Here is a 121,896-nt window from a genome sequence, read left to right as displayed (position 1 = left end):
CTGGTAGTTCTCATAAATGTTCTGAATTCCCCCCAAAAACTGCTGGAATAAAATTTTTATAAGGCTACAGCATGGTGACTCATACAAAACATATGTGACGAACAAAGCGCTGGATGAGCCTGCCAGCAACACTTAAAAGCAAGAATTCGGAAGAATCAACAAATGTTATAAAATGTCCAAAAATACATCTGCGAGCTACAGCTTTTGTTAAATAGTCCATTTAAGTTGCACGCTTTGAATTCATGCAACAGTGAAAACTGGATAAACTGTTGCGTAAAGCAGCATACATTAATAAAAGTAATCATTAAATAATTAATATTTAGTAGACACAGGAACTTGGATATAACTACCAAACAGCGGTATGAATTATTGCAGTGTGGTACTTGTTTTTCTCTTGTTCATTTGATGCTGTGCTGTATATATAAAACCTTCAGATTTACATTGGACTGTGGCGGAAACTCATTAAATAAGTTATAGTGGAAAAAAATATTTTAGTTATTTAAAATTCAATATAAACTATTTTATATACTTCATGTTAAAATATGTAATATCCCCCAACACACATACACACACACATCCAAAAATTCAAATTCATTCCAAAAAGCTAGAGTCAATGTACCCCAGAAATTAAAGTTAGAACTCCAAAGTATAACACAAATGATAAAAGAGAAAAGCAAAAAAAAAAGTTTATCTAAGAATTATTTGGTCACTGATCAACCAGCATGAGTACTATACCACAGTACTTGTGAATTCTTTTAAAATTTTACTATCTCAAAACAGAGATTGGTCATACCAAAAAATTACACCCTGGATCAGAATGAGAATATTGAAAACCTTACATTATGTTGCATATATGCTCTTAATTTTTCTAATAATACACATGTGCTTCTTTCATATAATGTCAATCAAAAGTTGTTCTTTGTGCAAAACTGTTTCCTCCGCTGGCCGACCACCCTAGGATCACGAGGCAACCCATAAGATGGAGATGTTGGTAGAACCCTCCGCAGCGATCTGGTTGACGCGGCCGCGCACGCAGTCCACGGTGACGAAGATCATGGTGCTGTTGTGGACCTCGAAGGAAGCCCTCAGGCCCACGCTGACCCACTCGGTGCCCTCGGGCATCTGTCCGCCCACCTGCTGGGCCACGGCGGCTGGCTGCGGCCTGTCGGCGCCTTGCTTGTGCAACGTGAGCTTAAGCGCGTTGCAGGAATGGATCAGCTTCAGGCTGAGGCTCACGCTGGCCACGCCGCTCTCGCGGAAGATGAAGTTCCTGCGAGCTAGCTGTCCAGAGCCCACCAGCTCCACTTGCTCCACACCGGGAGTCGCCCGGTGGAAATGCAAGGCCTTGTTCCGCACGGCCCCGGAGGGGAGGCCCGCTCTGGACACGGTCGCTGACAGGCAGGAGGAGACGGCCGAGGGCATCCAGAGGAGGCTCAGCACGCTGATCCCAGAGCTGTCGCCGAAGTACCTTACGTTGCACTGTGCTGGAGAAAAAATCTCGAAGCTAAGCGTGTCCCCAGCACCAACCACGGTGGCAGCCGTCAGCGAGACGGATGTGTCCCGGTAGTTGACCCCCGCTTTGTACGTCTGCGTGAGCTCCGAGTTGGTTCCGTTCCTGTTCAGGTACGCCACCAAGGAGAAGCCCTCACGAACACAGGTGTGTCCCATGGCATATACAGCCTGCTGGAACATGAACTTCACCACGCCGCTCTCAGTGAACCTCACCCCACGGCCGTCGTGGGTCAGGCTCACCACATAGGGGTCCGACACCGACATCACCTTGAAGGCCGGGCGGTAGTTGGTTTGGTACTGCACCGACGTCGACGTGTGTGCCGTCATGGCCACGGCGCCCGTGTCGTGGGAGAGCCAGAAGAGGCTGAAGGGTGTGCTGAGCTCATAGACGTGGAGGTCCTTGCTCTGGTTGCAGTAGTGGTTGGGGCTCTTCAAGAACAGGGACAGCATGTAGCTGGGCTCCACCTCCGCCACGGCGCTCATGCTAACGCTCTGGAAGTACTTCCCGTCAGGCTGCTCGATGCGCACGCCGCTGAGATCCACGCCCTCCTCGCTGGTATTCAGCTTCATGTAGATCTGGAGAAAGTTCCGGCAGCTGTGCTTCAGGGCGAAGTTGTGGTCGGCCCAGATAAGGCCGTGCTGCAGGAACACTAGTCGGCCGTCCTCGGTAGACAGCAGGTCGCTGTCCTCCTTACCCTGCACGTGCAGCTGCACGCCCGGGTGCATGTGGCTGCTGGATGCCCCGGCAGGGGGCAGTGTGACCGCCGCGCCCCACGCATGCGACAGCATGTTCTCGGAGAGGGAGCCACACACAACGTCACTTGCCGCAGAGCAGGGCTGAGCGATGGGTTGGCCTTCGCAGTCGGAGCACGCCTGACACTCCTCGAGCTCCCTGTTGTAGAAGTACTCATGTCCGCACAGCCCGGCAGAGGCGTCCCTCTCGGAGAGCCCCAAGCACCGGAACCCACCTGTCCAGAGCAGAGTAGTCAACTTTATTTTGACATTTCACATTAATGTGGTGCTGTTATGGAGCGCTGTCTTATTTTTATGACATCAGAAGCTTATCTGATAACCTATTATTAATAGCCAAATGTGTTAATGATTTATTATTATTATTATTATTATTATTATTGTTGTTTGAGTTTTTTTTGTTTGCCTCTCCTCAGCTGCCAACTGACTGCACAGTAAAGTATAATTTTAACTATAACGTTAAAACATGATTATTCCCAGTAACTTTGTTCAGTGCCTTGTGCCATTATGGTAAGAAGAGCGCTCTAAAAAAAATCAATTTGATTGTAATTTATCACCGCGACCCCGTATGGGACAATGGTTCAGAAAATGTGTGTGTGTGTGTGTGTGTGTGTGTGTGTGTGTAATTTATCATTATTTTGTATTGTTCTAGGAAATGCACGGCACTTTGGGGAAATACTGGAGAATATAGTTTGCTAAATTAAAAATAATAATAATAATAATAATAATAAGAAGAAGAAGATTATTATTATTATTGTTGTTGTTGTTGTTATTATTATTATGTTGTTGTTGTTGTTGGCATCCAATCCAGGGTGTATCCCCTTCAGTTTTGCACCTAGTTATTCCAGCATAGACTTCAGATCTCATGACCCTGACCAGGACAAGTGGTTAGCGAAAATAGGTGGATGGAAGGATAGGTGGATGGATTATATATATAATATAATATAATATAATATATGGTCCCCTGAACTGCAGAAACTGTTTTCAAGAAGGGTCTGAAAACCCGCCTTTTCCAGATCCACTTTGCCCAAGATCTCTTCAGATCATCTATGACGTAACCGCTCACGCATCATAACTCCAGAAGCATCCCAGATACAACCTTTATTCAGCCATTATTCTGGCATTGTACTTGCTCATTTGTGTATCTTATAATATTTTTAAAAAAAAAATTGCTAGGAAGGTATCGGGATTTGTCTACCCTGTGTCTTATGCACCTACTCGAACGAAGAACCTCGGTGCAGCAAGTGGTAGGGAACAAACTAGGGTTGCTTGAGACTTTCATGTCTCCAGCTATGTCTCCTTCTCTTAATGTAATGCATAAATTGTACTTTTGCCGAGATGTACGTCGCTTTGGACAAAAGTGTCTGCTAAATGAATAAATGTAAATGTAATGTATGGTCATGCATTAAGCAAGGCAAAGAAATATACAGATTAATTTTCTTTATTTCCATACCTGGTGTATTAAGGCATTTCACACGCTCCCCACAAAGGTTTGGTATTTCAAGACACTCATCTCTGTCCTGCAAACAAATGAAATTAATCATTTTAAGGGTGTTTATGCAGGATATTAACAAACAGGTACGTTAGTAATTTTTACAAGGTAACCATAACCTCAAAACTGGACTGCTGAAATACTAGGGTCCTTCGAGCCCATTTATTGGAGGCTGATTACCTGACATATGCGGTCTGCATTCTGGGAGCACTGGGACACGAGGAAAAATCCCGGCGGACACATGGTGCACCTTTCGCACCGAGGGGGGTCCCTTTGGAAGTCACAGTACTCCTCCTGTCTGCAAACACCACAGTTCCGCAGTATGGGCGATCCCACGTCCATCACCTTGGCGTCCACGTCCACCTTGTGCACAGCATACGACTTGTGCAGGTGGGTGCGCACCTGGTCCTGGAGGCCCTGCAGGTGGCTCTCAAAGAAGTCCTGAACATCTCCCTGGAGGCTCTGGAGGGAGGCACGCTTTACAGCCTCAAAGAGCACACCATACTGCACCTTCACCAACTCCATCTGCTCAGACATGCGCCTCTGCTGCTCCACGATCTCTTGCTGCTGGCTGATGAGGGTGCCCTGCTGTTCCACCAGCGTCCGCTGGAGCTCCCGGATCACGGTCTGCTGGTTCTGCAGCGCCTCCACCAGCTTCTCCTGCCCCTTGGCCAGCTGCAGGTGTAGGACTAGCGCGTCCTCGGAGGGAACCTCATTCTCCCCTGTCACACCAGAGCACAGCGGTGAGTCACCATCTGAGTATCGAAGGCCCATGATCACGTTTAGCAGAGCTCAGAGTATGCAGGAAAATTTCAAAAAGACCCAACAAACTCAAAAAAGTTCTATTTAGTAAAGGTGGAACCTGACATCTTAAAGAAAAGCTCACTGGGCTGTGATGAAATCAAGATTTGCAATGGGAACTAGTGGTTGGTGGATGGATGGATGGATGGATGGATGGATGGATGGATGGATGGATGGATCAGTTCTCTTAGAATACTTAAATACAGCTACTTTTTTATTTTAATTTGTTTGAACCTTTAGCAGCCTGACACACACGCCATCAAACTATGCATTCCTAACCTTTCCTTTCAAGCTTACTATATCAAACTAAATACTGCGATTCTTCGTTTGAGAGGTACTTCAAAGCAGGATTATTTCAGAATCTTCAGAATTTCATAACGCCATCATCCTTTCTTTGCCGGTAGTGAAAGAGAAATGAGGATGGAATGGAATCAAAGTTCTGGTATTGCATCAAAGATGTCCACATATTCTAGACTCAGCTCTTAAATGTGTTTCTAGTTCAGAAATTCTGTTGCAGGCTGCAGATGTTTTTTTTTTTTTTTTTTTGCTTTTTTCTGTCATAACTTTCCTATGGTAAGCACATGTTAATAATCTATTTTTAATACTAAATGTTCAGGAGAACCTCAATTTCCACCAGAAAGCTGCTTCCATGTCATTTTCAAGCAGAAGTTTATCTGCTGTTAAAATGGTGAAATCCATTCGCAGATTTGGCATTTATTAATGTAAATTGTTTTAAAATATCCCTTGAGAAAATTAGAAATATCTGCTGTACACCTTTGGCTGCAGATTCGATTTCTCAGTATGAACTAAAATGTTTCAGCATTCCAGTAACTCAACTATTAAGATTCTTGTGACTGATGACTTCATCCAGGGAAACTCACAGTGTCAGATAATCAAATGAACAGTGATTTACCTGTTTATACTGTAGGGTATTACTGCATCAGGCCTGGGTAAGTACCTTGAGCAAAGTTACTATAGGAGGAGGGGGGATTTGAACCAGGGCCCTGCAGGACACCACCTGAGCACCACCTGTTGCCTCAATGCATCTAAAAATATCCCAGCATTAAAATGTGATTTTTGACCTTTCTCCAAAAGTTGCATCTGGATCGTTACCTTCGACTCGGAAAACTTTCTTCAGCTTTTAGACTAACCGTCATTTTACTGTACTTCTACTTGGTGGGTGGTATGTCATCTTTGCAAAACAACCTTTGCAAACATCAGAATTGTTTTAATCCGCTGACAGAGAACCAACCACAAGTGTGGACCTAAGAACCAATAACCTTCAGCTTCCAGCATTTACATTTATTCATTTAGCTGATGCTCTTTTCCCAAATCAGCTTACAATGTTAGTCTTCCTACAGTTATTTACCCATTTATACAACCAGGTAATTTTACTGGAGAAATTTAGGGTAAGTACCTTGCTCAAGGGTACTACAGCCAGAGGTGGGAATCGAACCTGCGACCTTTGGGTCCACAGGCATTAGCTCAAACCAATGTCCAGGATATCGGCAGCTATTATTATGACTGCAAAGACCACTGACTGACAGTATAATGTGAAGTAAACGTATCCAATCAACCTGGTTTCACATCGCAGGTGAGCTGGACCCCCAGCGGAGCTCCGCCGAGGTCCGACCCGGGATACCCAAAGTCCGGCAGCTCGCCCAGGTACTGGGCCGCCCGATCCGGGATGTGGACGAGCGCGGGCGGGACGCCGGCCTGCTCGGAGCCACGGGGGCAGCCGTCCCCCACGCACGCTTTCGCTCGGGGCTTGGGACGTATCCTCAGGGGCAGTTTGCACTCGATGCCCCTGCAGTCCCCGGTGTCGTTGGCGGTCCGTCTGTGGAGGGGGGCACAGTCCGCCCCCGCCGCGCACTCGGGGCTCGACGCGTGGCCGCTCCTGGCCCTGGATCCGCGCTGGGGGGTGACCACCGTGTACGGCTCCGCGTGGTGGCCCCTCTGTGCCAGTGTTGCGTGGTGCCGGCCCGGTCTGGATGGCCACGCCGGGCAGTGGGTGCCGAAGCAGGGCCTGGAGGGGAGCGCCTCGGACCCGGGGCACTGCGCTCCTCTGCACGGAGCGTCGAGAGCGCGCACGTCGCCGAGCACCGCCGCGCTCCAGAGCTCCAGGACCAGCAACGCGCCGCTGAGCGCTGCCATGGTGGCGCCGCGCGACCCCCTGCAATTGACAAAAGCGCGAGGAACAGGTCTGCGGGAGGGCGCGCGCGCGCCACACACCGAACACTTCGGTTCGCTCGCAAACATGCGGTCGGTGCGACGACAGTAACGTAAGAATCGGCGCGGATTGAAAAAGTGCTCTTATGAAGTACATCCTTAGGAAACGACACACTGCTGCACGATTTTTTTTTTTTTTTCTTTAACGGAAAGAACTGTGCAAATTCTGTAAGAATTCGAGTTTATTTAAAGAGTCACAGATTTGCACATGTGAAAACTGGCACTGAGTTCTGTTCAGGCTAGAGCTGCTAAACAAAACATTATGCAAGAATACACACACACACACATCCTCAGAACCGCTTGTCCCTCACGGGGTCACGGGGAACCGGAGCCTACCCGGCAACACAGGGCGTAAGGCCGGAGAGGGAAGGGGACACACCCAGGACGGGACGCCAGTCCGTCGCAAGGCACCCCAAGCGGGACTCGAACCCCAGACCCACCGGAGAGCAGGACTGCGGTCCAACCCACTGCGCCACCGCACCCCCTCTATGCAAGAATAAATACTAATAAATTACCGGTTTGTCATTTCGCATAAAATTGGCGTCGTTGTGATATAGGATAAATAATATGTATTAGTAATTAGAGCCGAATGAGGCAAATAAGCCAAAGACCGAGAGAAGACGAATAAAAACAGCAGTAAATAACAGCGGACGGAGGGAAATCAGGGATTTACCTTCGGTACAGGTGTCAGCGAGGAGTAAATCAGTCAGTGTACAGGGCTCTTTGTGACCCGGTCCGAGCGCTTCTCCAGGAGATCGTCCGTATGTGGCATTCCAGAGACTTCATTAGCATCAGGTTTCTGCCCCCCACCCCCAGTCTTTCATTAACCCTTTGTGCGCACCCGCGCCTCAGCTCCACATTCGGACATGAGTTCGAAGCTGGCCGTATCTGTATGCAGTTGCAGGTTCTCGTAGTGGGTTTCATCTGGATGCTCCGGTTTCCTCCCACAGTCCAAAGATGCCCGTTTCAAGTTGACTGGGGAGTCTTAACTGCTTAACGTATCTGTGGGTAAGTGTTCTAAATTTCTCTTCTGTTCATGCACTGGTGAATGAGTGTAAGGAATGAATCGGACACATGATTATTATTATTATTATTATTATTATTAAAACCAGGAGTCCACGCATTTTTATAAGGTTTAACCTTTTATTTGTAAATGTCAGCCTTGTGTGTTTTTTAACATAACAGTAATACACAGTAAAGCAAAAAAGCTCAAAGACAGGAGCATAAGGACTCTTGATGGAGGCACTGAACCTGAATTGTTACAGTAAAGGTAACCCTGCAGTATAAATAGGTAAATCACTGTACAGTGACCTTGATGTGCAATGATTGACATGTCCACCTGGATTTACCTATTTACACTGCATACTGTATTGCAAAGGAGTCAAATACATAAATAAGATCTTTAGAAATAAATAAAACAGGGTTGTCTGGAGGCCCAGCTGCTCATGGACTACTAATATTTGAAATGGTTGCCTGAATGTAGACAAATTATTCCATTTTAACATTGATTTTGGGGATTATGAACTGGTCATACTTTCCATCATTGGTCCATACATGGGCGCTGACCATGCAATGCCACACATAAGTATTGTTGGGGGATTCCAGATTTTGTTTTTTTTTAAGATGCAGTTTGTTGAGACAGCCGTCGAATTTCACCGTGTAAGAGTAGTCCTGTCATCGTGAAGCCAGATCTGGCTCATGTTGGAGATCAAGCTGGGCCAGGCCATGAAGGAACTTGTGACATCAGATTGTTCTAGAATTTACTCTACTAGCATGTGTTATGAGGACAGTCCATTGTGGGACAAAACTGATGTCAATAACAATGTCACCTTATGAGGACATTTGTACTTTTATACGCAAGGGACACAACAGTGCACTGGACTCAACTGTGCCTGGGTTTCTTCATGACCCCATGACTGGAACTTTGAAGTGATTCTCCAGGCCAAACTTTGCACAAGATAAATGGCTGCACAATGGTCCTTTCTCTCCATGAGACCCGTTCCCTTGCGTTCAAATGCCAGGAGGTCAAAGGTCAGACCAGTCTCGTTTGCAGAAGAAACAGTAGGTAACCATGGTGTAGAACATGTGTAGAGCCTCTGCTGCTCAGAACACATTTGGGATTTTCCGTCAGTGGATTAAAAAACATCTGCTGTTATTTTTCAAAGATAACGTGCCACCCACCAAGTACAACTGAGGGATGAAGGAAACACGACAAGTCAGCTCTTGGCTGATGATCCAGAAGCAATCTTTGGAGAAAGGTCAAAAATCATATTTTAATGCGGGGCTGTTTCAGAAAAAGATGCACTGGTGCAAGATGTAGTGTCAAGATTTGGGCATTTGCTGTGTTATCTGATACTGCAAAATACGTAGGAAAAAGTTGTCAGCTATATAAAGGTTCATTCACTGGGTCCTCAACTTACAATCATTTCAGAGCAGAAGTCTTTTCACAGCTTGTTTTGTTTGTAAACTGGATCACTACATCATAATCATAAAGTTTAATAAGACAGACGTCCCTACACGTATTCACAGACTAGATTCTGTAAAATCCTCAGATAATGCTATATTGAATTTATTTAGAAAATTGTTACAAGACTTTTATTTATTATTTTTTTTAACCCAGCAGCTTGTGTATGCAAGGCTGCTCTGTTTCAGAAAGCAAAGGCAGGGCACACAGTGGACAGGACTACCATGACCCTTCAAAAGGACAACAGGTTAGAAATAATAAGTACACTAACAATAAAACTCATTTAAAATGACAGAAAATTTAAATATTTGTCTGTCTGTAACCTTTGCACACACCACCACCAGCACCTGGTTACCATGCCTCCCCAACCTACATGCCCCTAGTTACGGTAAATAAACACACAGTTGCTATGGCCCCCAGTTTTCCTATTTAAACTCCTACTTCCCAGTGAGAGAAAGAATGTGGCCGCAGACCCCAGTAATAGAGTCATAAGCCTCTGTCAATCATGTACGCTTCATTTTGCCTTGTTCCTGGACCATGTTCCAATCTCATACGCTTGTGATCAGTCACAGTGTCACAGTGCCCTTCAATAATTGAGTGCCGATTGCTCACTGATTTGTCCCATAAAAGCGCAATGCTGTCAAGCTTTTGTCAACATTATTATTATCGCCCAAAACTTGAGACATGGCTGTAAACACTGGAAGCAACTTGAATTCTTGTCCCATATATTTACTCTGTCTAAAAGTGCTTTTTTAATCTCAGCTAAGAGCTGGATGCAGAAACACAGGTTGCGTTCAGACAAACACTTGAAAATAAACAAGTGAAGAAAAAGTTTGTATCCTAGAATGTTCTTAGGTCACATTTCTGCAGCAGGACAACCCAGAGTGATCATACTGTTTGAATACGATGTAACAAGCAGTGGAGCTGTTCAGTAGATGGCACTGCTGCATTCACAAACTCTCAGTCCGTATCGCTGCCTCTGTTTATTCTATTATGGTGCCTTTTGTACAAGCTGGAGTCAAACTTTCATTCCAATGTCAAAATGCTTTATAAATGTTCATAAATGTATATGCAAACAATTTCTAAAAAAAAAAAAACACCCCAAATTTCTACAAGCATCAATCAAATTTTTATGATCATAAACTCGGCTCCCTTGGAGTAATGCTGTCAATGTCAGTTAATTTCTTTTGCTGTCTAAAGTATTATTCACATAAATTAAAACTATGTTTTTCTTTCGCTTATTCTTAATTCAGCTTTCCTGTGCTCGTGAGCATCTGTCATCTTTTAATTTCCCTTTTTGTCTGTAGAATAAGGCGAAACACTTTTAAACTTATGCGAACTGAAAAACGTTCGTATCTTTGAAAATCGGTAACGCAAACATTTGTAACACGAAGCCCTTAGTGTACATCCTTCTTTACAGCCCGAACAGCTGCAATAGCCTGAACATGAAACAGATGCTCAGATGATGATGAGACAATATAAACAATCTGTTTTCTCCACACTTCTCTTTCTCTAAAGTCTATTTGTTAACATCTTCCTCATGCAAACTTAAGAAACTGAAGCAGTCAGAGAAGTGACAGAGTCAGCAATTGTGGGATAATGGACACGCTATTTTATATGGTCTATATATGGATTTATCAGCCTGAGTGGTATGTTGCACCAGAGCATATGAAGTTGATTTTGCACATTTATTTTGAAACGTGTCTTCGAGAGGTGTGTGAAATAGAATATGTGAAAATACACTAATTGAAAAGCTATTTAATACTGATCTGCTCCTATGGTACCTCTATATATCAACCACAAGGGGATGGAAATGTCTTATATTTCTCTTCAAGACAAAGTAAACTGAAAGTCTTTATTGTTCAAGTTAGTCTTTTAGCTCACACTGTTTTGACAGTCAGTTTCTACAGAGAAGGTTGCATAGTTTAGGAGTTATGGCAAATTATCTGTGAAATAATGCAACACAAATCTGCCTATTTATATTTCGTGTATTTGCTTGTCTAACAAAGTCATACGGATAGTTTGCAGAATTATACAAAATAGGTTAAATATGTTCTTTTCCTCAACCGAGAACCTTTTCCCTGAGATTTGTTCTAATGAAGAACCCCAAGCATGGTAAAGAACACGCTGCGAAGTTTTTGCATCATATCCAGTGGACCAAGCCTCAGATCCTGAGCGTCCAAGCTGTAACCCCCAGCCTCCGTGCTGCTGCAATATGCAGTTTAGAGACGAAAAGCTGCGATAATCTGCTCTAAGATCAATGAACAGGGGCCGAAACGGAACCCCGTCACATTCCTTGCCCGTGTTCCTTCCTGTTTTGCATGGTCCGCCGTCACGTTACAGTTACCGAGCTTCAGGTTCCAAGTGTTTAGAGCAAAACCACAAACCACAAACGCAGACCTGCACTTGGATGGCAATAGAGAGTCAACTGAGATAATATTTCTGGACTGCGACTTCTTCACACTTTCTCGCTGTCTTATTTGGCACCTCCTTGGCTACAAGCCACGTGTAGGCAAATGGTCTTGTCGGCATGTGTGGATCCCCGAAGGAACATGTGGGCACTGCCTCCTTACGTGGCCAGCGGTGCTGCTGTCAACACACTTCAGCAGGAATGCAGTGGACAGGTCTAGACCTGAGCTTCCGCAAAAGGCAGGAAGCTCGGCATCAGCAGCAGCTAACGGCCAAACCCGTCACAGCGGCGCGGGCTGTAATGTGTACCTGCTGTCGATGATTCTTTTGAAAAACACAGACATTATACATGTTTCCTATGCGTAGTTAAGCCAGAGGAACCACGTCAAAGGTAAGTTGGCATTTAGCACTTGTCTTTTAACGGAATATGCTGGGTAATAACTGAAATGATATCTGTTACAGTGTCTTATGCATCGCATCAGTTGCTTCCAGCTCTCTTATCTGGGGTCCCTTCTATGTCATTTCAAGAAAAGCATGCTGAGAAAATGACATATATAAAGAATCAGTACTGGAGTTTTTTTTTTTTTTTTTTTCCCCCCAAATGGGTGCAAGATGTGTATGTTGTTTAGTGCTTTTTTGCGACACTTTTTGATTATAAGTCCAGTTCATCGCGGAGGGTTTGAAAGTCTTGCACCAGGGAAAAAAATCATACGGAGCATTTTTTGTGCAAGGCGTGGAGAGCGAGAAACTGGTGCATTTTACTGCACAATGGACATTGTTTCTTGGATGTGCGTTCAGCATGCAGCAACGCAGCAATCTTTGTTTTTTAGATTGCAGTTTTGAAAACAATTCTATAATTCTACCACTGTGAGCTTCTTTAAAGGGCAGAAATGTGGTCAAAGACCTGGTGTGGGTAAACTGTGGCTGTGTCTCCCAAATTCTCTTTACGTTGTGCGCCTCGCTCCGGGACTGGCTTTCTCTTGAGCCGGAACCCTGCATGCCTTGTGTTAATGACACCCTGGGGGAGAGCAGGCGGGTGGAGCGCTGATAAGTAGCCGTTAGTAACATGATGGGTTAGAAAACTGTTTGCTGCTGCAAACAACATGTAACGGGTGGGGCTTCACTGTCAGAGAGCAATTGTGCCAAGAAAGAGAAAACATTTCCCCATATATACGATGTTTCCCTCCAAATCCACTTGCATCATTACTTTACGTGGAATTACTCACTAATTTACACAGCTGGACAAGTTTTAGTAAATACCTTCATCAACGGCACTACAGCAAGAGGTACAACTTGACACTATGATCTTTGGATCTAAAGCCAGCAACTCTAACCCCTACAACAGTAGTAACTTCTCACGGCAAGGCCAAGAGGTAGTGCAGTGGTTTGTCGTAAGACGCATTACTATACCTGGGCTGTTACCTCATAAAGAACCCAAAATGTGGTCCAAATGGCAGTTCTGAGCCTACAATGTAACCCTTAGAGCAAGAACAGTGAATTATACATTAAATACAATACATTGGAAAGGTAAAGCACGAAGGTTCTCGGTTCTGGCTCTGTTGTGGTCGAACAACGCCCCCCCGCCCCCCCCCCCCCCCCCACTCAGAACTGCTGAATCTCTGTCCACATTTAAAAAGGGTCTCAAAACTCCTCAGCTCTTCCAGAGTCACTTTGCCCATGATCTCTAAAGTTCATGTAAGATACAGATGTAACTGTAAAGTAATGTAACCTGTAATGTGTCCTGTAATGTAACCTAAATGTTTGTGTATCTCAAAAAAAAAATAGTAGGGAGGTGATCAAGAATCATCAATATTCTGAGTTTTATGCAGCTACTCGCGTGATGAACATTGGTTCATATGGTGGAAAGAAACAAACTAACTGTGCTTAAGAATCACGAGTCTGCATCTGAGTGTCTCTTCCTGCTAATGTCATGCGCACATTGTATTTTCTATGAGATGTACGTCGCTTTGGAGAAAAGCGTCCGCTAAATGAATAAATGTTAATGTAAGGAAATGTGCATTATCCATGGAAGAGTGCTCCGCATTCAGGTCACTGCAGGATATGAGTTGCTTGTTATGGAAAAGTGAAATAGCCAAAACCATGAACAGAACTGAATGCTCCATAGTAATGTTTAGCACTATATCTCCCAGTTGCTCCACATGCCACAAAGCTGAGGAACTGCAACTGCCCTTATAAACTCTGCTGATGTTAAGAGATGGCCAACAAAAGTTAACGCTCCATTATAACCCCCAAAGTTACACAGTGTTATTGATTCAAAGATAGAAATTGTGTTTGTGATTGACTTCCCTCAATGTCACAACGATGATTAACATTGTACCTGAAATACACTGGAATACGTGTGGTAAAGTTTCAAAAAACAGTTTGAGTATTACCTTTACCACATGAGGGTGTGTACAAATATTTTTGTGCAACAAACGTGCTCTTTTTTGAACTTTAATAAAGAACATTAAAGGCCATTCCATTTCCACTTGTAGCAGTTTGTAATGTAGTGGCTAGGGCTGCTCCTTTTGGACCCAAAGGTTGCAGGTTCAAATCCTAGCTCTTGTACTCTTCAGAAAGGTACTTGCCCTAAAATTACCCAGCTGTATAAATAAATAACTGCTAATAGGTAATGTAACACTTTGAGCTGCTTTGGAGAAAAGGACCAGCTGAGTGAGTAAATGCAACTATGTTGAGCAGTCTGCTGTAGACCTTCTGAAGGGCCAGCTCGTAGAGTCCTTCTAGAACTTTCTCACCCTAGGAGCTAAAGAGTATTCATGGGAAGCGTCAGCAACTCGCCTCTAAAAAACTGCTCCAGTGTTCAGCCCTTTCCATTAAGCTATTTAGTTCCGAAGGAGGAGAGCAAATTTTTCATTTTTCGCACTTGATCGTTTGGATGTTTCCCTCCGATGTGATTTAACAGCCGCAGCGCTTTCTCCCCGGTTTCTCGGCTGATGTTTAACCTTCCACCTTGAGCCTGGAGTGAAGCGGCTGCCATTGGAGCTCAGTGTGACACATCGTTGTTTCCATTGTGTCAGAGAATATGATTCACAGGATTGTTTTATTTAACCAGTTTTACCTCAGGTTTGAGCGTTTTGTGAAGACCTCCATTTGTTGTTTCTGCTCTGATTCTGTTTCATTTTTACCTCTTTCTTCACTCGTATTACACCCTCTTACACTCACACACCCTTTCTTTTTTATGTATATCGCCGTTCACAACCTCCAGCTGCCTGTGCAAAAAGTCCAGGCAGAGAGTGGAAACAGATCAGGGTTGGTGCTACAGTTTATGTGCCCCAGGAAAGAATAAACCCAGCTTCCAGACTTCTATACTACTCGGGGGGAAAAAAAAAATATATATATATATATATATATATATATATATAGTGTGTGGAAAAAATTATATATATTTCTATAATATTATAAATAAGTATCTGAACATTACATATGCATAGAAATGAAGTTTGCACTGAAAGCTAAACTTATTTTAAAGACTAATTTTTGTTCAGAATAGGTATGTGCTATTTACTGCATGAACCAACTGTATCTGAGGCAATGTTACCTACAAAGTTGCAACGATCGGGAGACAAGGGGCGGCAATGCGTAATATGTTTACATAATATGTACGACAATAATGAAGTTATTCAATTTTCTAACAAAACTATTTATTCTTAAATAAGTTTTTTTTAAATTTTTTTTTCTGAAATTCCAATTTATTTTTTGATCTTAGTAGCATAATGCGGCGCCCCCAGGCAATTGTTTTGGTTCCCCTTATTATAAAACCAGCCCCGTCTCTAATGCACATTTCCATCAGTGAGTGGCTGGTTGCCATGCGGTGAGCTAACATGTAGGGTGGGGAAGCACATCACTCAGAGGACCTGACATGCGTACAGGGTACAGCTATGCAAACAAGCAACCATGGTGAACTGTCACCCTAGTTAACCACTTCCCCACAGAAAAACACTAGACATCTCTCAGTACAAGATCAATTTTGTCAGTGCACTGTAGGCATCGCTCGCACCCTGCAGTGGCGTCTACTGGATGAGACTTGGAACATGACATTTCCTTCAAAGGACTTGGCCGGAATATAACCATGGAAGGCATCAATTCACAGGAGAAAACAGACTGAATGTGAAAGTTTCCACCACACATTTTGAGGACCATAGTGGTTTTGTGCAGCCTCAACAATAAACTGATTGATTATTACCATATGGGTAAGAATTTGGCTTGGCTCCTGTGGATATACCACTCGTACACATTTCGTTAGCAGTCATTTTATTCTTGCAAAAGCCAGGTGAATAAGTGCTCATGAAACCCTACAGCCCTTGTTGCCCGTCTGTGATCTGATGACTTTGAGTACTTCTACTACTGCAACATAAGCACTTAAAATCAGTTCCTTAAAAAGAAGGTCCTTTATTATGGGACACAATTAAGCAGTGTTTCCAACAGGATTATAGCTCATGTCAAAGATTTTGCTGATTCATCATTTTAATTGCATGAAGTCAAGAGTGACTCAGTGTAAGATTTATATTAAACTATGAATCACTCTTTGTAAGAATTGTGTGAAACTAGGAGCCATGAATAACCAGATGTTTGTCGCATGGCATAACTAATATTTTTTGCAATGATTATCCTGTCATTGGAGCATCATAACAAGCTCAAGGGATCTGTATTTTCAAAGGCATAGATCCTTTCCATCCCCTCTTCAATTGTCCCATTCTGCATGAGAGGAATGTGGGTCATGTTTAAAACACATTCGCTCTCTTCTCGGTACTTTTCTCGAAGTCTGTTGAGGGCCCCACTGATGGTCTTCTCTATCTGTTGAAAAGCAGTTCTGGTGGCCACTTCTGCCTTCCCACAGTGCTTGTTTTGCTCTGTGGTGGATTCCATCTTTTGCTGGCCTAAAGGTGACTTGAAGTTATGATCATTTAAAACACATGGTCAAAAATCGTAAAGTATGGAGAATGGCGATCCATAAAGTGACCGAAAGTCGGCCTCGACTGAACGGTTAAATCATCATCAGAAATTATGATCATTACTTTACTTTTACTTTATCAATACTTTCATTTACTGTATATTCCAGATCAGATGCCCCACAGTAACCAAAATTATTAATTGATTATTGTCTCTCTCAGATGACTAGATTAATATAAAAAGGAGCTGCTTTTACATGAAGCAGGTCGCCAAACTGAAAAACCCTTTTTTTAATGTATTTCGTGCAATAAGGATCTTTTTGTATGTGTGCCTTTAATTATGGTCTGTACTACACATGGGGAAACTGATAGTAGCCCTTCGCCATTTAGTTCTCTTTACTTATGTGATTAAACAGAAATAAATCAGTTTTTTTCATACTTTATTTGGGTGCTGTTTGTTTCTGAGCATATTAGCCAGACAGCAGGATGTTGTGTGCAAAACCACAGGAACAGCCAAAAGTTACCATAGCAAAGAGATAGGGGCCTGGTTTTCTGCATTCACTTGTACCATTTGAAGGATCGTTTAAATGTCCGTTGCTTGGGTTCCTGTTTGTTCTAAGGACCTATTGAAAAGACATAGTCCACTATATTGTGAATGAACAAATTTCCGTTTGGCATCACCTACCAGCACAGTACATAAACGTATACAATGGAGACCTACTGTGTATTTAAAGTTGGGTACAAATTTGACAGCTTCTCGCTTTAGTTTAGGTTAGGGTTCATTTTAACTTAATCAGTCATGTGAAATGTGTGAAAAAATGTAACTCAACAAAATGTTAATAAGCCTTGCAGAAGTTACACATTGTGTCGCAACTTCCTGTTGCACGGTACCCCAGAGCTTTCAAAAGCAAGCAAGGGATTGCCAAAACCACTTCCTCGGGGGCATGATCTACTTTTTTTTCTTTTTTTGCATTTCTGTGTTTCGGGCGAGCGAGAACGGCATAGCAGTTTCGCCGGAACGATAACATTTCGCAGGTGTCAGAGGATAAAATCAAGAAGTACATCTGTGTGTTCAGCTCAAAATGAGACTCTAGGCAGCAGTTTCCACCAGAATATGTCGCATTAATATCTACTTTATAGTCATCTTCTCGGTGTGGCTTCTGCCTGGGCTAAAATCTCTTTGGTTTTATCAGAAATTATGTCTGTGGTCCAGTTTGGTAAATTTCAAACGTGCATAAATTCTCTTGACTTCTCAACACGTTATTGACAATAGATGACTGGAAGAACCAAGTTTTTTTATTTTTTGTAATTTTAAAATTTTTTACATTTTTAGTTTTTTTTTTTTTTTAAGGGATCAGAAATCATGTGCCAAGAAAACAGTTGCATCTTGGATGGTAAAGCTGTCCTTAACAACTTATAACCTCTCAATTCATCACTTCCAATTTTCTTATGAACTCTTTATTTAAAAAATTAATAGTTAACACTACTGTGCGTGACTAAAATTCAAACAATACAATCCATTCAGTAAAACAACAAATGTATCGTCTACATGACCGGTATTTTGAAACAAACCGAAAGCCACACCCCAAGGCTCTAAGATCTATAAAACCATTTTCAAAGAAAACTTACCACGGCAGCTTCACCGATGGTGCTGCCGTTCACCTTACCTACGTAGCTAGCCTGGGGGTTTTCTTTACATCGTGTCACACCCCTGTTTGTTACTTCTTACATAAAACAAAAATACAATTTGAAACAGAAGAAACAAACTACACTAAAGAAGAGAATAAATAAAGAAATAACCTTATTAAAATCACCATTCCAGTAAGCATTATAGTAAAGAGGCTACTTAAAAGTGTCATGCATTGTGAATGATTGCTGAGTTATATTGGATAAATTTTTAAATACGCACACCTAACATAAAACAGATTAACACACTACACTTAGGGGACCAAGGTTTGCATTTTTTGTTCTTTTATTGTTGTGCTCTAAAGCACATCACACACACATACCCACAGAGGACACAAAATGCCATAATACGTAGTGACGGTGGGCAACTAAATATTGCAAATACATATATACAGTAACTCACCCCAGTGACTCAAAAAAACTCAGTAACCCAAGAGGAATTAACACAATATATAAGATGCTTATTTAATGCAATTAAAACAACACATATTCAATATGAGTAGAGGAAGGATAGGAAGGCTCCTGCTACCCGCCCACAATGTTATTGTTTACACATGCAGTGTTGTGAAAGAAAGTTAGTTTGAAGTAAGTCCAGGGCAGAGATTTCAGTTGAGTTATTGGGTAGACTAGTAATCCCGAGAGCATACAGTGAAGGTTTCTTAAACTAAAGACAGAACCAAAGCCCAGGAAGAAGAAGCAGAGGCAGCTTAGAAGCCAGGCCAAGTCATTTAGTTCCAGAAAAATATCCCTATTGAGTTTCAGTCGGCAGGACTGCAGGTCTTCCAGGGGACCTGATCCTTGGGTCACTCAGCCCACTGGGAAGTCTGGGAAGGTGTTGTGGCCAGTCCCGTGAAGAAAGGCAATGGGGACTCGGAGCAGGACGTAACCTGAGCAGGATGGTTTAGGGAGAGCACTGCCAGGGCCAAGCAACTTATTTCGTTAGGACATTCAACATCAAGGCAGTGTTACCTCAGCAGACAAAAAGCCCTGTTCCCTCAGTTGGTGGGGGGGAAAAAAGAAGACAGTGGGTTGGGTTTAGACTGAGTCTCTCAGCCATCATCACATTTCTTCTTCTAAATGGAGACCAGCGGTTTCTGAAGGGCAACACAGGGCACCGTGCGGCAGGTCAGCAGGTGTCCAGTGCAGCAAGATGGATAGGAAAAGGGAGGGTGTAGATCAAAACCAATGAGATCTGAAGAGTTGCCTTTCCTCCCAGACATCAGTCGCAAAGTTTGAAAGCAATACGAGAAGCGCAGAGTCGTTTAAGAAGATGTTTCACTTTCATATGTCAGAAAATTAAATGCGTATGGAGATATTAAGCGGTGCCAGCGGGCCCATCGGCTTGCCTGGTTCCTGTTTCTCACTGTTCATCGCCGGAGGAGACAGAAGAGTCAGGGGATTAAGAAAGAGTGATGAAAAATGAAAGGAACTGCATGTGGATTGCTAACACAAGGTGGTCTCACAGACTTGGTCTCTGCAAAGTCAGAAGTGAGAAGTTAGGTTCTGGTCAGCCTGCACATTCGGTTCTTCTAGTGACCTTAGGAACACAGTCGGCTGGGTACGGAATGGGGTGCCCTCCTCTCTTGCCCAAGAGCCACAGTCATTGTTGTGAACTGATTTGAATGCTGCATATGTAAAAATCATAGCAACATACTGAATTTGAAATGTCTGAATTGAAAAAACGATTTTGTTCTATTTTATATAGTGTAGTAGTGTGTTTTGAAGTGTGTGACTGATTTGACAGCATTTATGGAAGGTATAGTATACATGTTCTTGGGGGCTGCGTTCATGAAAGTGGCCGTATGCACTATTATAGTGTGTGAGTGACAGAGAGAGTGTGTGTGTGTTCCACTGATGTATGGATGAGTGACCCATTGTAAGTAGTGTATCTAATAGTGTAAGTCACCTTGGTGAATAAGGTGTGTGGGCTGATAACTCTACATAGAGTCCACTGGAAGTCGCTTTGGAGAAAAGCGTCTGCTAAATAAATAAATGTAAACGCAAATGCAGCCCTATGTTGGACGTCAGTGTTGTAGAACATCAGCGCTTCCCAGGAATCCTCCTGGGACAGTGACCTCACATTAGTCATCTGAGAATTTCCATACACACCTGTGAATGTCATGATGAAACACTAACACTGAGCAATTACAGAAAGGATATGTATGGAAGAAAGACCATGGGCAAGGAACCCGTTGGGACCCGCGTTCAAATTGCTGTGAAAAAAAAAACAATTTAATCATTAATCAATGCTGCTTTACACTCTATTTTATCACAAAATCGGCATAAAACTGCGGACACGTGGCTGCGCATCAAATCTTGCCCAACAACATAAGCAGCAGGGATTTTGCAGGAACTACATGTCATGACAAAGAACAGATGCATAGTAAAACTATGCAAACCGCACCAGAGCCGCCTGCTTGTTGTGCAAGGCAGAGCTGCACAAGTGCTACATACTACCAGGCCATATTGCGTTTGTTGAACTATTTTTTGGTCGTGTGTCTCAAGCAAGGCACCCTGTGTGCTCAACTGCTGCTCTAAGGGTGCTCTACTCAGTCAGTTTGTGGTTTTAACTGATTCCTTGCTCAGCACCGAGTGTTTATTTTTGTTTAGCAAAGAGTGAGCAGGTCCTGATTTCAGGTTTGGCCTGTGAAAACATGCCGAATGGTGTTTTTGAAGAATGTACCCCATATTCTCTCATGTTTCTCGAGTCACAAGCACAGAGACTGGTTCCCCTATGAAACCCAGGGATCTGCTATGCACTCACTGGCCACTTTATTAGGCACACAGACTGGTGGTTATAGTGTGAAGGTGCGGGGGGATGTTTTGAACACACACATTAGCCTTTTTGGCACACTGTGAGCATTGTTTGAATTCCGCTGTACTAAAACCAAAATTACTGCTGACCAGGTGCATCCCATCATGGTCAGTATAGTTTTCAATAAACTGCTACTTCCAGAAGGGTAGAGTCCCTTGTTACAAAGTACACATTCTCTCAGGATGTTTTCACGAACATGACACTACCATGACTATTACCATTATTAGTGCCCTAGACAGCCCATATCTCTCAAGCCAATACAGCATCCTTGGGCTGAAGGAGAACAAGTTGTTCTCCCCCAAGTACTTGCCAGGTGTGCCTAATAAAGTGGCCAATGACTGTACTGGATCGTTAAGACTGAATATGAACTGTTTGTGGGATGTGTGATTACAATGCAGTCATGACCCCTCTTTGTGCTGCTCTCCTGGTGTATGTACATGCTTCGTCTGACAGATGGATGACATCGATGCAATGTTCACTGACCTTCTGGGGGAGATGGATGCCCTGACGCAGGTGAGATCACTGCTCTAAATGCTACACAGCTCATGACTAGTGGAGTATAAGTCCAGAGAAAAAGACACAAACCCACAAAAACACCATTTTCAACACCGAACATTTGAAAATTGCCCAGTTTGTTCAAGCCTGCATCTTCAGTATGTTTATTGCCCAGGACTAAATCATTTGTCATGATGACACACTAAGATCAGGATGCCCAGAGGGATGCATATAAAACCAATCAGTTACCATGGATTACTGTGTCTTTTACTCTATGGTCAAGAGTATTTATTTAAAGATTTAATGAGTATAACCCTGTGATGCATTTTTTTTCCCTTTTTGTCTAGATGTGAGAAACATATGCAAGTTTGCACAGTTTACCTGTTTAAAGGAATATAATAACATATTGCCATAATCATATATATATATATATATATAATATCATAATAACTGATTAACTTACTCAAGGAACAACATTGTTTAGAGGGCTGGTTGATGACTTTGATTGTTTGTTCCTTCTTTACAGAGTCTGGGTGTCGAAGCAGTTGAACCTGTACCCCCAAAGGCCACAGCTCCCCCCAGCAAGATCAACTTCTCCATCGGTTTTGGGAATTTAAATGGTACATGCTACTGGGACAATTTTAGAAATTCACTACATTATTTTCCCCCAAGCATAGCAGATCACACTTTATTGTGTTATAAGTAATAAATATAATTTAGCTTGATTATAAAGCTTGTTGCTGTCGAAGCAGAAGTTTGAGATGCTGGTCCTTGTGTTTGCTGCGTTTTGTTCTAAATTACCTTGAAATTGTTTTGCCTTGATTGAGTTGTTCATTGAACAAATTCTAGTATTTAAAATATGCTGAACTGAAAGATTAGCTAAGGGCTTCTAATTACCAGTTGAATAGTCAGCTTGTTCCAACCTAGAAAGGGACAGTTAGTAGTATAGTGGTCAAAGGTTGCTGGTTCAAATCTCCCTTACTCCTATGGTACTCTTGACTAAACTAAAACAACCTACCTACACAAATGTGTAGATATTTATAAGTTGCTTTGGAGTAAGAGTATATCTAAACATTTATATTACCACTAACACAGTATCTGAGGTAATTTTGTAAGTTTTTATTCTAATTTGACCCATTGTAAGTAGTGTATCTAGCAGTGTAAGTCACCTTGGTGAATAAGGTGTGTGGGATGATAACACTACATAGAGTTCATTAGAAGTTGCTTTGGAGAAAAGTGTCTGCTAAGTAAATAAATGCAAATGTAATTTATATTAATCACTCATTTACTTAAGGTCAGTACTGTTTTATTCTGCTTAGTTTGTCATATGAACAATTCCACATTCAATTAGCTAAATAACACATTAATAAAATTTAATTGATCAAATGCACCAGCAACAGTTTTCTAATATCCTCATATGGCCTTTGATTGAAATGTATGATTTATCCAAGGAATGAATTGATAAGGACAACTTGACTAACAGTTTGAACAAAACTAAGCAAACACAGGGGTCACAATGACCATGACCTGGATAGAGAACCACTGGAAAACAGCATGAACTGAGGCCGCAGGCAAGAAACGCTCTGTCTATCAGATTCTGTGTCCCCACTAACTGAAAAAACAATCACGGAGTATTAATACCATGGGATGAAAGTGTGCAAAACTCTGTGTGTCTGAACCCCCCCCCTTGTCCACTGACCCATTCCTCCCCCTTTGATCCTCCAGAATCCCTGAATGAGCTGGAGGACCATGACTTGGACGCCCTGATGGCAGACTTAGTGGCGGAAATCAACGATGTGGAGGAAAGTATGACAATCACCGGGAAAGGTGGCACAGCAAAGCCACATGCTGAACCTGCAGGCCTGCCTTTCCCTCCACCCCCTTCGAGACACTCCGCCCCTCAACCCACCCCTCTCAATGTGGTGCAGAACAGTCTCGGTGCTGCAAAAGTGCCCTCACCAGAACTTCCGCCTCCTCCAGAGCCCCCCAAGCAACTGTTGCCGGTAAACCATTTCTGAGTGAATGATTCATTTTTTAATGGCTACTTTACACTGTACAACAGTCTCTATGTCACTTTTATCTTAATAAATATAACATAGCATTTCATAACATTTCAAAATGTTGAAAATGAGCTTATTTTGTTAAAACTTACTAAAATGATATTTATAATGTATATGTAGTCATTCTGCTTTTAACGTTGTATGCGATTAAGAATGGTTCACTTTAGCGACTATTCCGTTTTCGGACCATGACCACTAAAGCACTCATGAATGTGTATTTGTTTTGCCCACATCTACAACTGAACCTGCGCATTATTATTTGTCTGACACTTTTCTCCAATACAACTCAGAGATATTTACCAATTTACACAGCTAGGCAATTGTACTGAAGTAAGGCAGTCTAAGTGCCTTCATCAAGGGTACAACAGAAGCAGGGAGATTCAAAGTGGTATCCCTCAGATCCAAACACAGCAACTACAGCCACTATGCTATCAACTGCTCGATTTGCATGAACCCTTAATTTATGATTACTTAAAGCAGGAATTAAACCACTAACTCATTATGGCCAAAGATGAAGATCAGAGGCAATTACCAAACACAGGCAATTTGACGCTACCAGGTCCCTCTTTATGCTTCTCTAAAAAGTACTTATAGGTTCTCAGGCCTGAGGATAGTAGCCGCCTTCTTGTCCATCTGTCTCCAGGGCCATGAGACCCCTTACTGGAGCAGTTCAACTGCTCTCGAAGAAACTGCCCTAGGCTCACTGAATGAGTTCTTTTTAAAATTAGAACAACAATACAGCGATGTTCTTTTTTAAATTATAACCTTTGCTTGGGTGGCATGGTGGCACAGCAAGTAGCACTGCTGTCTCACAGCACCTGGGTGATGCAACAAGGTGTAGGTTCAATACCTGCTTAGTCTGTGTGGAGTTGGCATGTTCACCCCATGTCTGTGTGGGTTTCCTCTGGGTGCTCTGGTTTCCTCCCACAGTCCAAAGACATGCTGTTCAGGTTCACCCGTAGTGTGTGAGTGACACAGAGAGAGAGAGTGTGTGTTCCACTGATGTATGGATGAGTGACCCATTGTAAGTAGTGTATCTACCAGTGTAAGTCACCTTGGTGAATAAGGTGTGTGGGCTCATAACACCACGTAGTATCTGTTGGAAGACGCTTTAGAGAAAAATGTCTGCTAAATGAAATAACATACACAGCAAACAGAGAATAATGTTAGCATGAGGTCTTTCTATAAGTTCTTTCCATGACCAGGGGAGATGGGTCCAACTGGTTCTGCAGTTTGTCATATGTATGAAGCGCACATGGTAGTGAAGATATAAACTATAGTAGAGTCATTCCTGCTATTAGTTCAGTTTCCCCATCACCTCACATTTTAATTACTTTCTGAGGTTAAGAACTAATTAGTACATTTTTAATATGTGGACATTCATGTTATATTTCCTTGACTCATTTGTTCATTCTCCCAGGAGGACATTGAAGCACAGGCCAAAGCAGACAAAATAAAACTGGCTCTGGAAAAGCTAAAAGAGGCCAAAGTTAAAAAGGTAAGAATGCAAATAATGTATCTCTTAAGAGGATAAATCAGTGCAGGATAAGGAATTATCTCGTCGTGCACAAAATACTTTTCTCATTTTCCACAACATTGGAGTGAAAGTAAGGTAATGAGAAATCACAGCAAGAATTAAACAATACAAAAATGCTTAAAGGTAACAGGACTTTAACTACTTCAATGAGATGCTTTGAGGACATTGTATTAGGTTCAAAATTTTGAAGTACACTCATCCTCCCTGTTTTGCACTACTGTGGGCAAAAGGTGGTCTGAGATATCAAAATTTCATAATAGTTTTTTTTTCTAAATATTATTTTTTGTGCAGTTTTTGCCATTGAACACTTGAATAACACATATTATTTTAGTGCAATAATGCAGTATGTAATTATTATAGCTATAGAGACATTTGAGAAATAAAAAAGCATCTGTATATATTAATCTCAACATTTTCATTCCAAATGTAGAAATGAAGACCAAACAGAGCTCCTGTAGAGGTGATTTGAAACATAAAAATAATATTCCAGGATGTCAGAGATTGTATTTTTACACCGAATTCAGTGTACACTTGAGCCAGTGCAATGCTCCTTGTTAGGTTCTGTTAACTCAATTTTCTTATTGACTGCTATAGGTTAACACCTTCTCTTCTTCTTCGTAACTACATCTGGAATTGTTAAATGAAAATGTTTTCCTCTTATCCTTTACAGTAAAATAAAAAAAACACAATAAATCCAAAACAGGGGTCTGAAATAGAGAAGATGTTGTATACTGTTACAGTGAAAAAAGTTTTAAAGCTAAAATGCAGTAATTTTCTTCAGACCTTTTCTTAACCTTTGGTGTAAAAAAAAAAAAATCAGCTGTAATGCTGCATCGGGGTTTTATTAATATTATTGCCACTGGCCAGTTTTGGAAAAGTAGGGTGACAGGCATTCAAACCAACTTTCATTATCACAGGAAGGATGTGGTCTTTTGACGAGTGGAACAGAACCCAAGAGGTTTTTCATCGTCAGTCTTGGCATTGCTTTCATAATGGTGTAATTGAGAAATCCCAGACAGGAGAGACCTAACCAGTTCAGAATTCAGAGGTCAACACCACCTCGCTCCTCAGATCAGAACCTAAACCGAATGTTAATAAGGCACGTGCCAGTCCAACATCTGCAAAATTTCCTTATTTTACAAGAATAATGTCATCCATTTGGCAGTTCGACTCCACATGTTGTTTTCATTTCTGGACCCATTAATCACAATATTCGATGTGCCTGAAAAATATCGGTTTCCCTGCGGTGTGACGCATGTATGGTTTTGCGTGTTCAAAGTGATCAGGGGTAAGGCTGGTTGACGTGGTCGCATATTTGGCTCTGTTCATGTCTAAAGAAGAACCCACCGCCCCGTTTCCTCGAGAGGGCAGCCTCCCCGGCACCATTGCGTCGGCGTGGGGTGTCATGTGCGAGGATGATTAAAGAGCAGGCATGCGTGGCAATTTGTGACTTTATGCTCTGGGTGTGACAGTAACTTAAAATGGTCTTTTTTGGGAAATGCAGTTAAGCAGAAATAAATATAAAGTGGATGGCGAGGTTTTGAGTTCCTGTATACTCATGGCCAAATGCTTCCTGATATTTTAATTTACTGTTAGTATTGTACAGGAAATATGTACGCTTAACAGTAAAATTCCAAGGAAGACCAAATAGTTTAGATTGAGATGTGTTTTACTTTTAACCATTTGTTGCTTGTTTAATGTTTGTTGCTCCCTACCAAGAACAGCTCTTAGTTTGCAATATTGTACATATCGCAGTCCGCCCACTCTGCAATTATACTGAAAGCCCATTGTCACTAAATGGTCCTGTTGACTAACCTTGAAGCTGAGAAATTGGTATCCTTCCATTTAAAATTTTCTTTGTCCATCGATATTCTTCCAAGTTATTCTAAATCCACATCATGTATGATTCCTTTTTTTTGCACCTTAGAGTTGGGTAGCATCAGACAGAAGGTTTGATGTTCACTGGTTGATCACTCATGGCGCCAGGTGTCGTGGTCCATTAGTCTGACATCCAGATGCCGCAATGGAGTTATTAATCCAAGACCCATGAATAACCCATTAATCTGAGCCCAGAGCTCCAGTGTAATGAACACCATCATTGAGTTTGTCTTCTTCCTGGTGGCCACAGCTCGTCATCAAAGTAATCATGAATGACGGCAGCTCCAAGACCCTAATGGTGGATGAGAGACAGATTGTGCGGGACGTGCTGGACAACATGTTTGAGAAGACGCACTGTGACTGCAATGTGGACTGGTGCCTAATTGAGACCAACCCCGAGCTGAACATAGGTGAGACGCATGTATTAGCATGTTCCTGTTGTAGAGGTGTTCTAAGCCTGCATGGTGATAACAGTAAACTTATTATATAACTGTGGTGGCATGATGTCTTTTGCTCGCAATCACTTGTTTAAGTGTTTAAAACCATCACTGGGTTCATAGCTGAGTCTTTAACTTCAACTCATTCTACAGCATAAGACAACCCTCCAAAGTGGCTAGTCTGAGTTACAGAAAATGGAAAATAGAGGAACAAGCATTAAAATACTCCAGTTCAAGGGAATTACCTGGTTATTTTGGTCCAGGAGATTCAAGACCAAGTCACATGGGCATGTCAGCTTGTTTTATGCTCTTTTACTCATAGCCATGATGCTGAGATACTGTAGGCCACAGACAGCATGTGAGATGTATGTATTTCCATTCCTGTACACAGCACTTGTGATAGGTTTGCACAGGGCTGACTTCATCACTAGGCAAACCTAGGCAATCACCTAAGGTCACTGAAATTTGCGAGCACCAAATATTACTACTAAAACAAAAAATGGTCGTCTTGCAGAAAATTAATGCAAAAAATCTTTCTTAACAAAGAAATTATTATTATTACACACACATTGTCTGAAACCGTTTCTCCCGAGCGGGGTTGTGGCGAGCCAGAGCCAAACCCGGTGACACAGGGCGTAAGGCTGGAGGGGGAGGGATGCACCCAGGATGGGGCGCCAGTCTGTCACAAGGCACCCCAAGCAGGACTCGAACCCCAGACCCACCAGAGAGCATATATATTTTTATTATTATTATTATTATTATTATTATTATTATAAGAAAACTGAAGCTCGGCCATGCTATATATTAGTATGTAAAGATGTCATGGGTGAGGACAGATGGTAGTGTAGTGTAGAGCTGCTGCTGCTGCTGCTTTTGGCTTCAAAGGTCATGGGTTCAATTCCCACCTCTAGCTGTAGTACTATTGAGCAAGGTAACTTTCCAAAAAAAGAAAAAAGTGCTCCAGTAAAATAACCCAGCTGTATAAACGAGTAAGTAATTGTACATTGCTTTGTAAAAAAGCATCAGCTGAATGAATAAATGTAAACATTGAATGACATCTGTGCTTGAAATATTGTAGCTTTGTAGGTAACACTTTCTATCAAAAAAAACACTCTTGCTGTACGCCGTAAATAGTTTATATCCATTTGTTCTCTTAGCTAACTTTGGTCTTGAATATAAGCTTAGTTTTCAGTATGTTTTCAGTGAATAAAGTCTAAATTTATGCTCTGTGTTCGTGTAATATGTGTTTTAATAACTGAAAAATATATATTTATCAATTCAAATTTTGTCTTCCTTTTTTGAAGTTTGTGTGTATTTATATCTAATATAAAAATATGTTTTCATATACTATACATACCTTTACAGATTGAGAGATAGAACCCTAGGGCATGCTTGACTGAGTCTTGACTGTACTGTTGATGCTGGGTTTGTATGTCTCTGCATTTATGTATGGTCAAATTCAGCCCAGTATATTAACAGACTCGGTGCTCCTAGTTTATTTTGACGCTTCTTTGTATCAAAGGAAGAATAAATACCACCTTAAATGGGTAATGATTGAGTAATAGGTTGCAATACAGAGGGTGGGCCTCCAGTTAGGGCTTTCGACAAGCACCAGTGGCTTGTAACTGTGATGCCTAGATTAAAGTAAAAGGTCCCACACCCAAACTCTTGGGTTGACTTTACAGAAGCAGCATCTGGGTGGGCCGCTGTGGTTCCCACCGACCCTCATGCAAGTAGCAACCTACACTCTTAACAAGTAATAACCATTTATTTGTTTTCCGAGGATATATTGGAGATGTTAAACACAAAAAAGCTAACATGAGACCCTTAAATGCAGATTTACAGCTTTGTGCCACCAACAGAAGTGGTCTTCTTCAAGATGCAGTTGGTTGGACATATTTATAACGTTTTTATTCCTGCTTCATAAATTCACATGATTAAGCCTGTATACTTTAACCTGCTTTGTCATTAGAGCGGGGTTTTGAAGACCACGAGAACTTGGTGGAGCCTTTGTCTGCATGGACACGAGACAGCGAGAACCAAATTTATTTCCTAGAAAGGATTGATAAATATGCCATCTTTAAAAATCCACAGGTATGCACTTTTTAGCCATTTATTTTTCTTGTGCGTGTAAATCTAATAGTCATATGTGAAGACAGAAATTTGGACTTCTTTTCTCATTACAGATATTGTGCTTACCAATTTAATTCGTTACTTGGGTTGAACTTGATAGCTGTGTGTGTGTGTGTGTGTGTGTGTGTGTGTGTGTGTGTGTGTGTGTGTGTGTGTTTGTAAATTTTGATTGAAAAAATACAGAAAAGTGATGAATGGATTTTTCACACGAGAATCCCTGAACTCCTTGGTGGTAAAAACGTTAAAATTAGAGTAAAAAATATATATATACATTCAAGAAGGTAGGGATTAATGATGGTATGCTGAGATGTCATTTTACTCTTGTGAGTTTGCATGTGAACAATAGTGACCTGGGAACAATAAAGAGATCTAAATATGGCAGGCAGAATTCTCTTTTCCACTGTCAGTTTATTTAAAAAAACCGGTCTCCTTTTTTCAGTATATCAAGTTTCACATGTTGTAGACAATACATCATTCCTGTACAACTCAACATCTCCACAGTAAAGATGGCTCAAAGGATGGTGCCTTCAACTAGGCCAAAAATTTAGAGTAGCTCACTCCATCAAGTAAGAAAATGTGGGTCAGCAAGTTCATGGCAATCAGAAATTCAAGGAATGACTTCATTTTCCATATGCTCCCATTGATTTTTAGAAATCTATCATTGCATTTTTTTTCTGCCCAATGCCATCTGGTTATTGTCCGTTTTTCCTTGTGCGTGAAATAGTCTTTGAATCCAGAACTGAACTTATGGGTGTGTCTCGCAGAGCAATCCCACAAAAGATCCTGTCATCAATAAACAGAGTAGATCAGGGCATTTGTTATTCCAGCAGTGATGTTCACAGTGGTAACACAGGTTTTTGTTTTAATAACTGGAAACAAAATGTTCTTATGTCTGTTTTTCATCACTGTTTGTGGAAAGTGGAGTGCCCTCTGATTTGCAAATGATTTGTGATTGAAGTATTTAGCCTTTAATTTTTAGGACTGGGGGTCGGGGTTAGGGTTACGGTTAGGGTTAGGGATGGGGTTAGGGTTAAAGTTAGTTTTTCAGATGGGAATAGTGTTAGTATTAGTTTTCCTTCCTGAATTATTGAAGCTGTCAAACTCTAGCCTTAGGGTTAGGATTAGAGTTGGGGTTAGGGTTAGGGCGAGAGTTATCTTTACTTATTGTGACAAGTTGGAATTTATTAGATGAGCCTGAAGCTGTCAGACTTCAGCCTGAATTTTCATATATAACTTGGTTACATTGATTCAGCCATACATTCTTTCTAGTTTTTCTAATATTTTGGGACTACACCATCCTGTCCTTGTTTTCATTTTGCATTAATTTGAGAAGCACTGATTATACCTGTCAGTGGGTTTACTTTTATATAATGAACACACTCCCAAAATAACACACAAACTTGTATTTTCTTGTTTCAACTGTAGAATTTTTATCTCTGGAAAAAGGATAAGAAGTCCCTCCAAGACATGAAGGACAAAGACAAAGAGTTACTCCTGCAGGTAAATGGTCTGGTTTTCCCATATGCACAATGTGATGTTGAATTTCTCAACAATATGTTTTACCGCATAACTAGTTGGCTCTACATACGAAGTCAGCGGCTGATGTTTTCTCTGCCATAATATGTTACAATCTGACTTCATCCAAAAAGAAGAACAGTAACCAAAGGTTCACTAAAGGGTTCCTTCAAGTCTTGTTCTAGCAGGTTGGTGTATATTTCCACAATGAGACCGTAAGAATTTAATCAAATCAATAAATGATCCATTTTGACTCATTCAGCCTATTGTTCTAGTACTGAGGTTGCAGGTTATTGATATGGAGGTAGGAAACCAGAACAAACTTTGGCCAGCAATGATAAGATCTGGAACCCCTTACATACAATCATCTCTACTGGAGATTTCTATTCTATGGAATGTGGAATGTGGTGAAGGCCACCAAGGAGACTGTTTGACTCCCCATTCTTCTGCTTGCCTCCCCAATCCAGGAAAACTTCTGTGGGTCTTCCATCATTGTGCCAGACCTAGAAGGTGTGCTCCACCTGAAGGAGGATGGAAAAAAGTCCTGGAAGCAGCGCTATTTTCTGTTGCGGGCATCTGGAATTTATTACGTGCCCAAAGGAAAAACCAAGGTCAGTGCAAAGAGTCCAGTGTAAACCTAGAGCTCCCTCGGCAATTCCAGCAAGTCCTCAGCCACCACATCATCAAGAGTACCGGCTTTCTCCAGAACGCACTTGTGCAAATATTGGTTCCCGGTCAACTCAACACATTGTGCAGTTGGACATTTTGGGTAATAAGCTTTAACCCCTAGTGCTTAATTTTTGCCTCTGGCTTTAAGATTGACCCTTCTGGAAATATCACTTCTGCAGTTTCAAACCACATATTACAGTCATTGCAAATTGATCATATGAGTTTTTAACATACAAAATTGATTGGATTTGTAATTCTAATTGACATCACTCTGAAAAAAACGTTTTTCACTGGGGAATCGCGATGTGGTGATGACATATTTGTACTTGACGTGCTGCCGTGTGCCAGTCCACAGTAGCTTAAATAGCTCCCCTTTCACACAGATTGCATGTAGTTTTGTGTTGACTCTTAGCAGAGTCTTTGTCAGTAGAGACTGAACAGATGCCGCCTTCAGAGTCGAGGATGAGGGTTTGACACCGGAGGTTCTTCTCCCTTGTCAGTGTGGTGTTAGGTGGTCTCCAAAAGCAGCTTCGTACGTGTCACGGGCACTGGGGATGCCTTTCGTGACCTTTGACATCCAATGCTGGCCAAAGGTGCACTGAATCCCTAGTCGTTTTATACTGATGACTTTTTCCGTTTTCGTTGCACTTTGTTGACATTGACAACACTCTTACCTGGAAGGATTTGCATTGCCATCACGGTAGACATGGAACACATTCTGAGCCAGCACTAGCACGGGTTGTTGAATGGCCGCTGACAGGTTTCATACTTGCACACGAATGGCTCGTGGTGGAAAGGCCTCTGGGATCACAGTGTGGCTCCTCTTTTGGCAGACGTCACGCGACCTGGTGTGCTTCGTGCAGTTCGACAACGTCAACGTCTACTACGGCAAAGAGTTTAAGAGCAAGTACAAGGCGCCCACGGACTTCTGCTTCGTACTCAAGGTAAGCCGGCTCACCTTGGCAACACACCCTACCTCTGGTGCTATGTACCCTTCCAGGGGGTATTGTTCAGCGGTGTTAGGGTTTGGATTATGATTAGGCTGTCAGAGTATCGCCTTGTCATTTTCTTGGGCTTCAGCAGTGTGTGAGAATTTTACCAAAGAAAAGTCATCACAGAGCTACGTCTGTGAGGCCACAGGCTCTGCTGTTCTATGGTGTGGTAAAAATAAAAGAAGCTGAATTTGAAGAGCTGTTGTTAGCAGCTCAGGTCTGCACTGAACAGGTTTCATGTTTTTTTTTTTTTTTTTTTTCTCCATGGTGGTTTATTTTATAAATATCCTACATAGAAATGCATTAGCACACCTCCACTAGTTCTAAAATATGAGCTTGTACCTATCAGTCATAGAAGTAGCTCCTGCTTGAACATTAAACGGAGCACATAAAATAATGCTTCAAATAAATTAAACATAGTAAAAACATATTTTTTTTTAAAGGAGCACACTTTTTCGGACAAAGTAACCTCACCCTTCACACTAAGTAATACAAAGCTTCCACCTTTGGGCTCGGCGGTTGCAAGTTCAAATCCCACTTCCTGTTTTACTACCCCTGAGCGAGGAATTTACCCTGGATTAAAAATTACCCGGCTGTATACATGAGTAAATCGGTTGAGAGAGAAGCATCAACTAAATGAATTGATGTAAATAACAACAGACCCACTAACTGGGTCGAGTGCATGACCGCAGCGGCACAGTGACCGCTCACATAACTGAACGGCATGAGCTGGACCCTACGTGCCGCAGTGCACTGCACGTTTGTTGCCAGATTCGGGATGTCTTGGTCTTGTTGGTTCTTCAGGATCTTAGAAAAAAAAAAACTCCCCATGTAAGATGATTTTTTTTTTTTTTTTTAGCTCAGTTCTTGTTTTGAATGAACCTCTAAAAGGAACCGAAATGTAGTTATAATCACTTTGTGCAGCGAGAACTTTTTAACAAACTTTGCATTATCTGACCACAGTCTTCCAGGCTTGCGTGTCTGAGTTCTGCTGAAGCACAACTGGCCAAGCCGTGGAGATGATGGCCGTGGTGCTCGAGGCTGGCAGATAGTCTCAATCAATATGCGCACCCTTGAATACAACATATTTATTGACATTTTCAGCCTACATCTTAATGGTGAACGTATGGAAAACTTGGTCTAATTCAGCATTTGCCGCAAGCCCTCTGTCTTCGGACACCAAATTCCGTATCGGCCTCCAGTGAATTGCGTGAGGATCACCATACAGTAAAGGAACATAGGTTTTTGAGACACTCTGCACTTTCACATGGTGGGGGTGCAGTGGTGCAGTGGGTTGGACCGGGTCCTGCTCTCCGGTGGGTCTGGGGCTCAAGTCCTGCTTGGGGTGCCTTGCGACGGACTGGCGTCTCGTCCTGGGTGTGTCCCCTCCCCATCCAGCCTTTCACCCTGTGTTGCCGGGTTATGCTCTGGCTCCCCGTGTGGGACAAGCGGTTTCAGATGGTGTGTGTGTGTGTGTGTGTGTGTGTGTGTGTGTGTGTGTGTGTGTGTGTGTGTGTGTGTGTGTGTGCAAACTTTCACATACTTTGATATACAGAAAACATGACATAAGCTGAATGAATATTCCAGGTCATTTCAGCCAATTATAAATAAATAAAGATTTTAAATAGCTAGGTAATTATACTATTATATAATATAATTAATTTAAATTCATCCCACCCAGTTTTATAAACTGCTTGTCCTGATCAGGGGGTTCCGGAGCCCATCCCACAGTCATTGGACGCAAGGCTGAGGAGGGTTACACCCTGGATGGGATGCCAACCAAATACTAGCAAATAATAGTGAATTATAAATATATGAGAATTATGCCTGTAAGGTCTGGCCAAAAGTATTAAGCCTCTCACATGCTAGATTTTGAATATTATCAATGGTGTCCAACATGAGATATCTTTTATAGTTTTCAGCACTGAAAGGAAAGAGGGAGAAAACCGCTGAAGCAAATATAAATGTTGAATTCGACCAAATACTTGAAGGTGACTCCATAAGTACTTCTGTATTCTGAACACATGTACGGTGTAGAATATCTCAGGGTGGCGACATTTGTAAGTATCGCATGCATTATTTATAGTCTGCGTTCTACACATGAAGCTTTGAGCATATTTTAAGGCGGGGTGCCTGTAAATGATGCTACGGTGCACATTCAGAAGTAAACAGCCACCTTCAGTGCGAACGCGGCTCAGAATCGGTGAGAAGCCGATTCGGTTTCCAGGGGCAACCAGCGACAAACTGTGATGGTTGTCATCGCAGGGGATGGTAGCAATACAGCTCTGTGGTTAGCAGACATGAACATTTGTCACGTCTCTTGGGCTGGGTTTTGAACCCCAGCCCTCCATATGAAAACAGCAAATGGTGCTTTTTTTTTTTTTTTTTTGGATTATCTGAAAAACAATATTCATCTCAACAAAATATGAGAAAGTGAACATACAACTATGGTGACACACATTGTTTAACATCCTAAAAAATGTCAAAATGGTCAAGTGGTGAAATCTGTGACTTTGTGCTTAGAGTCACTCAAATCCCACCTCCTACTGCAGTACCCTTGGTCAAGGTATTTACCCTGAACTGCCGTCCTAAAAATTACCCAGCTCTTTAGATGGGTAAATCAGTGTAACTTAACAGTTCAGTGACTTTGGAGAGAAGCGAATAAAACATGTAAACATAAAATATTCAAGATATAGGAAATAGAGGAGTTATTCTGGATGTGAAATGATTTCATTTCCGTTTGTCCCAATGGGTGGAAAAAGGCATTTGCTAGTGGTAAGAGAATAATGATAAAATATATGAAATATATTGATAAATATAATTTACAGTATATATAATATAATAAAATAAAGTGAAATTAATGTTATTATTTCATTACAAATATTCTTAGCTATGCAAAATTGTCTGAGGCAGAAAAAAACTACAATAAAAACACTGTCAAATATGTTCATTTCAAAATTATTAGAAAAACAGCATTTGAAACACACTTTGTCCTGCTGGGAGCAAGAGCTTCAGGGAGGAACTCTGACGGTGCCACGCCACCTGGTGTCAGCAGTGGAGAACAGCAGCTCCTGCACTGCGTAGAGAAAAGAATCATGGGACAATGGGACAATGGAGGATGATGTTGACTGGTCCAGTACTTAATCCAAGAGGTCATGACCTGGGGGAAGGGGGGGGGTGGGGGAGGCGCATATCCCTTTAGTGACCTGAAGGTCACACGATTCCACATCTGTATTGAATAATAATAAATACACTTTAAATGGCTATAAGTGCTTTTAATAGCTGGATATTGATGGGTCCAAGAACTAAAAAACATGCTTCATTTACGAAATCTACCTCACTCCACGACGCCTTTACGGAATGTTCCAGAAATATCTCATCTGCGTTTTAAATACAAGGCTGTTGCTGGCGCTCTAACATGTCTATTGCGGGGATGTGATGGGGTATGAGCTCATTCCACCGGGGTTCACGCAAGCGTTGAGAAAACCTTCAACAAAAGGTTTGATTCGCGCCCATCTATTTTCTTGTAAAACCACAACCCAAACTCTTTCGATGCAGTTATGGAACGCAGGCTGATTACTCTTACACACTTGGCAAAGCGTCGTGTTTTATTGTTACAGTTGACAGCTGTTCCCTCTGTAAATGAGGGCGATCAAAGTGTTTCATTTCTTCTGCTTGAAAAATTTACATCTGATCTGCATGACAGTTCAAAGGAATTCTGGGATGTCTGCACACCCTTGTGGAACTTCGTAGTGCTACATGACCAGGTCCAACCTCTTGACTGTGTTTAATGTAGATGGGTGTGATTCTTTGAGATCTGTCTCTGTGTTGTGAGCCAGTGTTGTACTGCTGGTAACGGGATGGATGGATGGATGGATGGATGGATGCATGCATGGATGCATGGATGCATGGATGCATGGATGCATGGATGCATGGATGCATGCTGCAGACAGTGTTTCTTGCGCACTGCAGTGTCACTACTGGGGTCCCCAGCTATCCCTCATGACACCGTCCTTCTCCTCCAGCACCCACAAATCCAGAAGGAGTCCCAGTACATCAAGTACCTGTGCTGTGACGACGCCTGGACGATGACGCTGTGGGTCACAGGGATCCGCATCGCTAAGGTGGGCCGGACTCTCCCTTTTGACAGCTCGTTTCGAGAGCTCGGCAGCTAAGGAACGTGTGTGAGGCTCCTCGTCACGGGGCTGTCCCTCTCTCCGCAGTACGGCGTCACGCTGTACGACAATTACAAGACGGCCGTGGCGAAGGCCGCCTTGTCGTCGTTCTTCACAAACCGTACAGTCACAGCCACCGCAGTGTCTTCCAAAGCTTCTGCTGGTAAATGCTTTTCATCCAGTGGCACATTCTCAGTTCCTCCAATGCCTATCTATCTATCTATCTATCTATCTGTTTGTTTGTTTGTATCTATGTATGTTTCTGTCTGTATGTATCTATTTGTCTGTCTTTCTGTCTGCCCATCCATCTATCTATCCGCAATGGCAGAGTGTTCATTCCTCCTTTCTGGACTGTTCCATTGTGAGACTTACATTACATTGTGATATTTAATAGCTGTGGAGGTCAGTTCTCAGCACAGTTCTGTCTGCTTCCAGCCAATGCTCCATCTCAGGCCAACGGACACGCAGTCCCAGCCCCTGTACAGCCACCTCCCATCGCAGCGGCCTTCTCTCAGGCCTGGAGCCGAGCCGAGGCCAAGGTGCGAGGATGTAAAAAAAAAAAAATGTTTGAGAATTCCTTGAGTTCACAGTTTATTTCACATGTTGGAAATTTTTACTGCTTTAGTTCAGGTAAGTGCAACAGTGGGAGGTGGGATTCGAACCTGTGACCTCTGAATCCAGAAGTGGCTGTATGGGACCGCAGAGAGAGTGAGAAAGCACAGAGGCAGGGAGTTAATTCACCCACCTTCCTTAACCGCGTGCCCAAGTTAGGGTCATGGTGGTCCGGAGCCTATCCCGGAAGCACATGGCGATACGCTAGGAAGGGTGCCCCCCACGTTAAGGGTGTAAACTAATGTATGTTTCTTATGATTTTCCAAAGGACCACGGTGACCCGTTCACCTTGCCGCCGCCACCTCCCGACCCCACCCTGCCACCTCCACCCCCGCCACCCCCCCCACCCTCTGCAGCCAAGAAGGACGTCGTCTTCCAGCCTAAAGCAGCTGCCAGCTCCGAGCCACTGAACTTCCTCCCACCACCTCCAAGCGACTTCCTTCCGCCTCCCCCTGACAACCTCCTGGAGCCACCCCCTGATTTCCTGCCCCCGCCCCCACCGGCAGCCACCGGGGGAGGACCCCCGCCTCCTCCTCCTCCTCCACCACCACCTCCCATGGCAGCCAACCCGGCATCCGCTCCTACCCTGAAAAAAGTGAGCGCGGCCCCCACACCCAGACCAGCGCCGGCTGCAGCGGCGCCCTCTGGTGGGGACCTCATGTCAGAACTGATGGTGGCAATGCAGAAGAAAAGAAGGGCGCAGTAGATAGAGCTCGAGAGCAGACCTCACTGCCACACGTGGGAAGTACATATTTATACCATTAGTACTAGAAACTTAGAGTAGGGGATTGAGGGAACTGAACTGAAATATGGAATATATATTCATATGTTTGGAATTTATGTATACCAATCTACGTATATATTCTGTAAATTATACAGACACACACACACATACACACACACACCTTACAGACTGTAAACATAACTCCATGTCACATTCCATGTCTTTACTCTACTGTTCTTGCATTTTTGGATTATGAAATGAAATTACAATTTTGTATAATAAAAGTAACCACTTCATATTCAAGTACGAGTACAAAGGTGAACATACAAATCCTTTTGTATACAGTGTTTATATTTGTTGTAAAGTTAAAATATTATCTCATTTCCACTGTTATGGCAACTCCTGGGGTGAAGCTGTTGAATAAAAATGGAATTCAAAGCCTTTACCGAGCTCAGTGGGAAAACCGGGACGTCCATTACCGCGCTTCTTTTGGCATCACCACATCTGCACAGATATTGGAACAGATGATTAGATGAGACGTAATTATTACACAAACATGCGCGAAACTGTTTCCAAGGGGAGCAAGTCGTCACAGTCTGTTTCTCATCGGATCTCGTGAGATCAACACTTGAGGAATGATGCAATCAAATATTTTGTGGCACATTTGCTTTGTGTCATTATGCAGTGTCTGAGTGAATAAACTTGTTTTACAGCGCTTCCCTAAAATAAAATCAGTATTTTTTACATTTGCATTTATTCATTTACCTATACTCTTTTCTGACGTACAACTCAGAATAAACAAAAGTGCATTTTAGAAACAGACAGAAATACAGATATAGACATACAATAGTCTAATTTCACCACTTTTTCCAACATACAAGTGGCTGTATATTGTTTTTAACGTAGAATGCAGTGAAAGTTTAAGTAGGTAGGAGATCGGAGAAAAAGTGTGTCCAAAAGAGGTGGATTTGAGACTCTTCTTGAGTGTTGAAAAGGATTCAGCAGCTCTGAGGGACAGAGGGAGCTCATTCCACCACAAGGGTTCAGTCATGTTAATAACTCAGTGGAATTCTGTGGTAGCAACTGAACTGTTTTAAAGTCCATCCTTTTCCTGTCTTCCTGGCTTTGCTTGGAGACCCACTCACATATGTTGAAAAAAACGGTCACATCCAGTTCTTGTGAATGGCACAGAATATCCTCAGATTCTACTGCAACACACAGTTTATATACAGCTTCCAGTTTTACACTGTTTTGAAGGGTGTAGCAGCTGCACTCCTCTGTGGATCAAAATGACCTGCAACCACACGGCTGAACATTAATCTGGTAAAAAAAAAAAAAAAAAATCTGATCATTCATGTGGTGTGCAGTTTGGTGTCCAGACTGCAGTCACCCTGCTGGACACAGGGCCTCAGAAGTGTTGGCTAAGAAGAGACCTTTGACTGCATTCAGGTCAAACATATGACCGTTGAAGGCACTCGTGAGGATCACCCGAGTCGAGTCCTCGAAGGCGGTCAGAAGGACCGGTCAAAGGAATGACCGCTTAGGAGGAGCAGCTGACCTTCAGCTCCCGTGCCCACGCGGGGGGTTGAGCGGCGTACCCCACTGCCTCTGCAGCTGCCTGCTCCTGGAACGGCCATCGCAGAATCCGCTGCAGTAGATGGACCTGGGGGTGGACACCCAGAAATGACTGCAGATAGCGGAGCCCAGATGTGCACCCCTTACCACCAGTCCATCATGATGCTGAGAATACACACTACACACACATAGAGCTGCACTCTCAAGAAATGCCACAGAGAATGTGCTTCTTTTTAGATTCTAAACAAGCATTTAATACATTCACACCAGTCTTCTTAATATATTTTTTATAGGGCAGATTTTCATTTCTCCGCATGAAGGTCAACAACCAGTGGCCCCGATAGATGTAATACATTGTTTTAATTGCCCATTAAACCCTGTGGGGTGGCACAGCAGCACAGCGGGTAGCGCTGGTGCCTCACAGCCGATGGGCTGCATGTTCAGTCCTGTTCAAAACTAGCTCAGTCTGTGGAGTTTGCATATTCTCCCAGTGTTTGTGTGGGTTTCCTCCAGGTGCTCTGGTTTCCTCCCACAGTCCAAATCCCATCCACCGTATTTCTGCATTAGGTTCTATGAAACACTATGGATCATCTTTGAGAAGAGGAAAGAAACAGTGGAAATTTTTTAAAAAAATTCAAAAATTACCTCAGAAAAATCATTTCTTTCTGCTTTTTTGATTGCAGATTCTGCCATCCAGTTTCGTAAAACATACCTTGGATTCACACCTGCATTTATAAGTGTTAATTACATGTGTGTATTTAGCGTATGATTTTCTCCAAAGCAATCTGAAACGTTAAGCTATTTACAGTAATTTTTCCCTTTTATACAGCTGATTCATTTTTACTGAAGCAGTTCAGGGTAAGTACCTTGATCAAGGGTTCTAGGGTACGAGGTGGGATTCGAACCCGTGACCCCCAAATCCTAGTGTAGCTGCACACTGGGGCTCTGATGGCTCAAACATCTGTACACACCATTGTGTGAAGCTGGACATGGCACACCTAAAAAGCAAAGAGCTGAAGCGGAAAACACTTACTTCTCATTCTCCTCCGTCGGTCGTCATCGGAGTCATTCTGTTGCCTGCAAATAATATACATAACATAATTAACAGAAAAGCACGCTGTATTTACCCAGGTCACCACAGGACAGATATTAACGATCCCCCCGAACCCTGGACCGGGGACTGGGAACCGGGATGCAGCGAGGCGTCTTACTTCTGAAGTCTCCGGACATACATGTCCACCCAGGTGGAGAAGAGTTCGTGCATGGCCAGGTCCCGGATGGCCCACGCCTCCTAATACGCGATATGAATTATAAAAACATTAACTCTCTAAAGCTCTTCTCTAAAACTTTCAATGCTCTACAGAACTGACCAGTTAAGCTGGGTGAACCAAATGTAGGCATAATGTGGCCCCCTCTGTGTGTGTGTGTGTGTGAGAGAGACAGAAAGAGTGTGTTTCCCCAGTATATAAATGAGTGACTCACTGTAGTTAGTGTGCTGTGCAATAACTAGCACTGTAAATCACCTTGTGTGGGAAGGTGTGGGCTCATACTACTACATAGTGTTCACTGGAGATCTGCTAAATTAATAAACGTAGATGTAGATGGAAGCACTCAGGCGACTGCAGAAACAGCCTCGCGGACAGCGCACTTTGGGACCTCGTTTTAAAAACATGCGAGTTACGAATTTTCGAGAGTAGAAACTTTTTCTGTCTTTTTATTTTTGCATTTTTCTGTTTCCTTCACTTGTCTCTTTTGAAAAATTTGCTGCGGCGCAAACGGCACCTGCATTTCTACATCCAGTCGAATAATTTGAGTCACTCTATTATTAGACTTGTACTGGTGATAAAGCAAACTGAAAGTGGTCTGATGCTGACAAATATGGCTTATATTTTGTTTAAAGTTAAACCTTGCGTCCACAACTTGGTGGCTGGATTTATGAACAAATCAAGTTACGAACAGACGTCCAGTCTCAATAGCGCTCCTGAGTTGGCTAGCAAAATCATTCTAGACCCCTCACATCCAGGCCACTTCCTCTCCTAACCTTTGCCATCTGGCCGGCGCTACAGAGCACTGAGCACCAGGACAGCCAGGCACAAGAAAAGTTTCTTTCCTCAGGCCATCTACCTCATGAACAGCTAAATCCCGCCCCCCCAGAGAGTAAACCAGTGCCATACACAATGCTATTTATAACTATATTTATATTTATAACTATTTATCACATCATATCTTTTACTCACACTCCCTTGCATTTGTATCTAGTGACTATTTTTGTATATTGGGTACTTTATATTTTTATATATTTTTTTTATCCCTTATTCACATACTCTATCTTCTCATCTGTCTTGTCACTGTCATTCCGTCTGTGCTGTGGAAGTTCCTGTCACCAAGACAAATTCCTTGTATGTGTGAACATACTTGGCAATAAAGCTCGTTCTGATTCTGATTCTGATTCGAAGAGCCAGTGTATGTCAGAACAGGAGCGGCATTACCGGTGGGATGGTGCGGGCTTGGACCTGGTGGTCCGAGAGCTCACTCAGCTGCCTGAAGGTCATGGTGAAGTCGGCGTGCGTGTCCTCCATCAGCTGTGGGCGAGAGAGACCATTGCAGGGAGAGCACACCGAGGCGTGAGCTGCTGGACGACACAAGACGCCTGCGAGCATCCAGAGCGTCCGACACCAGAGCACAAACACGTACCTTCAACAGAAACGCAATCAGGTCCTCGTCCTTCTCGTCATGTCCGAGCAAACCCAGCTTTGCCTTGAAAAACTCGAGAAACCTGAAAAAAGCAGAAAAATAGAATCAATAAAACAATTAAAGCAATAGAGCTATTAAAAACCCAAGTCACAACTACAAGACCAATTAGAAAACCTCATTTTAAGATAGCAGTAATTTTTAGTTTGATTCACCCTTATTAAAGCAAATTATTTATTCATTGACCTGACACTTTCCTCCCAGCAGCTTATAATGCTAAGCTACTTACAATGATTTGCCCATTTATTCAACAGGGTAATTTCTATTGTATCAATTCAGGTAAATACTTTGCTCAGCAGTACAATAGCAGGAGGTGGGATTCAAACCTGGGTCCTTTAAGCGGAGAGGCAGCAGCTCTAACCACTACGCCACCTGCTGTAAACACTTATAGTTATGCAACTTAAATGGATGAAACCAAAATTTAAAAAAGGTAAAAAGCAACAAACCTCTTGTGATAAATCTGTGGATAGTCCTTCAGTATCTGTTCCATCCTTTTGGGGGGGGGGCGCATACAGGGAGGAAAGTGACAACTGGTTATTTGCAGGACTATCACATTCATTCATTTAGTTGAGACCCTCCTCCAAAGCAACTCACGGTGTTAAGCTACTTACAATTATTTATCCATTTATACAGGAGGCTCATTATATTTTACTGGAGCAATTTAGGATAGGTACCTTGGTCAAGGGTACTACAGGCAGAGGTAAGGTTCGAACTGTCAACCTTCAAATCCAAAGGCAGCAACTCTAACCGCTATGCTATCAGCTGGCCCGCTCTATGGGCAGCGCTCCTCTTCGCATCCTACATACTCACAGCGAGAGTTGCTCTGGCCTCAGGATGGGTCCCAGTGCCTCCGCCAGCTTTCCCAGGTTGAACCTGCCGCCGTTGGCCTGCCGTCCCATGCTGTACCGCCCCTCGTCATCAGACCAGTTGGGAACAAAGCCTGAGCGACAACAGCAACGCTTTCAAAGCTGAATGCTCGATATCAAGGTTTCGCTGCTCTGAGACTTAAGACTGTTCAGATGCATTAAAATTATATTAACTACTAATTATATGCCAATTAAGTTCTGACTGTGACGGCACTTCGTACAATGAGCAAAGAATCGATGGTAATTAACTTTTAAAAGTTCAGTCAGTTCCAGAAATATGCATCGATTATCAATAACCGCTTGTCCAATGCAGGGCCAGGGTGGCTGGGAGCCTATTCCAGAAACAGGGTGTGAGGTAGGGTGTACCCTAGATGGGACACCAGCTAATCACACTCATTCACACATATACTAGGAGCAATTTGGAGTCATGAGGTCACCTGAAACAGGTCTTTGGCCTGTGGGAGGAAACTAGAGCATCCGGAGGAAACGAGAGTAAACAAAATGAAACATTCAAACACCGCACAGGCTGAGTTGGACTTGGACCCACATCCAAACTCACAGCCACTGTGTCACCAGTATAGAAATGTTAAACCAACACCCACCTGTCATACACTTCAAAGCAACACTTACTTGGGTCAAAAGACTCCATGAAACCAAATGGACCGTAATCGATTGTGACTGAGAGCAAACTGAAGTTGTCCGTATTGCACACACCTGAAAGCAGAGTGAAATTTACAATTATAAAACTATAACAATACATTAATAAAGATAGAGCAGACATTCACCCAGGATGAACTCACTGAGCTGCCAAAGTCTGGTTTCCGATGCACAGAAAATTGCCCCCCGGGGTAATAAACAGGGAGTAAACAATGATAAGCACCTTACTAAAACATCATTTAATTCTTTAAGCCCATTTTCTGTTTAAACTGAACATTAAATTGAGCCCATAAGATTTTCGTAGTAAAATGAGTGAAATTAATTTCTATTTCTTATGATTATAAATGTAATTATATATGGGCACAAACTGGAGCGCAAATTCAATCCAAACTTTGTTAATAATTACAACTGTTGGGAATCCAGCTGCAGGCTTTACAGGGCTGTGCTCTTTGACTCATTCAGAAAACAGCATTATTACATTTGCATTCTTTCTTTCAGCTCATGTTCTTCAAAGTGACTTGCAGTGTTAAGCTACTTACCCTGATTTACCCATTTATACAGCAGTGTAATTTTTACAGGAACAATTTAAGGTAAGTACCTTTCTCAAGGGTACTACAGTAAAAGGTGAGATTCATTATTATTACTTATTTTTACATTTATGTTTATTAATTTACATGTATTAATTTGCATTTCATTTATGTGATTCTTTTCACCAAAGTGATTTACAGTGTTAAGCTACTGATTTTCCCATTTATACTGCTGGGTAATTTTTACTGTATCGATACAGGGCATGTACCTTGCTAGGGCATGTTGGGTCACTTGCTATACCTGATAAATATGGTAAAACTAAAAGGTATAAAGACAGCTATACATGACAGGGGCCACCCAACTAGTAGAGTATGTTTTACCAACCATACAGTTATACAGTAACCATACTGGTACTTTTACACCAGCCAGACTACTGCTGTCTATACTGACACGTCCTACACTACATAGTACGTACGCCCTGTCCGAGGCTACATTCGTACCATGAGCGAAGCCAACAGACATCCACCGGGCCACGAGCTGTGCCGTCTCGTTCACGACTTTGGAATAAAACACCTGGATGAAAGGGAGTCAAACACAAACAAACAAACAATGAAACAAACAAACAAACGTCACACAAATGTTTCACTGCTGCAGAGAGCCAGGCATGCAACCGCCATGAGCCATGACACCTGCGCGCAAGAACGTCTTCCTGTCCATCTCTTGTGGCAAAGATTTTCAGAAATATCTGGACCAACAGCCATGAACCCAGCAATTTTTTTTTTTTTTAAATCAGTGAACAACAGCAGCAGAGAAACAAAGCAGACTCTGAGAAATTGCAAATACATCCAAATACTACGTGAGACGAGAGTAAAAGAGCACAGTATTTTGAAGGTGTGATCACGGATGTTTTAATCGTTATGTACCGCCACCCCCTCCCTGCTCCCACACATTTCAGAGACAAGTCAGAACACGTTTCCTGAAATATTGCGGAATTCATTCAGCTCTTTTCAGCAGCCAAAGTGCTGCTTTCAAAGTCAAAGTGGTTTATTGAAGTCAAAGCGAAGCAGTTGGAATACTGTCACACAACTGCACGTCCCATTCTTTCCAATAAATCAGCGGTCTGGAGCATCACCGGTAAAATTATAATATAGAAAAATTATAACATAGAAAATTAATATAGAATTAATATTATATACATATATTATATGTATTATATATAATAACATTAATATAGAAAATTATAGCATACCTACTACAAATGCTTTAAATTCTATTCAATCACATCACATCACAAGTATAGTTAAACACAGAAACAGCTAAAAACAATAAAATCAATCATTTTTACATTTAGACATTTAAGAGTCAGTACGTCACTTCAGAAGATCACGCCCTGCATACCTCTTTATTGACAGAAGAGCGCCCACAAAGAGCAATACCAAAAAACTTACCAAAAACTTGTCGGGATCGTTTGACTGTATCGTTGGGAAATATTTTTCCAAAATGAAGTCCAACAGTTTCCTTTGGATAAAAATACATAAAGCGGGGTAAGGATGCATTAATCAAGTCACAGCACTTTATTGGACAAGTATGTTTGCGAGTACAAAGAGTCCGACGTGATGGTGCTCGCTCAGTCACATTGACATTTGTTAGCGGATGCTTTTCTCTCTTAAAGTGTTAACCTACTAAGAGTAATTTTGCCCAATTTATACAACTGGGTCATCTTTACTGAAGCATTTTTAGGGTTAGTCCATTGTTTGAGGATACTACAGAAGGGGGTGGGATTTGAACCTGCAGCCTTTGGGTTCAATGTATGTTCAGTGTATGAAAGTAACAGTGGAAATCACAAAAGAACTCAATATAAACAGGCGAAACTTTAAAAAAAACTATAAACTATAATAAATACAGCATATTACTTTAGGGGTTTCCAACCTTTTCTGGACAAAGGCCATAATAATCACATTAATAATAATCATTCAAGTGAACTGGTGGAAAAGCTTCATGAGTATAAATACACACTGATTCTGAAACATCTACTAAACGAAAAAAATTATCTATTTGCATATTATTTACATGCAAGTATGTGTATCTGATCATAATTCTATTATCAGTGGATTGACTAGAATGTACAGTATTTATGGTGGGTATAAAAAGTATTAATTTTAACTGTTCTGGTGGGACACATTAAGTGAAATGGAGGGTTGCAGGATGGACACTCCTAATTTAGGACATCTACAGGCATCTATAAATTTACAAACATCTTAATCAGAAATTTCAGTATAACAGCTTTTGGATTTAGATAGCCATTTACATTACTTAATTTAGCAGACACTTTTCTCCAAAGCGAATTCCAATGAACTCTATGTAGTGTTATGAGCCCACACATCTTATTCACTGCAGTGATTTACACTGCTAGATACACTATACACTACTTACACTGGGTCACTCTTCCATACATCAGTGGAACACACTCTCTCTGTCACTCATACATAATTCATATCAAAACACAATGTTTCCAAAATATACTGCCTAGAAACATAGCCATTAACGACCTCATTAAGTGTTTGAAAATCATGAAGTGTTATAAAATTTGCTGAAATTAGCTGATAGTTATAGAGGTGTTTTATAGTGTTTCGATGATATTTGGGAAAAACGGTCTGGGGTTTTTCGATGTGGTGGCGGCACAGTGGTGCAGCAAGTAGTGCTGTCACTCCTCTAGGGCCTGAGTGGTGCGAGAGAATGTGGGTCCGATCCATGCTCAGTCTGTGTGGAGTGTGCATGTTGTCTACGTGGGTTTCCTCCGGGTGCTCTGGTTTCCTCCTACTGACATGCCGTTCAGATGAATTGGTGACTAAAATTGCTGTGTGTCGCTGCCAGTGATGGAGGTCCAGGACAGGCTCCATTTCATGTGACCCTGATCAAGACATCTTATGGATGGATGGATGGATGGATGGTTTCTGATGGGCTGGGAACACATTATTATGTCAGTATTCGCAGTTTTTAAGAACAAATTAACTTCACAAATCGAGGGATTGCTGTGCTGAGTTAAAAGTGGAACGTTTAAGCTGTATTCTGTGAGTCTGGGAGCTGGACCAACCAATAGTGTAATCTTAAAGTCCATTCAAGCATGGATACGGATTATAAGGTACACCTTAGAGGGTGACAACTGACACTGCTTGAGGGGAAAGGCTCTTTACTGTATGTGCCTTGTTGTTTTTGAGTCCTGACTTCTGACATCTACTGATCTGGAGTTATATAATCTCACCTGAGGAGATCCACCTCACCGCTTCTGGCGAGAATCTCTAGGGATCCTATGCGGAACCATGACTTGGCAAGGCGAAGAACGACAGCTCCTGCATGGAAACAATGTTAACTGAACGGTAAATTCTGGTCTCTCAGCTGAGCTGCATTTCAGAACAAACTTTGAACTGTCAATCACACATTAATATACAATGGCAACAACTGTGATCTGACCCCATAAAAACTGTCAAAATGCCATCAACATGTCGAAACGGCACATTTATATGGATTTATTTAGCAGACGCTTTTCTCCAAAGCAACTTCCAGTGGATACTATGTAGTGTTATGAGCGCACACACCTTATTCACCAAGGTGACTTACACTGCTAGTTACACTACTTACAATGGATCACTCATCCATACATCAGTGGAACACACACACACTCTCTCTCTGTCACTCACACACTATGGGGGAACCCGAACAGCATGCCTTTGGAATGTGGGAGGAAACCAGAGCACCTGGAGGAAACCCATACAGACACAGGGAGAACATGCAAACTCCACACAGACTGAGTGGGTATCGAACCTACGTCCTCTCGTACCACCCAGGCGCTGTGAGACAGCAGCGCTACTCGCTGTGTCACCATGCTGCCCATCTATCTACAACAAACCTATTCATTTTATAAAAGTATGTCATACTTTCCTTTTATTTAATTAAGAGACACTTTTCTCCAAAGTGACCTACACTGTTAAACTGCTAACAACTATTCACCCATTTATGCAGCTGGGCCATTTTTATTGAATCACTTCAGGGAACCTTGGATGCACCCTGCACTTATAATTATAACTTACATTTACTTATTCAACTGACATTTTCTGCACAGCAACTTGGACAGCTGGGTCACTTTACTGTATCAGTCCAGGGTAAGTCCCTTGCCCAAGGGTACTACAGCAGGAGGTGAGATTCAAACCGGGGACCTCCGAGTGCAAGAGGGCAGCTCTAAGCTATACCCCACCTTCTGCCCCCTGTCTTACCTCTCTCCTTCGTAACGTTTCCGTCATAGAACTGGTCTCTCCACACTGGTTCATCAGAGACAATGAGGCTTTAATGAAAGTAAAACGAGGTTAAACATTTTCACAGAATGGACCTGGTCACGAAACAAAGAAACAACTGTTAATAGTTCGGGATCATTATAGGGGACGATTTCCCATTTGCTATCGTTAAGACTTTAAAACAACAAATACTGTTGGTCTGACCCAGTTTGCGCAATAAAATCCCATCTGCACATTAGTCTCCGTAATGTTTGAACAGCTGCCAGTTTCATTGGGGTTACATCTCCTGTGGCCTGAATTTGACACCGTTGAAGGACTTCTGCTATAATAATTTCCACCCCGTCGGACTTTAATTTCATATCAGCCCTAAAACTGTCTGAATTTACTGCCCTGTACGACATAGATTCTGGGATTGTTTTTTGTCTGTGGTTTAACATTACGCAATAAAAATACAAATTCATTGCACTGTCGGAGACAGATTTTAAAAAAATATGTGTATTATAAAACCGTCCCATGCACTTTTATGCTTGTTATGAACTGCTTCAAAGTGATATTCCAGACCAAAGAAATTTTTCCAATCCATACATTTTTAAACAAGTCTGTATGGGTAAGATGTGTTATATAAGAGAGTGTGAGTAGATTTCCAGCAAAAATTTATGCGGAAAAAATACCAGTAACCACTGCCTAGCTTTCCTCCTTGCATTTTTCTTAGGCATTATCCTTACACTGGTAAACTTGACTTGTATCACACATTTCAAACGCAAATAATACTGGTAACAAGAATACAAAGAATTCCCCAGTAAAATCTAAAATAAAATCCAACGAGAAAAGCGCAGTGCCTACCCTACTGGAAAGAAATAAAAGTATATAGCCAGAATTTCATTGTATATTGTCAGTACTGTTATATATTGTCACACACACACATTTTCAGAACCGCTTGTCCCATACGGGGTCGCGGGGAACCGGAGCCTGCCCGGTAACACAGGGCGTAAGGCCGGAGGGGACACACCCAGGACGGGACGCCAGTCCATCGCAAGGCACCCCCAGCAGGACTTGAACCCCAAACCCACTGGCGAGCAGGACTGTGGGCCAACCCGCTGCGCCACCGCACCCCCTATATATTGTCAGAATATATAAAATAATACGCAAACACACCACAAACATTCATTTATATTAAATCAGGGAATGAGCTGCCGTGTCTTTCCAGCTCTTCTGCAGATGCGGGACACACCCGTTGGTACTTCACTCTTACCGCCCAGTCCGACTCACTCACACAAGTGTTGTCCAGGTGCACTCACACGTTCCGCCGCTCCTGTACGTGTGCACCGTTATGAAAGAATGTAACCCTCGGATTCCTCGTATTTATTAGTTAACAGACTGTCGTTGTCCTGCTCCCAGGTTACCTTGCAGCTCTGCTGGTGGGAACACCCAGATAGTGCATGGCCTCGCTGCACAGGAACTCCCGGACCGAAGAGCGCAACACGGCCCTCCCATCTCCAGATCTAGGAGGGACAGCGTGAGCGGTGACTGCGGCATCACATACCGTCTGTCCTCCACATACTGACTTCTGCTATACTTGACATCCTCACTTCTTTACGCGTTCATTCTGAACTACGAAGGCAGCTGCCAGATCGCAATACCGTGAATAAGGTGTCTTTCCCGAGCCTTTCAGCTGCAGCTCCCATCTCTCTCCGTCCCTGCAAGACAAGTCATCTACATGTTATAGAATAAACCGACTTTCAATCGTCACATACCAGTGAAAGAAAATCAAGTGTGTTTTGAAGCACCCCAAATACTATAATAATATTCAATGATTGATTCCGGTGCCATGCGTTCGTACCCTTCCGCTGTCACTCACTTGTTCGTGTACTCGCCCAGCAAGTGAGCTCTTCCATCTCCAAGCTGGCCTGCCCAGTAGCCAAACTTTGATTTGGAAGGAAATCACATAAGGGAAACAGTGCCTCAGAATACACAGTAAATACACATGGTAAAGTTGAACTACACCGGTGTACCTGGTGGCCTCCATATCTGTGGGCAAGTGGTACAGATCCAGGAAACGGTTTACCGCCACTGAAATAATGGACAAAGTCCTCCGACTGCAACACGGACAAGTCCAGATCTAAAATGTCCTCCAGGACTTCCTGTGGAAACCGAGAGAACAGTGTGAGGTAACACAACGGAGTGATGCTGAGAGGTGGAGATGAGGTGGAAAACTGCTGGATAGAAAGGGAACATTTATTTGGGAATAAATACCTTTGAAACAGCAACTAATGTCAGCGGGCCTCGGAGCGGCGTTGGTGCAGACAGCGAGAAAACACCGTTGGTCACGGTGCGTACGGAAGTGCCCGCAGCGTCCAGCGGGAAAGCATCTTACAGACACAGGAGTTCAGATGGAATTTGTCTAAAGATGCCTTTCCATTTACGCACGAGAAAATTTAAAAAAAATTGCAGAAAACAATAAACGCATCCATGCACGTACAGAAAATATATTACGCCCAGCACAGGGCAACATGCATCACCTTCGGTCTCAACCAGTCACAACCATTGATTCATCATGTAGTGTCAGAACCAACATGGCAGATTAATATTATTACTATTACTGTTCTTAATTGGTTTATCTGATGCTCTTCTCCAAAGCAACTTACAGTGTTAATGTGCTTACGCCGATTTACTTTACACATTTATTCAGTTGGGTAATTCAGCGTAAGTAACTTTGATGATTAAATATGTGATATTAAGTGTGTGACATTTCAGAGAAATCTAAATTTATTGACAGTGGATTTTACCAATGAAATGTCTGCTTGATATCTGGAGGTTTTCCAGGTGTTTGGTGTGAGGGGTCTCCCAAACGGCGCAGGTGTCGTTTGTTTGTTTGGTGGCGTGATGAGTGTTACTGTCATTCTGAGCACATCCTCCCGCGGGGTCACAGTGGCGTCCCCCCGTCGCCATGGAAACGGCGGACGCCAGCAGCGCCAAGACAGTGACGCACATTGGTCTGCACGTCTTCCAAAGGGGCTGCGATCGACAGGTATTGGTAAAGCAGATTATTCACGTCCCTTTTCCCCAAATAACTGAAAGCTTGCCTTGGGAACCGGATACTCCAGTCCAGAGCCGTCGATTGTTTACTCACTCACTGTACCGTACGCCTTCAGTAAGGTGTACTGGGGATATTCCCCCAAATAAATAACTTTTTTTCACCTGCAATGAGTGCTAGTGAGGTTCAGGCCTTTTTGCGAGTTACGGTCATACTGAACGGTTATCAAGTATCCGCACAACAGCGTGGGGTCGCATCCTGTTGAAATATTTCCGATAAGCTGTACACTTCCGGACCGTTTCTCCGCGAAATCCGTTTCCTACCGAACATTTTATAACGTGCACGGGTGTAAATTCTCTTGTCTTTCGTATTCCCTCTGGATTTGTTGTAAAATTTGGATCTTGTTCCCTGTTTTTATGATGTTAAGTTTTGTAACTGCTACTTTTTGTCAATGAAGTTTGTTAAGAAAAAAGAAAAAGAAATATCATGGAGATATTGAAAAAATAACGTATTTGTCTGCGAAGAACGACAGCTCCCGCATAGCCAATATGTGTGTCGTCGCACATATGTATCCGGTCCGTTTCTACGCGGATTTAGTTTCCCTCCGAACAGTTTACGACGTGCACAGGAGTATTTCTTGACGAACGTGCCGCTCACATTGAAATACTTTCCTGTAGGTTTATATGTTTCCGGGCCGTTTCTTCGTGTGCTCAGTTTCCTGCCGAATATTGTTTAACGTGCACAAGCAGTCTTTAGCCAGGAACACGGCGCTCCCTTTCAGACACATCCCTTTCCTATAGGTTTGTCTCCGCTCGAGCTGCTGCACGCTGTTTCCGTTTCCTGCCGAACATTTTATAATGTGCACAGAAGACTTGGCGGCGAACATGGCGCTCCCATTGAGGCGCTGTTGCATGCGGACTTTAGGGACTAATTACTGTGCTTCTTTGTTAAACGTTCCGTGTTGCCCCGACGCCGGGAGATCCGCTTTTGTAGCGACAGTGCCGGTGAGGAGGAATTGACTAATACACCTATTTTGGAAGCGCGTTCGCGCGGGGAAGTGGTGCTTCACCTCAGGAGGAAGCCTCGGAAGGTCACACCGGGCAGCACGTCGTCCGTCAGCTGCGCTCGCCTCGAGCAGCGGCGCGGCCCGCCGTTCCCTCGCGCGCCCTCGGCGCGAGGACACGCGCTCCTCCTCTCGGCTCGCACGTGGGCCACGGCTCGAGACTCACGGTCGCTGTTAGTGTTACTATTTTAGCGCTGGTTCGAACGAATCAAGAAAAAAGGTCAATGATGTCACTCAGCTTCTCTCCCTGTTTTCTCCTCCTCGTGGGAGTAAATCGTGAATTAACCGCGCCATCGATTCCTTTTTGCAGTTCATTCTCGATACACACGGCAGGCGGCGTAGTGGTTAAGGCACCCGGATCGAATCCCATCTCCTGCCGTGTACCTTTGAGCAAGTTGTTATGTAGCCAGAGTTAGTGCATTAAAAATGGTCCGGCTGTATGAATTTAAGGAAGAAGTAAGTGAATAGCTTTAATAATAATAGTTCATTGGAAGAGAGCAGCGTGTGGTGTTTATTTGTAAATCACTTTTACTACTGGGGCACAATCCGTAGTAGGTAGGTGGCAACACAGCAGTTTATGTTTAGCTGATGCTTCTCGTTATAAATAACTATTTACTCATTTATACAGCTGGATAATTTTGCTGAAGCAATTGAGGGTATATACCTTCCTCAGGGGTATTACAGCTGGATGGGGAGATTGAACCTGACACCTTTTGGGTCCAAAGGCGGTGGCTCTAACCACTCCGCTACCAGCTGTGCCGACCAGGCATCCGTCGATGTGTTTGTGGGTCTCCGGAAAAGACTCTCGGATACAATTGTGATAAAGAAAAATACTGTCACTTCCGCTTGTCAGTTGTAAACACTGCATTAATGAGTTAAATCAAAGTGGTTCCAAGCTCTTATTGTTTGGGTGCGTTTTACTGCTGTGTACTGGCTGTACTGATAAAACACAGGTTGTGTTTGCTGCAGAGGAAGTATTTTACAAAATAGAATTGACAATTTCCATGTTGGGGGGGATGAACCTCAGTCCTTTGAAGACAAGATTGTAGCTATTGTGTGTTATATTTTTTTTAATTATAGCTTTTATAATATGGATACCTTTACACTAGGGTAAATAAAGCCTTAAAAATGTTATCAAAAATCATTTAACATCAAACACCTTTAACCTGTGTAGTACCAGGGTAAAAGGCATGGGCATTGATCTTGTGGGCCTCTGAGTCTTTAATATGTCAGCCAAATTGTCAGAATGTCTCCATCCAGGATGTACCCTGTCTCGCACCCTATACTTCCAGGATAGGTACTAATGATGATAAATGACAAAGAAAATGTAATGTTAAAAGATGAGCTAGAACAATAGATTTTTTTGTTACAATTATGAAATGTGTTCGTGTTATTGTCAAGAATTAAAAAATACCTTTTTAATATTTTAATGATTATTAGATGTTTTTCTCTTTTTTTTTTTTTTTTTTTTTTTAATATAAACATTCCTCATATGAGCCCATTCTTTGAAAGAAAAGTGTTTATGATTTATAGAGCTATAACTAATTCTAACTCATGGATTTCTTACAGGTTTTATCTGGACACAGATTAATGAACACAAATTCATCCAGGAAGTGTGGCTCTCTGTCCAGGTGAGTCATCCTGTCGACTCCAGTGGCACTTTGCGTGTACGGTCAGCGCTCCATTTCCCTGCCTTGTTTGTTCTGTAGGTGCAGTCTGAGGTTACCGCGGTCCGTGCCGAATGCCTGCCACTACAGTGCGGTCCACAGCGATGCCAAAGTGAAAGATCCGTTCACACTTGCTCAGAAAGACTTGAAAAACTTGTATGATGACATTAAAAAGGTGAGTTGCCCCAGTGTTCCTTTTTTTAATTTATTTAAAACACAGAATGGTAGTTTTATTTTTTTCCATTGTCTTGAATGGAAGATGGAAGGACAAAGTTGTCAACAAAATGTCGAATATTTATTATAACTGGTACTCACTTGGATAATACATTTAAAAGTGAATAAGTTCTTTACAATTAACATTAGTTTTGTACACCCTTAGAGTATACTTTATTTTTTGGTGCTTTCTGACATTGGCAGTGTTGTTATATTTACATGGATCCATTTAGCAAACACGCACACACACTGTCTGAAACCGCTTGTCCCGAGAGGGGTCATGGCAAGCCGGAGACTAACCCAGCAACACAGGGCGCAAGGCGGGGGGGGGGGAGGGGACACACCCAGGATGGGATGCCAGTCTGTTGCAAGGCACCCCAAGCAGGACTCAAACCCCAGACCCACCAGATAGCACGCCCCGGTCAAGCCCGCTATGCCATCGCACCCCCCCATTTAGCAAAAACTTTTCAGTAATATAATGTACTGTACATCTCGGACAATACAAAAAGTGCATTACATCAGCAGGAGGAGAGATTTGGATACAGACACGTGATTCCTGAGTACAGTCAGTCTCTCATACCACCATATGAACTAGCGTGAATGAAAAATAAAAGTAATGAACAAGACACTTGTCATTTTCCCCTATATGTCTGATGCAGACGAAAATGTCTGTTTTGTAATTAAACGACGTGTGTTTTGCAGGAATTGTTTGTTTCTACGGCAGAACTGAAGTCTCTGTGCCACTACTACTTTGACGGGAAGGGCAAAGCCTTTCGGCCCATGATCGTGGTGCTGATGGCACGGGCCTGCAACCTCCACAGCAACAGGGACGGGTGAGGCGCCACGCCTGCCGCCGATTCGTGCACACCAGGTGAACTGCAGTAGGTCGGGGCGTTTACCTGGAGCAGAGCCATGTGCCTTTTCAGCAATTTGAGTATTTGAGAGCTGCGTGTCTTGGCATGAAGATGGCAATGTGTGCCTCTCTCTTACATAGATGAACATTTAACATCCGCACCCATTTCTGGAAAAATTCGTGCTTTTGCATTATTTTTAAAATATAGCATCTAATTAGTTGAATTTCCAACGACAAGTATCTGTGGTACTATCCGTAATTGTTGCTTTTCACCTAGTTTTCATGTTTAAAATGTACTTTTGTTATGCAAAGTTTTACGTAGTACTCTCAGTAAGTTCTAAGACTGGCCTCTATGTGGCACTACTGTGCATGTAAAACTTGGCATAATAGAAATATTTTGGATTTTAAAATGGGTAAAAGCAACATTTGTGTCCAACTTAAAGCAGCTTCAAACTGTTCAGGTTCACCCATAGTATGTGAGTGACAGTGTTTTTCCATTAGTGTGTGTATGAATGAGTGACCGACCCATTGTAAAGTAGTGTACAGTGCTAGCAGTGTAAGTCACTGTGGTGAATAAGGTGTGGGGGCTGGTAACACACAGATTTCATTGGAAGTTGCTTTGGAGAAAAGTGTCTGCTAAATAAATCAATATAAATGTAATTAAGCAAAAATCTTTGGAATTAAAAGTCATGGTCTTGCTGTCGTCGTATTAAACTTGACGTTACAGTTTGGGGTCAAATGTAGGTGCATAGTGTTGGTTACATTTCCCTCTTTCCCCTCTCTTCATTTTGCTTTGAAGTGACCTTCTGCCTGCACAGCGGTCGATAGCGATGATCTCGGAGATGATCCACACCGCCAGCCTGGTTCACGATGATATCATCGATGGATCTGATACCAGGAGAGGGAAAAAAACCATCAATGAAGTCTGGGGTGAGAGAAAGGTGAGAATCAGCAAATGCTGCACTCCTTTTACTTTTGCAGCTGGTAGTGTAGCTGTTATAGCTTTTGCCTTTGAATATGAAGTTTGCAGGTTTAAAACTCACCTTCTGCTCTAGTTCCCTTGATCAAGATACTTACCCTAAATTGCTTAATAAAAATTAACCCAGCTGCATAAATGGGTATGTTATGATAAGTAGCTCAACACTGTTCCTTTGGAGAAAAGCATCAGGTAAATAAATGTAAATGTGCTTTTACACAGGAATTCTGCATTTATCATTTGATTGCTTTTCTGTTCCAATGCAACTTAAAATTTTAACTGTTGAAACCTCTTTATAAGTTATTGGAACAGTTTGTAGTACCTTTACCAGGCTCCTCCTGGGATCTGGACAATCAACCTTGTGGTTACAAGTTTCTGCCTTTCACCATTAGTACCAGCTGCCTGTTGTTCATGACAAACAACTTTTACTGACGGTTGTAAAAACACGTCACTGAGTAACGTGATCTTCAGGAGTCGTAAGTTTCGCTTTGAGAAAACCTTTCACATTGTACTTTAGATATGCTATAAACTGTGCAAATTAAATTGCCAAATTGTATTTAGCTGACTTTTCTCTAATGCAAGTTACAGTATTAAGCTACTTACATTGATTTCTTTTATACAGCTGGGTTATTTTTACTGTTTCACTTCAGGGCAAGTGCCTTGATCAAGGAAATTACAGCAGGATGTGGGATTTGAACCTTCAAGTCCAAAGGCAGCAGCTGAAACCAATGCACCATCTGCTAAGCCAGGTATTAATTTATATGAGATATTAATTGATGACCATTTTGCAGGCAGTCCTGGCTGGGGATTTTATCCTGTCCGCCGCATCTATGGCCCTGGCCCGAATCGGCAACAATGCTGTAGTGACAGTCCTGTCCCAGGTCATCGAGGACCTCGTGAGAGGTAATTTGGTCTCCTCACTGTTTGCTTTTCTTTTATTTACATCTGACAGAGTGCAGCATAGGTGGTTCAAAATGTAAAATTCATTCTGTTGGTTATGGATTAGTGTTGGTCCAGGCAAACTGTCTAGTCATTCTCGTGAACCTATAACAAATGTCAGTGGTGAACGCAGTTTTACTCAAACCAGATACCAGGCTTCAGCACTATTTTGGAAAAACAAAGTATATTTTTGAACCGTCCCATGTTTAGAGAAATTATTTTTAACTTTTCTAAAAATTTCATGCAGCTATAGTAAATGTATAGTTTGTAAGCAACACAGTTGTATTAAAAATTTGAAATAATGCATGTTATAAATTTCAATCCACTATAAACAAGAAATTGATAGCCAGAAATGTTTAACGTTACCTTTGTTAAGGAGCTTGTCGCAGTTAGATATGGTGTAAAATGAAGTTTGATTCTGCCATGACGCCTCATCAACAAGTTAAGATTAAAGACGAAGACAAGATGAGCTGTTGAAACACCTTTACAATTTATTGGAGCAGTTTCCAGTATCTTTGCCAGGCTCCAGCACTGGGGGTCTGCTGACTAACAGTATCTTAAGATGAATAATTTAGAAAAACATTAAAAGACCTAAGATATTAATAAAATGTTACATTTATTCATTTAGCTGAAGCTTTCTTCCAAAGCAATTTAACTGGGTAATTTTACTGGCACACTTTAGGGCAAGTACTTTGTTCAAGGGTATTACAGCCAGAGGTGAGATTTGAACCAACACCCTTTGGGTCCAAAGGCTGCCGCTCTGACTACTACACTACCAGCTGTTTAACATGTGCCAAAAAAGCTCAGGTTCTTATTACTGTAACAGAAGTGTTTATAACCTGGTTTGGTTGATAGCTCATGAGGCTGTGACCCAGCTGCTTTCTACAGCATCTTCCTGTCTTATGAACTGTAGGCTCAGGACATGTGGGTAGCATCATGACAGGCTCTTTCTCCTGCCCCCCAGGTGAATTCATGCAGCTGGGATCCAAAGAGAATGAGAATGAGAGATTTAAACACTATCTGGAGAAGACCTTCAAGAAGACTGCGAGCCTGATAGCGAACAGCTGTAAAGCAGTATGTACGTTCTGTCTTGACATGATCAGTAGGGACGCGGTGTGAAGACATGGAAGAAATGGGCGCTGTTGAACACGTTGATCCCTTGTTCTCTCCAGGTATCCATTCTTGTAAACCCTGAGCCCGAGGTACATGAAATTGCCTACCAGTATGGGAGGAATGTGGGAATCGCATTCCAGGTACCTCGACTTTCCCGTCCGCTGCTGAACATTGGAATGTTTTGCTGTGCATGTTGGCGAGTTCCTCCGCTGCCCATTACCACTGACTCCTCCCTGTCCCACAGCTTGTGGATGACATGCTTGACTTCACATCTTATGCAAACCAGCTTGGGAAACCCTCGGCGGCAGACCTCAGGCTGGGCTTAGCCACAGGACCTGTGTTGTTCGCCTGTCGCCAGGTACCAATCGCTGTTCAGCATAATCGAACTTTAATCCATGCAGAGATGTATAATAGAGTTGTGAAGGAGTTTTGACTGCCCTTCATTAATTTTGAATCTCAATGTTTGGTCATAATATCGCAGAGCAGTTGGCGTTAAACCTTAACAGGCTGCCCTGCCACCATTCATATTTCTTACTATTTGGGTCTGTTTATAAAACTTGACTCCCTTTGGGATACTTACAATGGCTAGCAAGTAAAAACGTGTATTCTGGTAGTGCTGAAAAAATGAAAATAGTGCAGCAAGAATAACTACTGTATTATTTGAACATGAATGTTTGAAATGAGTGAAATAAAACCCCATTATGCAACAGCATTCATGAATGTTTGTATAATACGGTGTAAAGATTTTAAACTTGTCAATGGGACGGGGGTGTTGGAACCAGATTCCTGGCGTGAGCAGAGATTGGCCTGTTGATTGCATGAAGGGCTCTTAAAATGTGATCAGCCAGGTCGTACTACAGCCACATTTTATGTGAAACCACAATTGCGTTTGCTTTTCAGGTGGATTTATGTTCAAAGCGTGTAGTATTTTGAATTTTCGGTTTTATGTTCCAGTTCCCTGAGCTGCATGCGATGATCATGAGGCGGTTTAGCTTAAACGGAGACGTGGACCGTGCCTGGAGATACGTTCTGCAGGTAAGGGTGTTGCAGGACATTTACAAGCAGTGAACTGTGCTGCCCTGGATACGGAGAGAAACAGCGATTCACAACACATGTTTTGCCCCCCCAAAGAGCGATGGTGTCGAGCAAACAAACTACCTCGCTCAGCGCTACTGCCAGGAAGCCATCCGGCAGATCAGCAAGCTTCACCCATCTGCAGAACGCGAGGCACTGATCCGGCTGACAGAGCTGGTCCTGACCCGCAACAAGTGACCAGAGTCCAGCCACCCACACGCTTGAGGCAGCTACTCCTTGTAGCGGGACCTTGTGGAGGGAGCAAGAGAAGCAGCTCCCTGCTGCTCGCAGTCTGATAGATCAGAGGAAAATGTTATTTTACGCAATGGTGAAACATCACTGTACTGTAAATGTTGCACTGTCAAGATTACTGAAAGTGCAAATTCTGTACTTGATGCCACTTCCACTCAACCTCAAGTGGACTTGTTTACAGTGTCTAGGAATCCGTCCACAGCAGGCCTACACCATGTCACCTTCTTACATAAACAATGCTATGGTGCTTTCTGTAAATTACAATCAAGGCCTTAATCCACTATGACCATGTATTCAAATAAAAGGTGTTTATTAATGTGGGCTTTTCCCTTTTCAATCAACTCAAGACTGTCTGCATATAGGAGAATTTATTATAAAAAGGGCTGTACATACATTTCAATCAACATATATACAAATCAATGGTAAAAGTTTCCTCCTGCCACATCACTCAGCTGTTGAATAGCAAACAGTGTCAGCTGAGCACTCCTGAGCAGTAGGAAGAATTGATGGGGGTGAAGAAAAAAATCCAAGTACAGGGTAGTACAAAGTTTCATGTTTTAAAAATATTTATCCAAGGAAGGAACAGCATGAAATTACTACATGAATTGTAATTAAGTCCTATTTAATGCATACTGCTTTAGTAAGACAATGTTTTTAAATTAACCTGAGTTATGAGCCTAAATTGTGGAAAAAACATTCCCATATAATCTACATGTATACAGCGGTTGCCTTGAATAAAAATGGTATGAAAACAGGCCCTTGCATTCCCTCAGAGGGAGAAGAAATGGAAATGTTGCATTGGTCACTTGATTCAAATACATCATGGAATTTTCCAAAATCACTATGAAACAAAGACACATTCTTACATGACACTGATGAGACAATCACTACTCACTGCTACAGAGCAGCTGGATGATGGAGAAAGTTGTGTAGGAACAAATGCTCCCCGCAGACAAAAAATGACATGGATATTGAATGGAACACTTAGATCGAAGCAGGAGTTCCAGACCCCCGTCTTTGCACTGATATACCGCTAAAATAGCATGTAAAAATTCATCCTGTAAATTTAATGATATCAAATACTTAAATAGAAATTAGGCCATTTAGAAAAGACCAGCAACAAGTCCACAAACATTTTAAACCTTTCATTCAAAAATTGAGTGCTCAGGTAAATACAACATAATGGAAGCTTAACGTCCTTTAAACTAACTTGCAATACATTTTTGGGTTATAGTATGCATGCTTTATGCCAAAACAAATAGATTTTCGGGATTACCATTCACCTGAAATACAAAGAAAAAGGTATCGTGATAAGCAGGTAAATTTGTATTCAACATCCAAGCAGTAGCTTTGTGCAGACCAAACAGTGGAAAAGAAAATGGCACAAACTAAAACCTGATTCAGTAAGAGTTAACCCCCCCCCCTTGCATGACATGATCATGTGCAGCGGTGACTGAACTGCTCAAGATGCTGTGATGGACTTTCACAGGAACGACCTGCTGACAGCATGTACAAAGTATGACAGCCGTCTTAAGACCGAGCATCCAGGAGGACGGGGGAATCCACCTCATTTTAGTTAATTATATATTCCCTCTCACCAGCTCACATTTATATGTTTAAGAAATTTCCCCCCCCCATTTTCAGCAGAAAAATATCACACTGCTCTATGCTGCACAGGTCAGATGAATGTTTTACATCTAGATATGACTGAGCAAAAAAAGGAGTCCCTTTAGTCTGCATAGTGCATGATGGATTCCACGTAGTTCCCAGGGAAGAGGCCCGTTACCCCGTTACAGACACCCTCAAACCAGCCGTCGTCATTTTTCTTGATAATGTAGATGATTGCGCCCTCCATGAAGGTCAGCTCGTCCTCTTTGTCCTTAGCGTAATCGTAGATGGCCACCACTGGCGAGGTGAGAAGGACTGAGTCAAACAACTGCTCACGTGGCTTGTCTACAAACACTCCTTCCCCAACAGTCTCAACTTAAGTGAACCGCCTGTTTCCAGGTAAAAAGTTCAAGGAGAAACACCATGTACAGTGGCTAAGGTCTTGCACTTAACACTCAGTTCTTGAGAAGTTGAACATAACACCTGCTGCTGCACCCTCTAGGAGGAACAATAAGTGAAGTGCTCACAGGTGTCAATCACTGTGGTAACTGTAAGCTTCACTTCTGAGCATTAAAGGTCATTAAGCATTAATTTTACCGGCATTAATCTTGCAGTGACATCAATCCAACAAAGCAGCTACGTCTCCAGTATAGAAAATCCACCTGGTGCCTCATCTGCACCAGTGGTGAGACTAAATTTAATTTATGAGCAGCACAAAGGCACAGACGGTACACCTAGGAAAAGCAAATCCATCCATATACATAGAGCAACAGCTCAAGATCAAAAGGTTCAGTATTTCACAGGTGTCAAGTAGCACCATCTAAAAAGTTAAACAATGGTGTCCAGACATACCAGAATTCCTTTTAATTGTGCAAATCAAATGTTTACATTTGTTCCACTAGAAAAAAAAAAAAAAAAACCTGTCATCCATATATTTACTGAGGAGCTTCAGCTATTGACCGCAGCATTAAAATACATTTTCTTGCAAAGTATATAAAATGAATAAGGTTGCGCTCCATGACTCCATCAAAAATGGAATCTGGGGTTGTGGTTTAAGAAGGAAGATGAGGGAACAAAAACTATGAAAGACTGTTTTGAATGATTTCAGTGAGCTCCTATCCCATGGCATTCCCAGAATGAGTGTGTCAGCATGTCAGGAAGACTCACCTTTCTCTATGTAGTTCTTGGGTGCCCATTGTGGGTCTCCATCAGCATAGGGGTCACTGTAGTGCACCACAGCTGCCTCCTCATCTTCATAGTCAACCGGTGGTGGTGGAGGAGGTGGTGGTGAGTCATCATACATCGCCATGTCATCTGGAGGCGGGGGTGGAGGCGGAGTCGGGGTGTCCGCAACTGGAGCGGTAAGTGAGGTGGCATTAAGATGAAAAATGGTCAGAAGAATGGTGGCTTCCCTCCCCACATGGGGGTGAAGAGGGGGACAGGATGGCAGCAGGCTAAGCATGGCAGCCACCCTCTCCTCTACCTATACAGTCACAGTAAAGCAATGATGGGGTTAAATGATTTGGTTAGTAAACCTGCAGCCCAACGCAAGATGCACAGATTCACATGCAACCAATCTCAAAGTAATTTTGAATCATACATGCAACAAACAGGTGTCAAACAAACAAATGGATAAACGAAGACTATGGACAATGTGTGCAGTATTTGACTATTTGAGTCATAAACCTTGCTCTTCAGTAAATCTTGAACAATTACATCATTTCCCTCAATAATGATGTTAACCATATGGAACTAAATTTCAACATAAAAGTTCTTTCCAGAGGTGTAGTTTGGCCTCTAAGAGCTTGACTGCTGCCAGTAGGGGGGGCCACAAGGCACCTCCACTGACTGAGCCACACCTCAGAAAGCATGATTCTTACAGGTTCTCCACATCCTAGACCCATCTGCACTTCTCCCAAGGAAAAGAAATCCACTGCTGTTGTTCATATTCCTCCTCTTTGATATATGACCCCCCCCCCAACCCCCCTATTTGGTGGAACGAAGCAGATGAATTCATTAGTCATCTTTCTGAACTCAGCTTTCAACCCTAACCCCAGAAATCCTACACACTAAAGATGTACTTCCCAGAATATCCACTAGGAGGCAGTAAACTGTCCATGTTGTATTTCCTTACCCTCATGAGTGTTGTAAATAAGGAAAATCTTAGTTCAACATGCTGGGCACATGATGTAATTTCTAATGGTGAATGAGGAAAGCTGAGACTCATGGGATACATCACATGAGAAATTAATGTGCTATATAGCCATTGCATTCATGGGAGATCGGACTGTTTGCCTCCTATTATTAATATACATTAAGCCAGTGGCAAATTAATGTGATCTCAATTTAAGTGAATTGTTAATATTTAATTTGTAAATATTTATAAAATGTTTAAATTTAAACAATTTCCAATTATAAAATGTTTTAAATATTTTGGGCATACTTTGCTATGAGTATATAGCAAAATTTATAGACATTTAAAATCACACATGTATACATACTTGATTCATGAGAGATCTGGAATTTAGCAAAAAAAAATTAAATACTACGGCCACTTCAGAAATGGCTAGGGGGGAGGAAAAATGTAAAGGTGATCCACTCCTGTATTAAACACTACACAACAGCATACTTAAGGGCTGCCACTGACCTGAAAACTAAGAGGGCAGCGAGGAAAAAAATCTCCTGCAGCATTACCAAGAACCCATTTTAGGCTCTGCCAGCAGCAATGGCAATAGGCACTACGCAGTGCAATGTGTTGCATGCAGAGTATGTGGGGGTGCACAGCTATGTCTACAGGAAGAGGGGGAGTGTGAGCACAGCACCACATGCCATGAGTGGGCCTTAGCATGATGCTCTCAGAGAGACTTACTGTTTTCCTGCACCCTGGCCACAAAGCCCGTGAGAGGTATCTGTGGGGTCAGCTGGGGCATTGGAGGTGGTGGGGGTGCAACAGACACTGGGGATATCCAGCGCACGTACGCACACACATTCATTAAAAAGGGGGGAGGTGGAAGGCCAGAGGGGAGGAGGAGGAGACAAACGGAAGCAGATGTCAGTCACAGGGCAACAGAAACCATGATCTGAAGCAGTAGAGGGTTGGTGAAAGACTGTCAGCAAAGATGTGTGTTGGGGTAAATGTGTGTGATGTTGAGGCTACTGTAATAGGGACCTTCGAAGTTGCTGCCACCACTTGTTCATGCTCCATGTGTCTGCCACCCAAAGCTACCAGGGAAAGCTGTCAGGGCGGGCCTGTCCTACTTACACCTGTGCCAGGTGTCTACAGCTGGGAGTCTTTGGATTGCAAACCCATTTCCTTCCGCAGACACCCCCCCTCGCACCGAGCACTAATTTTGCCCACGTAGCAGATAGGTGAGGGTCGTGTTTCACCACAGTGGCTCGTATCTCCAGCCTTTTTAATCTCATCTGCACGTCAAATCCATATGTGACTGCTGAGCCAAACATGAGCTGCTGAAACAGTTATGAATACTTTGCACAACAGCACCTTTCCCAATTGTGGACAATGGCGAAAAGTTCTCACATGAACATAGTTGTGAAATATGATGTACTTCCTGTACCATGGTACAGGTGAGGCCAAGAAAACTGGAAGCCATAAAAAAAAGTTGACCAAAAAAAAGTCTCCAACTGTTCTGGATCACAATTTAAGCCTCTTCTCTTCAGTGGCTTCTCCTTGCTGGCCAATTTCAAAACATCTGCAAACGCCCAAATTCTGACACCTGCCAACGGCTGACAGTATGCTTTCATGTGTGCTAATGCTGATCAATCTTTGGCCAGCTGTGTACTTGTAAAATCAGGCTTTTCATACAACGGTCCCTGTGCTTATTCACATTTCCTGAGGCACACAGAAGTTGACAAGCTTTTTATAATACAATATTTTATAATAAAAATACAAAACCAACCACGTAAGTACATTGTCAAATCTGTACTTTGCAAATACATTTATATTCGCCATATTTTTATATTATGCAAATACAAATTTTTTCAGCAGATTTTCCCCAAAGCAAATATGATTAACATTTAGCTAACACCTTTATCCAAAGTGAGACTTGTACTGTGCTAGATACACTACAGTAAACATTTCAATCATTAACCCATCTATAGAGCAGGGCAGTGGAACACACTGAAAACAGGTAATTCAGAGTCAAATCCACCTGAAGCACATGTTCTTAGACAGTGGGAGAGAACCAGAATACTCAGAAAAAGCCCAGGCAAACACAGGAATAACACAAACTCCATAGGCTGAGCAGAGATAAAACCTACAGCCAGAGTTGAGGCACCAGCGCTACTTGCTGTGCCACTGCTGTCCAAATATAAAACGGAATTTGGGACAAAGACAGTAATGTCAAACTCACCCAAAGTGAGTGACAGGCTTGTCAGGGAAGAAGTGGACTTCCCACCGCTTGTAAATAGGTGCACTAAATTTGCCAATATTGATGGTTCGATTAGCATTGCTCTCAAAATCCAAAGCATAATTAAAAAATGAAAAATCTGATAAAACCAACATATTAATGAGCTCTTTGTTCTGTAACATTCACAGCATGCACATATCCTACAGCATGCTGAAACAGGAATTGTTCTTGACAGCTTGGGACTGCAGAATAAGATGGCCGCATGGGGCGTTTGTGTACATTCCTTATACGTGGTCCATTTGTGAACTTGTATACATGCAGACCCACTGCAAACACACAGCAGGGGTTTCACACGGCTAAGCTCCAGGTGACTCCAAAGGTGGCCTTACTTGAGTTCTGAGGATACACAGAGGGGCCGCCGTTAATGTGTGGCTGCTGAGTGGGGAACTGCGCAGAGACAGAGGGTGCCCGCCGGTAGGTCCCGGTCGCCGAAACAGTGGACACAGAGGAGGTGGTAGAGCCATGACGGGAGATCTGCCTTGATATTGTGCCAAACTGAGACACTGGGGCGGGGCCAAGCCCTGGCCCCAAAACTGGTGCTGTAAGTACCAAGAGAGAGGAACAGACAGAGGAAGAGAGAGAACCCAGGAGGAGAAACGTTAGCAACCCACAGTAACCAGAGCTCCTCAGTGACCAGCATTAGGGACAACTTCAAATTGCCTCCTGCCAGGTGTTGAGGAGCGGAAAGGGGACAGGTATCTTATGTCAGCAACCAAAGCAGAATGAAGATGTTTCGATGTCCGCTGGACTTGAGGAAAAGCAGCAAGGAGCACACTTTCCACAGACTGTGTGAACGTGGGGTGGAAAAGGCAGCACTTAGAAGTTTCACAGAATCACTGTGTCCCACTACAGGAAATACCTGGTCAACAGATAAGCACACCTTGAATAACCACAGTGGTAACCAGAGCACATATACACTGTTTCCTGAAATAAGTAGCAAAGAGATAAGCTGGAGCAGGAATAAAGAGTGCAGTAAAATGGCAAGTCTGGTGTATGAAGAGGGTTCCTGCTGGAGGTTACTTACCACACCCATCCTCAAGCAATACATGTATGGTGATCACAGTACTTCTGCAACTCTTACTGCCAGTTCTAAATGCTCTGATTCACCAAGTTCATTACACCATTTTGCCCCACAGTGGACTTGGGAGATGTCACAGGTGTAGGCTTGGCCCTGACCCACAGGATAAAATAAAGCTCTCTGGGTTTGCAGTATGGCCATGCCAATTTTGTCAGCATGTATACCCCCACAATTCCCGCCATGCTGGCACACAGCTAGCAGCAGCATTCGGAGCTGCCCTTGGATAAACATGCAGCCTACTTGTGAGGTCAATAAATCAAGTCCTTTGAATAAAATATTCTGTTACACAGTTCACAAAAAGTTACACACCTTGAAATAGCATCACCACCACTTAACTATGTGCAGCTGCATTTTTTTCAGATAAGCAATCCAAATGCTACCTCTGATGGTCAAATGCCCTTGCTGTACCAGGCCTGAGAAATAAAACCCAACCAAGTCTTTCCAGGTGGATCCCTCCTTTGCTTAGTGATGCGGCAGGAGCTAAAAGCCATTGAAGCTTCTGCACACACATGCCGACACAGTAAATTCCCCTCTGGAGCAGTAATACAGACAGCTCTAAAAGTATGCTCAAAAACCAACCAGGGTTAGTGTAAAATCTAAGCTTAACTGCTTGCGCTGAGGGGATAAAAATATACAGGCTGTGCAAAGTACTATAAAGGATATATTGCAGCCACAACCTGCATCCTGTCCACTCTGACAATTTACCAACAGCAGAGAACCAGCAAGTTCATCCACACATGTAGTTCTGCTCAAATGAGGACCACAGTGACATTATTTTGCCAATATTTTGTTGCCCACGGCATGATGCTTGAACATGCATTTCAGATGCACAGCTGGAGCCTGTGAGACCAGAAGCTTATCAAAGAACAATGATGTACAACACAGTTACCTCAGTCAAATTGTAAGTTTCATCAGCATGGTGTCTTTCTGCATATATACTACATGTATAATCTTTGGGGGAGATTAAAGGGGAACCAAAAGACTTCCTGAATCTTATATCAATCTGTTTCCCAGTACATCAAGAAGCTCATGCTCATTGAACCACCTCCTAAACATTTCCTGTTTACAGCAACAGATATGAGCAGCTCTTGCAAGATGACAAAAATATCTTTATGAAGGGTGGGGGTCAGGAACTCAGCAGACCAGAAAAAAAACTGAAACATCTTCTGTGTGCCCTTTGGTGATGATGGTGATAAATGGGGGCTGTGAAAAATCATTGTTAATAATGAATAAAAACTACAATTTTCAGAAATCACAAGCCACACCCTCATTTTTATATTAATGAGCAACGGAACAGTAATGAGCATTTAAAAATAACCTCCCCCAAGAAAAATTATTAAATTCTTACATGTCATCTGATGCTTCACCGTATCGTCATGTTTTGCCAAACTCAACACATACGCACCCCAGACATAATAAATGTGGATGACACATACTACTTTCAAACTGGTTGCATTATTTAGAAAAATGGCACATCAGGAATTCCAAAGCTGGACATAAAGAGAGATGCTGTTAATCACCCAAGAAACAGTGTGACCCCACACGCTTAGAAAGCACCTATGCTGGAGAAGTCTCTAATGCTAGATCTAACTTTAAAACTGGAAAGCAAACAAACTGACCCCTTATCAGAATCCCCCCCCCCCCCTCAAAAAACCTTCAAGAGATCAGTGACACGCTGGTTCTGCTTTAATAACTGCCAAATGGGGTGGGGGCCGAGAGAAGGGGAAAAAAAAAGCAGTGTGAAAGATACACAATTACAGCAAATGTGCTGAAAAATCTACACTATCAGCAGTACTGTCATAAACAGGGAAACAGTACTGCTTTGGAATTGAGCACCAATCAGAACAAAAAAACCATTAGAGACTTCTCCTTTGTAAAAGAGGACGAGCTGAGGTCTCCGCAGCTCTTCATTGCTGTTGACACCAAAACAAAGACACCGATAATTCACACACCCTTTCAGGGGAATCAGTGACACAACAGACAGGACGGACAGACAAGCAAGCTGGCACGGTGATCATTTCGGTGCGGTCCGCACGCACCCAGTGCTGGGGAGGGCTCACCTATTGAAGGAGTCGCTGGCATGGGGGGGCCTTGCCCAGGAAGTGGGGGTGGAGGAGGGGGTGGGGGAGGAGCTGGAGGGGCTCCTGGGGAAGCGAACATGGGTGGGGCTGAAACAAGTTGGGCCAGAAGAGGAGAGTGAACCCAGTGTGAAACAACAAATGTACAACATTGTGAGCGCAAGCTCTCCGGCGTCATCCTAAAACTCATTCATCAACTCCATTTATATTTCACACACGATGGTGGGTTTTCATGAGTAAACAGTGAGTGTTATGGCGACCTGCTCCACACTGAGTTTCTATCAAAAGGGGGCAAAGACGTTTCCAGCTGCTTTCTCCTTTGATTGTGCTCCTTTTGGGTCACGACCTTATGGTCGATTTTTCCAGCAGCTGTGACTGAGAAGATGATAGGAGAGGCTTTGCTGTGCCAGATTTGCAACAAAGTGCCTAGCATGGTAGCCTGTGCCTTCTCAATTGTCCATGCGGCCAGGCTGAGTATCACAGTTTGATTGCTACCCTCACTGTGGCATCATTTCTGGAAATGATTCAGCAAAGTGTGCTCCTGTTAATAAGTATCAAGCCACATGCTGTTGCAGTTCAGTTTTAGATGATGTATATACACGGGGAAAAGTACACACCCTAGGAAGGCTTTCCTTTATACATACTTTACGGTAAAGAGATGGATGCCTCTTATTTAAATGTTACAAATTAAGGTGAATGTTTTGCTATAAGGCACATTTATCCAGTAAATTAATTTCTAGACCAGCAGTAGGATGCATTTAGCATCATCTAAATGACAGTAATAGTCCTGAAACTGCCGTTTTAGTTGTAATACAGATTTGCATTCACTGACTGCTGTGACTGGCTGAGATTGTCAAAGTGACGGAATGTTCTTCTGTTGTCTTGCACTAAGCAATACATTTCTGTACAAATTTAAACAAATGTGTTCAGCAATTTTCTTAAATGTTTCCATTGGAGTTTACTCCATGTTTACTTTGTTACCATTGTGCTGAGTAACTGCTCTGAACAATAACCTGGGACAGGAGCTGTGCTACCAGAAATCACCTATGTGTGGTTGATCGCATGTGTGTAGGTCTGTGTTTCACGGCTGCACGGAAAATATTTATGAAGTAGACCATGTAAAAGGCAGAAATTCTCTTGTACTGAATAAGTCCATGGTGTGAAACATGGGTGTATATATCGGATATATGCGGGCAGTGTGTTTTTTTTTTCCCCCCCACATCACTAGAAATCAACTAAATTGGTAGACAGACTACTTTTATTCAAGCAAACTTGTAGATTTACACCCATTTATACAACTAGTTATTTTCATTGGAAAGGCTAACAACAGGAGACTAAAATGAGAAGCGAGCCAATAAACTTCCGGTCCATTTATTTACCTGTTGTGTTACTTGTTAAATGAATAACACAAGACATTTTCTTTACTAGAATCACAGCAAAGACTGGATAACTGGATTGGATAATCTTATACCAGGTGTTAATCTGTCCTCCAGTGTGATGTTAATTACATCCATAGTCTAGTCAGGAAGGCCGTTTCCCTTCAGAAAACCAGAATACAGTTAACCCACAGAAAGGGCTGCATGGGGTGGGGGGGTCAGAATAGGGGGCTCACCTGGTCCCATGGTGGGAGGGGAGGGTGTCGGCACAGCAATGGGAACACCGATGCTGCCACTACCACTGTTCTCCCGGCTGCTGCTCCCTCCACTGCTGCCACTTTGAGGGAGAGATGGCATAAGAACCCATGATCTAGGACATCGGCAGAAGCCTCACACAGTGACGGTCACCCAGCAGTTTCAGTGACTACATGAGTTTGCAAAAAAGCTCAGGATTTCCCTATTTCAGCTGATGTCTTATACAAATGTTACTAAAAAAGCATCAGGAAACATCTCACTTCTGATGTCAGATTGTACTGAAATAAATCTCAGACACAGAGGCAAACAAAAGCACGGTGATTTCAAAATGGAGCTTTAAAAGTGGTTAAATGCTAAGCTTATTTTCCATTGGTCTATCAAAGAATCAGGAGCCTTCATTTATTTGCACACTGATGTAAAGAAATTACCAATATGCTTCACTGGAAGAATTTCTATATGAAGGTAAAGCACATTACATCAATTGGAACTGAATATGCCCAAAGTGGTCTGTGCTACCTCAACCACTAATGAGGAGTGAGATGTACTTGACAGGTTTAACAAAAAACAGTAAATGCCTCAAAGTTGACCATATAAACAGTTTCAGATAGTTATTTCATTAAAAGTAAAATGTGGTACCCAGTCTCCACCTGACAGCCCTGACCAAATTACAAAAAGTAATACAAAAAAAATGTGCAGAAGCAGAATTGAATCTTATAGTCTTCCAGTTGTAAACCAGAGTTGGATTGACCTGGTAGCAAACACAATGTCAAGTCCAACTGACTGTGAACCCAATGATAAATAAAAGAAATGTGCACATAACTGGAGTTTAAAGGTAAACACCAGGCAATGAAAGCTATGTAGAAAGCAAAGTGCTGGAGCAGAGCATCAGTTGTCATGGTGACAAGTCAGCTCCTTCCGACATCCCACATTGAAAGTGGAGATGAGAGCAGTTAAGGGCCAAGCAGAATGAGCCTCGTAATTGTTCGAATACACTCAAGATCCTGTACATATTTAATGTACTTTAACATTAGCATTTGTCATCTATGAAGGCATCAGATCAACACGCAAAGTAAGTGAGCTCTTCAGGAATATATTCAAATGGCTTATAACTGAATAGAAGACATCTTAAAATTTAATTAAAACAGGCTCTGTGTGTCACCATATATGTCACAATACTGCCTCAGTACCCTTGGCCCTCCCTGCCATCTGGGGAGATATACAATTTCTTGTTAGCTGTGATGTCTGACAAGTCACACTAATAAGCTAATTACAGGTTACTACTGTAATGGCTGATTCACTGAGATGGCCAGGCATGTCCTTGAAAACAAAGGCAAAGAATAGCAGGTATTTGTATTCTTTCTGCCAGAATGTAGCTGTAGGCCAAAACAATCGATATTCGACTGGGCCCGCAGAGTGAGGATTTAGCTATACCGCAGCCTGCAAATTCTGTCCCGATCCACACATATGGCAAGGCTCAGCCATGCCTGTGTAAATCTCATCAGCAACAAAATACAGTGTTGAGCCAGAAGCAGCCATGAGTGCTACAAAACTACAAAAAAGAAATTTCACTTTCATATTTATGGTCCTCACAGTCAGCATTAAAGCCTTTCAGCTAATGAAAGCTCAGTCAAACAGATCTGATGAAGGCAGCTATGACTTCACACAGGCCTCATTTCAAACAGTTGAATTTCACAGACCAGGAAGGCTCTTTGACAAGGACTCAGCTTCAAGTTTGTCATATTTCAAAACCTTTTTATGCTATGTCACTACTTCATAAACCCCCCTCTGCTTTAATCATTTACGTGAAAGTAGTAACTTTGGAATGTCATTATATATGGACATAACTTTCACAATTAATAACGTTTCTGGATTTCATGTTTGTTTTCAGGAAGAAAAAAATGTGACCAGGACAGTGTAAATCACATTTTAGCAGTGTTCATACCCACACTGGGGATGGGAGCTGGAGAAGGCAGTTACCTGTGTGTCCTAGGCCTCTGGTTGAGCGAGGCAGTGCGGCCCGGGCTGTGCTGGCTGCCCAATCGGGCGGGGCTCGTCATGTAGTCATTGGGCACGGTTGGTGGCTTGACAGGTTCTAAAGTCTTGTAAGGTGTGTTGCGCCTAGTTGTAATGAGGCAAAATAGAAGAAAGAGCAGAGGTGGTACTCCAGCACCGATGGAAACAGTAGACACTGTTGTGTCAAGCAGTAATGGCTTGAAGGCTAGTATGAATCCCAGGAGGGAACTTGCAGTTTACCCCCCAGTAGCAAAATATTGAATGGGAAGAGTTGGGTGACCAAAAAAATAAGTAATACAAATAAAAGCTCTGATAGCAAACCCAATATTAAAAAACTAAGCAAAAAATAGTAATTTCTGAAAATCAAGTCCATATTTGTACACATATATACAAATATTTATGATTACATTTTTCCAGGAACACAGAAGTTTATTTAACCAGCAATATAAGAGGCGGCACAGCGAGTAGTGCTGCTGTCTCACAGCGCCTGGGTGGTGCAAGAATACATGGGTTCGATCTCTGCTCAGTCTGTGTGGCGTTGGCATGTTCTCCCTGTGTCTGTGTGAGTTTCCTCTCACAGTCCAAAGACGTGTTGTTCAGGTTAACCCATAGTGTGTGTTCCCCTGATGTATGGATGAGTGACCCATTGTACATAGTATATCTAGCAGTGTAAGTCACCTTGGTGAATAAGGTGTGTGGGATGATAACACTACAGAGTTCATTGGAAGTCACTTTGGAGAAAAGCTAAAAAATGTAAATGTACAACGTGAACATTTCCATAGTAATTTAAACACATGCGTATCTCAGCTACGTACGCTCACTTACTGGAGTGCCTAGTATTCACAGCGTGACCATTTACCATCCAGTATAATAAGCATATCCGTTATAGTATCAGAGGTTTCAGGTCTATGACAGACTTTATTTTTTATTGTTACGGTCAGAGAACAGAAGAGGAGAGCCTATCTACAGGAAGGGCATACCCAAGAGTCCCGCGCCCTGACATGGGTGGGCTTGGAGGCTTCTGCGTTGGCGGGTTGCTCCTTGACAGAGTTCCTCCTCTGACAGGTTGGTTGTTCCCATGCTACAGGGAAAGCATTGAAGAAAACATATCAAGTTCCATTTCCATTCTGACCCACTGGCTCCCTACATGCATACAATTAGTGTTAAAGCTGGACTAAATGGATTTTCCCAGATTTATAATATGCATTTTAACACAGTAACTTTTAATACAAACATGTTAAGGTTTACTTTTTTCTACTAATTTTTTCATCTGGGAAATCCTAACAGTGATTAGAACAAGTTCTAAAAATAAGTACTACAACAGGAGATGATCTGTGATGACACAAATTCAGTAAAACACCAGTGAAATCATGACGACTAACACTGAAGGATTTCTACTTTTCCTAAAACAGGTATGGTGCAGCCAAAGGACACACAGAAGCCACAGGACAGAGGATGTAGCAGGTCTACTAGAAAGGCACTAGTTAGGGGTCACCAGTGAAAAATCACTCACCTTGGCTTTTAGCCACTTAACGTAGGCAGAAAGAATGAACAAGAAAGGAGAAAAAAACAGCACATGAGAAAAAAGCTGAATGGCAAAGTGCACAAGATGCTCACCATCTTTCGTTCTTTTGATACTCTGACATCAGCTAATCCAATTTAAATATGATTAACTGAATGCAAAATTGTTCTAAATTCAATTAAGTTTTTTTTTGCCAGACTATTTGACTATACATTGTTAGGTTGTCAAATACAAAATTTCAAGAGACATCTTTCACAAGACAAAAGCTGTAAAAGATGAGCCTTGATCGTTCCAATCATGAGAATTTCAGATTAAAAGATAAGTTTACTATGTGACCAGACACACAACGTGTCTGATTAAATGCCTGCAGGGTGCTATGCGTGATGCAGCGTTATGAAAAACGTCATTATAATAAATGGAATTAGGGCTGGATGTGAACTAAACACCACTGTAACTACAGCAAGACATTGCTTGAGGCAATTATGTTAACGGGACACTAGGGAAGCCTGACTGGCCATGTCAAAGCAGCACCAATAGCATAAACCCATGATGAAAGTAGACATGCAACACAACTGAGAATCTAATTCTGAAGAAAACACGATGGCATGCACAAGAAAGAAAAGCCACACAGTACTGCAGCAATTTTGGATGCAGGCAAGGGTCTGGCACTATAGGCAATTTTTTCCTCGTGACCATGCGGGCTTCTAGGAAACGATAAACAACTCCGCACCATCCCCTAACACAAACAGCACAACTTCAACTTGATGGCACTTACTAAAAATCTATTTTAAATGCATAGGTAACTCCTATTACATAGAACATTAGTTTCTACATGCTGAACCCTTGAAACAATTCCTACCAAACTAATCTTAAATGTACACTATTACATACTGTATATAAAGGCAGAAAATTTTATATTTGGCAGAATGCTGGGAGACTGACAAACCATTAATCCTGGGGGGGGGGGGGGGGGGGAGAGAGAAAAAAAGGCAGGGCCATTTGCAAGTCCCAGGATATCATGCTTGAAATGGAAACTGGCCCAGATCTAAGCTCATGGGCAGGCCTCTGACAAAAGGGCAAGTTCTCATGGGGCCAAAGGGGTGGGGGGGCTCAGCTGAACAAGTCTATAGTGTTATTTCCAGCTTTCCAGACCTGGGATGAAAGGGTGAAGGCTTATAGTTGTACAATTAGTGTGGTATAAATCTCATGTGTGATTTTAAAACAGCCCAGTCACTGGGTAAAACAAAGGCAAGTGTCAGGAGAAATCCCACAGGGGAGGGGAGGTGAGGCAGGGCCACAGAAAGAGACCACTCTTGTATAAGGATATAACCAAATATTAAACTCCCGATAAAGTATGTACCTTGAACCGGTTAGGGCACTATAACCAGTAAGCTGTGTGAACTGCTCCTGTGTGTTTCATTAAGTACATAGAGTACTTTCGTGTTGCTAATCAAGCTTATACAGAACTGTCATTAGCAGCAAAAATAAAGTCATTTATGGCTGGTGTCATTTTCATTTTATTGACAGTTCCTGCTGAGCAACTATTTACTTATGATATAGAATTCCTGTTAAATGCTTAGCAGAACTTAACCTTTAAGATTTGATGACTGCTTTATGCCAACTCTCAAGACCAGAAAGAAACTATGAAACAGATTAAATTTCAGCTACTCAAAAAAGATAAATATAATACGATTGCATCCACCCACTGACTGAACTGCAGAAAAGACTGAGCTGACAGAATAAATCTTATGTTTCAAATACTATAGAAGACATGAACATTTACATAAAGCCCACTGATGCTGATGTCATACATGCATGTGGTGTGTTGAAATGTCAATTCTCTGCATAATATGATAAGACTACATTACTCCCTAAAAAGTTTGACACTAATTTTGAATTTCATTTTAGGAATGCCAATAATCAAAGTATATGTAACAGACCACCATAGTTTTAACTAACCAGAGATGCATTTAAAGTAATGCCGCACCAAAATTAACACAAATTATCACTTAAGAAAAAGAGGACAGACATCCAACAGCAATGTTTTAACATCCATCTTACATGGCATTCTCTATCAGTAATCCTTCAGACACAAAATTATTGTACCCCTCAAAAGATTTTTCTGATGGATTACAGGCATTTTCCTGCAATATAAATCTCAAAACACAAACCTGACTTCTTGGAAGAGACCATTTGCAGTCAAGCTAAGAAAATTTTTTTTAAGTCCAAAAAATTAACTGTCATGGAAAGTCTCCTACAGCATACAATGAAAGTCTCAAAATGAAAAGTCACATGGATCCTATGATTACCCATTACTACACCAAAAACACTTTCAATTAATCTACAAATGTTTTTACCCATGAAAGCTGATACAAGTCAGTTTACCTGCTTGAGACTATTACATGAGGCATTAGCTGCTTTTTCTCTCCACCATGAAACACTTGTCTCTTTGCAAACTGACATTGGTCCAATTGAGCATGACAGGAGTGGCTTTTACACTGCATTATTATTGTTTACCAACCTCCGAAACAACACAAGGCACTACACTGGAACGTAATTCAATCTGCCTGACAACACAAAAGGAGCCTCCGCCTGATGTGTGAGGCAGGTCAATGAGGTACATGTCAGTGGAACCAGTAATCAATATCTACATTCCATTTGTGACTGACTGCAGCACAAAACTGAATACAGACCCTCAGATTGAGGGAAATTACTACACCCAATTGAGCGCAACTTTGCATTTATTGTTGGTGTATAAAAAAGCCATAGTTTAAGAGTTGCTGTTTGGAAGTAACATAATAACAGAGCCTACTTTTGGATCAAACAGATACACTAACTGCTCACAAGAAAAATGTCTGAATGGAACAGGACAGCTTCATCACAAAACAAAAAAAAAACGGGGCCTATCATTTAAGCATTTTTAAATGCGAAATAGCTGAAAATGCACTCTTCTGAGAATGGCATCAGCATATTCAGTTATCAGGTGATTCTTTAACTGCAGCAGGCAACACTGTCTGCACACCCAGGAGAGGCTAGACTCTTACCTTCACCCCATGGCCGACATCATCCAATACCGTGTAGTCGATGGGTTTGCGGATGTACCTCACGGGCCGCTCCATGTTGGCTGGGGCGATGATCTTGTGGGTCCTCGACGTGTTCTTGTTTGTGGTCAGGATGCCAATCTCTCGCCTGGCTACTTTCTCTTTGTGGATGTCCACAGTCTTAAGAGAAAAACAAAATGGCTACACTACCAAATTGCCAAAATAACCAAAAACAGGGAACTAATACTTTACAATATAATTCAGAGGGCTCAAAACAAAACCCCACAACAGCAGTGCTGATTAAGCTAAGATTGTTTAAAATTTTTGCAGTTTAAATGAATTTGATACATTCATTATGTGTCTATTGTAAATTTAAATCATTCACAACAATGTCAGTCGTAATCATTAATACAGGCTGTTAATACAGAACACATTATCCTTAATTTTAGCAAGTGGTTCACATATTGTCTAGTCTGTGCTGAATATAACATCTTGGAGAGAAAACAATGATGAATTTACAATATGCTCCTGGGTAGTATGGTAAAATAATTATTCACAAAGACAATATAGTTTTCATTTGAGAATTTATGCAGCATGATAAATCTCATTCACCCAGCTATTTACAGTACTCAGTGTAGTTAAAAAAAAAAAAAAAAAAAAAAGTCCAGCAGCAGAATGTAGCACTGTGTTCCTGGAGTGCTGTATCTCAAATCACCGATGAATTCACCCATTTACATTTATTCATTTAGCAGATGCTTTTCTCCAAAGCGACATACATCTCAGAATACAATTTGTGCATTACATTGGGAGAAAGAGACAGTTGCAGACGTGCGATTAACTTAGTTTCTTTCCACCCTATGCACCAATGTTAATCACACAAGTACCTGCATAAAACTGATGATTCCTGATCACCTTTCTAGAATTTTGATACACACAAACATGTACGTTCAATACAGGAGTAGCGGCTGTGTAAAGCTTTATCGAGGCAGGATCATAAAGTTATACCGCATGAATATTAACACCTTACATGAGCTTTAACTGCCACTAATATTAATAGAAAAACCATATTTATCAAAGTTACCACATTGCTATAATGTCACATGACTGAATGACTTGCCTCTCAGAGACTGCATGTTGTCACCGCATTTACCCAGTCTAGCAGGAAAGAAAAAAAAAGCCTGAAGATCCATTTGGCTTTCTCACACCAACCAAAGCCAAAGGTAAGCACTCATTCTTATGTCAAATCTCCAGAATGAGCAGCACTCCTAAGTGAAATTTACTCAGAAGTTATTCTGATACTGCAGCAGATTTTCAAAGAGTAAAAGGTTAACCATTAAGACTGATTGCAGAAAGGAATTAATTCTACTTTATTTGTAATCTACAGCCAATGGAAATGTCACAAATTAGCAGCAGCTGATAAAACTGCTGCTTTTTATCCCGCCTACTAATTTTCTGTCACAGAGCATCTGGCACAGAGCTCCCCGGAGTTCCTGCGTCTCCTTGGAAACTGCTCCCGTGACCAAAAAGACATTCAGCAACTTTCAGGCTAAAAGGAAACCCTCACTTGAGCAGATGAAAGAGATGCTGTGTCCTCTATGGAGGTCCTGTGAAATGAGCCTTTTTCTGGATGCTCACACAACACTGGACTCCTTTCATCTCCTGGGTACCAAAAGTTAAACGAAGTGTGAGGTTCTCACACTCAGTCCTAAAGATCTTAAAAACTTGGACTAACATATTTATGCAAAGGATTGTTTAAATTGTCATTGCTTTTTCAACACTTCCATGTTCATGTGGGTTTCCTCCAGGTGTTCTGGTTTCCTCCAGCAGTTCAAAAACAAGTGTTTCAGATAAACAGGAGAATCTAAACTGCCTGTGAGTGAGTGAGTTACATTGCTCTATATAGATGGGTAGATGATTGCAGAGAATTTAGTGCAGTGTATCCAGCAACAAGCACAGATGGCTAAAACAGGAAGTGAAAGGTCTGGAGGATGATTTCACCTCCTTCCTGTGAGCAAAAACCATTGCCAAATAAGCTTTTCCTTCTGGAACTTGCTCAATTTCAAAACTGCAAAGCATTTCCTATCATCTTTGACAAATTCCAGCCTCATAACTGCAATGTCTCCAAAGCTTTGACTCGATGGTTGTTGACAGTCAAGTTTGCAGGGTTATGAGGTTTTTTGTGGCACAGTAAACCACAGCCACAAAACACCTCAGGTAAACCACTGGTTTCAGTACTCTTGATACACTTGTGCATTCTGGAACGAAATTAAACATTCAAGTCAAGTAAAAGACAAGACCAGCCACTTATTTATTCATTTTGTCTGGGTGGAGTGGCTTGGCAGCTGCTCCCATGCAAGGCTCACAGGCAGTGGCTTTCACCAGCTGCTGTGCTCTTGGCCCTGCAGGCATTCATAACCCCAAGTCCTCCAGACTTGTCACCAGCCCTCCTTATGCCAATCCCAACACCAAGCTATACCCCCAATTCTTAACATGGCTAGAGCACAGAATGAAGAACATTGCTTAGTAGCAAGTACCAATAACCTGTACTTCTGGATTCCAAATTGCAACCTTTCTACCCTGCTTCTAGCACAATCAATGTGTGCAATTACCCATGATTCCCTACCATGGGATCAACACACAACACCCTGTGAGTCAGGGCCAAAGAGGTGCTCCACTTTCAACAGGCTTCACTGTGGCCAAGGTCATGCCATTACCACAATGGAACCCAGAGCCATGGAGAAAAAGCTATAAAATGATCTCGATATGTGCAGGATTGTTTACATACAGCTCTATCAGGCCATCCACAAACTCCCTCAGCCAGTAGTGGTTAAGGCACTGTCAGGTTTGGTTCCACCCATGCATGCCTACATGCATACCAGTCATTCTCAGGAGGGCTTTGAGCTCAAAAGTTAAAGGTTAATGCGCAACAATACAAAACACTACACACTTAATGGAATAATTTATAGGCATTATTCTTGCATAATACACTATTCCAGATGGATAATTTTATTCACTTAAAAAGTTCTGACAGTTTAATAAAGGATGGGGAAAAGCATTGCACTCAGCAAGTGGACAGAATCAGTAAATGCTTGTAAGCGCCTACAGTTTACACACCCAGTCATAACGAATGTAGTGAGGTTAAAAATGTGTCGCTTGATTTTTTTTAGAAAATGGAAAAAATAAATGCTAAAAAAAGCCTCAAAGTTTCAATAGTTGGCAGGATGGAATGAATGACTGCTGCTTCCTGCCATGCATAGAGCAGTGATAGCACAATACAGACAGGATAAGTGCTGGGCCTGTAGATACTGAAAGACAACATCAGTAAGAAAACCCTGCATGTCTGTGGAAGGGGAGGTCTATCTGAAGGATCAAGTTGGAGAAGGAAAGTAAAAGGCCTTCAGAGCTTTTGTTGTGGCTGAGCCTGTGATCAGTGTGTGTTTACTTGGGGCTGTTTTACTAACAAACAATGTCTGTCAATTGTGAATCCAAGGACTAAACAGCCAGTGTGGTTAGCAGCTAGCACAGTGCAGAGAGCTGCCACCTTACACTCAAAGGACACCCCATTTCCTTTGGCACTGATAAATAAGTATCTTAATGCTGTTAGTTGCTGCAGGGGAAAAGGGATCTGCTAAAGGAATTTAACACGGGGACACACAACATGCATGACTCTTGAAAAACATTAAATTAAAAAAAATGGGGGTAGGGGGTTACCAATCTCTGACAGGAAAAAAATTCAGATGTGCTGAGATTTTTGTCAACATATTAAGTCAAAGGCACAAGCCAGATAATTAATGCCACAAAGCCAGGGATCAAAAGCCAAACAGTTCCTGGGCTGCTAGTGCAGTGAAAATAAGGGGGGAGAATAATGGTAGACCATCACCCACCTGAACCGTGGTCACCTTCTTAGACCATTAGAGAAAAAATTACATTTGTAAGGGCAGAAGCTCTGCAACACAAAAACTGTGAAAGAAAGACTTCAACCCACTTCCTTGACATGTTTGAGTGAAAGGGAAAGCAAGATGTCCTCTGGGAAGTCCTGATTCTTTTGAGGGGTGGAAAGGAAAAGAACTGTGTTTACTTATGTGCAACCCAGCACAGACCAGCACAGCTACTCTACATGATTTCGAGCACTGCAGTAGACAAGCCGGACATTCGGTTGGATGCTTCCTTGAAAACGTTGAGAGGTTGAGAAAGTGTGGACTTCTATTAATGGCCAAGATGTTACTAAAGATGACTTTATACATTTAAGGACAAGCCTTTAAGACAGTGGTTAGACAAATTCTGGCTCCCTTGTTATGCCGACGCATGCCCTGTTAGGACAAATTTTTAAAAGATGCAGTTCCCGTTACCTGGCTGACCCTATTGAAATAGTGGTCGTGTTAATTTTTTTGGTAACAGGCAGGAGTTCATTTTATACAAATTGCATAATAAAACCAAATATTCACCAGCAATCTCTTAAGCGAGAACTACATATCAATTGAACGCTCATGCTGACGATCACACATTTTATAGACTGATGTGCATCAAGAGCAGCAATGGCCAAGAGAGGAAAGTTTAAATAATTTCATGACAAAGAATCAACGTAAGGTTTCAAATACTCATTTTTCACATTAAAGTGAGTCTGATAGGGTTTTGAAAAGATCCTGAATTTTAGTGTTTTTTTTTTTTTTTGCCTTACCTAAATTAAAGCCAAGCATTTAGTCCAGATAGTTTGAAGTGTGATTAAATGAACAGATGTCAGAATTCAAACCAAAACACCTACAAGCCACAATATGTAGTGTGGGGCTGATGTGTTGCAGTATACCATCAATAGTATGGACAAGACTATCACTATTTTTCAGACCATTCTATAAGAGGAGGTTGCCATCCTCTATTAAGCAGCCCCAACAGCTTTTCTGTAGGATGCATCATAGTTAAACATTTCAATATGCACGTCTTCATTGATCCAACAAGAATGTCAATGGAAGACTGAACAAACTACTTCAGAAAACAAACATGAATGGTTTAACCACCTTTCCATTTGTGAAGACCCCATTAGTCAATGACGCACTCAGACTCAAGGCTTTAATCAGGGGCAATGAAAAGCCATTGTCATGAGCAGAGAGACCAAGAGGATAATGAGGTCTGACCACGAACAACAGTCCCCAACAATCAAACACCACATATCTCAACCAGCAGCTGAGAGGCTTTCCCGTAGGACTGCTGACTACTGCTGAACTGACAAAGCTGCTTGCTGCCATTTCATCACACCATCTACAGACTTCCCTAATACAGCTGGTCCCTTACTTGTGAATTTATTTGGAACAGAGATGGTTACTCAAGAAGTTAACTGAATGTGACATGAAGCAGGCAAAGGGCTACATTTCTTTATGCAGCTGCTCGTGTGATGTACAAGGGCAAAAACAGGAGCATTGGATAAACTGAGAACAAGAATTGTTCATCTGCATTTTTAACTGCTGTGGAACACATGGAGTTCCCTGGCTGCCTATTAATGACTTGTAAATAAAAAAGCACATTAAAGAACTGTGGTCAGAGACACATCAGGGTGTTGCTAAACTTAAGGCAGCACTTATTCACAATCACCTCAATCAATCACCATCTACTGGCACATAAGGTGACACTTTGGTGCACAACTTCAACTGGCATACTACCTATACTTGAGGGGAAAAAAAAAGTACCTCAAAGTCTAAGGGTGAGAATTTTGAAACTAGAAAGTTCATAAATCAGGGACCCACTGTACATGACAAACTGCAAGTTTAGGTAGTGACACATTACACACAACACAGCTGGAGCTGATCCAAACAGAACTACTAGACTGGCATTACAAAAAAAAAAATAACCCAAAGTGCTGACAAAGTAGAGAACAAAAGTATGATCACTACTATTAAGGTAATATATGAAGAAGCTAACCAGGCTCAAAGGTTGTGACCACAGCAAAAATTTATGGCACTCTCCTTCCTGTCCTCTGATAATTCACCTGCTATTTATGGTCTGGGTAGCTAGATACAGGTCTTGGCTTCTGGGAAAGTTCCAACAGCTGATCCATTCACCCAATACTGGCAAAGAGAGCCATCTCCAACCAACTGGCACAAAATCAGAGTTAGCAGAGGAGGAAAAGATTTGTGCCAAAACTGATCAAAAAGGAATGGACAACTCCAAGACCAAAATCTCAAGGCTCCACTTAAGAAAAATGAATGACAAGGGAAGCCAAAGGTAGGGGCATTGATAGTATTATAACATTTTCAATGCAGTGTTAATGACCTCAAAAATTCATCTGCTGCGCTCTACATGTTACAGGCAGACTTCTACCTCCTCATGAACACACACAGGTCCCTGAAGTGAACCATGTTCAGTTGGGGTGTTCATTGGCATGAAAGCCATACACACAGTAGCAAGTTTTAATGCTGAGGACTTTGGCCAGAGAGGGAGAGGCAGCAATCCAAAGTCTAACTTCACATGCAACATTCCACAGTGTGTAGCAGCCATGTCCACAGCAGCGGATGAAAAAGCCCTGTCAGACACCGAACTCTGCAACTTTTTGTAATCTGCACACAAACTCAACTGCCTGGGACAGACCCTCTGTAAAGAGATGCCCATAGAGACATACAAGGCAGAGGTCAAAGCACAAGTCCCACAATGCTGCTAGCTTCCAGCAGAAGGGAGACACAGGGCTGTATGATGGCTTTCGGTGGCAGAACCTTCCATAAGATGTCACGTGGTTGAAGACGACTAGTCAAACATGGGATTTTCACATCACCCACTAAGGATGCAACAGTTTGTGGGGTGGGGAAGCACCATAGAGGTTTTATCAATACTGAAAACAGAATCATTCATTATAAAACAAGTTTAAAGAAAAATGTCCAGAAAAATCTATGTAATTGTAATGCTGGCAAAGCATTCCAGCAAGCTGACTGTTGAAAACCATTGTTTTATTCAGACATGTGCTGGCTTGTACCAGTGTGAGGTGGGGCATCTGACACCAGACGTGGGGCATGCCCGTTCTGAAGCAGGCAATGTCACAAGTGAGAAGATAAAATGATATCCTTCAAGGCTTAATAGTGTGGAGACAGATGGAGCTCCTAAAAATCTAGCTGTAAATCTTAGCACATCTCTCAGCAACACCTCCACTGAGGAAAGCCTGTGCTCATGAATCTGATGATCACATCAAACGGTCAAGAGACTAGGCAAGAGCTTAAACACACCCTACAGATGCCTGTCTCCAGTGACATACAATGATTACTACATAGTATTTAGCTGCCATCTTTGTCCAAGGCAACAGTGTTGGACAACAGTAAACTACAATCACTGATCCTCAAGCACACGGTCTCCTACGATAGTTCAGGAATCAGGTCAAGTTCAAGTTTTACACCACTATATAAAGATGTTAACACTTCTGCAATGAGCCGGTACAAATCAGCTCTGCCTAAGAGAAAGAGGAGGAGTCACCAAGAATTTACGAAAAAAATCTTTGGCAGCAACATCAAATCAAGTATTTTGTAATAAACAAGTACACAAATGAAATCAATCAGCAGCCTGAGCTGTGAAGCATTTTGCACCCATAATTAATAAAGCTGTCCAGCAAACAGAGCTACAAAACCCTGCTTTGTAGCAGACAACAGCCACCAGCAGCAGAAATCAAGCATCTGGTGTCATACATGGACATTGAGGAATCCAAGATTCACAGAAGTCCAGAGACCTGTGTGTCCACATGTGAATGAGCCCAGCAGTCTGAACTGTGGTATAACTTACTGATTCTTCGAGACCAAAGTCACTGTAAAGAATATAGTTTTTTTTAAAAAACCAAGCAACAAAAGCATGAAACTTGCACAAGTTCTAATTTAAGACAAGCAAATGTTAGGTGTGCAGACTTGCTGATACTGATAAGTGAACAGATGAATTACAATATAGATTTTGATTATCAAATTTGTTGGATAAGCTTTTAATATTTAATGATCAAATTTTCGCATACCAGTTACTAGCTACCCAGACCACATACCAGAGTTTATAGGGGCTAACCATCAAATACTACAACACTCAAAAAATCCAACAGATGAAATATGCCTGTACAATGTTTATCAACCTTTACAATGTAAAATATAAAGGAGGGGAGAGAGAAGAGAAAAAAAAACTCCCTCTGGGCCAAAGCCTGACCAGAATACTCAGGCTTGTTTCCACAGCAACAACTACAATACAGACAGGTTTCCTGTTCCTCTGTCCATCTGGGTTCTTGACTTTACTGCCCAGAAGGTCTTTAAGTCCCTGACCCTTCATATATTAGAAAAAAAAGTTTTTTTCTGCAAATTTAACTATGATTTCACCAAGGCAGAACTTTCAGCCAAAAGTTGACAGGAATAAACTGCATATATTTTTTTTCTTTCATAACTCTAACTAGCAGTAGATTAGAAATCCAGGCAGCTTTATGTATTTATCCCACTAATTGCTTGGGTAACACTGTTATAACTGGACACAGTCATTCAGAATGAAAATCTGAGGAGGCATGTTATGCTGTGTGTTTCCAAGGCTTAGCGTGAGAAACACAGAGGGTTAAGAGGTATGATGAAGATTGGGCTTACCTGGGAGATGTGGTTGATGGACGACTCCATTCTGCGGAGCTGGGATGCCTGGATATCAAGAAGCTGCAGCACATTGTTGGCCAGGGCATTGATCTGGTAGGCCACGCTGGCCAGTGACTGTGTTGTGTATGCCTTGGTCTCCTCCAGGGCCTTCCTCTTGTCCTGGGCCTGTGAATGGTGAGAGAAAGTTTGGTGAGTGCTTGTTCACCAAAGGAAATGACAAGGGAGGAAAAGGTCAGAGGTCACTGTTGGATTTCATGAATGCACAAGGACTCATTCTCCACATCCCCAGTACAGATCATCCAACACAAACCAGCCCAGAGAACCATGCTTTGTCAGGCAACTCTCATCTTTATGTTTTGGGAATATACTCTAGCAGTTATAAAAACAAGCATCAGTTCCTTGTTTGAAACCCATCTTCCAGGGTTTGAGACTGAAGACAGTTATAGATAACAGTAAAACAGCTTTCAGGGAATGTCAGGAATTCCAGGCATGGAAGTACAAGGACTATCAATACCTCAAAGACATGAATAGACATGCTCTTCGGGGACATTTCGTCAGGGCAAGCTTCCAAGACATTTTGAGCATGCATTAGTTGTGGACCACTTTTTGTTTTTTTTTTTTTTTTTAAAGGTTCTACGATAATAGGAAGCATTAAAATTAGAACTTTTAATTAAAAATGGAAAGCATAGTATCTGAAAAGGAAAACAGTATTCCACTGTATACTTCAAAAAATAAAAACAACTTCATACATTGGCCAGCAAGATAGGAAGTCAATTAATGTGCTGTTGAAGAAAGTTTCCCCAACACTACAAGGGGAACAGACCATTTTAATAGATACCATGTAAAGTGAACCCATTACTGGAATACCCTAAAGGTTGCAACTGAGGGTGGAGCTTCTGCTGGAGATTATTTCAATTAATACTTCAACTACAAAAATCCAGTATGACTAAAACCTATATACACCTACTCCAAGTAAGCACTTTATTTGGCAAGTATTATTGCACATAAGGAATTTGATGTGATGGATGCTCAGATATTTAGCATAAGAGAAACATTAACAACATTAAGTGTGTAGAAAATGCAATGCAGTACAGTGATTTACAGAAATGTTTGTGCATATCTCATGAGCACAGAAACGGAAACAAACGCTGCTCAATATAAATAGGTGTAATAGCTTTAATTGCAATACATACAGGATTATGCTCAACTGCACAGTAATCACATATGTAAAATAGACAACCTGAAGCATGCAGACTTTTCCAGAAGTTAGCACAAGCTAGAAGCTGACATTTGGAGTTCTACTCTTCAGCACAAACAGAAGCACTGTAAATGCCTCCATGAATGAGAGGCTGAAGGTACCATCTGTTCTGGAGACCAGACAGAGGAGGAACACAGGGCTTCCATGACAGAACTCACAGCCACTCAAGAAACATGCTCAGCATAGCCGGCTGATGCTCTGACAGAAACACGCACATGCAGACAGGTGTGCAGCTGCTATCTCGACATGCTTAAAAATCAGAACCCTTCCTCCTTCCTGTTTGCAGAACACTGCCAGACAAAAGCACAATGCAACATCTTAGTAACTCACTTACACAGCACCAGCGTTCATGTTCCCAATGAAACATGTATTTATTCTGCTGTATATGCAGGGCGACACCCTTAAAAAAAAGAGGGTTACCTTTCAACAGCCAAGACAGGGCATCATACTGCGATACTCTGGAAACACAAATACAACGGTACAATATGCCAGGGGTTCCACAGTGTAAATTTATTAGCAGCTTCAGGGTATTCTAAATGAAAGATACGCTTGGGGAAAATACAAACTTGATTAACAATGATCTCCACAAGTTACACTTCAAGTGTAATGCAGAACTGTGGTGTATCCTGTTATCTACCACAATCTAAATATTGCGTTTAAAATGTACACGGCACCGGAAGAACAACATGGTTTGGCTTTGTAGCGAAAAGACAGGTTATACAGGCAATTTATCATCCCCAGGGCTGAGAACTTTCAGAAGGGCAAGGTTCTACAGACCTGTTAAAACTATGGTGAATCATTTTGTAGACTGGAATTTACCACCACAGAAGCCATCATTTCCAGTGGCTCACATTACTCATATTAAGAATTCACCTCATTCTTCCGCAGTGATAAACAAGGACACTTACAGAAAGACATTCTCAAAACAAAATTTAACTTATTCAAGGGCAAAAAAAAAAAAAAAGCTGGGGAGCCCATTCAAAGATAAAAAAAACTAAAGCTAAGTAACAAGGCTTTCTTTTTTACTAGGCAAGGCTGCAGCCAGCTGCAGAGATAAGGGGATTGCGGCTGACGTAGAAATCAGAATCACTGCTGTGGTAATCAGCAGAATCCTACCAACACCATGACATCTGACCTGGGATACAGCTGCACAGCAGGCACTGTAGACACACACACACACACACAAAAATCAGTGGCCTGACCCTAATACTGTTTGCCATTTTGCCCTTAATGCAACTGTACTGATGTCATCTTCACTCTCTTTTCTGTTTTATACATCCTCTCCACATTTTCTACATTGCTTACTTAATTCAGAGGACTAGCTTTTGACAAGGGGGGAATTGAAGAAATGCTACTAAAAACCACAGCTCAAAGTGTAACAAGTAATACGAAGAACAAGCTCCAAGACAAGAATCAGGTTTTAATAGTAACCACGAGAGCACACTACAGAAGTGTTGAAGGAAGGATTTTGTGCTCTCAGGAGGTGTTATCAACATGAGTATACCCTGCCTCTGGAAACAGCAGGGGGTGGGGAAGGGGGACTGGAGCAGGCATCAGTGGTCAATGCATACAGCCAAACCCAAAGAGCAGGAAGGAAAACTCCCAGGCTTCCTCCCTCTGGGGGGGGGGGGGGGGGGGTCTAATGAGGAGTTCCACCCACTGCAGAGAAGAGACAGGACCAGGACTGCTGCCTGTCACCACCTGGCCCGGGGTTCACTTACATCCGACGGAAGATGTGCTGCCAAATACTGGCACTGCCGAGTGCGGAAAAGGATGGAAAGGGTGTGGCCTGAATGACCACAGTCTGGAAAAGATGCACTGTACTGTTTAAAACTGCTATTTGTAACTCTTTAATTTATATATACCATCACTGCTGATCTAGAATTCAACTCAATGACCTAGTTGCTTAGTTTGATTTTACTCAAAAATCAGCAGTTTACACAGACTTCACAAAACGTGGTTGAGTACCATAAGAGCCCCGAGTGTGCATTTTTAACCACCTCGAGCCTCAAGTTTATCACTTGATTTTAGTTTACATTTTGCACACCAAAAAACAATGCGGTAGATACAGTTCCGTTGGGCACTGAGATGGGGCTGATTAAAGCTTCCTTCCATCTCAGAACTTGGACATACTAGAGGGTTCTATAGAAATCACCAGACTGCCAGTCCTTAAGGCAGTATCCTGCCAGGCCCAAAAAGCCCAACAGGTTGTGAATGACATGACCAGCAATGTCAGCCTTCCATCAAATCCTGAATGTGGTGAATCTGGTTTAAAAAAAAAAAAAAAAAAAAAAAAAAAAGGTTATAAGTAATTTCATATAAATAATCTGAAAGTTCAGTTCACAAGTTGCTTGTCTACACTTAGCTGGATCCCACTTTACAGGGAAAAAGAGGACCTGCATGATGCAATTGTCTGGAAACACTCATTTGTCCAAATGCCACAGTAAGCTGATCTTGCCAAATGTGAACTTGAGTTGAGGAAGTGAGTAACCAGTTCAACAATACCAGGCTGAACATTTCAAAATATGGCTTTACCACATACCAATATAACTTTTCGCTCCACTGATGATCTGCAGAAAGAATAACTCCTCCTCAGCCAGTACCGCTGTTGTGAATAGTACATCAACTGGCAACTGTACACAAGTTCACTCTTCACACCACCAACATGTAAAGTTTCTCAAAACTGACTTGCACCATTTCTCCTTAAATTATGTTTCTGTCAGGTAATCTGATTCCAACATCTAAGATTACGTTTATACATTTGCTATTCAATGGGACTTATGCTGACAACTACTTAAAACAACAGACTATTTTAAGTACATGTTGGATGTGTATGAATCTCAAACTCAGTGAAATGAAATGTGGTTCTGCACACTCTAGGTTCCATGCCACTTTACAAAAGGGGGAGTCTGTTGTAAATGAATAAATATTAGTGGATTTGGGAAAGCTCCAGGCTCGATTATACTCAAAGACAACAGTCCTCACTGGCTTTCTTAGGAACTTAAATTTCTCATCAATTGGACAAACGGGAAGCCAAAATCTGCTTTACCTACAGGGATTGTGAGACTGAGCAATTAAACATTCCATTAAACACAACAACTAAATGCTCCACTAGGCCAAACGTTCGTGACACGAAATCCCAAAAACAGCCTAACAGCTCTCTGGGCTGATTGTGGAAGTTAAGCCTTAGAACAGATGCTAACACTTCAAGTGTTTTCACATCTTATACTACAAAACACACAACAAATGAATTTCCATGTTTTACAGATATTCTCACACAGCACAGAGTGGGGGAAAAAGATTTACATAAAACAATCAAATTTAAGAGATCTGGCACAATGCCCAAAAGCAAGGACAAAAATAACACTGGTTTCATTAAATGAAGCATGGCATATCACTTTCTTTACAAAAAGGTCCAATGCTACAAGATAAGTTCTGTGTAATAAGAGGGGGACACTGGCCTGTTCTGGAAGGAAGGGGTGTGGTTTCAGTCTGTGCTACACCCTGCCTGATGCTGTTGCCTCACCTTGGAGTTATCGCATGTTTTGCGCAACTCCAGGCTTAGATTGCAAGCTATATTCAGGTCAACTCATCCATCGAGCAACCAAAGTAGCCCAAGACATGGTTTTTAGAGCTCACAGCAGGTAAGCTGGCGTCATGCTCCTATCTGCATGTCCTCATTGCAGAAGATTTAAAAAAAAAAAAAAAATGATGCAATACAATAAGCAAATCATACATTTGCCCAAGAGATACTTACACAAATAGGAAAATAAAATCAGCAACTTAGAAGCAACTGTGTAATTAAAATGTAATTTTCACTGCTGCATTGGCTGGCATGGCAGCAAGCACTGGTGTCACAGCCTAGAGGGTGTAAATGGATAGGGGGTTGATCCCAGCTAAGTCTGTATGGAGTTTACATGTTCTCCCCATATTTTGCATGGGTTTTCTCAACAGTCCAAAGACACTGGCTTCAGATGGACCACTGACTCTAAATTGCCCATAATGTGTTGTTACACTGCTCTGCAGTATAAATGTGTTGTCACATCACATTGGAGACAACTGTCTGCTAAATGAATGAATGTAGGTTTACTTACATTTATCCAGCTGATGTCTCCAATAAATGTACAATGTTAAGTTACCTACAATTTACCCATTTATACAGCTGGGTAATTTTACTGGAGCAATTTACAGTAACTACTGTAACTCAAGGGTACTACAGCAGAAGGTGAGATCTGAATCTATGACCTTTGAATCTGAAGGCAATAGCTCTAACCACTATGCAAGAGGAAATGCTTTAATTGTGCATAGAACAAGAGACCCATCACGCTCCCAGTCAAGATGGGCTAGGAAATGCCATGATGAAGTTTTAAAGCAGCAGGTCTTTGCCCACTAGTTCCCACTGGTATGATTAAGTATGATATAACATGCCTTGCTGGGCAACCTGTGATTACAAAAGGAAGTGAAAAGTGACTGGTCACTGCAAAATGCTCAGATGGGTGTTAGCAGGTGGGTGTGGGGCACAAGGGGACAGGATGAGGGTGGTTCTGTCAGTGAGGAAGTTCTTACCATCCGCCATGCTCAGCCCACACAATTACCCGCAGGGACCTGAGAAGCCTAGGTAGGAGAGCGGCTCATCTCTAGCTGGAAGACGAGCATGTTCGAACCCTTACTGAGAGATTTTCACCTCAGTCTTCTGCCATTTTAAAAGCCACTTGCACAAGTATTTAAATTTATATATAAAGATTATTTCTAAGACTTATGGTCATTTAATACAAGTAGAAAATTAATGCAATTTTCAAAAAAGCCAACTTTTTAAAATTTGAATAGAGTGGTAAATGAAGGACTTAAGAATGAAACCACCAACCAACAGAAAAACCACAATTAGTCATTCCACCCCACCACACCAATGATGAGGAAAGAGAAATTAAGCTACACAAGGACAAATTCAAATTTAAACACCAATTCATAATATATAATGAAAATAAAACCCTATAGCCTGGTCACAATTGGAATAAGCAGCAGTGACCAACTGTCAGAGGTGTGCAAAAAGGTTTGGTGGTTAAGTGGGTGGGGCAAGGGCAACCCCACATTACAGGGTGTGTGTAGACCCACTGGGGCCATTTTATAACCACAGCTAAAGATAGCACATGGAGGGGGATCTGGAACTCACAGAGAGGGCACAGGCTGAGATATGTAAACAGCATGGGCAGCCACTGAGGTGGGAAAGGGGAGAGTGTGTGCGTGTGCGCTGAGATGTTTGGAGAGCGTGAATAGAGAACTCAACACCCCAGACTTCCCTTGCAGTGTTGGGGGGGGGAATTAAATGTTTTAAACAAAAGTTATGAAAGTCGGCCACGTGAAAGATGCAGAATACGAAAAAAAAAACACCACGTCTCAAACAAGAGCCCACTGATTGTGTGACAACTTGAAAGCTCAGCAACATTAGCCACGCCACTCACAGTTAATGCTGGTTAATTCCAAGCGGAGTGACATGCTGTAGGGAGTTCCACAAAGCAAAGCAAGTTAAAACTATCAGTCTGTGCTATGCGAGTCACAGTTAGAGTGCGAGACCAGTTCAACCAACCTCATCACTTACTGCATTCTACAGCAGACCCTGAGGGCATGAACCCTGGAGGCTGTCAGGATGCCAACAGAACGGGTTTCTGAGTTCAGGAAGAATCCCACACAGTGTGTTTAAAGTATAATATACAGCTCCTAAAGACTCAGGGTAACAGCAGAGATGCCATGTAAAGTACACATGTGATTTGCAGCTATAACATCTATTTTTGCCCATTTTATTTAAAGGATATTTAAAAAGTTACAGAAACAAGATTAACTTTCCATCTGAAAATATACTACAGCCAATTAAAAAAAAATCCCTGTATGCTTCTACAATGTTTCCATTTGCCTTTTTGCAATACATAAGTGATTTCCTTTTGTTCTACAGTATTTCAGAATTAATAAAGAACAATCACTTGGCTTTTTCTTTGAATGGTTAGCATATGAAAGTAACTGGTGAAGACCTGGCAAACATCAGTATCAGAAAGTCTACACAGAACCATACAAGACAATGACTGAAAAATCATCAAACCAGTGTTTGTTACACTGTAGCCATTGATCAAAAGGTTACTTCATACATTTTAATAAGCCATTCAAAGCGCTGTTCGTGAAACAAAGCAGGCGATAATCACCCAATATATCACAAGATCCATAAAGAAAGAGACCCTAAGGCCAGGCAGATTCAAGGCATCTCTACACACAAAATGTATTGTTTAATTTTCCCTTCCTTTAGGAACACATTAAGCCTGACACCATGCTCTCCTTCAATGCCGGGACACAGAGCGGGACACCCTCAATAAAATAAATACCCTGATTGATACAGTTAGAATACATTGCCTTTAGAAAGGAAATGGCAACACACTAACGTTAGTTATGTCACACTAAGCCATCTTGGATAAACGTAACTGCAAAAAAATAAATAAAAAACAAAAAGCTGAACAAGTGTATGTGCCACCATGTGCAGCAGCTAGAAGGGCTCTTCAAAGGATGCTCTCCTCTGAAACAGTGCTGGTCCAATTTCCAGGAATCAATGCTACAAAAAAGGATCATCCTCTAAATGTGTGTGTATCCTGTGAAATGCCACATTTGAAGAGTAATCCCCAAGTCAAGTATATAATATCCAAGTCAGAAATAGTCATAAACATATAATAGATAAATAGTATACATAATGATACAACTTAAACAAGGTGTTACGAACTCAAGATTTTCTCCAAGCATCTTCTTCAATAAGGAATCATAAGACAAATTATGAAATATCTCATTTAGCAAATTTAAGAGAAAAAGTGTCAAAAGTTCATTTTAATCCTTGGCCTTACTCAAATTATCCCATAACTGATTATTTCAATATTTCAGCGCGCCACACGTAAGGAACACGTCCGGCGCGCGCGACACCGGCGTGCCGCGAACTGGCGGATTTCATCACGATAAATCATTGAATTAAACGTGCTCACCCGGAACGAAATGAAACGTAACTTACTTGGTGTATTATCTCCCACGCGGTGAGGGACGGCTGTGCCTTTCCTGCTGTGTGGTTTTCTTTTTTTTTGTTTGCTTTCAGTGTTTGTTTTGTCTTTTTTCTGCGTTAGTCTGAGGCGCTGTGACAGACACACCCTCCGCGGACACACCAAGCAACACACCCAGGCGCTTCCAGTTCCACGCCACTCACCCGCTCAGGTTTTACTGTACTAACAAAAATTCCCATAAAGGCCGAAAATGTGGCGAACACACGGACACAGAGCACTGGGCGAGTGTAAACGGTGTGTTTTGTTGTACGTTTGTGTCCGCGTCCGGCCGTGGACACGGCGGCTCTCATGCCCACTTTCCCACGCTGACAAAAAAAAAAAAAAAAAAAACTCAAATCAGGGCTCATTTTCAGACGAAACATTAACGTTTTCTTGTTAATTCTTACCTGAACATAGTTGTTCTCACAGTACTCGGCTACCCTGGTGAGGTTTTGGTAACTCTCCACCAAGGCTCTTTTCCCGGCTGGAATTTCTTCCTCTAGTAACATTTGTAGCTCTGCCATCTTACGTCCCTCAGCATCGCTTCTCCGCCTTCCGACGACTGGAACCGCCTGCTCTACCCACAGAAGGAGCCCCACCGCTTAGAATTGTGGGATACATAGCCTCATTTTCGCCCAAATGAACCAGCTCTTCTGAAATTGCGAGCCGGGTAATGTAGTTTCGAAAAGTATCAACCGAACAATCTTTTCTTTCCACTAGCGGCTGTTCAGACGCACACTATATAACGTATTTTTGATATGATGGTCGAGGGCAGAAGTAACATAGGTGTGATATTTGTGTGATTTCAGTCTCATTAAAGTGTCACGTACAGTGACTACTGTTACCTTTGTTTCAGATACTGGGGATGTTTTAAGGTCATCCTGCGTTGCTTTCCCGTACTACAACCTCCAAGAACCACTGTGTTTCACAGGGCATTTTGGATACTGTAGGAACTTTCCTCGGAAACATGTAACACTGAAACAGTGCTTCGCCGATCTTCGGAACTACATTTCCCAGGGTAGGCGGCAAAACGTCACAATCCTGTAATTTCTGTTTTGGGACGCAGCGGAGAGGTCGCAGTACTTGGACCGACCAGCCAGGTATGCGTTAAAAATTTCGTCTGTTTATTTAACGTTTTGCAGACGTATGCGAGACGTATTTATATAGTGCGTCTCAGTTTGCCTCCACGCGTAACAAACATCGGACTGCAATCAGGAAACAAAGGTAACAGCCCGCGTTTTTCCATCGTCGATCCCTGTGGGGTGTTATTCACGACTCTCGCTCGGTGTTAACGAACTTGTGTCATGCATGACGACTCATGGCACATGCAGCACAGCGACTGTGTAAACTTTATAAGCTTCTCATTGCGACTGTAGAGTTTCTCCCGTCGCCACAGCTCACCCGCGCGCTTCGCGGGGGGTCACCGCTCTCGTAGTCGTGTGACAGACTGACTAGCCTAGGTATGCGTTCGATAACCCGCAGGTGCACGAGCCCGACGCCGTCCCACGCGAACGCTGACTGACTGAGCGGGCGCGCGACGCGACATGATGATGATGTCGATGACGGACGAGAGGACGGTGCACGAGCGGAGGTTCGACGCCGCAGTCAAAGTGATCAAGAGTTTACCTGCGAACGGTGAGCCACCTCATTTATCGTTGACTCGATCCTCCTGTAACCTCGAGTGACCCCATATCATAGCAGCAAAAGCAACTCCCAGAACAGACGAGACTCAAATGTGGACCACCATCAATGCCCCACCTGGGGGCGAACAGTCTGCATTTACATGTGACACAGATGAAGCTTTGATGCTCACATGCTCATCACCTTTGACTGCCCCAGGTCCCTTCCAGCCTTCCAACGAGATGATGCTCAAGTTCTACAGCTACTACAAGCAGGCCACCCAGGGGCCCTGCAGCATCCCCCGGCCCGGCTTCTGGGATCCGGTCGGCAAGGCCAAATGGTACATCGTTGTTACCTCTCATTTCACTCACTTGCACTGGTATACACCCAACTTTACAGCCATTAGCCCATTTATATAGCTGGGTAATTTTTACTTCCTGAGCTCAGGGTAAGTACCTTGATCAGGGGTACTGCTCTAGGGGGTGGGTTTCGACCCGAGAACCTTCGTTCAGCCTACGAGATGACCGCTCCAACCACCACGCATGGCACATGTTTCTGGGTTGAATTGGTCAGCGATCAGTATTGAATAAGTCATGTATTGAATAAGTCTTTATTGTTGCATTTCATGTATTTTTCATTTCGGTTGCTTTAATTGTGCTCGTTGTAATAGGACAAGTAGGTGGGGCTGCAGTTAGATGTGCCACCTTTGGACTCAAAGGAGCTTGGTTTATATCCCGCCTTCTGTTGTACCCCTGAACAAGGTCCTTATCTGAACTGATACCGTTAACATTAACCACTGCCTATAACCTGTTTACGTGGGCAAGTTAATACTCTCACACACACACACACACACACACACACACATGCACACAGTCTGAAACCGCTTGTCCCAAGCGGGGTTGCGACAGGATGCAAGGCTGGAGGGGGAGGGGACACACCCAGGACGGGACGCCAGTCCGTTGCAAGGCACCCCAAGTAGGACTGGAACCCCAGACTAACTGCAGAGCAGGACCCGGTCAAACCTGCTGCGTCACCGTACCCCCCCCCCCCCCCCCCCCCCCTCAAATTAATACTTTCACATGTTCCTCCATACCAACTTATAATGTTAGATGAATGACTGAGTAAATAACTGCACTGTTCTCTGCCGATGTTTTCATCTTCTAGAGACAGCCGTACATCTGACACATTGCTGTTTTGTGTTTATGTATTTTGGTATTATGTATAAAATGCACTTTTGCCCTAAACAGCCCCACTGTGTTGCTTTCAGGCTGGAGGAAGAAAAGCAGTAGAAGGAATCAATCGGTCACACACTGAAAGATTATTTTTGTTGTTGCCGTTGTTAGAAAATGTCAAATCACACACACTGCTGCCTTCTTTTGACTGCGGTTATGGATCTGTTCGCTCTCTCAGCAGGATAGAACCTGCTTTCAGTGTCCGCTATCTTGTGCACACACTCGTCTTATTTTATAAATTCTCATGCGGGGAAGTGGCGCTGTCAAGATAGGAAGGATATTTACATTTATTCGTGTAGCAGATTCCGTTCTCCAGAGCGATGTGCATTTCAGAGAACAATACAAAAAGCGCATTCCATTGACGGGAGACATCTGGATACAGATGTGATTCTAGAGTACCGTCAATTTGTCACATACCACTGTATCAACCAGTTTACCTTACCCTAGTAGCTGCATATCTTTTTCTTTTTTTTAAATTCTGCCATTGGATTTAACTGTCATCCTGTAGTGTGTGTGTATTTATTTATATATGCACATATGTGCATATATATATATAAAACAAAGATATTTGATACAATTTACAATGTTTTACTATTATGTAATCAGAGTGAGGTGATCAGGGTATCATGAACAGAATTTTTCATACAAAAACCTGATAAAGAAAATAAAAATAGCATAATACTGGGGCTGTTTTGCTCTCTTTGTCAGAAATTTGGTTTTGCAAGTTGGGAACCGTTCAGAACTGAATGTGCTGTCAAGTGTTCCTGTTACTCATCCTAAAGAAAAAATATCAGCCTTTTTAAGAACAAGTGTTAATCAAGTCCCTTAAATAATAATTCCTCTTTTCTTAAGCATTGAGAAGATAATAAGATGTAAAAGGCAGTGTTCGAAACCCATCTCTTAGGGATGCGTGGAATTCTCTTGGAGACATGCCAAAAGAAGATGCCATGATAGCATATGTGGAAGAAATAAAAGTGGTAAGCGACTGATTTATTGACTGACAGATTTTTAAAATTGCGTGTATTTTTATTTACGGGGAAAAGTCAAAGAATAGCAGCAGTAGACTTCATTTAAAGGAATAGAGGTCATTGTTAATACTTTTTGACTTTCCCACAGATTTGTTTTTCATAGTAGGGTGTTGTGTTGTGTTTTTCTTGCACCCAGTCGGGTCCAGCTTGTGAAGTGTGGATTTTGCAGATTCTGGAAAGCATGCCTGTGACAGATGAGGTGGAGGAGCTCTTGCATGCCCTGGGACCCTTCTATGAACTGGTGGATGAGAAGAAGAAGATCACCCAGGTGTCTGACCTGACCACAGGTACACAGTGAGACGGAAACGTCATGATTTTTTTCTTTACTCTGTTGTCTGTTTGACTTGAAATACCCCGAATTGCTCCAGTAAAATGACCCAGCTGTATAAGTAGGTAAGTAATTATAGGTAGCTTAACATTGTAAGTCCCTTTGGAGAAAAGCGTTGGCTAGAAGAATAAATAATAAATGGAATTGAATGCAAAATCTGGTCAAACCACTTGTTCTATTACATTGTGAAAAGTAAAAATAATGTCCTAAATAACATCCTAAAGTTTTTGAAAAGTAGCAAAAATGAAGAAATGTTTACACTTTAAGGTTTTACCTCTGTGTGTGTTCTTTGTTTTTTCTTTTGTTTTCTTTTGTGTGCTCAGCACGATTGGAGCAGTTTGTTAGGACAATGGAAGGCAAGTTTTCGGCTGTGTAGCGTCCTGGAATTCTGCTTCTCGTTTGGGGTGCGGTGGCGCAGTGGGTTGGACCGCAGTCCTGCTCTCCGGTGGGTCTGGGGTTCGAGTCCCGCTTGGGGTGCCTTGCGACGGACTGGCGTCCCGTCCTGGGTGTGTCCCCTGCCCCTCTGGCCTTACGCCCTGTGTTGCCGGGTAGGCTCCGGTTTCCCGTGACCCCGTATGGGACAAGCGGTTCTGAAAATGTGTGTGTGTGTGTGTGTGTTTAGATGGCTTTACAAAGTGTGAAAAGCAGCTTTTTAGATGCAGCTCTTGTGACGATCGCCCTGCGGTTGACTAGAGAAGAAGTAGCAAAAGAGCTCCACCCGGTGTAAAACTTTGTGGTATGGGTAGTTGTGGTGTGGTTAGTTGTGGTTCGTGAAATCAAAACAGTGGAAGGTGCTCTAGAAGCATTCAGAACATGCAGCAACGCGTCATATTATTCATTTATTCTATTAATCGAAACCTTAAACTTTCAAAACAAGCAAAAATTTTATTACTATACATAGTAAATAATAAGTATTGATGAATAGTAATCAATATTAAATAATCAATAAATAATACACTGCTGTATTATTCCGCACTAGGAGAGATGCTTTTGTCATTTATCTACAGTCTGATCAATTTTAATTCCTTGCTGCTTGTCTTTGGGTGACTTGCAGGTTTAATTAGCGAAGAAATACTATGTGATACAATATAAAAGTATATATTTTGTTATACTGCTGTTTTAATGCAGTTAATTAGTGAGTTACATGGCTGCATGAAATACGTGCCTTTGTTTCCTGACTGCCTCCCAGGTTTTGGCAGCATGCTATCTTCCCCACCGAAGAGTGTCACGAAGAACATCGTGAGGAGCTTGACCATGAATGGCACTTTGGAGAACCACACCAGGAGAGCTGAGTCTGATGGCAGGAAACCCAAGGCAGCTGAGGATGGGGAGATGGCACTGGAGGAAGGTGTGCTTCACTTGACCCCAGGTTTCATCTTTTACAGTTTTATCCATTATACTCCCATCATTAACATTTATCTGTTTATCCAATGCTTTTTTCCAAAGTGACTTACAGTGTTAAATTGCTTACAGTCATTTACCTATTTATACTGCTGGGCAATTTTACTGGAGCAATTTACAGTAAATACCTTGTTCAAGGGTATATAGCTAGAGGTGATATTTGCACATGCGACCTTTGGGTCTAAAGGCAGCAGCTGTGACTGTTAACATTACCAGCTGATACCGTCTATATAAAAATGACAGTATAAAGTTTCATTTAACTGAATTTGACGAAGGGCGACACCGTGGTGCAGTGAGTAGCGCTGCTGCCTCACAGCGCCTGGGTGTGCGAGAAGACGTGGGTTCGATCCCTGCTCCGGCTTTGTGGAGTTTGCATGTTCTCCCAGTGTCTGTGTGGGTTTCCTCCAGATGCTCTGCTTTCCCCCCACAGTTCAAAGATGTGCAGTTCAGGTAGATTGGTGATACTAAATTGTCTATAGTGTGTATGTGTATGTGTGTGTGTGTGTGTGTGTGTGTGTGTGTGTGTGTGTGCTATCCTGTGATGGACTGGCATCCTGTCCAGGATGTACCCCCTCAGCCTTGCACCCAAACCTTTTGAGATAAGCTCCTGCTCACCTAGACCTTGATCTGGATGAAGCGGTTATTGAAAATGGATGAATTTAACAATTTTTGAAGGGAGAGAATAAGAAATAAGATATTTTTTTATATATGCAAATGAGGACGATTAGTTTCCTTTTTAAGCTAAGGAGCGTTTTGAGTTTTAACGTACCTTTTTGTTTTTTTATTCTTTTCGAAACAGAGAATGAAATTTTGACTGGTAAGCAAAACGGCCAGTTGGAAACGGCTATAACCCCTCTGTCGAACGGTTACCCAGAAAGCGTTCCGTCCCTGACCAATGGAACCCACAGCTCCAAATCAGCTCTTAACAGCGATGAGTCTGAGGAGGAGCTTCTCCACACCTCAACTGCTGACCATAAGGAGCTCAATGGTCACATCACTGGTAGGAGATCATTTCTCAGTTCTTACACTTTTGTCTGTTTATCTGTCCTTGTTTTTGCCACATGTTATGAGTCAGGCTTGAACAATAATTTTTCGTGTTTTATAGTCTCCAGAACAGGTACTTTTTATGTTTTGACTGTCCCATCAAATTGAAAGGAAGACGATCAGAGTGTCACATATACATTTACATTTATTAATTTAGCTGGCACTTTTCTCCAAAATGACTTACAATGTTAGTCTACCTACAGTTATTTACCCTTTCATACAGCTGAGTAATTTTAGGATAAGTACTTTGCCCAAGGGTACTACAGCTAGAGGCGAGATTCGTACCTGCGGGCTTTGTGTCCAAAGGCAGCAGCTCTAACTGCTGTGGCATCACCGTAAGGGGCGTGCGCTTGCAGAAAAGCTCCAGCATAAAGAAATTGCCAAAATAACAAGATTATTGGGGCTGTTTTGCTTCAATCTTGATAAATTTTAGTGCTTTTTAGTGAAAAGAAAAACTTCTCAAACAAAAATGGAAATGATGCAATTACTGATGTCACAGGGGTTCATTTATTTATTTTTTGATGGTAGATGTGATTTTATTATTTCACCTTAATTTATCGTCTGTCTGAGCAATACTGCCTGTTCACCTGTGAAATTTATACAAGTGACCTGTCCAGGACAGTTGGACAGCCGTTAATGTCACCCCTCTCAGTACCGATTGCTTCCTATTCCTTGTTCCGAAACACATCTCTGACTGATGGGGGAATGGGTTGTTTACATCAGTCATGAATATTTTAATCAGTAATTAGTTGAAATGTGGAATCTGTTTGCAAATTCTTTGTTTCTGTTGTTCCCTCAGAGCACAGCGAGGACCCAATGGGCCTCCATCATATGGCCAGCGACTCAGACAGCGAGGTGTACTGTGACTCTATGGATCAGTTTGGGCTGGAGGAGGTATGAACACGCACACACACACTCACCCACACCTCATTGTTGGGGGAGAGGGTGGCCCAGAAGACCTTGAACCTTGGATGCTCTGAGTTAGGGTTTTCGTCTGAGTCGCGAGTGGCAATGCATCAGCTGGGTGGGTCGTTGAGCTGGTTGGGCAGAGATCATTCTCAAAGCATATGGTTGCAATGCAGGCTGTAGCACCCTCTTTGTTTCATTTTGTGTCTTCAGATATGTTTTTCTTTCCCTCCTTGTCTTTGTAGAGCGCTGAAGTGCTCGTGAGCCACACCTTGGAGTCGGACCACAGTCTAGCAGAGACATGTGCTTTGGTAGATGGCTGCCTGCAGACTGAATCGGAGGGAGTCCAGTGTGGAGGGGAGGATGGGAAGCCCAGCGGAAACGTACCTCCAAGGGAGAGACTGAGCGCAGGCAGAGCAGACAGCTCCCTGGGCAGGAGAGGAAGAGGTGCGACCTCAGTGGAATCCCTTGAGTGCATTGCCACAAAGTATATCGTACTGTACAGTAAGGGCCGTAGTTCCTCAAAAGGATAGTGCTTCTCAACATGTGCCCTCAGAGAGGTTACGGTCCCCCCCCCCCCACCTGCTCTCATAAATCTCGTAAACATTTTTTAACACCCATTTTTAACTAAATATCACCAAATCCTATTAAAATGGACACAGTTGCTTCAATGGTTAATGTTAGATATAATAATGCAACATAGCAGTGCAGTTTCCCTCTATGAATTACTCTACAGTATTAAATGGCTGTGCAGCTGCCCTTGTTCCGCTCCTTCATACCTATTATGGACCATACACTTAAAATGTGGGTCTCTTCTAGGTGCTCCTCTTTCCTATCATAGTCCAGAGATGTGTGTTTCAGGTGGATCTGTGACTCTGAATTGCCTGTTGTGTGTGAGAGTGTGTTACACTGCTGTGCTGTGTAAATGTGTGAATGACTCTAGGCAGTTTAGTGTTGTGTGTCTTAACACTGTTAGTGACCTTGGATAAAGGTGTCGGCTAAAGAGAGGTCCACAATCCCCAATCCGCAATTCCAAAATCGGGAAAGCTCTGAAAAGCAGGTGGTTTTTTTGTAAGTTTGCCACCAATCCTTTGGAAATACAACCTGATGAAGCTGACAAAGGGAACGCTGATGTTCTCTCTTCTCCAAGATCCTCAAGCAACCAGATATTATGAACATGTATTGCATTTATATATAGAAGTGTTTAGCTCAGGTTGAACCTCTATATGTGTGTTATTTTTAAGGAACACGTTCAATAAAACTAAGAAATGCTACAGTGTTTACACCGTATTTATCCCACTATTTTATTTACCAGTGTCCTACTACGTAATTGAACTGTAAATAAAATCCAGTACTGATTATCATGTTCATTTATCCCACTTACTGTGAATTTTCATACGTTTGATTATCTAGTGCTGACCCAGACCCCGCTGGGGTCGTTACCTAACATATGGTTTATGCGCTGTATTGCCTTTCTAAATCCAATAAATCCTCAGTTCCGAAACACGTCTGACCCCACGGGTGTCAGGTTAGGGATTGTGGACCTGTACTAGTTAATAATTGCTATAGCATCACCTTGGAGGAAAGTGTGAGATAAAAGAATAAATGTAAGCGTCTCATGCGCTCAGCTGTCAGAAGGTACACAACAACTGAATGTTACCGTCGAAAGTGCTTGGCCTGCTAAAATAGGGGTATTAAATGAAACTCTTTGTAAATTGGGATTCGCAGCCCGAACGGTTGCATTGGACATGACGGCAGAGTTGTGCCAGGACCACATCTCACCCTCCCGTTTCTGTACCCCAGGCCCCAGGTTCGCTGGTGACGTTAGCCAGGGCGGCCTGGCTGGTGGCGGGGGGGACGGCGAGCGCTGGGGGCCGGAGGGTGGTCCCAGGGGAAGCCTGAACGAGCAGATCGTCACGGCGCTGTCTCGGCTCCAGGAGGACATGCAGAGCGTGTTGCAGAGGCTGCATACGCTGGAGGCCCTCACAGCTTCGCAGGTGAGCGTCGCCAGGGCCCGTACCTCGTATTCTATTGGAATATGTTCATGCTGTGAATAGTCTGTTGGATAGAGCCATCACCCCGCCAGGGTGAAAAAAACCTGGGTTTGAATCCTCACTGCCACTGCAATACCCCTGTGCAAGTTATTTTTCCTGATTACCACGGTAAAAAGTTCCCAGTTGCATAACTGGCTGAATCATTGTAAGAAGCTTTGCGTACAAGCTTAACATTGTAAGTCTTAAGGTTAGAGTTAAATAAGAAACCCTAACTCTAAATAATGAAGGAGAATAATCATAAAAATTTAGAAGTGATTATAATTTACTTGATCATAAATATTGAAATATAATCTTAATTTTGAAAATTGTGAGCTGCGCAAGTTACTTTCTATAAAAGCATTTGCTGCAGACATTTACTCATTATTTTATCTGATGCTTTTCTCCAAAGCGATCGACAGCGTTAAGCTACTCACAGTGATTTACCCTTTTATACAGCAGGGTATTTCTTACTGGAGCAGATCAGGGTCAGTACTTTGCTCAAGGGTGCTACACCAGTAGGTGGGATTTGAACCTATGGCCTTTGGGTCTAGAGGCAGTCGCTGTAAGTACTCTGCTACTAGAAACACATAATTCTGTGTAAGAAGGGATCAAGGCTTTAAATTTCTGAACATTGCAAACAATGAAGTGCTTTGTCATGTACTGTACTACATGTCCTGAAATGAAGAATTTCACCACTGCCATGACAATCTGTTGCTGTGTATATTTGTCTACTTTTTTATTGGCACAATAGTACAAAAGACAGCAACACAGAGGAGAACAGTGTGAAGATAGTTTTAATTTTTTTTTTTTTTTTTTTTTTTTTTTTTAAAGTCAGGGAAATACAGATTAGAGCTTAGAAAACGAAAATTTACAGAGTAAAATAGTTTTAATTGCTTTTCTATTAGTGGCGTCTTGGGCAGTAGGAGTGTACTGTTTGATTTAATTTGAGAGTGCTATAAAATCAGGTTTCTTATTAGAGGTGTAAGATTTGGGGACACGTCAAAATCAGATTGAAATTGTTTCTTGTGCTCCTTGCAGCAGTCAAGGAACCGAACAACATATGGTTTGCGATGATGAATATTTATGGACAAAGTGTTACAGTGTACAAGTCCTGAATGAGAGCAGAACAGTGTCTGATTCACAGAATACACAATTTGTGTCTCTAATTGAATTTCTGAACATAATGTGAAATCCTGTGGATTGCTGTAAATGATACCTCTTTAACCGTATTTATGAGCAGATACAGCCGTGGTAACAACCATGTTTTCCTCCAGCACGCAGCCCTATTGCTCATAGAGGAGGTTCGGACTGAGACGATGTAGGGTGTGGAAGTTATGTCTTGTTCAAATAATCTCCAAACGGTTTTACCATTTTCTGAGGCTTGAGAAAAGCAAGTCCTGCCAGTTGATGACTCTTTGATTGATTGGTGGCAGTTCGGTGTGTACATGTACCGTGGTAAACCACTCAAAATGTTACAAAAGAAACCTGTGGTAAGACTGAACATAATATACAGTATAATTTTTAGAGTCCAACACTTGTTTCAGTCTAGCTATGACTTTCTTTCAAAAACTGTAATGTTGTAAATTGTGTTCTTTCTCTTTTTAGTATGAATTGTTTAATACTGTTAATAGTGGTACAGTAAACTGGTAGAGACAGCTGGTAGTGTAGTGGGTTAAAGCTGCTGCCTTTGGACCCAAAGGTTGTAGGGTTGAATCCCACCTCCGGGTGTAGTACCTTTGAGCAAGGTATTTACTCTAAATTGCTCTAGTAAATTGTATAAATGGGTAAATATTACATTTATGTTTATTTTCTCCAAAGCGAGTCCCAATGAACTCTATGTAGTGTTATGAGCCCACACACCTTATTCACCGCGGTGACTTACACTGCTAGATACACTACTTACACTGGGTCACTCATCCATACATCATTGGAACACACTCTCTCTGCCGGAAGCCGGAGCACCCAGAGGAAACCCACACAGACGGGGAGAACATGCAAACTCCGCACAGACTGAGTGAGGATCGAACCCACGTCCTCTCACACCACCCAGGCGCTGTGAGACAGCAGCGCTACTTGCTGTGCCACCAAATAATTGTAGGTGTCTTAACATTGTGAGTTGCTTTGGAGAAAAGCATCAGCTAAATGAATAAGTGTATGTAAATCTAAAGGTTCTAGAAAATAAGGTGCAATATTTTAATTACAGTCTAATATTACAATAGCTGAGTATGGATATTTATACTTAACCTATAATATAAAGTCTGCATCAGCAATAGAATTGTACAGTTCTAGAGCTGTGATTTTGTTCATGAATGTATCTTTCTATCAGAATTAAACTACAGCTTTCTCACTTATTTCTGTCTTCAGAATGGGTTGTTGGCATGAAAATATCAGTCTCTGATTCATGAGTAAAATATGACTAAGACCCTAATTTTTGCATTTTTTTAAAAAAAAAAAATCTGTTACTACTGAGGGGGGCACAGTGGCGCAGTGGGTTTGACTGGGTCCTGCTCTCCGGTGGGTCTGGGGTTCAAGTCCCGCTTGGGGTGCCTTGCGATGGACTGGTGTCCCGTCCTCAGTGTGTCCCCTCCCCCTCCAGCCTTACACCCTGTGTTGCTGGGTTAGGCACCGGTTCCCCATGACCCCGTATGGGACAAGTGGTTCAGATTGTGTGTGTGTGTGTGTGTGTGTGTTACCACTGAATATTTCTTGGTTTCTTTTCTTAAGGCCAGATCATTAGCGCTTCAGTCAAATTACCCATCATTTCCACCAGCTAAAAAGGTACGTAATGAGTTATGGATCTGAGGAAAATTCGTCTTTCGTTTTGATCTCAGATGCAGGAGGTATTTGTTTATAATCGACTCGGTGTGTTTTTCTCAGTGCCCTTTGTACCTGTAAACAGTTTTTTGCTCAGTGGGAAGTGCAGGATTTTGGACTGTCTGTGCATTTTAAAGTACTGAGGGTGGTTTCAAATCATACATTAAAAATCTGTCTAATAATAAATTGATGAATTAGAATCCAATCATAAATTGGAATCTGTTTGAATTCTAAGTTTGATCTATTTAATTTGATCCATTTGATTTAAAGCTTAAAATATTAGAATATATCTTAAAGCTGATTCCCTTTCTCTTGCACTGCTCTTCCTTCTGGTGCCTTGTTCACGATTCAATAAATGCAAGTAGATGTTTCTCACCTAAAGGCTACAGGTTCAGTTCTGAGGAGCAAAGTGTTGAAGCTGAATCACTCCTGGAAATAGGTGGCATAATAGAGCCGACACCTTTGGAGTTTGAATCCCACCTCCTGCTGAAGTACCCCTGAGCAAAGTACTTACCCTGAATTACTCTGGTAAAAATGAGTCAGCTGTATAAATGGGTAAATCAAGGTTGTTCGTTTTGAACAAAAGTGTCAGCTGAATGAATAAATTAAAATATGTTTAGTTAAAGTGGACTGACTGGGTGCAGGGAATGGTAGTAATGATTGGGGAAGTAGAGCCAGTGATTGGGGACAGCCAGTAGTGTAGTGGTTAGAGCTGTTGCCTTGAGACCCAAAGGTCACAGGTTCAATCCCCAACTCTGGCTGTAGCACCCTTGAGCAAGGTACTTATCCTAAAATTGCTCCAGTAATATTACCCAGCGGTATAAATGGGTAAATAATTGTAGGTAGACTAACATTGTAAGTTGCTTTGGAGAAAAGTGTCGAGTAAATGTACGTGACTGTTTATACTGTTTTGTACAGAAACATCTGCAGACTGAGTACAGGTGGTCTTCAGTTCACCACACGTAACTTATGACACAACAGCCGCCCCATAAACCGTATTGTATTATTTTTGACTCCCAAAGTTTGGCGTTTAACACCGACCGCTCCATCTGCTGTACAATAACATCGGCCGGTTGTGCTGCCGCAAGGCACCATATTTCTTGTTGCGCACGTCTCAGTCAGCGTTTGGGTGTGTAGCAGTGATCGTGTTTTGTTTACGAAACGTTTCATTTGTGATTCCATTCAAGTTACCTTTTTCCAATGTCTAGGAGATGAAAAAGTGAGTGGTGCTAAAAAGAAAACGTGAAAGAAAACTGATGTAGAAATAAAAGGGAAAGTAATAGTGCAGCATGAAAATATCATTATAATCCTGTATTGTATTTATATTATTCTATATTAGTATTATTTCACATATGAATAATATTATACAGTGTAGCATTCATTAATTTATGTTTATGGCTTATACATCTTTATGGTCCATGTATTCGGTATAAGGAGATTTGCGAGATGCGACAAGATCGACTCACGAGGTTGTTGGAACTGAACCCTCTTGTACATCAAACCACCACTTGTAAGTGAATGCTCTGAAAGGGATGTTTGCCTTTCCAGAAACCATCCTGGTGGCCCTTTGACGTGTCCCCGGGGACGGTGGCCTTTGCTGTGATCTGGCCGTTTGTGGTGCAGTGGCTGATACGCCTGTACCTCCAGCGCAGGAGAAGGTAACACCTTCCAAGCAATGAAAGCATCATCTCTTTGACACAATGCCCCAAAAAACAAGCTCATCGTTGAGAGCTGGTTTTTTCTCGTGTATGTTTTCATGGAATGAGCTCCTAATTATGAGCGTGGTGGTACTTGTTTAGCCAGTTTTTCATTGAAACGAAAAATCACATTTCTTCCCTCCATAGCCTCCTCAGGTCTAAGCAAAAAATGTATGAACATACTGTAACTGGAAACCACCATTTCTTTGGTTTTACGTTCTTTTTTTTTCTTTTTTCTTTTTTCTTTTTTTTTTTTTGAAGAAATGAAACTGGACGGAGTTAACTTTTCCATTTACAGCAGTAATTTTTCAATTATTTTTAAAAAATGTTATAAACAGAAGTGGGTCATGGCAACATTGAGATGAAAAGAGATCAAGAAAGTCAAAAACCTCAAAGTTTTTATTGTATCTCCTCCCTATATACTGACAGGATGTTGCGATGAGAGCTGTTATACCCCAGTGAACGTGTTAATCCCGTAATGCTGAGATGTGTCTTTGTCGAACAGAAAAATGAACTGAGCACGAGACGCCCCTGCACAGGAAGGACCTGTCCTTGAACGAGCGTTCTGGGACCTCCCCCCCGTTGTTCTGCAGGCCTAGTTTCGTCTTCTTCCTATCCCTCATGTAATTCTTGCTCTTGCACTACGATGATGGCACTATGAGTAATAAGTGGCTACTTTCCTTAGCAACTACTGATACTAAAAATGGAATGAGAATTAAGAGGGAAAATGTGAATGTATGGAATTGTGAATCATGATCATGCAGGCTTTTTAAAAAGAAAGTAGTATGGTTATTCCTTTGCACTTGTAGCATTAATATTATAAAGAATAAATAAGGAATATCTTTATTTGATCGTCACACGTTTAAGAGAAGAATATCTGAAATTAATTTAGTGTTGAAATGAACTTTTTTAAGGCATGCAAAAAAGTTAACATCTCAACCTCAGGTCTAAGGGGCATTATGACTTTATTTTGGCAGATAGATTAAAACAAAAGCCATGCACCAGTTTCTTAGGTTTTTTGCTGCTGTGTTGAGAGAAGCTCTATGATCACCTGGTACCTTTAATCAGTGTGCTATTATATCTATATCTATATATTTTTTTGGCATTTTTTAAAATTAAAATTAATTCAACGTCATGGTTAACCGGACGTGAAAGTTCTCGCTTTTTCAAATCTCGGCCCTTTAACGCTTACCTAAGTGTCTAATATCACAAACCATTGTAAAAGTAATAATGTATATTGTTTTGCTGTTTAATAATTTGACCCAAATGGCTTATTAAAATGAGCTAAAATCTATATAAATGTACCACGCGATTAACAGTGGCTTAAATTTTGGCACCAAATGTTCAACGTTGGAAATTAAAAAACAATGACCAATTTTTTTGTTTATGAATGCAGGATCTTCTGTTTAAATTTTTTTTTTTTTTGCATCACTGAGTCTCAGTGTGAGTGTAGCTGATAGTTGGAGTAAAACCCCTTTTACTATTGACTATTGACGATATGATGTATTGAGTATCCCATCCGTTATTGTTGTCAAAGTTTTGTTACTGTAGTACCTGCTGACTGTCATTAAACCCATTAATAGTAGCCCCAAAAATATCAAAGTAAAGCTCCTGAAATTAGGAGGTCAAAAAGAGGCGCGTTGTCGGAGGACAGAAACTTTGTCAGAAGGGTTTCACACAGATTGCAAAATACTAATAAAGTTATAATATAAATTTAGCTGAAAATACCAATGGGCTGCAAAGCGGTGCTTTTATCGGGTGTCACGCTGGGTTTGTGTGGGAAGAACAGTTATTGGTATTTGAGCTAATGTGAAGAAATTAAATTGCCCCTTTCACCTCTCTTTGTGTAATTGCCAGTGCACCACAGACTATGACATGACCTACGAATTGTTCTGGAACAACTCGGGAGTAGAGGTGTTCAGGACAGGGATCGACGTGGTCCTGTGTGTCCACGGTAGAACCGCGGTTGTTTTTATTCTACAGCTGACAAGCAGCGAGACTTTTGGGAAAGATGGAATATGAGTAATAACTGCAAGTGGGACAGGAAAATGAATTGTGGAAATTTAAAAAACCAATAATAACATTTATTGCCTAGGTAGCTATCATGGCAAGGTCTCTTATCTGCTGATTTACTTCTTGGGTTTTTTATTTGCTCAGCACAGTCTCTTTTGCTCTCCCCTTTTGGAAATTGCATTGAAAAGGCTATTAAAAATTTCACTAAAATGAATAAATCTTAAATCTTTTAGAACTACTACTAAAAATGGAATCAAGCACGATAGCTGCCATAAGACTGAACATAATATACAGCATGATTTTTAGAGTGTCCGACACTTGTTTCAGTTTAGCTATAACTGTAATGTTTTCAAAAATTGTAATGTTTTAAATTGTGTTCTTCCTCTTTTTAGTATGAATTGTTTAATATTGTTAATAGTTGTACAGTAAAGATTCTAGAAAATAAAGTGCAATATTTTAATTGCATTCTAATGTTACAATAGCTGAGTATGGATATTTATACTTAATCTGTAATATAAAGTTTGCATCGGCAATAGAATTGTACAGTTCTAGAGCCGTGATTTTGTTCATGCATGTATCTTTCTATCAGAATTAAACTACAGCTTTCTCACTTTTTCTGTCTTCAAAATGGGCTGTTGGCATGAAATTATCTCTGATTTATGAAGAAAATTTTCAGGAAGTTTTTTTTTTTTTTTTTTTTTTTGCAATAGCATTTTCATGGCATACATGTTGTAATGAACAGGAAGGTAAAACGGTTTGTGGTCAGATTGCAAGTTCAAACTCAGAGTATTGCTGTATGACTGAACAAGGTACAAAACCTTTGGTCCCTATCTCACTAATGTAAATATATACAACAAATTTATTTTTAGCAGAGTACGGTCAATTTGTTCTAAATGTCATCAAGTGAAAGTTCTTTGTGTTGATAAGGCAGTGATGCTGGTTTTATTTTTTCTCCATTAAATGAACTGATTTAGGTGTCAGCTGCATATTCCAGTCAAAACAGTGAAATTTGTTTTAATATTTGAGTCTTTAATGAAGCAGACAATAACATTTCTACATTTTACAGTTTTCCAACAGTGAAAAGACTAAAGGTATAGAGGGCAATTAATAACACAAAAAATAGGATAACATCCAAAAGATTGTTACAGAAATATGCAGTTAAATATTTATTTCTCCTTGGCTTGCAGAAGTAATCATGTTAAATGTCTTTTTGTTTGGGGGGGACAGGGTTCAGTCCAACATTGCTTGTTCATTATGTCCTGAAATATAATAAATTCTAAAAAAAAAAAAAAGTGACACTTCTGTACATCAAATTGTTTAAATAGCAGCAAATCTTAAATTTACATGAACACATTTATGATGATGGCAAAAAGTCAGCTTGACTTCACGCACACTGATCTGCTAAGTCAATGGATGGGATTCTGCAGTGTATGTGTGCGTCCACACGCGCAATTTTGTCTTAAACCCCTTGTGTGAAATGTGCTATGGTTCCAGGCCCTTCCGTGGCGGGTATTTCAATCAGTATAATCCCTCCCTATCGAAGTGTCTTGAATAACCAAGCAGTGTTTTGCAAAACAGAACAATTCTTCAGCAGGCCGATGCATATTTTTTTGGAGGTTTTGTTTCCTTGCTGACCAGCGACATCAGTTACTGAATCCAGTGATGCTTACTGTCAGATCTGCCACCATCTCTGTTCCTCTCAGGAGCAAAAGGGACTCCTGACAACTGGTGCACATTCAACAGCACGATAAGCTTGGGGCAGGGGAAAAAAAACTATTGTTAACAAAATGTAAATCTACCTTTCATACATTCATTATTATTCCTGTTGCATAATGTAAACTAGTGTGTTAGTCTCAGCGGGTCCTTCCACCGTACTGTTGCTTTCAAATGACTGATTATGACGCGAGATAAATTTGCCAAAACTAAATGTTTTGCGTCAACAATACATATTCTGCACAGACATTTCTACAGAGTAGTTTTAATTTTAAAAGTATAAAGTTATTTAAAATACTGCTTCAAAAGAAGCTATCAGGTTCAAATTCCATTTGCAGTTTGTAAGTTTTACAAACAAAGCAGCAAAATACACAACCTCTGCAACAGTACTGTATAATATATTTTAAAACAGGTTAATGGGTATCAGAAAAAGTTAAATAACATACAGAATTCTTTAATGATTTAAGACCTAAAATCCAACACTAAACTGTAAAGTCTATTAGAATCAGCATATTTACTGATATCTGTTTAAAAGCAGAAGCTTTGCATTTTGATTATTTCCCACCCCTCTATAAGAATATCTTTCATTTATTTTTAAATAAATTAATATATTAGCTTAGTGTTTCGTGCTATGAAAGAGATTAACTAAACCAATCTCAAAGGTTGCTTCTCACACCTTCAGCAGAGGTGCGTATCATTCTATCAGTGCCCAACATAATTAACAAGACCTCAACGGTCTTACTTCCTAGGAGCTTTGAAAGAAAATATCAAATTAAAACAAAACAAACAGGAAAAAAGTATGGATTCCTCTACAGACTAAAACCAGAAACAACAAGATGTTGAGCGTTGTTCCGCGCCTCGAAGTATGAAGTGTCCGTTTCATCGTCGGGCTGGGGGATGAACGGCATCGGCTGGTTCTGGAGGTTGTCCCAGTCCAGACCCTCAAAGAGCGTGTGCTGCTTCAGTTCTGGATAAAACACAAAAGGAAGGTACCACAACACATTTAATACAGGTGGAAATACATTTCATTTTACTTGTATTTATAGCAATAAAGCAATTAACAGGCCAAAAATCTGAAACAAATATGCGCATTTCAATCCAAAAGGGCTTGCTCACCTTTAAGGCCAGCCCTCTTGGTCATGTCCATAGTAAGAAGAATCTCAATGGCATTCCTTGAGTTAGCCGACAGCTCTTCTTCACCATCTGGCCAAGGAATGTCTGAAGAGAGAACAGTCAAGTGTTTGGAAATTTGCAGCAAATATAAACTAACTGCCTTGCTGACCAACACCAGAACTGCACACCAAAGATGTCAAGGCATAGGTAAAAAGTTTGAAAAACACAGCAAACGCTTGCTAGGGTGGCCACTGACTCCTTTTCAAGGATGATGCTTACTGCATTTAAAAACAAGTAATTAAGTCCACACAATTTAAACAGCAAGACTGCAGTTAAAGTATAAAAGAAGCTACCCAGTCAAAAAGACCAGACATCTCTTTGCTTTGGCAAGGCTGACCAATCAGGCCTCAGGAAGCATTGAAGGATTGACAAAGGTGGTAAAGGTAATCTAAAGGTAGCTTTCTAACAAGTGCCTTCATTAATGGAGTCAGCAGCCCACCCTAGTCCTTGCTGGGACACTACAGTGTGAAACTGTCCATATCTGATGGCTGACTAGAGTACATTGTACTATCGCAGAAGCAGTGGGTACAAGGCTAAAGAGGGTACACCCTGGACGGGATGCCAGTTCCATCACAGGGTAGCTCTTCACAAATGTATGCAAATAAAAGAAAGAAAAATCACTGATGGTAAAAGCTAGAAGTAGAGCTATTATTAGAATTATATTTTGTTACATATAATAGAGTAAATGTAACTCAGTACTACCAACCTCTGCTGCCAACAAACCTACCTCTGTTGAGAATGTTCTGGAAGACTAGCTGGGGGGTTTCATCATTGAAAGGGGGAACCCCTGTTAGAAACTCAAAGAGGCAGACCCCCAGTGCCCACCAGTCCACCATAAAGTCTGGAGAAGACAGAGGATCATTGTGTAAACTTAGAATACTTCCTGATGCGTGTTGTGTTTCATATGAAAATGTTAGATGGTGCTCCTGTTCTAAAGCTGATAGCATAGGGTTTGCTCTACACACTGAAAAACAGCTCTTAAGTTCTAGACCAGCATGGTGACCAACAATGCAAACAATCACTGAACATAATCACACACCAATATATAGCTTTTTTGGATTCATCCCAAATGCAGGAATGTCTAAAGTACACCACTGACTATATTTTGATGACAATCTGTACTCTATATGTACAGTTTGGCATATGGTCACAGCTTCAAAATCCATGTACAACAAAGAATAGCATGATACAATTTAGAAAGGATCTAATAATCAATATTTAATTAAAAAAATTGAAAATTAAACCGTCTAGGGAAGTGCATTTCAAAGGAAACGTAGGTCATCCAGCTGTAAGTTTTAAAGCGGTTGCAAACCCAGCATGGTGTGTGGCATGGGAGTTGAAGCAGTTAGAAGGGGGACGCAGAGGAAACAATCTGGTGAACGGTTATACACTTTACCACTTTACTTGGAGCCTGGATTACAGGCACAATGATTGCAGAGTAGAGAAAGAGTTCAAAAAATTTAAAGCTAACATGCACATAAAGGCCACACTTAGTCATCCATGGCAAAAAAAAAAGACATACTTACCAGAATTAAAAAACCCTGAAACTTTGAGGAAAAAAAAGGTTTATCAGCTTAGACAGCAGGAAACACAAATCCATAAAAACTGGGTTTGAACTAATGTGGACAAGGGGGAAAACTGAGATGTGTGGTATTTGTGAAGAATAAAATGGATATACTTACTAGTGTAGACTGCACTTAACAGGGTTGTTTATTTTTATGCACTATTTAATTCCAGCAATTTAAAAGTTAGCTTTGAGTCTCATAGGTAAATGTAACAAAATACACTGTCAAATATTTGTGAACTTAAAAAAAAAAAAAAAAAGTTACATTTCTTTGACTGAATAAACATTGTCAAATTTCTGTGCAACTTCTGAGCTTTGTTTAACACTTGAGGTTTCAGCACTGGATTTCTAGCGGGCAGAGCTGGAAGGAGGAATGAGGTACAAGGATACAGCTGAGGTAAGGGTAGGAACTGCTCACCGTGAAACTTTCCCAAAAGAAGTTCTGGAGCTAGATAGTCTGGGGTTCCCAGAATTGGTCCCCCTTCAACAGGTCCAGGACCTCGCCGAACACTCTTTGGGGTCCGGAAAGGGGTTTGAGCGGTCGCCTGATGTGGTGTCTAAAACAAACGCCCCCCCCCAACAGAAATTAAAATATTTTTATATGGGGATTTTGGTAGGCAAGCACAACACAAAATAGGCAATTTTACAAACGAGGGTTCACATAACCTTTGTGCTAATATACATTTATTCATTTAGCAGATGCTTTTGTCCAAAGCAACATACATCTCAGCAAAAGTACAATTTATGCATTACATTGAGAAAGAGAAATAGCTGCAGACATGTGACTCAAGTAAACCTAGTGTGATAAGTTGTTAATATATGGTTTTAAAAAAAAAAAAAAAAAAAAAAACAAATAAGGAAGAATTGAATATCCTTTCATGAAATCGTATCTTACAAAGACACTTTACAGCCTTACCTGGTAAAGCGAGCTGTTGGAGTTGAGGCTCCGCCTATTCTGCACTGGTGTCACTGCAGTGGGGAAGCTGTGGAATGAAGCTGAATTGGACACGTCCACCACATCCATGGAGCCTACACTCATGCGTGAATTCGCCGATACGTTGGACCTGTTGATAGAGCTGCAATAGCTCCTGAAGGCCACCACATTCTTCGGCTTCAGGAACGATGGTGACAGTGGAGATTTCTGGCTGCACGTGTGCTCTAGCAAACCTTTGCGGGAGAACCAGTCACCAGGCCCAGGGGTCAATGCCCCAGAAGACAAGTCCTGCTGGTTAAGGTTCTCAGAGATGTTAGCCTCATCTGTATCAGAGAAGGGCCTTTCCTTTACCCCCTCCAGCACTGGAACCTCCTCCAAATGGACTGCAATAATAGACATGTCCTCAACAGAGTTGTCCAAGTCCAAGCTCAGGCTCTGCCTCCTCAAGTCCCCCTCTACGTCATTACTAACAGTTGCGATTTTCTCAACACCTTCTGACTCCCCACACGGTTCTTCCAGTTCACACAGCAGATTCTTTGCAGTGAAGGCTGAGTTGGGCCATTCTGAAGGTTCATCTGTTTGAGACGTGCATTTCACTAATTCATTATCAAAATTACCCAAGTGGACTGTGGAAAACACCCCTGTTAGGCCTGTGCTGGACACCTCATTTTCTGGGAGCTGAAAACCCCGTTTATAGTCCGCATTACACTTTTTGGCTGGTGTCTCAGCCTGGTCAGGACTTTTCTCAACCTGCTCAAACCCCCTTTTCACAGGTAAAGAGAGCTGGGTTTCCTGCTCACTTCCTGTCAACATGTCATCTTTCTCAGGTTGAAGAGAGTGACCTTCTTCTCCCGTGGGGGGTTGAGATGGTTTTCCTTCTTTGAGGTTGAGATGTGCCTTGTCAATAAATGATGGCATTTTTCCTTCAGGAATGTTGCATCTTTTCTTTTTAGACCCTTTTTCTGCAATTAATTCCTGCATTCCTCTTTGATAGCATGCGTTCAGGTCTACGTTGTTAAGCACAGAATTTCGGCCTGATTTTAAGAGTTCAGCAGCCATCCTCTCTCCCAGAAGCTTTGACACAATGGTAGGTTTACCATCCATGTCAAATACTTCAGTCTCTTGAAGGAGGTTTTCTGTGTCCTCAATTTCCTTGGGAAAAACAAATTTCAATTGTCAGTGTCAGAATTATCTCATCTTATTTCATATACCTGACTAGTTGCAAGTATTCTGAATGTATAAATAGAAAACAGTTTAATATACAAATAGTTCAACGTAGATGACAAAATTACTTTAACATTTATTCATTTTTCTTTGGAGACAAGTATCAGCTATGTATAATGTTAAGCTACTTACAATTATTTACTCGTGTACAGCTGAGTAATTTTATTGGCGCAATTTAGGGTAAGTACCTTGGGGGTTTAGGGTGGGATTTGAACCTGTGGCCTTTAATTCCAAAGGCAGCAGCTCTAACTACCACACTTCCAGTAAATCAATCAATAAAATAAACTAAATAAGGATAAAGCAATTGCTTTCAGTCCATAACATATGCTGCTGGATTTAAAACAAACAAAAATGAAAACAAAACAGACTTCTACAGTCAGTCGCTATAAAATTGATAAACTGACACAAACCTGCTTGTCCTCCCACAAGGGGCTGACACAGTTCTCGGAATCAGTGTTGGAAGGGAACAGACACGACTGGCTGCTGGCACTCGAGGTCTCAAACCTCCTTCTGGATTTGAGCAGTCTGGGAGTGAGACTCTTAGCCAGAGCACCCGGGCTGAACAAAGTGTTGTTTGTATCTTTAAAAAAAAATAAAAAAATAAATAGAAACACACCACACACACATACATAGGAACAACAAAATCACAAATCAAACTGGAATTTTAGACTAAACATTACTTTCAGACACAAAGCAGTTTTGAAACCATAAAGACATAAATCTGGCATCTTGTGGAAGAATCTAAGGATGCCAGTCATTTCACCGCACTTTGCATCAGTAAAGCCTCTACTGTAACAGCTACATTGTCGATGTACGATTCCAGCCTAAAAAGCTCAACTCCTGGGAGAAGCTCTCTTTAAAACCATACTTTGAAATATCAAACTTACAGAATGTATGCAGCACCCGGGTCGAGCGAGCTGGAGAGCTAAGCTGCTCCTTCTTCTTCAGAAAAGGTGAGCAGAATGACCTCCTGTGCTGCTCCTCTTTACCACAAGACATGGAGCTGGACACAGTGGACGCAATCCTCTGATGTCTGCCCTCGGCCCCTGGGGTGTTCTTTGACAAAGAGAAAGAGCAAATTCACTTTTCCTACCACAGTGGAATTGTGTTGTGGCTTTTCTCTGTATTATAATCTTCCATATGATAATAATTAAAATGCAATGTAGTTTCTTAAAAAAAAAAAAAAAAATTGTAACCAAGTGTCAAAACGCTACCAAGAATTAAGAAAACAAATAAATTACATTATATGAATTTAACTGACACTTTTCTCCAAAGGAATTCAATACTAAGGCAATTGCAATGAATTGCCCATTTATACAGCTGGGTAATTTTTACTGTACCTACTAAGGGTACCTTGCTCAAGAACATGAACAGAGTATATAATAATGAATGATGTGTAGGATAAAAAAAAAAAAAGATCATTATGTAGTCGCAATCAGGGCTGAGAAGCAGTGAAAGACAATTTAAAAAATAGATCACACAACAGCTATGTTTACTATGAAAATCATGTCTCTTTGGAATAATTTTTTAAATATACTCCAGTACACCAGAAAAACAAAATTAAATGTACACAGAAAAACCAAACAAGGAAATAAACTGGACTTACAAGACCAAGGGAACTAATGAGGGACAATACTTGGCCAGGAGTGCGAAAATAATCTTTCTTAGGTTTCACCAGAGAAGGTGTTGTCAGGATGTCCATGAGATTCAGCTCTGGGAAGGTTGTTAAACAGCACAAAATGATCATGTTTGACATCACATCTTTGGGCAATTTGATATTCACAGTAGACCTACATGTAAACAGACTACCTTGAAACCCTAAAAAAAAAAATAAAAAAAAAAATCTTACTGCCTGACACACTAGTACACTTCATGGTATTATAGCCATCACCAAGACGAACAATTAAAACAGACTATAAATACTGAACTATATATTAAAATGAGGGGTCAAATAAAAGCTACATTTAGAAGGAAAAAAAGCAAAACAATTTAAATGGAAATACTGAGAATAGCGTAAGGGTACATGATTTGTTTTTCACGAACTTAAAAACAGCAGTAAGAGAATTAAAACAAAGGTTTCTTCTAATAAATAAATCTCACTATTTTCCTTGCATACCTACCTCTATCAAGCTTGACTTTAGAGAGGCCAAAATCTGTAAGCTTGATGTGGCCTTCGTTAGAGATGAGCATGTTATCTGGTTTCAGATCTCTGAGAAGATCAATCACAAATTAGGGTTTGTGTAATTTTATTTTTAAAATACCTGTTTCAGATTCGTGTTCATAGCAAAGAAGCATCACACGGCTTGGAGAGTTTCAAGTTGCGGCTTATTGATATTATCATTGTTATTATTACTAAACCCCCCCCCCCCCCCCCAAAAAAAAAAACTTTCATCCACAATAACTTACAATGTTAAATACCGTTACAGTTATTTAGCCATTTATAAAGCAGTGTGTTTTTACTGCATGAATTTAGCTCATATTGACGAAGGGATACAACAGCAGGAGCGAGATCCAAACCGGGAACCTCCAGATTGCAAAGTGACAGCCCTAACCACTATGCCACCTGTTGATCTGAGCATTACATTCAAATACCTGTGTATGATGCCATGCCTGTGCAGGTAGTCCAAGGCAAGCGCCACCTCTGAAATGTACTTCACAGACATGTCTTCATCAAAGTAGCCATAAATATGAAGAAGTGACTTCACATCTCCGCCGATGAGGTACTCCATCACCTGGGGGACACACGGAAAAAAAAAAGGTTCATGAATCAATAACTCAGAAAGCCGGTAACGTAGCGGCTAGTGCTGCTGCCTTCGGACACAAAGGTCACAGGTTCGAATCCCATCTCCAGCTGTAGTACCCTTGAGCAAGGTACTGACCCTAAATTACTCCAATAAAATTACTCAGCTGTATATGAGTAAATAAACATAGTTAGTTTAAACCTGTGTGAGCAACTGAGAAAAGAGCAAGAGAAGTAAATGTGTGAGAGATGTGGACACATACCAAATACACCTTGGTCGCAGTTTGAAGGGAGTAGAACAAGTGCACGACAAAGGGGCTTTTGCTTAGAGCCAGAGCATTTCTCTCGGCCCTCATCTGCTCGGTCATGTTCTTATCAACCATGTCGGCCTTGTTGACCACCTGGAGAAAGGTAAACATGGACAACGAAGGTAGGGAAGGTAAGGTAAACCCAAGTTCCTGCGGAACACCGACCGACACACAGCCCCCAGCAGCAGCCGCGTCGTCACCTTTATCGCATATAACTTGGAATTGCTCCTTTTCCTCGACAGATAGACTTTTCCGAAGGCGCCCCGGCTGATAGGCTTTATGATGTGGAAATCCTCGATCGATGGCGGCTTGGGAGCGTCGTGGGACGAGGCCGATGTGCTGGGAGCAGAGCCGTCCTCTTTCTCTCCTCCTCCGCCCATGTCTCCAGTCAAACAACAGAACTGAAAACTATAGTCACTAATAAGGCCAATAAATAAGTAATACCTTTAAAAATAAATGAATAACCATGTAACATTTATTACCCTCCCGCTGGTGTCAACAGCAGAAGGCGAAGGCTCGTGTCCCAACTGCGAGATCCCCAGATTGTTTTGAAAATTTGAAATCGGCTCCTATTTGGGGTCCTTCGTGACGTAAGGAAAGCTGTCCATTAATATTCCTGAAATGTTTTATTTTATTAAAGGGTTACATGATCATTTGTAACATAATTACAGACAGTTTGGTTAGCATTGAAAAATTAGTTCAATGTAAAACCATAGTGAACGACTAACCACGTGTAATTAAATTAGGCAACTCTTTGGACAACTAACTACCGGCAATCTTAAAGTGATCTAAAATCCATCAAGTGTTATTTGATATAGACCGTAACAAAATAATCAGACTGGTTAATTTATTAAAATATCCATGAGTTGTTGGTGGCTAAATAATAGAACCAAACGTTGTTTTTTTTTCTCTCTAATGACTCAATTTAATATCTATGAGGTAAGATGTTGCAACAAGAACAAGGGTGTAACCACCAAAAATGGAGCGTTCAGTTTACGTCGGAAGTGAACCGAGTCATCGGAATATGAACTTCCGGTTGACCTCTTCAGACGCCATTTTCAGCCTTGTCGCGAGTTGAAGCGGCGAATTAATAGAGCAGAGTGAGTACTTTGAAGTGTCGGAAGTTTCATTCGAAGTGTAAGCAGAGGCTCGTTCACCTCAATTTGTATGGTCCTGGGAAAATGTTTTCTCTCGCAACTGCGTTCCAGCCGCAAGTAAGTGTTTTTTGCTCGCTCAGCTGTGTGTGTTGTGTTGAGTCGACGTGGTGGCAGAGGCTGGTCTGGACTGGGAGACGACGCCGCCGGACTCGGGGTTCGACGAGTCTCTCATGACGAGTGAAAATTCAGTTGTGGTGCTGACTGAGTCTGACGGAACACACACACACAGAAATTTCTTTGCGAAACACACGGTATGCGCTAAGAGGCGGCCATCCGCCATGCCTGTGCGCCCATCATCAGATATGATGACAGTCATGATGAACACACGCGGTTAGATGGATGCGGTTTCAGGCTGTTGTCACTGTCACACTGACTGTGTTGTCCACTAACTCTTTAACTTGTAAATACATGATTGCTGTGTGTGTGTGTTTTCCTTTTTCCTGAGCGCAGTCATACGAGTTTGTGGGACCGTTGTATTAACAGTCAGTCGAGTCGGTTGGTGTCCTCATCATCATCATGATGATCATGT

General features: G+C 41.8%; 8 protein-coding genes across 24 annotated transcripts in view; 4 read left to right on the top strand and 4 right to left on the bottom strand.

The window, feature by feature from the left end:
• Positions 1-960: 960 nt before the first annotated feature.
• Positions 961-7,536, bottom strand: LOC108927683 (uncharacterized). Its single transcript, XM_018741112.2, has 5 exons — positions 7,458-7,536; positions 6,133-6,728; positions 3,935-4,476; positions 3,716-3,782; positions 961-2,480 (listed from the first exon to the last, which is right to left on the bottom strand). Exons 2-5 carry the CDS (start codon positions 6,707-6,709, stop codon positions 961-963), a joined length of 2,706 nt encoding a protein of 901 aa, XP_018596628.2. The 5' UTR covers positions 6,710-6,728; positions 7,458-7,536.
• Positions 7,537-11,912: 4,376 nt separating this feature from the next.
• apbb1ip (amyloid beta (A4) precursor protein-binding, family B, member 1 interacting protein) lies at positions 11,913-39,041 on the top strand. Its single transcript, XM_029246132.1, has 14 exons — positions 11,913-12,048; positions 21,522-21,581; positions 22,090-22,183; positions 23,289-23,566; positions 25,044-25,121; positions 27,289-27,448; positions 29,448-29,569; positions 31,034-31,108; positions 31,591-31,734; positions 32,626-32,736; positions 36,810-36,908; positions 37,008-37,122; positions 37,395-37,498; positions 37,840-39,041. The coding sequence occupies exons 2-14, from the start codon at positions 21,522-21,524 to the stop codon at positions 38,275-38,277; spliced, it is 1,878 nt and encodes a 625-aa protein (XP_029101965.1). The 5' UTR covers positions 11,913-12,048; the 3' UTR covers positions 38,278-39,041.
• A 513-nt stretch (positions 39,042-39,554) lies between these two features.
• LOC108927644 (protein adenylyltransferase SelO-like) lies at positions 39,555-51,988 on the bottom strand. The gene is made up of 19 exons (XM_029246244.1): positions 51,748-51,988; positions 51,215-51,330; positions 50,974-51,102; positions 50,820-50,884; positions 50,602-50,658; positions 50,365-50,463; positions 48,944-49,011; positions 47,935-48,022; positions 46,121-46,190; positions 45,173-45,245; positions 44,118-44,201; positions 43,432-43,561; positions 43,068-43,112; positions 42,565-42,646; positions 42,360-42,452; positions 41,082-41,161; positions 40,904-40,947; positions 40,516-40,595; positions 39,555-39,958 (listed from the first exon to the last, which is right to left on the bottom strand). Exons 1-19 carry the CDS (start codon positions 51,950-51,952, stop codon positions 39,836-39,838), a joined length of 1,731 nt encoding a protein of 576 aa, XP_029102077.1. The 5' UTR covers positions 51,953-51,988; the 3' UTR covers positions 39,555-39,835.
• Positions 51,989-52,841: 853 nt separating this feature from the next.
• On the top strand, positions 52,842-60,340 carry pdss1 (prenyl (decaprenyl) diphosphate synthase, subunit 1). Its single transcript, XM_018741154.2, has 11 exons — positions 52,842-52,999; positions 54,628-54,689; positions 54,768-54,900; positions 55,641-55,771; positions 56,591-56,732; positions 57,559-57,670; positions 58,671-58,780; positions 58,879-58,959; positions 59,064-59,177; positions 59,774-59,854; positions 59,951-60,340. Exons 1-11 carry the CDS (start codon positions 52,853-52,855, stop codon positions 60,089-60,091), a joined length of 1,254 nt encoding a protein of 417 aa, XP_018596670.2. The 5' UTR covers positions 52,842-52,852; the 3' UTR covers positions 60,092-60,340.
• Positions 60,341-60,463: 123 nt separating this feature from the next.
• On the bottom strand, positions 60,464-95,241 carry abi1a (abl-interactor 1a). Of its 11 annotated transcripts, none has more exons than XM_018741137.2 (12): positions 94,846-95,240; positions 86,117-86,284; positions 77,547-77,723; positions 74,494-74,508; positions 73,961-74,061; positions 72,945-73,085; positions 70,949-71,049; positions 69,319-69,426; positions 66,510-66,719; positions 64,623-64,709; positions 62,921-63,106; positions 60,464-62,050 (listed from the first exon to the last, which is right to left on the bottom strand). In XM_018741137.2, the coding sequence occupies exons 1-12, from the start codon at positions 94,960-94,962 to the stop codon at positions 61,875-61,877; spliced, it is 1,587 nt and encodes a 528-aa protein (XP_018596653.1). In that variant the 5' UTR covers positions 94,963-95,240; the 3' UTR covers positions 60,464-61,874. The 11 variants fall into 11 exon arrangements, with proteins under 11 accessions (XP_018596653.1, XP_018596655.1, XP_018596656.1 ...); XM_018741139.2 differs by having other exon boundaries at positions 69,319-69,402; XM_018741140.2 differs by lacking the exon at positions 64,623-64,709 and having other exon boundaries at positions 94,846-95,241.
• A 56-nt stretch (positions 95,242-95,297) lies between these two features.
• acbd5a (acyl-CoA binding domain containing 5a) lies at positions 95,298-109,759 on the top strand. 7 transcript variants are annotated; one of them, XM_029246241.1, is made up of 14 exons: positions 95,298-95,456; positions 95,921-96,073; positions 96,278-96,398; positions 98,195-98,267; positions 98,455-98,605; positions 98,970-99,002; positions 99,836-100,015; positions 100,847-101,047; positions 101,891-101,985; positions 102,243-102,444; positions 103,801-103,994; positions 106,755-106,808; positions 108,393-108,502; positions 109,047-109,759. In XM_029246241.1, exons 2-14 carry the CDS (start codon positions 95,983-95,985, stop codon positions 109,057-109,059), a joined length of 1,518 nt encoding a protein of 505 aa, XP_029102074.1. In that variant the 5' UTR covers positions 95,298-95,456; positions 95,921-95,982; the 3' UTR covers positions 109,060-109,759. The 7 variants fall into 7 exon arrangements, with proteins under 7 accessions (XP_029102074.1, XP_029102076.1, XP_029102075.1 ...); XM_029246243.1 differs by lacking the exon at positions 95,298-95,456 and adding an exon at positions 95,482-95,538 and having other exon boundaries at positions 98,488-98,605; XM_029246242.1 differs by lacking the exon at positions 95,298-95,456 and adding an exon at positions 95,482-95,538 and having other exon boundaries at positions 99,836-99,994.
• A 2,987-nt stretch (positions 109,760-112,746) lies between these two features.
• On the bottom strand, positions 112,747-120,590 carry mastl (microtubule associated serine/threonine kinase-like). The gene is made up of 12 exons (XM_029246474.1): positions 120,411-120,590; positions 120,166-120,303; positions 119,755-119,894; positions 119,283-119,371; positions 118,769-118,875; positions 118,050-118,218; positions 117,573-117,742; positions 115,921-117,090; positions 115,423-115,561; positions 114,168-114,281; positions 113,384-113,485; positions 112,747-113,234 (listed from the first exon to the last, which is right to left on the bottom strand). The coding sequence occupies exons 1-12, from the start codon at positions 120,588-120,590 to the stop codon at positions 113,077-113,079; spliced, it is 2,676 nt and encodes an 891-aa protein (XP_029102307.1). The 3' UTR covers positions 112,747-113,076.
• A 682-nt stretch (positions 120,591-121,272) lies between these two features.
• LOC108927798 (ATP-dependent zinc metalloprotease YME1L1-like) overlaps positions 121,273-121,896 on the top strand; it is a 9,684-nt gene continuing 9,060 nt past the window's right edge. The window contains exon 1 of the mRNA XM_018741355.2: positions 121,273-121,424. Within this exon, the coding sequence (XP_018596871.1) occupies positions 121,392-121,424 (33 nt within the window). The 5' untranslated portion in view covers positions 121,273-121,391. The remainder of the gene's footprint in view (positions 121,425-121,896) is intronic.

Source organism: Scleropages formosus, chromosome 19 (genome assembly GCF_900964775.1).
Source record: "Scleropages formosus chromosome 19, fSclFor1.1, whole genome shotgun sequence".
Lineage (NCBI taxonomy): Eukaryota > Metazoa > Chordata > Actinopteri > Osteoglossiformes > Osteoglossidae > Scleropages > Scleropages formosus.
The sequence above is the reverse complement of the archived record's forward strand: the minus strand, read 5'-3'. Positions and strand labels throughout refer to the sequence as shown.

What these genes read in the sequence shown, in the direction of transcription:
- LOC108927683 (XM_018741112.2), bottom strand. Translation starts at nt 6,709, where the DNA reads ATGGCAGCGCTCAGCGGCGCGTTGCTGGTCCTGGAGCTCTGGAGCGCG. An exon ending in CACCTGCGATGTGAAACCAG is followed by an intron (nt 4,477 to 6,132) that starts GTTGATTGGATA and finishes CTGGTGTGACAG; the next exon opens with GGGAGAATGAGGTTCCCTCC. An exon ending in GAAATGCCTTAATACACCAG is followed by an intron (nt 2,481 to 3,715) that starts GTATGGAAATAA and finishes TGCTCTGGACAG; the next exon opens with GTGGGTTCCGGTGCTTGGGG.
- apbb1ip (XM_029246132.1), top strand. Translation starts at nt 21,522, where the DNA reads ATGGATGACATCGATGCAATGTTCACTGACCTTCTGGGGGAGATGGAT. An exon ending in CAACCCCGAGCTGAACATAG is followed by an intron (nt 27,449 to 29,447) that starts GTGAGACGCATG and finishes CTTTGTCATTAG; the next exon opens with AGCGGGGTTTTGAAGACCAC. An exon ending in CCATCTTTAAAAATCCACAG is followed by an intron (nt 29,570 to 31,033) that starts GTATGCACTTTT and finishes TTTCAACTGTAG; the next exon opens with AATTTTTATCTCTGGAAAAA.
- LOC108927644 (XM_029246244.1), bottom strand. Translation starts at nt 51,952, where the DNA reads ATGTGCGTCACTGTCTTGGCGCTGCTGGCGTCCGCCGTTTCCATGGCG. An exon ending in GGAAAGACACCTTATTCACG is followed by an intron (nt 50,464 to 50,601) that starts GTATTGCGATCT and finishes TGTCCCTCCTAG; the next exon opens with ATCTGGAGATGGGAGGGCCG. An exon ending in CCACAGATTTATCACAAGAG is followed by an intron (nt 42,647 to 43,067) that starts GTTTGTTGCTTT and finishes TGCTTTTTTCAG; the next exon opens with GTTTCTCGAGTTTTTCAAGG.
- pdss1 (XM_018741154.2), top strand. Translation starts at nt 52,853, where the DNA reads ATGTGCACAGAAGACTTGGCGGCGAACATGGCGCTCCCATTGAGGCGC. An exon ending in CTTTTGTAGCGACAGTGCCG is followed by an intron (nt 53,000 to 54,627) that starts GTGAGGAGGAAT and finishes GATTTCTTACAG; the next exon opens with GTTTTATCTGGACACAGATT. An exon ending in TGTTGTTCGCCTGTCGCCAG is followed by an intron (nt 59,178 to 59,773) that starts GTACCAATCGCT and finishes TTTATGTTCCAG; the next exon opens with TTCCCTGAGCTGCATGCGAT.
- abi1a (XM_018741137.2), bottom strand. Translation starts at nt 94,962, where the DNA reads ATGGCAGAGCTACAAATGTTACTAGAGGAAGAAATTCCAGCCGGGAAA. An exon ending in GGCCAGGGTGCAGGAAAACA is followed by an intron (nt 63,107 to 64,622) that starts GTAAGTCTCTCT and finishes TTACCGCTCCAG; the next exon opens with TTGCGGACACCCCGACTCCG. An exon ending in CAAGAACTACATAGAGAAAG is followed by an intron (nt 62,051 to 62,920) that starts GTGAGTCTTCCT and finishes TCACCTCGCCAG; the next exon opens with TGGTGGCCATCTACGATTAC.
- acbd5a (XM_029246241.1), top strand. Translation starts at nt 95,983, where the DNA reads ATGATGATGATGTCGATGACGGACGAGAGGACGGTGCACGAGCGGAGG. An exon ending in GGTGTCTGACCTGACCACAG is followed by an intron (nt 98,606 to 98,969) that starts GTACACAGTGAG and finishes TTGTGTGCTCAG; the next exon opens with CACGATTGGAGCAGTTTGTT. An exon ending in CCTGGGCAGGAGAGGAAGAG is followed by an intron (nt 102,445 to 103,800) that starts GTGCGACCTCAG and finishes TCTGTACCCCAG; the next exon opens with GCCCCAGGTTCGCTGGTGAC.
- mastl (XM_029246474.1), bottom strand. Translation starts at nt 120,590, where the DNA reads ATGGGCGGAGGAGGAGAGAAAGAGGACGGCTCTGCTCCCAGCACATCG. An exon ending in CCTTGTGGGAGGACAAGCAG is followed by an intron (nt 117,091 to 117,572) that starts GTTTGTGTCAGT and finishes GTTTTTCCCAAG; the next exon opens with GAAATTGAGGACACAGAAAA. An exon ending in CCAACAGCTCGCTTTACCAG is followed by an intron (nt 115,562 to 115,920) that starts GTAAGGCTGTAA and finishes CGTTTGTTTTAG; the next exon opens with ACACCACATCAGGCGACCGC.